General features: G+C 41.4%; 7 protein-coding genes across 14 annotated transcripts; 2 read left to right on the top strand and 5 right to left on the bottom strand.

The window, feature by feature from the left end:
* Window positions 1–16,736: 16,736 nt before the first annotated feature.
* Window positions 16,737–26,118, bottom strand: LOC310992669 (progesterone receptor-like). The gene is made up of 9 exons (XM_083980802.1): window positions 25,166–26,118; window positions 23,756–23,892; window positions 23,395–23,511; window positions 22,817–22,960; window positions 22,482–22,691; window positions 21,864–22,008; window positions 20,701–20,831; window positions 20,391–20,542; window positions 16,737–17,856 (listed from the first exon to the last, which is right to left on the bottom strand). The coding sequence occupies exons 1-9, from the start codon at window positions 25,975–25,977 to the stop codon at window positions 17,692–17,694; spliced, it is 2,013 nt and encodes a 670-aa protein (XP_083836928.1). The 5' UTR covers window positions 25,978–26,118; the 3' UTR covers window positions 16,737–17,691.
* A 1,284-nt stretch (window positions 26,119–27,402) lies between these two features.
* On the bottom strand, window positions 27,403–37,789 carry LOC310992655 (moesin-like). 6 transcript variants are annotated; one of them, XM_083980772.1, is made up of 17 exons: window positions 37,650–37,789; window positions 36,638–36,740; window positions 36,442–36,544; window positions 35,662–35,709; window positions 35,361–35,444; window positions 35,187–35,282; window positions 34,890–35,012; window positions 33,569–33,720; window positions 33,383–33,466; window positions 33,146–33,292; window positions 32,362–32,458; window positions 31,464–31,627; window positions 31,213–31,343; window positions 30,862–31,031; window positions 30,463–30,585; window positions 29,235–29,468; window positions 27,403–27,922 (listed from the first exon to the last, which is right to left on the bottom strand). In XM_083980772.1, exons 3-17 carry the CDS (start codon window positions 36,523–36,525, stop codon window positions 27,758–27,760), a joined length of 1,902 nt encoding a protein of 633 aa, XP_083836898.1. In that variant the 5' UTR covers window positions 36,526–36,544; window positions 36,638–36,740; window positions 37,650–37,789; the 3' UTR covers window positions 27,403–27,757. The 6 variants fall into 6 exon arrangements, with proteins under 6 accessions (XP_083836898.1, XP_083836902.1, XP_083836901.1 ...); XM_083980776.1 differs by lacking the exon at window positions 35,662–35,709; XM_083980775.1 differs by having other exon boundaries at window positions 30,493–30,585; window positions 30,871–31,031; window positions 36,442–36,740.
* zc4h2 (zinc finger, C4H2 domain containing) lies at window positions 37,706–44,264 on the top strand. The gene is made up of 5 exons (XM_083980782.1): window positions 37,706–37,885; window positions 38,576–38,747; window positions 38,956–39,128; window positions 43,183–43,345; window positions 43,627–44,264. Exons 1-5 carry the CDS (start codon window positions 37,833–37,835, stop codon window positions 43,738–43,740), a joined length of 675 nt encoding a protein of 224 aa, XP_083836908.1. The 5' UTR covers window positions 37,706–37,832; the 3' UTR covers window positions 43,741–44,264.
* Window positions 44,265–44,440: 176 nt separating this feature from the next.
* LOC310992657 (uncharacterized protein) lies at window positions 44,441–45,743 on the bottom strand. Its single transcript, XM_083980781.1, has 3 exons — window positions 45,144–45,743; window positions 44,888–45,040; window positions 44,441–44,793 (listed from the first exon to the last, which is right to left on the bottom strand). The coding sequence occupies exons 1-3, from the start codon at window positions 45,486–45,488 to the stop codon at window positions 44,557–44,559; spliced, it is 735 nt and encodes a 244-aa protein (XP_083836907.1). The 5' UTR covers window positions 45,489–45,743; the 3' UTR covers window positions 44,441–44,556.
* A 1,510-nt stretch (window positions 45,744–47,253) lies between these two features.
* On the top strand, window positions 47,254–50,159 carry LOC310992703 (ankyrin repeat and SOCS box protein 12-like). The gene is made up of 4 exons (XM_083980851.1): window positions 47,254–47,422; window positions 47,808–48,131; window positions 49,238–49,766; window positions 49,870–50,159. Exons 2-4 carry the CDS (start codon window positions 47,847–47,849, stop codon window positions 50,013–50,015), a joined length of 960 nt encoding a protein of 319 aa, XP_083836977.1. The 5' UTR covers window positions 47,254–47,422; window positions 47,808–47,846; the 3' UTR covers window positions 50,016–50,159.
* A 3,242-nt stretch (window positions 50,160–53,401) lies between these two features.
* Window positions 53,402–87,706, bottom strand: LOC310992347 (rho guanine nucleotide exchange factor 9). Of its 3 annotated transcripts, XM_083980366.1 has the most exons (11): window positions 87,665–87,706; window positions 68,861–69,040; window positions 68,067–68,156; window positions 66,643–66,843; window positions 63,938–64,117; window positions 63,343–63,575; window positions 62,138–62,267; window positions 60,686–60,817; window positions 58,415–58,658; window positions 58,037–58,105; window positions 53,402–55,912 (listed from the first exon to the last, which is right to left on the bottom strand). In XM_083980366.1, exons 2-11 carry the CDS (start codon window positions 68,984–68,986, stop codon window positions 55,737–55,739), a joined length of 1,581 nt encoding a protein of 526 aa, XP_083836492.1. In that variant the 5' UTR covers window positions 68,987–69,040; window positions 87,665–87,706; the 3' UTR covers window positions 53,402–55,736. The 3 variants fall into 3 exon arrangements, with proteins under 3 accessions (XP_083836492.1, XP_083836490.1, XP_083836491.1); XM_083980364.1 differs by lacking the exon at window positions 68,067–68,156; XM_083980365.1 differs by lacking the exon at window positions 68,067–68,156 and having other exon boundaries at window positions 55,809–55,912; window positions 58,014–58,105.
* On the bottom strand, window positions 75,796–91,917 carry LOC310992274 (uncharacterized protein; the record flags this gene model as incomplete). The annotated part of the gene is made up of 4 exons (XM_083980293.1): window positions 75,796–75,899; window positions 87,724–87,774; window positions 87,869–87,995; window positions 90,307–91,917. 4 exons carry the CDS (start codon window positions 91,915–91,917, stop codon window positions 75,796–75,798), a joined length of 1,893 nt encoding a protein of 630 aa, XP_083836419.1.
* Window positions 91,918–144,179: the final 52,262 nt, after the last annotated feature.

A 144,179-nucleotide genomic window follows, 5' to 3' on the forward strand; every position in this document is an offset into this window, starting at 1 on the left:
CCTTTTCATTGACTTTCACATTACTTGTGATATATCTGCCTTCATGAAACTGCTTAAGGAGCAACATTTATATGGGCGTATTTCTGGGAAGAGACTGGGATTAAATGGGTTAAATTAGGCAAAGATGTCTAGTCTTTCTGTCACAGTGACAGATGTTTGGGATATGTGTTTGACAAACCATGCAATAAACTTTTCAGACTTGCTCCCTGTCAGCCGTCGCTGAAAAATAGATAGAACATGTTAGTAAGACAAATTAGGACCAGTTGTGGCATGTTAATAATTCACAACAAATGATGCTTGACAAGATTATTCATCTTGGATACGAAATAAAATTAAAGATTTAATCATCCAAATATATCATAACTTTCTTGGACTGCTGCTGAGTTTATCATTTAGATTCATGTCATATTGAGGGAAGTTTGTTCCCACGAACAGAGAGGTGGTTAAAGTAACTACTGCTGGGGTTTTACAGCATGCAACCGAAGCAGACCGGTGAGTAATACCAGTCCCACTGTGAGATGCTAAACTTTCTCCTCAGAGCCAAGTGGGAGCAAGAGCAGAGCCGAGCAGCCGCGCACAGACGTGGATATTGACCAACACCAGACGACACATGAAAGAGTCCAGCCTGTCTGCTGTCCTTCATTAGGACTTGTCCGGGATGCAGCTGGATGTACTTACCTTTAATAGTGCTGATAATTAGCCCTGCCATTCGACATTCTCCTGACATAAACACACTGCCACTCACACACATATACACAACCACACACACACGTACGCTGCCGAGTTTATTACTTGGAAGGGAATCATTATTAGGGATAATTTGAAAGCAATTTTGAGGCTCACCTATTACCTCTGTTTTGGTTCCTCCTGGTCATTAGCGGAGCTGTCAGGAAGATTGAATATTACACATTTGGAGGGGGGTCCCTGACTCCAGGTGTCAGGAGAGGTTAGGTAGAGCAAACGCAATGACAGACCATCACGAATAAAGCCGCAGCCTGTCCCCTGACCTGCACCTACATTTGTGTTTCTTGTTGAAAAATGAGTTTAGTAAGTCATTTTGCTCATTTGTGTATCTGCGAGGGGGGTTAGGTGATTCCATTTGAGATAATGCTGGGTTCTGATTGGTTAAGCCAGTTGTGCCAGAGGTGCTGGAGGAAGTTAAGCACGTCTCACCGCAGTTATTTTTTTTTACTTTGAAAGATTAATCACTGTTTCAGGAAATGCGCTGGAGAGGCTCTGGAATATCAATAAAGGACCCAATTATGAATTTGAGGTGCAGCCATTGTCTGTGGAAGCCTTCCTCTTTGCTGGATTAATTATGAGGCTGCCTTTTACCTGCTGATTTTATTAAACCTTTTCATGTCTCAGGTTCCATCTATTCTTTGGGCATTAATATGCAGATCAAAAAAGACAGATTTTCCCTGGCAAACAGCGAGGTCATGCTTTAAATTAGCATATTACTAATCTACATAAAATTGCTCCAAAGACATAGTCTTGTTAGAGTCGCAGCTCTGGGTGCAGTTTCACGTTGACTCGACCGTGACAAGGTTGAGTGGGCTTGTTATTCTAAATGTAACACTATTAACTTTACACTGGTACATTCCATGGTATATGCTTGCATATATTTCGTCTAAATGGCGCTGTGCTCATGCTCGGCGATTTACAGCCCTTGTATTGAATATCAGTCCATTTTAAACTTCACTCACTCAACTGTTTCAGCTCAGAGTAAAGAGGGGAAGTGAAAGACAGAGAGAGCTGTCTGTGCCAGCGTCTAAGGGCTTATTGAGAGACGGTAGTAGAACAGGCAAGCCCAGACCTATGAATAATCTGCCTGAGTGTTGTTGATATTTACAAGCTGAATGCAAATGTCATCGTCTCAATAGATCATCTCCTTTCCCTCGTGCTTGGTTCTTGGGTCTGTTTTGTATTCTCTCAGCACTTTAAGGTAAAGCCAGAGAAAATTAAATCATGAAATCATTACTGAGAAAGGTCAGAGCATAAATATTTCATAATCTGATATTTTCTATGTAAGATTGAGTTTATGCACGGTGACGTTAAGGCCGTGAGAATCCAGAAATACCAGGCCACTGTGTCTTTATCTTAGCAAGTTCACACTGCAATGGCAGGAAAATCACCGGCAAAATTTCTGCTGAGTGTCCAAACTCAGGCCAGAATCTGGACTATGACGAATGAAAACAAGAGCTGCTGCACGTCTTTGTAGTCTCTGCTCCAGCTGTCTTGCATAAGTTAATCCTTTTTTACCACTTCACTCAGATCAATAAGGTTCTATACCTGCTGGTCCGACTAATAAAATGGTCGGGTAACCCAAGTCTCCACAGCGTGTCCAGGGGTGCCGAGGCCCACAAGTCTGTGTGCTCTGGCTCCCCACACCCTTCCCTTTCTTAATGATGAGGATTAGAGAGGCTGGGGCCTCTACTGTAGGAGGAAGCAGCTGCTTCCATGCTCATTATAACCTCACAACTCCATAGAGTGGCAACAGCTGGAACACACGTTTCAGTGGGAGAGAGCTGGGATACTACGAAGATCTCATGTGGCAATAAGCATTCCACAATGGGCAGTGAGCTGCAGCGCCGCCGCATCGCATGACAAGCAGATGACAAGGAAAACAGAAGTGAACTGACTGATGCATTAACCGAATCATTTGTTTAGGCACTTTGTAATTTGATGTTATCGGCCGATGTCTGCTGGTCGGAAATGCTGCTCAACTTTCCATTACTTTCATGTCATCTCATAATCACCCAAATTTCTGTGTAGATGAAGAGATGGATTTGTGGCAAAATAACAACAGAGTGTCACTTAATAGAGCATTTTAATCAGGGGCGGTGGCGTAGTTAAACGGCAACTGTTATCTCTGCCAGACAATATCTGCTGCTGATGATAATAACAAGATGAGGTAGGGTAATGAAAGGGATGGTGGAGTGCACTGATAAGACTGCCAAGGCACAGTCCAGACTCAAATATTACTTTAATGACTTGATCATCCTTTGCATTTCTAATAGGGGTGGGGCTTGTCTGCGCTGGTTTGATAAAACGGTTGCAGAGTGCAAATGTGACAGGCCATTTGCTAAACATAAAATCTCACGGCTCTACCTGCAGTGAAACAGGAACGTACTGGGAATACGACCGCAGCGGCAGAGTAAAAATGAGAATCGCTGTGACACGTAGACACTTAACAATAATGTTTAGAAATTGAATGGCTGGAGCTGCCTCACTCGACATCCCCTAAATACCTGTAGAAATTGAGTTAGCTCCCATTTAAGTTCTCTGAGAGCATTCATTTTCTTTCACAACCCCCCCTACTGTGAGAATGTGAAATATCCCTGCTGGCTGGCAAGGCCAAGGCTAAGGCTGAGGCGAGCCGGACTCCGCAAATTACCCAACGCCTAGCCTTCTATAATTTTCCACTAATTGTCTGAAGGCTCTGCATTCAGGTGTGGAATAATACTGACCGGGTGGCGTATTGAAATCCCACTGCTCTGCTCCCTAGGGTCACATTTACAATATCCAGCACCACAGAGCTGTGAATCTAGAGTTTAGCCTTCTGCATGAGGTAATGAAGAGCCATGTGCATTCAGAAGAGTTCCTCCTCCACTACAATGAGGCAGTGGCACCTTTGGGCTTATTATCGCAGCACTGCTCTGACAGGTGCAGACGCTTCATACCCAGACACGCTGAACTTTCATTACAGAGCACCTTTGCGGAGGTGCAGGAATCATAACAAGGACTTTTATGTTCTTACATCCATCCCATCATACCTGGGATGGAGCTCCAATAATAGAATGAGACAGGGGGAGGGGAGAAAAGAGAACAGAGGGAGTAAATAAATGAAGCAGACACAGTAAGAGATGATAATGGCAAATAAGCAAGACAATGAGAGAGGTGGAAAAAGGATTTTGCATGATAGAGTAGTGCATAACAAAAGCTCCACAGGCCTAAAGCTACTCCCTGGCAAGCCTCCTTTCCATTCTAACCGTGCAATTGAATGTATAGACACCATGTGGGTACACATACATCCTTTACCTCAAACTCCCCCATGATGACTAATGAAGTTGACACAGGGCTTTCAACTATTCATGACTTGAGGCCTGAATTATTTGTTGGGTTGATGTAAGCAGGCAAACTGTGTTTCCAGCGATAAAGCGTAGAAAAAAAAAACTGTCCCCCTCTGTGGGAATCTTCTGACTAGGCGTGCCTTTGATTTCAGAAGCACTGTCTCTGTTTCCTACATCAGCCTCTCGCAGTTTACAGCAGCTCCTTGGGGTGGATGCTTTGTGCAGCTGTGGGCATGTGAGAGAGAGAGATGGAGAGACAGAAGAAAAGAGAAGGAAGAAGCTAAGCTAAACCTCATTATGCGTCTTGCTTACAGGCGTTGTGTGGATATTCTATTAGCCATATCTAAAGTGTAATTGTACCGTTGGGGGGGACAGTGTTGTCGGGGTGCCAAGCTTTCTCTCAGCGACTAGCGAAGTGTGGTAATCTCACACACCATCTCATTACAGTTTAAACCCCCAGCAGCTGCTCGCATTAGACTTTTATTACACGCTGCCGCTCACAGCTGTGCTGGCATAGCCCTGGACAGGATGGTGAGAGACGGGAACAAAGACAGACAGACACAGGGATTCCAGCACAACATTTGGCTCCCATCAAAAAAGTGGAAATATCGAAGCAGAGGGTTGTAATGACCCTAACAGCCTCTCAGTGTGATAACTTTGCAGCCCCCTCTACCCCAGACCCTAAACCGAGGCCAAGGACAGTCGCACAGATGGACCAAGTCAAACTCAGTCAGATTGGGATTCAATCAAAACTGCCAGAGCAGTGGTCATGCAAAAGCTTCACGCAGAGCCAGCTTTCATAAGCATTTGTCTCATTCTGAAAGCAGCATGGGGTGGTGGTCCTCTGTTATCACAACAGTCACATCTGTTTTATGCAGCTGTAAATGTCCGTGTGTGTGTGTGTGTGTGTGTGTCTCCATTCATCTATACAGGAAACAATGAGCACAAGAGCATAAACAGCTGTACAGCATACACAGTGAATTATTATGTGTCTGGCCGAGTCAGTGGTTCAGACCCCACCCCCAAGAAAATTTCGACCAGACACTATATATATAATCGTTAAATTAACATTGCATTTTGCATTGCATGTTGTATTTAATGAGGTACCTGTTGAACTATGTCCTCAGTATAACACCACATTGGTGGTATGGGAATTTATATTGATATAGAATATATAATCTGTTGCTGTAGTAATATACGATCTAAAAATACTGAAATCAACTCTATACAAAATAGTTTTGATTGTAATCTTTTTTCTTTTCTTTTCTTTCAAATTAACCAAGTGAGCACCAGTATGAAACAAGCCTTGGATTCATACAAACAATACTGATAACATTGACTCAGTGTCCTGCTTGTAGGGATCATATTACAGTGAGTTTTAAATTGATTTCAAGTAAAGTGCAACACAAGAGAAGAAAAAAAGAGAGAGATCAAATTAGTTTTAAGCAAGACTGAATTAGCACATAATCCTGAATGGAATAGGCCCAGAAAGATGATTACAAAGATGGATATGTAAATTAGACCAAGTATATCAAACTTTAATTAAGAAAAAACTTTGTTATATATTTCATGGGAAGAGGTAATATGTCTGAGTCTGAGGACACAGTCTCTTTCAGCTCATTTATTGTAGTTATGAGAAGAGATTATTTTTTGGGGCGTATACTGAGAAAGATGTTGGCTAGTGTATAGTACAGACCCAGCCAAAATGAACTCAGGTTTAACCAAGAAAATGATTTTCTTGATAAAAAAGCAGGATAGTAAGAAAACATTAAGTCTAGACAGTTGGCCAGAGGACCACAGCATGTTAAATATCTTGGGGGGTGTTCAAATTATTTTGTACCCCCTGAATACACAGCATAGAGGAAGAACAAAACAACATAAACTGTACAATATAATGCAATCCTGGGTAACAGCAGCATATTAGAAAAAAAAACAAACAACATATCCGAATCCACAGCTTTTTGACAGACACAACAAAAGCTGAATGTAACAAGCTTCACAATATTTCTGCAGGGTGATTAAACAAACAGCTATATTGTCCAGGAGATCATGTTATTGTGTGCATGAAATGCATACACTGCTCTCTGTGTGGCTGCACGCCGGCCCGCCTGTGCTGTGCTTCCTCTGTGTGTGTGCACGCTCGTATGTGTGCCTCACCTTGACTTCAGTGTGAATGCGACGAACTCGCAGAGGACACTGGGACACAGAGCCCAGCTGGGGAGGGAGATGAGGCACAGCTGGTGATAATTAAACCCAGTACTGTCTCCATGAAGGGGACGGGCGGCCATGCTGGCCTCGTGTCCCCTAGACAGAGCGGTGCTTGGACTGGGACTGACTGCGCCACAGTCTCCCTTCATTGTGTTCCCAGATCAGAGGGAAAAGGCGCAAATCTGACAGCGACTCAGCAGTGGAAATGTGTCTGGATGAAATCCCAAAGACACAGCTTGACATTGTTGGTATTTCCCGCGAACGAACAACACTTTGTGATGCCACTTCTCTGCATTGCTAGACAATGCAACGAGTGAAGGCATCTGAAAAGATAATTGGCCAGACCACTGATAACACGGAGGTTAACTGTAACAGACCTGGCCAACTTTATCAGCTCTAAATTTGCCTTGGCTCCGGTACGAAGCGTGGAAGCTGGCCATATCACAGCCAGGGCTTGCCCACATCAAGCTGGGGCTGGGGTTCGTCTAATGTGAGGAATGCTCCTTCCTGTTTCTCCTCCACAAGGCTGATTAATTTACAATGGCACCTCACTCTGTCTCTGCCGCTCTGGTTCTGTATCATTGGAAATGAAAAGGTTTACTTTGGATGTTGTGTTAGAAAAGTGAAACCCCATGCCAGATCACCCAAATACCTTTTTAAAAAGCTGTACAGCATGCCAACTCAAACAGTTTTACATTGGATGAATTGACCTGTCCTACATATAAAAGGCCTGTGCTTGGTGCGATGATAAAATGGCACTTTCCAAGAACCGTCAAACTCCTCGCTCTTGCCAAAACTGCCGAGGTGAATGACCTAGCGCGCAAAAATTGCAGTGTGATTAATCAGGAATGGCTTGGGAGGAACATACTGCTGGCTGTTCCTGCGCCATCGCCACTGTTTTCACTTCCCACTGTTTGTTTGAATAAGTTTGACTGCTGAACGGAACCATTTGATTACGAAAGGCATTGAGCTGGCTCATTAATGATGCTCTTAATGGCGTCCTCCATCATTGTGGAATCACTATGTTGTTGCACAAGCAGTCAATACAGCAGCCATTTCACCGCCTTTATTAAGTTACACTTTACTGGTCTGTAAAATTTGACTGCAGACGTTTTATTCGCCACTTCTTGATGGCTGTGTTTGACGTATGGGCAGTGCAGAGCATGGAGGGGCATCTATCTTGCTCGTCAACCTGAGCTTATCTCACACTTGCTAAGTTGTAAATAACGCTCCTCCCTCATCTCTTTGCCCACTATTTGGCTGCTTCATTGCAGCCTTCACCTGTGCGTAACTGTATCTCCTTCGCCGTGAAAGGAAGCGAACAAGGCCAGTGGGAGATCATTAGCTGCAGTTATCTCGGTTATTTTTCTGATCAGAGCCTCGATGCTTAGTCTCAGAATGTGTAATATGTCTTCATTACAGAAATCATTATTATGTATCCTGAGTAATGGAGAGCCCGATTGCACTAGTTGTGAGTAAAACAGCTACAGGATTTTTTGATTAAATCCCAAGATACATACTTTAAATGAAATGAGCTTCATTGGCAGCGATATTAGCATTTATCGCCTGAGCCTTTCGCAAGAAATGGTATTTTAACAAATCCAAGCTCCTTCTTTTCCAAAGGCAAAGCATTTTGACGACAAGCGTTGATCTCACAGGAAGATGAGTCAGTGGCTCTGCTGTAAACAACACACGGTACAGGCAGACACATGGACACGTGCGCGTACCGTGATCAGTCAGGCATGCTTTGCAAAATAGACTCCGGATGCATTATCAAGCGGATTAGGAGCAAAACTGATAAACCCTGTAAGCAGAGCAGCTCACAAACAAGTCATCTGTTTGTTCATTTGGCCTTCAAATTTACTCCAGTCTCTGTAACCAACAGAGAATGAGAATGACACTCATTTCATATCAGGTAACTATAGAGATTAGCAAACATACGCTCCCGCTTCAGTTGCCATCACAGCACACAGATAACAGGGCTTCCCGGTCTCACTTGTACACATGCACAGTGCAAAGCAAACAATTTAATTTCAGTGCATCCTCATGTCTATGAAAGGATCATTAAGCTGAGGCCTAATACATGCAGCTAAGCATGATGGATAGCTGAACAACTTCATGGTCCTCTTCCTGCCTCGATGGAGACAAGTTGTTTTTGCGATGCCTCATGCATTGTGACGTCTCCTCAGGGTTTCTGCGGGGAGGGAACTCACTCCACCCCTCGAATCCATCAGGCTTTTAGAGTTGAAGGGGTTTGGTGGTGGTGGCGGGGGGGGGGGATTCTCTTCAGCTTGTTAGAGTAACACGTATGACCATGTTGGAGCCCTAATGAGCGGGGAGCTAGCCGGGAGAACCGTGTCCTGACGACAGAGAACATAAATCTCCTGTCCTGCTCTGCACCCTGGGGACTGCACGAACACCAAAATTGTGTGAGTCTGTGTGAATCTACAGAATGACTGCATATGTGTGTGCACAGTATGTGTGTGTGTGTGTGCCTAGGATGTGCATGCATGCAAACACACACATAATGCAGATGACTATAGCAGTATCCTCCTGGGAGCCTCATCTACCATAGTTGAAAGAAGCAGGTTGTTTGAATTATGATCTAACAATAGTGTTCCACTCCCACTCTATAAATGAATGCAATACTGGCATATCTATCATTACCACAGGACTTGCAGTCTGCTTGCTTCTTTTTACTTGGAACGGGTTTTGGAAATCAATCCAACCATACTCTGCTTTGCACAAACCACCCTGCAGGTTATGATAATTTCCCTCTGTTTTCAGATTCCCCGTACATAAACTGCAGTCTGTGGCATTGATCGCATTTAATGTGTCTCACTTGCTTCCTCTCTGCTTCCTGAGAGAGCTCTGTCTGTCTGCTACGCTTATCTTCTGCTGTACCTCGATGATATTGAGTAACATGTGCACTGGTAGTCCTCTTCCTGAGACATGGCTTACTTCACCTTGTAGGGTGAATGACTGCAGTGTGAGTCGTGTAATGAAGGTATGAAAGTCCATTAAAGTATTGATTTGTGGGTGAAGTTTGCCTCTCCACAGTGGGATACGAGCTTGTGTGCGCCTTTAAATAAAACTGTGTTTTCCTGTCTTGGCGCTGTCTGCATTAGAGTGAGAGAGAGAGAGAGAGAGAGAGAGAGAGAGAGAGAGAGAGAGAGAGAGAAGAGTATGGACAATGTGCTTGCATGTGTGCCACAGGAGGAATGTGTACCAGAGTGTGTGTGCGTGAGAGAGAGAGACAGTGAATGTGTGAGTTATATAGCCCTGGGGAGCTGCTATGGTCATATTTTAATAACTCTCAGTATGTTGGATTATGTACTGTGGACTTGTAATATCACACCGTCAGGGCAAAGCCCTAACAGACTCTCTGTTAGCCGGCCCTTAACAGGAAAAAACACATATCAGGGGACTCGCCAAAACATTGTTTTCAGTTTTGCAGCACTTGTGAAAATGTGAGCTCCCACATGATTCCAGTTCAAAGGTATGCCTTCGTCTTTTTGTCTGCCTCAGCACGCGGTGCTCTCTCTCCTGGCTACAATGAACAGAGCTCCAGGTTTAATAGGCCTTAAGTAGCGCACCCCCTTTGCCGCCTTTGAAGAGCAAACACTCAGACGCGCGCGCGCACACACACACACACACACACACACACACACACACACATATATATATATATATATATATATATATATATATATATATATATATATATATGTATGTACACACATTGCTGTGTGAGCAATAAAAAACAGTGGAACAGTGGCTACTTCTCTCTCTGACACATCAAAAGGGGTGCTGAGGGGAGTAATGTGTGGAATGATGTGTGTGTAGACCAAGGCCAGGATGCCATTCATGGTTGTAGCGTTGTGGTTTTAACTGCTGGTGGAGGCTTTAAAGCTGGCAAGTTCCACACAGTAGTTTTAACACGAGGCCTGCTGCAATCTCAAGTTCTGTTATGAAAAAACAAGAATGGTCTCAGTGGCTTTTTTTTTTTTTTTTTTTACCTGTACAGAGCACGTAATTATATGACAGTCAGGTGCTGGGAGAGTTGCAGCAATATCACTGCTCCTCATTAAAGTCACGTCTCTCACTCTATAAAGCAATAAAGACCATAAGCTGCATTGAGACAAATCCAAGTCCTGCTTTTCAGAGAAAGAAAGTGAAACTGAAGTGCACAGCATGGGTACATCTGTGTGGGCGTGTGCTTGCATGTAAGCACATATGCATGTTCACATATCTGACTGTGAGCTATCGTATAACTCAGGCACTGAAGGAGAAGGGGAAAGTTACAATTAGCCTGCTGCCGAAAGCATAGCCCCATGCTATAAGGCATGTTTACGCTTTAGTCACGCGGTAATTACATATGTCATCTTTTGTTTTCTATTTCCCATAAAATGGGAAACATAATGAGGGAAAAAGCAAATTAGAGGGAAAAAAAGATACTACACGGTGCTCTTTTAGTCTTCAAGCTCATTTAGGGCTCGGGGAACATCTATGGGGTTTGAAATGGGAGGAGAGGAGAGGAAGAGAGGACTGTAAACAGGGACTTTGCTTCTCCAGATGGGAAACTTCTGCTAAGATGTAATGAGAATTCATAATGACGCAAATGAGCTTGATGGAGCTAGACATGGCAGCGCCTTCATTCAGGAATATGAAACCCACCTCCCCCACCCTCCAAAAAAAAAACACTTAAAACTTTTTTCTTTTATTCTTTTATTCTCTATGATATCCATCTCCTTGCTGTAAGTGGTAGAGAAATGTCTTCATTAAATCTTTAAGGGAACATGTTTCATTTCTTTTTCATTTGTCATATTCCTATTTTTTTTTTTTTTTTAATTTTTTTTTTTTACAGTCGTGTCCAATAGGGAGAGTCGATGAAAAGGCAAGTACAAATGATAAAAAAACAAAGAACAGGAGTGGCTGTTCCTAATGGGCCTGTTTTCAGCAGCTGCATTAACAAGCCTGTTTGATTTCCTTCTCCTAAGTGAAGTTGTCAACCCATGTGTCCAGTGAGCTATGTTTAGGATGTCTAAAAGAGTTGTGTTTTCTGGCACCAACTGATAATAAATGTTAAAGAGGTGACCTTATGTCTCTTTCCCCCTGTGTTGCTCTACGGTCATTCTCAAAACAGACCGAGAAATCCTCCTGAGCTGAGGGTCAAGAATCCATCACCAGGGCTTTTTTTTTTTTTTTTTACAATAACACACATTTCCATACTGACTCTGTGAGAACCAGGCCTGAGGGAAAAGAGAAGAACTGCCGCTGGTTGGGGCTGAACTCCTCTCAAAACATCATAGTGCAACATATTACTTTCAATTGGATCTCTATGGTGTTAAATAAGGTTAAAATACTTGTACCTCTCTGCGGCTGGTTCTTTACATATGCAAATGTGAGAATACGGAATTGTCTGCTTTCATTTCCATAATGTGAATGGTGAATGTGCCTAAGATTTGCTTGGTTGATTTGCAGCTATGTTCAGACACAAATCCATATCTTTGCACCGTAAAAAAGGAAACAAAGATGCCAGTTCTCTAAGGAATGCCAGATAGGACACACACACACCGTGGTCAGTACACATATATGCACATAAAACACACACACTTTTCATAGACCAGTGTATTGTGAAAGAGTCCTATCATTGTGAATTACTTTACCATGACTGTTTTGATGAAAATGTATTGCCTCGTCCTTGGAAATGTGGCACAGCAGTCGATATGGTTCTACAGACTCAGTAATACTCTCCACTGTGAAGGCAACAGACTAAAGACGCTCTTCGACTGATGAAACAATAGAGGACGAGAAGGAGGGGGGAACATTCTTTTGCAGAGTCTGCATTATTGGATTTGGATTGTAACATGGTAGTATCAAGTTAGGCTGAGATGGGTCTGTGAATATCACGTTGGAATCACAATAGACAAGGGCCGATTGTTATTGCACCGCACTTCCATTAATAATTCAATCATTTGACCCGTGACATGATTTCCCGTAAAACAATCTGAGCCTCGGAGGGCTGATAGAGATATTTGAAATCTGAGTGTGTGTGGTGTGTGTGCGCGTGCATGTGTCTGTCTTGACCTTCTCCAGTATGACACAGAACTAAATGCCTGAGGCTACAAGTACAATATTTAGAGGGGAGGAGAGGAAAGAGAAAAGAAAGGAAAGGAAGAGACAAGATATCAGAAAGTGTGAATACTGCAGCTGAACTGTGCTGCAGCGATTCCCCAACTAAAGATGTGCCTGCCCCAAGGGTGCTCCAATAAGCACGCCATAGAAATGGAAGGCCTTACACAAAACTATGCACTTAAAACTGAGCAGCACTCCGAGAGCACAAGCGCAAAATCAGAGCAATGTATGCAGAGTGCATTAAATATAAAAACATAGTGTGTGAGTAAGTGGAAACAAAGCCCAGTAATATCATAATATATAGTTTTAAGGATCACTACTGACAGGAAACGTTGCTGTTTCAGCTACAGCCTGCTCTAACGCATAGACACACACGCAGGATGTAGACAAATGGTGGGGACGCAAACGCACATGCACACACACACACACACACACACACACACACACACAGTAAAAAGTGACACACTCATATGCACACGCAGGGGGGGAAAAAAAGTAGGAGTGCCATCTATCAGGCTGCAGACTGGAGCCTTGGAAGGAGAAATCTGTCCTGTGATGGCTGTAAATGAGGGCTGTGGCGGCGCTGTCACATTGTGTTTGGCTGGGACACAGGAGCAATGAGGGGCTCCGAGTGGCGGAGGGCATGGACACTGTGTACAGATATAATGAACTTGGGAGATAGCAGGGGCATGGGTAGACGCTGTGATTCTGTCACAGCTAGTGGTGCACCTTCTCCTGCAAAAAAAAGGAAAGGGAAAGAAAAGGAAGCAAGGGGGGATAGAAATAGGTGGAAAGAGGAAAGGAAGTAAATTGAGTGCAGAGAAGAAAAGAGTGAGGAAGAAGCAGAGGCAATGATCAGGACAGAAAAAACATAAGGAGAATGAAAGACAGAGAGGCTGTGGGAATGCATAAGCAGCCCCGGAGAAAAACACTGAGCTAATCGCTGCTGGATTGGTGAAGCAATAGTGGTGTTATAGCAGAAGATATTTACTCTAATTAGAGCCAGCTAATGTGTCTCCAGGTATAAAGGCTGTCGGCACTTTCCAGAGAATAATTAGAGGCACAGAGCATGCATTGTCCAGGAGAGCAGTGCACTGCTCCCTTTGTACACCATTAACAGTTCACTGACAACAAAAGCAGAGTTAATAGAATGTAATGTGGTCTCCTCACCCATCCGTTTGTTGAAATGGTCATTAGGGTAATGCAGAATAATTCCTTCCTTCTGTGTTTCAACCCAAAAAACTCAACAACTCCTCCTATTTCCCAAGTGCCCGTCTGCAATCTTTTTCTAAAGTCCTGCCTCCATGTTTCTCTCATTCCCCCCTGACAGAGAAATGTCTCCAGTCTCTGTCCTCTACATCAAGATGATAAACATGATTTCATGGCGCGTTACAATCACCAGTCTTCGTAAAATACACAAAATCCGCTATAAAAGAATTAATTCTGCTTTGGAGAGACAGAGCCAAATGTATAGATTTACAATTCCACACTCGAGTTCCCCACCATGTTTTAATGCATCATAAACACTTGGTGTTTTTTGGTCTCTGTTCCAATAAAAACAGAGCGCGGGGGTGTAATATCTGGAGCTGGGGGAAATTAAAGCTGAAGTTCCTCTCCTCCTCGGTGCACTCCCAGCACACACACACACACTCCGACCTACAGATACACACACGGTTAATCAGCAGCCCAGAGAGAAATCTAAGACCACATCTACACCCAGTGGAGGGAACCTGATACAACCACATCTTAACCCTCCCACCACCCCCTCCACATTCCCCTCTTTCTCTTAATCATCAACAAACACACACACCTACACCTACACACACATGCACACACACACACTCATATGGTTCCTGCTGATAAATTAGACACAAGGTTCAGTATGATTAACTAAAGTTAATGAAGACTGAAAGTGATCTCAAACAAGGTAACCATAGAAGGGAAGTCTTTGAGGAAACATTGAGACCGCATTAGAAAACCAGTGGACTTTCTTTTTTCTTTCCATTTCTGCTCCTGCTGCTATTTCCAAAAGTCCTTTCAGTGTGCTGTGACAAACATAACCCGCCTGACTAGTGGAAAAATAAATCATACTTTCAAGTGAAGACAAATGCCTTATCCGTTGGGAGTAGCCTCAGGCTATAGTCATAATGGCCTCCCCTCCCTCTCTCTCTCTTCCTCTCTTGCCTCTCTTTCTTTTTCTCTCCAGGCAGGGAGTTTCCCTGAACTAGCTTTTAAATGTCCAACCCCAAACCAGCCTTACACAGCACAAAGTACGGATCATGAGCTAAGTGGATATTCTTGTTTTAGGGCTTTATTTTATGGTAAACTCACTGATGGTGAGAAACACTTTAAACCCTAGAGACAAAACTGCTCTTAGGCTGCAATTTTGAGCGACCAGGGCAAAACAAATTTGTCACATCTTTCACTGTCAAAACACAGTTATGATCAACACATGGCGCAGGATCACGGTTCATGTCTGATCTCGCGTCGGGGCCATAAAAACATGGATTTCCTCACACTGCGATCCCTGTGTTGTGTGCTGTGCCCGGCTCAGGCCTTGGCTCGGTGTGGGCCAGGCCAGCTGCAGAAGTCTGTCTCTTCTCTCCCCTCCTCTGCTCTCAGTGCTATCAGGTTGCCACTCCTCCTCCTCCAGCCCATTACACAGGCCTCTTTATGCTGCGCTAAAAGCTGCTCATGTTCAAACACTCCTGGGAAAAGCTCCTTAAAACACGTCAGGATGAGAGGCCCTGTCTGGTAAAATATTAATAGGAAGTTAATTGGTTGTTAATGGACTGGTGCTTGAGTAGGAATCGCCCTCCATTAGATAGGCCACCGAAACAACCCATTCAGAGGTGTCATCTTACCACCTCCACGATCTAATTGTTTTCCGGTCACTGTAGCCGTGAATTGTGGTAACCCTGTGTTAAAGACATTATTGCTTGAGTTTTATGTAAGGTCCTGTGCCAACCACATTTCCTTGTGAGCCTGGTATTGTGGGTGTCCGGTTACTTTGGTGACCAGTTCTAAGTATCTCCACTCCTCTCTTTAGTTGTGCATTGTTTCCCTTTGTGTCACATTTAAAGTGAACTGTGAAGCTGAAACTCTTTCCTCCCGTTAATCTTTCCTTCATTTACACATAAGGAAAGAGTTTGAACTCTTGTTGTTTGAGGCCAGTGTGTTTGTGCTTTCTGTGGTTGCCATTACCCAATAGGAAAAATCCCTCTTCTGCTAGAGTAGGCATGTAATATTGATGCAGAGCAGACTCAGAGAAACACAGAAATCAAATGGAATCTAAACTAAGTTCAAATGTCGACATCAACACATACATTTTTGATCATTGCAAACCTACAAGACGCCATTCCTTTTAAAGGAAAGCCACAGGGGGATGTGTAGCAGGGAATATATTTAGAAATAAGTGATATTTCAGCAATCCCAACTTCGTTCAGCTCCAATTCATTTATGAGAGGGACAAATACTTGTTGAAAGAGGTTTGTTCAGGAAATGGGACTTGAAATGGCAGTAGAGGTTACCCAGACAGACGGCTTTTTACAGTTTGGCTCTTTAAATGCACCATGTAACTAAAATACACCAGCACTAAAAGATATGTCATTTTCTCTCCAGGCCTACAGACAATTGTAAGTATTGTAAGACCATTTATTTTCCCCTTATTTGCTTTTTTAAAATAAAAAATTGAGAAAAGAACATGTCGTGTTCTTCTAAGATGAAGCTTTTACTCCCTACTTTTTTCTCAATTTAGTCCTAAAGTGTGTTTTTTACTCAAATGCATTCTTCTGTTACCCTTTAATGCTATGAGCTCCCCTCTCGTGACTCTGACTGTTTAACAGTAACCTCGCTCAAACACTGAGTGAATCCGTGTCCAATTACATTATGAAGCAAATGTCAATGGATCCAACAGATGTACTGGCTGCTGAGCTTCATTTGATGGCTGTATCTTCAGCAGCCTCCACTAGATGGCACTAAAACACCAGGCAGCGGTTTCAGATCAGCAGGCGTCTGCAGTTTCTTACAGGATAAAAAACATGAAATGCAGTAAATCAGACCAGGCCTTCTCATTTGACTCAGTGATATGTTCTGACTTCCTGCTGTGATCTATTACCTGGCTGGGTGGAGACGGACATAATGTGGCCATACAAAAATGCTTGTGATGTTTTCTAAAGCTGTCTGTCATGGCCACATCAAACTAAAATTAATTTATCTGACACAAAAGAACAGGAAGATTACTGTGCTACCATCGTCATACGCTCAATCAGATTTGTGCTAAAGTGCCGACGGCGGCTCATTATCAGCCCACAGATACACACTCATGCTTCAGCTTTATTACATGTCAAACTGTAAATGTCGCAACAAGTTTGCACATTTTTTGGACGTTCACCAGCTACAATGAATACACAGTGATACACAACAGAGCATCTGCACTTTAAGAAACTGTAGAAAAGTTACAACAGTATGAAATGCCCACTCTGGAAAAGCAAACATAAAAAACAAGTCACCCATTGTGTTACTAGTATGTGTTTTGTCCATTTTTTTTCTTCATTGTTTTTTTTTTTGGGTGACCTCCAAACATTAAAATATTCATAAATATACAGTTGAAATTGTGTATTGACACAGCTTAAACTTTGTAGACATCTAAAACTATTAGTAGACTATTAATTTGATGGATGAGAACAGCTTTCAGAAATGTTTCATCTGCCTTCAGGCGAAACAGCTTTGCTTCTTAGCATGCATGCCACAGGTATTTATTAACTGTCAATCAGCGACTTTGTTCATCCCAGGTGCACATAACAACATTCATTGTGGGGAAAAAAATCTAGTTCAAATGTCAAGCTACTGCACACACAGACAAGCTACGGTGACGTGAACTCTGAAAAAATGTTTTTCTTGCTACTGTTGTACGTCTGAAAATGAAATATTGCCGGTTGTCACAATCTGAATGACAGGCTGAGGAAGTCTACATGCTGGGGTTGTTGGCAACTCATGGACTTGTGTGGAGGAATGCATGCTAAAAAGTGTTTTTATCAGAGCAGAGAACAGGCAGTAAGAAGAACAGAGTAGATTACATTAGGCTGGAAGAGTGTGCCGGATTCCCCACTGTTAATATGCATTCACTGTGGCCCTCTCTCACTTTAAAGAGGGTGTTTCACCTCATAAAATCATAAACCCTCTCCAGCCACTTCATCTTTACCAAAAATGGATGAGGGACCGGGTGCCAGAGCTCAGGTGACCAATAGGATGATCACAGAGACTTGTCTCTCTAGGCTGTATTGTGGAAAAGGATGGGTTTGACCATGCCGGAGAGGATCTTGGGCACATGAACGCTCACAATCTCCGAGATCATCTCTGGGAAGTTGACACGTGTCTGCAAGGACTGAGCTTGGATGAACAGATCATAGGTGAACTGGTGTAACTTCCTCACAATCTGTGATGAAGAGACACAGAGAGGCAGACAGAGAGAGAAAATTCATCAGACAGGTTATTGGTAACAAAGGCGAGGAACTTAAATGTGTACAAAGAACAAAGCCTGCAGTAAATAACAAATGACACAGAAGCCTGTCTTTTGACACCGGTTTTACAGAGTGTTTAAAAAGATGACACTCATTCTGATGCCCTGAGCTCTGCAAGCAGTGTCTGAACTGCAAAGTCTTGATCAACTCTGGTCCTCTGCCTAAACAGTCCCGCCAGACAATCCCTGGCTGGCTGCCCTCCAGTTCATAAGGCATTAGGAGATCTGAGATGTGAGTTGGATTGTGACAAAGCCGAGCTTTTAAGAGTAAATCCACAGTGAAAGACATGAGGCTGAAACTGCTGCGGTTCAGCTCTCTGTGGCCCCAACCACTGATGTCAGGCGTTTCTTTCTTTGACAGCTAAATGTTTTTACCAATTAGTATTAAAAGTTCTACAGGTATTAAGGAAGAACGCATCTACAACCGCTAGTGGTGGCATAATTTTCACATCTTTACATCCCAGCTGACATAGGGTAGGGGTGGTGTACATCTTGGACAGGTCGCCAGTCTATCGCAGGGCCAACATATAGAATTGAACAACATATGGGCACTGAAGAGTCACCAATCCACCCAGTGTGTATGTCTTTGGACTGTGGGACTGTGTGGGAGGAAGTCGGAAAACCCTGAGAGAACCCACGCACGCACAGGGAGAACACGCAGAAAGATCCCAGGTGCTGGGGCTCAAACCCAGCTGTGAGGCATCAGTGATAACCACTGAACCACTGCACCACCCCTAAACAATAACAATAGGTTTCAAATCCATATAGTGCTGTTTCTTTTTTATTATTATTATTCTGCAGCCTTTTCAAACCATAAGAAATCCAAACATCTTATATGTTGTTTACATAAAAAAACAGGCTCAATATGCTTCATTTCAGATTTTACTGACTTTATTTATCTTGGCTAAATATGTGCCAGAGCAGGAAGCAGGAATTTGAGTAGATGGATGATAGAAAACATGCATTGTAAGCTTTAATACAGTAACTCATATGAAGCCATCCTTGCTATCACTGAGTATCAGCACTTAAACTATACTGTGTTATTGAAACTCCAGGTTGTTTTATTACAGTTTCTGAAGGTGCATTTTTTTTTTATACCTGCAGTTGTTTTTACAGGTTTTGAGATATTTACAACTCCTACACGTCTACTTACAAATAAAGCAGTTTATAAAAAAAATAGAAAATCACTGTGTCAGACTACCCTCCAGTGGATATTAATCATACCAAAGTGCAGTTCTTCGTGGCTATAAAACAGTATATGTTGGGTACCATGACCCAGGCTTCACATTAGGCTTTTGCAGGGACTTGACAACCAAGATAGGTGAGCCTGTAAGGGGTAAGTGTTGCTAGGAAGCAGTAAACTATCCAGATCTGAAACCAGCTGTAAAGTGAAAATTATTTCACTGACACATCCATTTTATAGTTCAAATATTGAATGACTGACTGAGTATAGTGCTAGTTTTGTATTGTTTCAATTTAAAATCTGGTCAGAACTCCATCCTCCACTAACTAAAATAACAGTTGTGGAGGAGAGGGAATATATAATGACTCTAGACAGTTTGAGTATGGCTGGCAAAACTCAGATTTTCTGTGTTTAAATGTTGAATAAAGAAAAACACAGACACGAACACAAACAGTAGCTACGAGCAGTTAAAAAGTAGCAGGTGTAACACTCATTGCTTGCAGCTGGAACAAGTGCAAATGCTGCAGAATTTGTTTTCTTTGTCTGTGGGTGTTTGCATCTGCAGATCCGAACAACTGCTTCTCTTCATTATTCCTTTATTTATTTATTTATTTATTTATTTATTTATTTATTTATTTATTTATTTATTTATTTATTTATTTATTATCTTTTACAGATACTGTAGGTGGCAGAGGTTGGACTGGAGGCGCAGTCAGCAGCTGGGTTCCTGCTGCTGCTGCTGCTGCTGCTGCTGTGTGTGTGTGTGTGTGTGTGTGTGTGTGTGTGTGTGTGTGTGTGTGTGTGTGTGTGTGTAATGTGTGTTTTTATTAAAATTCCTCATGAAGTTATTTTTGATGTAAATAACTCATCAAAAGCATCTGAATCATCAGAAAGACTGCATCATAAATTACTCTTATCATTTTCCCTCCCAATAAGCAGCCAGTATATAGAAGCTACAGCAGGATGTTTAACATTAGCTGCTGGCTGAGGAAATGCGCACAAACTACATGTGTAAAAATGAGAGGGATTTCTTTTTTGTCTGGAAGACGTTTCCTTCATTTGAAAAGTAATGACTTGTAAGTTCGGCTAATGGTCTATGTTCTGTATTCCTGCCTAATTAGTTAATAATAAGTCAATGCCTACTTTTGTAAGCCAAATACAGTGTTTGTGCTCTTTGATCTACTGCTCAAGTGCATGGTTGTCCAAACTATAATGGCATTTCTATCCTGGTTAACAGTCAGATGTGAAATGGAGTTGAGTGCATTACCGACTGGAGGTAGTCCAGCAGCTGTGTGAGCTGAAACAGTCTCTGTGTACGGGTGGTCTCTCCGCTGTGGCTGGCCAAACGGTCCAGCTCCTTGATGTAGGAGGTCCGCAGTTCATCAAAACAACGTTGGCTCTTGAGGCCCTCAACTGGCACTGTGACCACAAAGTCAGAACACAACAATAATTCTCACAGACTTTATCCATCCCATCAGTTCTCTGTATGGCTGCGCTCTATTGTAGTCGTATTTCATTCGCTGGGGTTTAACTTGTGCTCGTGCTATTATTTGAGACATGGTTTTGAGCTGACTCACTGATGCTGAAGAGGACCAGGGCCTTCATGCAGAGGAATTCCTCTTGGGTGACCTTCAGCATGCAGAACCTTTGGGAGAGCAGCTTCATCCTCACACAGTGTTCATACATACTGGACACTTGCATCCGCTGGCTGTGAGGAAGGGATGGAGAGAGAGAGAGAGAGAGAGAGAGAGAGAGAGAGAGAGAGAGAGAGAGAGAGAGAGAGAGAGAGAAAACAGTGTAAGAGGAGAAGAAGGAGCACAGTGTGCAACAAAAGGCAGGGTGAGGGGCCAAGAGAGGGTCAGACAGAGAGAAATACCGAAAGGAAGGAGGACAATTAATGTTGGCAGAAACAAGAGAGGATGAAAAAGAGGAAAAAGCAGCAGAGGTGAGAAAAAATGAGTGAGATGGATAATGGAAAAAGAGAATGACAGAGAGGCAGAGAAAAATGAGGGTCAGCAACAAGGGCAGGCGTATCCATTACCATGCAGGTCAGATGTAGCACAATGGAGTGACAGAGGGCTAATGCAGACAGAATGAGTGTTTTGCTAATGTTGCACAAAATAGGAGCCAAGTGAGAGCTGCGACCAGGGCTGGCTTTAGCATTCTGAGTGACGCCCTCCGTTAACACCCAAAGACAATTTGCTGATAAGAGGCTGCGGGACGCTTACTTACATATACGCTCACGATGCAAAGTGCTTTTGTTTTTATGAACTTTGTGTTAACTTATTAAAAGTACAAAGACAAGACAAAAGACAGGAACGGAAATGTCGGAAACATTAGAGGCTGGAGGAAAGTTGCAGCGCAGATTCAAATAGGTAGATGAAACGGAATAAATCATCTGAGGTGATCCCTCTGCGGCCACATGCATCAGATAGAAAGGAAATGGTAAGAACAGAACAGACTTGTTTACTGTCTCGCCTTAAAAAAAGTGACAGTCATTGTGTGATTTTTCAGCCTTCCTCTCTCTGAAGCTCGTATCCCACTGTGCCTCTCTTTCCAGTCATTATGACAGGTGAAATCTCATGATATTTCGACAAACCCAGTGTCACAGTGAGTATTACAGCTGTTTAGGTCCAAACAAACTTTCTTTGCCTGATAAATAAACCTTAGCAGGTCTGCGAAAAACTTTGAACGACTTAACTAACTAACTGCGTGAGACGAAATGTTTGGCGTGACTTACTCATTGAAGACGAGGTCGGGAGCGAAGTAGAGCATGGAGCTGTTAGTAAGTGTGTAGGACCTCCATCCCAGAGCAAATACCATCACCCCCATCCATGACAACTGAATCACTGACATCTGATCATCCACGTGCAGGTCACGGAAACCTGTTGACAGCACTCATTTTTAAAAATCAAACATCCACTTACATATAAGTCATAAAACGTGATAAAATAACACTACACAGCTCAATTAAAAATACAAGGAGACCTCAAACTGTTTACTTCAGATATTACAGAATGTGGATTCATTGCTGGCCATTTCCAGCCTGCAACTCCTGGCTTAAATATGATCATATCCCCCTCTAGTGGTTAACATTTGAACAGGCTCTACTTTGCATGAGCTTGGCTGCTTCAACAGAGCAGTTTTATTTGCACAAAATTCTGGCAAGGCCTCTTATCCAGTGAACAACCTTTTGGATGATATCAGACACTTCTCCTGATGGCTTTATAGCTTGTCTAAATGACATATAGTGAACCTGGAACAACTGCAACACTAACGCTCTCACATCCTTGGCAGAAACAGCCGCATGTAGCACGGACTAGATTTCAGTGTGTCACCTTGGCCCGCAACGCTTTACCTGGTATTGCCTTGGCCCAACGCACCACAGTTACCAGCTGTCTTTCCCCGAGCTCATTGAGGCTGGTGAGCAAGGACGCAGGGCTGTCTGGCTGGGCGGGGTCATGGCCGGCATTGACCACGGCTGGCTCGATGGCCTGCAAGACGCTGAGGAGGGATAGGCAGGAGCGCAGGGTCGGGGGTATGCCTAGAGCGAGGGCCTGGGACGTGGCTAAAGACAGACAGACACAAACCAGAGGAATGACACAAAAAAAGAAAAGAAGACTTTTTTTTAAAAGTGTGTTCAACATTGAGTTAGCATGATACTTGAGCTTATGTAACGCTAATCTTCACTACCTTGAGCCCTGGCAGCTGCACTTGTGGACTCTAACATGATGTCCCTCTTTCCCGCCCTCTCTCCTCTCTCTCCAGGCCCCCAGGCTGCTGCAGGTTGCTCCTCCTCTCCCTGCCTCGTCTGTGCGGCTCCCTTCAGCCTGCGACCTAGAATCCACCGGAGACAATACAGACAAGCAGAGGATAGAAAAGGGCAAAAATGAGATAAGAGGCCTCAGTGTCAGTTGTTTAGTCTGGTTATTACACAATAGATAGCTGGTGGAGAAGTCAAGGAAATACTGTATTTACTGTACTATTATGTGTGGTTAAATGACTGACCCCGTGGAACTGTTCCTTATTGTAACCATGTGTAAATGTTTCTGATGATTGGATGTTTGGCAAACAAGAACAAGCTCCTCTGGCCATCTCTGAAATGCATTTGTTACACTGTATTCATGCTAGAACATTTGATTAGAAAGTTCTGATCCAATGCGTTTGAGGTATCTAACTATCCTGACCCCACTTTCTAAGCGCACACCACTCGTGCTTTCCCTTCCTCTGCCTCTCTCTCTCTCCCTCTGCTCTCACCTGCAGTTCCTCACCTTTAAGGCTCATTCCGGACAAGAAGCACCTCTTTAAACGACACGAGGCACAGTTTTTCCTCCGCAGTTTATCGATGGTGCAGTCGTTCCGGCTGGCACACAGGTGGTTCTGCTTACCTGGAAGCACACAAAAAGTCCTGGGGGATCAGCAGAGCGGATTCAACAATGCCTCGGCTTCCACTCATAGCAACGATATGTGGGTGTTTACTGATAACAAATAACTTGCCCTCATAATGTCAGGTCACTGTGCCCTGGCTGTTAGAGCAGAGCGAGTGGGTGTAAGAAATTAAATCAGCGGACGCGTAATTGTGAGTGTGCACTCGTGTGTGTGCGTGTTTGTGTGTGTGTGTGTCACACCCACCTGCAGCAGCCCTCTTGAAGAATACTTTGCAACTGCCACAGGTGACTGCTCCATAGTGACAACCTGAGGCGTCGTCACCGCACACCTGACACACTCTCCTTTCTGAGAGGTACACACCTGGAAATAAACCATCATGCCTGGACACACACACACACACACACACACACACACACACACACACACACACACACACACACACACACACACACACACACACACACACACACACACACACAGGCACAAACACAACATTTAAATAAATTTTTCTTAAAAAAAGGGATAGAGCATTTAAAGGATTGAAAGGTCTGCACAGTTATGTGAAGCATTTTAAAAGCAGTTTTATCCACTCCAGCTACAATATTAAAAATGGAGCAAACAGTTGCATTAACGCCAGATTAAGGTCACTAGGTCTGACCTCTGAGACCTCTGGCCCGTTATGACAGAGCACTAATTCCCCAAATCCAATTACACCAGGAGATTTCCCTATCTCATGACTGCTTACATGACAAATGAAGTCAGTTTAAATACAGATAAACCTATGATAAAAATAATTCCACTCTTAGTCTCCCTTACTAACCAGTGCGTGAAAATAATTATTATATTTCCTCCATTCCAAGTACAGGGTCAGCAACAGGTGCTGTATCTCTTGTTTATAGTGACACTGATATATTAACTGGTGTAGTCACAGCACAAATAAGGACAAATCTGGAAAGTTAGGGATAGGGTGACCTTTGACTGAGTCTCTCTGCATGTTGAAACACTTGGCCAAGGCCAAGTAGAGCACACGAGGCTGTTAGAGAACCAGTGATTTATGCAGGTACACGGCTGCATCTGCATCTGCACTGAGCATGATTCCATAGTGTGCCTATCCAAGCCAAGGCAAATAACAACAGACGGTTGGTGTTACATAATGATCGTGTTCACTGCATCACAGATTTAATTGTGCTGTAATTTTGCTTTGCATTTATAAATGCACGTGGCACAGCTATAAAGAATAGGCTAAACAGATTGAATTCATGAATGATTTACTGTAATAAAGCTCATTACTTGAGGAAAAAAAATAAACAAACATTGTAACAAACACTGGAACAAACTTTAAAGCTTGGTAGATTAAATCGTGGTCACCAGGCACGCTGTTCACGCTTCATTTGTCCTTTTGTTTCTGATTCAAGAAAGATGAGACTGGACGGGTGGTGAGCCCAGAACACACACACGCGACACACGAGAGGAGCCGGTAGGGTTAGTGTGAGGGTTAAATGAGACAAGGGTGTTTTGTGGCACAACACCGGTAACAAAAACAAAACAAAACAAAACAACTTCATGACCTGGAGACCCACTAGGACACAAGTACACAACTATCTAGTGCCAGTGAAAAACAGAACAAATCGTCTGTTAAAATATGTTATTTACCTGAAACTGCGATCTGCGCAATCCACCCAAACTGAAGGTTCGGTCTTGATAGTGGGAAAAGTGGCCTGTCCTTGGTATCTTTCCACTTGGCCATACTCTTGTGCCATCGCTGCTCGGATCCCACCTTTACCCCCCTGCTCACTCTTGCTGTACCAGAGACAGTGGCATTCGTGCCTGGGTCCGAGATGGGTTTGCCCACCACAATTACAATATTTACACAACAAATTATGCGCTCCGGATCCGCCTCTCTCTGGCTCTGATCGACCGCTGTACGCGCGCTCATTTGCGCACCACACACTTTGGGCATCTCTGTAAAGATTTGTATTGGCAGAATAAGCAGAGTATTGTTTCAAAGATGAGAACTCGTCCACCTGCGAGGGCGCGGGCAGCTCTGCCATCGGACTGATGAACAAGTTCGATTCCTTGCAGACATATCTGGATATCACCGGGTGGCGCGTCATGGTTTGCGCGCTGTCCATTTCGCCCGATATGAGGAGATCCATGCAGCTCACCTGCTGTATGCCATGGCACACTTCTCCAAAGTCGTCCTCTCTCAGGCTACTGTCATTCGCTGCCAGCCGGCTGCCCTCTGTGTTTATATTCCCAGCCGCTCCCAAAGTCTGCGCTACTCGGGAAGCGCTCCCTCCGGCAGGGTCGCAGTCTGCAAAGGCGCCGCTCAGGCAAAGGTTCATGTTGTTGAGCGGGGAAGACACCGAATCCAAACCCAAGGACACTGACACTGCTTTACTGAGCTCAGCAGTAGTGGGGCAGGTGTGAGTGTCCGCGCTGTCCAAACAATCCCGCTCATTCATTATTGAGGAGTTGGATGAGTCCTTTACTATATCGAGTAAAGTAAAATGTTGTCTCTGGGCTCGAGTCGCTAGAGTTAAAGCGGTGCGTTGGTTGGGCGGTGAACAAATAAAACAACACTTTCCAGGCGAGAAACCGCCTACCCAATGAGACTCCGGTCATATGTCTCAGCGGAGAGGATATTCAGATCAGACAGCGACGTAGGCTGCTGCTGCTGCTGCTGCTGCTGCTGCTGGGTAGGGACGTCCCGTCGCTCTGTTCCGCGAGTGAGGGGCTGGCGAACTTTTTTTTTCTTTTCTATTAAGTACCCGTTTACTCCACCGGAGCCTCGGTGTTGTTTACACGCGACTAAAACTCTGACCGACTAGATTCCAGAGGGAAACTTTGTAGGCTATTCTGGCGGGAGGAGTGGTTCACACACTGATTAATTAGCTACATTTAATGTAACTTATTATCACAATTTCAGCAACCGCGCCACCGGTAATTTGAATGCAAAAAAGGGAAACCCAGGTCTCGCGAGACAGGGCTGCACAGATTAAACTGTAGCCTATAGCCTATTCATAATATATAATCTTAATACTGTGTGACAGGCTGCTGCCATGCTTCCCAGTAACACCCTCAGTGGCAAATACAGTGTCTGTTAGAGCCTACTCTGTGAAGCCTACTCAGCCTTTAGTTGTTTAGCCTAATATATTTTTTTCTCTTTTTATTTTTTGAAAGACTAATATAACACTTCCAAACCAGGGAGTAGCTCATTTTATCACAGGGAATGGTTCGTTTGCTAGTAAGATGTATTCATTTTTGGACAGCTCTTGGTGGATGAGCAGCCAGTAACAATAGGAGGTTGTATAGACAACTAGATAATAATCAAATCATGATCAATCAAATTCCTTTTAAATTGGGTATATTTTCTTTGTGTGATATTATCAAAGCCTATATCATATAGCCTAAGGAAATGTGGAGTCTGGGTTGCTGGGTTGTTTCTGCAGCTGAGACTGAGATGGCAGAGGTGCTGTGGCTGAAATGGAGGAGCTAGAGATTACAACCAGAACATCAGTGCCAATGCATTTATTTTCAGTTTATTTATAATTGATGGGGAAATTTCTATTTCTAGACGATAATTTTTTTATTAGAGATCACCTGCTTTTATGCTGCTGTCTCCCTCATTGGTCTCACAAAAGGTGATGCTTGCTTGGAACTGATGATACACACACACACACACACACACACACACACACACACACACACACACACACACACACACACACACACACACACACACACACACACACACACACACACACAACCCTGTGTTTCTGTGTATTTTATTTGTGCAATAAAGTGTAGAGAATTTAACATTTATTTCATGAAATTGCATCCACCTTAAGTGTCATTGCTTTCATTAATCACTAATAATAAGGTTTTAATTCGTTGTCAAATGTGTGTATAAGATCGGCAAGGACAATAGCAAACCCTCTCATGAATGTAAGCACTGATATGTTGGCCTCATATTTGCAGCAACAAACTACACTGGTAATGTGTTAATGGTCATTTGAAATTAAAAATGTATGTCCAAGGAGAATTGTCGTTTTCTTGATGACTTGCTTAAGAATAAAATAGTCTTAAAATCAAAAGGCATGCATCAGTATCAATTTCTGTCACATACACCTTCAGGTTCATCTACTACCTATGCAATTTTCTGCACCTATGCTTCTAAAATCTTTCAATGTGTCCAATCTATTCCATCCTGCCTTCAGTCTGAATAGGCCTGCAACAGACATTTCACATGGACTCAAATTCATCAATGCGTTGTTTGGTGTTGCCCTGACGAATCTGACGTAGGGTCTTGTATTTGTCCCGGCCTGCCTTCACATTCTCAGCATGGATCAGGTCATTGAGAGTCTTTTTGCTCTCGTCTATAGCTCCAGCCAGCTCGGTGCTCAGGAACTAAAAGAGAACACAAACACACAATATTCAGAAGCATTACCCCCCGGTCCTCAACTCATCCCGCTCTCCAAATGAAAACACACTACTTTCCCTAATTATTAAGTCAATTTTTGTGTTGAGTCCTGTATGCAACATAATATCTTGTTTTGGCTCTGAGATAGAAACCAATTTTATTTTCATAGTATTAGGCCCTGGACTGTATGAGATTTGTGACGTGAATGAAACCAGACGAATGGTAATGTATCTGCATGCATGTTTAATTTTTCAGTGAGTTCTTAGTGAAATTTAATATTTGGTGGCAATTAAGCTGCCAACAGCAAAGTCAAAACCTTCCAGTGACTACGTCAACAGATGACACAGTTGGTGTAACAAAACACTTTATGCAACAGCAACAATGTTATGGGTTTTCAGAACACAAACTGCATGAGGAGTGAGTGACAGCCACTACAGCTGAGTGTCACTCAAGCTTACTCTTCATACCTCTTACAAATACTGGTGTCTTCCAAATAAAACATTAACTTAAAGGTGATTATCAAAGTAAAGTCTTGAAAGCTAAGAGCCCAGGGCCACACACTCTATGAGCCTGAACCACACATTGGTGATTTGAGCTGAATCCCAATATTGGCATGCTAATTTGCTCACAACAACATGCATTGCTAACATGTCGACAGTCAATATTTACCAGGCTCCCCAGGTTGTGCGTGTATGTGGTAACTGAGCAAATATTAGGCAAATTGAAATTTTGGTCTCATGATGACGCTAGATGTAATCTCATGGGATCATCAAAGCCCAAGATTTATAGCCAATTTCACCACAATTACCCCTGTTGACTTCAGTATAAAACAACAAATATCAACTTCCCAAAGGATCCACTAAGTCCAATTGGGATTGTGAAAATTTCTATCCATCCTCTGGGTACCAAGAATGTCAGAATAGACAATGCCATTGTGGTTGTTTAGATATTTCAATCTGGATCGTAGTAGTGGACCTAAAAGAACCAGCATGGCTAAAAATACACTCACTTATTATTTAAAAAGAGATGGTGGGTGTTCATTTCAGTAGTCAGTTTAGTCCCTAGAGTACGTCACTTGGCATTCAGCTGGGGTGGTTCCTACTTTAAAGACACATTATTCACTGAACCTTTAAATTTAAATAATGAAGGCTTTTGGTGATTTGTTTGTCTGGACTCTTAAATACCCCAGGGCACCTCCAGGATTGATCATTTCCAGCTGAACATGACCTGTGACCTCTGAGAGTGAGAGAAGTGCAAATCAATGCAATAAGACATTTCCCTATATCCACTTAACCTTACCTTGAGGTTTTTCTGCAGTCTCTGGTTCTTCTGCGCCTCTGTTACTCTTTCCTCTTCGCTTCGGTCTCGGACCATGCCTGGAGAAGTCAGCTCAGCGCTCGCCTCTGCGCTGCTCTCATCCGTCTCATCGTGCTCGTGCATGTGGGGGTGGACTGAATCCTGAATGTGGACACCCATGAGTTTAGTCTTCAGCTCGTCTTTGGTTCGCTCCAAATCAGCTTCCACCATCATCGCCTGTCAACACACATAACGTACAGTAAAGAACTGTTGTTGGACATTTAGGAGCAAGTACCCTCTTAGAATCCATTCAAAATATATTTAGCATAATTTGAAACATGGGACTCCCATCTATGTACAATACAATACATCTATGTGAGCATGGGAAATCTAAGTTGAACATCTGTGAGGTCTTTTTTTTACCCACCACAATTTTAGTTCTAGATCTATCTAAAAAAAGAATCTCTCCCCCTGTGTAATTAACAAAATTGTTGTTCTCTGTGAATCAAGTGACTTATCAGCATTGAGTGCTGTCTCCCATGCTCAATAGAAAATAGAAATAAGGGCGAGTCTGAGGTATTACCAAACAAGAATGGCACTCAGTACAGAGCTACGTGAGCCAGGGCCAGACATGCCTATACGTGTGTCTAGCTCTGATAACGTAACATAAATTATAAAACACAGTAATAATTCCATTATGATTCCACCAAGTTGTAGAAACTCAGTTAAGCTGGTGATTATTTTGTGAGGTAAAAAAATGGCACCCAATTTCCACACCAAAATTTTATTGGCCTCTTCCCTGGCGTGCGTCCCGTCTCCCAACCAAGTCTGATGCAAATCAGTTCAGTACTTTATGTGTGATCCGGTCATCAAATAAACAAACAAATAAACCAACCGACACGGGTAAAAACACAACCTCCTTGCCGGAGGTAACAATGTTAAGACTACATGCAAGTCAAGAATAGCACTGCTAATTTGTATGAAAGGCTTTGTATACATTTGTGTAAGTGTTTTGCATACAATTTGCACATTTAATTGTTTGTTCTTGTCCTCACAGTGGCTAAAGTTTGTGAAATGTGACAATGCTTTGACACTCAGAAAATTCATACATCACAACTCGATGTCTTGTGATATACTTGTGTGTGATGGATGCCTTGCTTCTATTATACCAGGGCTTAACACTTAGTAGTGTGAGACATCCCTTTTGGCTCATGTTTGATTCACCCTTTACCTCTCTCATGGTTCTTTGATTAATTCTCACCCTCTGCTGCCATCTCTTTGCTTCCTCGTCCTTTTTCTTCTTGGCATCTTCCAGCTGGGAGATCTTAGTGGTAAGCTCTGCCAGCTCAGTGGTCTGTACACACATGCACACAAATGGGAAGAGAGTTAAGAGTGCTCTTGATGTAAAGTCATTGTGCTCTGCCCGTGTGTGTCTACAAGAATATGTGTGTCTGTATGTCAACACGCAGCACCATGTGGTAAATGGAAATATACTATCAAGCAGAATTATACAAGTACCATTCAATCACATCAATCACTAACTTTGATGAATGTATATTAATGTTAATAATGTCCATGGTGACCCATGACCCTACAACGATATTAATATATTCAAATGAAATGAGAATACCATGTGTACCACGCTTCCCTGGTTCTTGGTCTGGCTTTCAGATTGTTGGAGCAAGGCTGCTTTGGCTTCCACTGCAGCTTTGCGTTCCTTCTCCAAGCGTTCCGCCTCCTCCTGAGCAATTGTCCGTTCCTTTTCCAGCTCAAGAGCCCTCCGAGTTTGCTCTTCCAGCTCTGGAATACACACGCATGTGCGCACAAACATCCAACACACACATGCGCACAGATAGTATAAGCTTTCAAGACCCTGCATGCAAAAAACATATATTTCAATATACTATTCCATTCTTTAAATACGAAACAGAAATAATGAAACTCCAGTAGAGAAACATTTGTATTCAGAAAGTTGTCAGACCATCTTGAGCTCTCTTTGTCTGTTCTTCAATCTGTCTCAATCTCTCCATCAGCTCCATGGTCTCACGGGCAATCTTCTCTGTTTCCTTCTCAGCGTTTTCTCGCTTTTTTTTCTCACTCTCGAGCAGAGCCCTGACAGGAGAATTGTGCATAAATACACATCTGAAAAACTATATCGCCTGACTGTTCCTTCTCAAAGCAGAGAGAACACACTGTAAAAGTGTTTTAAAAAATTACTCCCCTCTTCCTTACCTTTCCATCTGCCGCTTGTTCTTCTCCTCTCTGGCCTGGGCCTTCATCTGCTGCACCTCGATGGTGTCAGGTTTACGTCTGCGCATGTACAGGTCATGATTCCCCATACACAACGCCAGAATACGCTTGTTGATGCGAAGACGAGGTACGTAGAAAACAAAGTCCTAAAACACAAAAATCATCAACTAGTTTATATATGAATCTCGATCTACATACCATCTGTTTTACATTTAGGCCTTGGCTCAAATAACCTAAAGGGGTAATTCAGTTTTGGGGGAATTTAATTTAAAATTTAAAAAAACTTTTGGATATTTTCCTTAAGTCTGAACATGAATGCGCCACTGAGAGGCTGAACTCATGTTTGTGAATGAAATCACATACCAGCTGCTCACATTACACTGCTCTCTGTAATTTATGCACTTATAAGAAGAAACCAGGATGTAGAGCTCTCTCTCTTTCTCACTCCCTCTCTCTCACACCTCCTTTTTACAGCTATAGTAAATAAATATGAATAGACATATCTCTGGCAAAGTATTTGTAAGATCTTCAATGCAGTTGTAAAAAATATTTAGCTAATTATTTTTGATGCTGGGATAATTAGTACGAAGCTTGTATCCCAAAGCGTTTGGGAAGGAGTACTATTTAATCCTATTCACAGACATTGATGCATTGATCACTAAACCAAGATAAACTCATAGTTCATCAAACTGCACAGAGGGGCGTCCAGTTTGTCAGACTTTTGGTATGTAGGGAAAAGATTCACAAAAAGAATTACTTTTTAATATGGTCTGGCAGCAGTAGAGACATGTATTGTATTGCATATAATGATATGCTTCATAGAACTGATAGCTGGTGCAGATCACTATTAAGAATCACTAATAACTATGTAATGGAATACCGGAGCCTTCTTGTCGATCGGCTTGATGACGAACTTCTTGTCATTGAAGGAAATGTTTCTGATCTCACTCCAAGGGAAGCCAATTTTTGGGGTCATCCTGTAAAATATTGATATGGTTATCATTATAGCTAGTGCAGATTTTAGTGTGTTCAAACATGGTCATGGCACAAAGATGGTATATTTGAGTTCTTAGAAATACACGATACCAATGTATTTACACTGATGCTACACAATGGCTCCATCTTTGTCCAGTATGTTAGCATGATAAAAGTACTCACAGCACAAAATACAAAGTACTAAACTTCTTTTTGGGCCTGTATTTAAAATTACCATGTCAGAAGGGGGTGAGCACAACTGGACCAATAGTGCCAAATGGTGATGGTACAGGAGATTATATCATAAATGTCTTTGCCTAGATGTAGATATATTTCACTGGTTAATTTAAACTTTAACATGCTACACAAGAGGAAATGTCAGGGGAAACCTGCAAAGTCATTAGGGTTTGTTCTCTGGGGGCCATTATTATCTGTGTACTGAATTTCTTAGCAATCCGTTTAATAATTATTGGGATGTTAACATGTCACTGAAGTCAGTGGGATATATATCCCCTGAGGACCATGAATGGTGATCATTAGTTCTTGAGATGCTTCAGTCTGGACCATCATTGTCATCCACAGAACAATGCAATCAGCAGGGGGAAAGCATCTCATGCAGGACTATTAGTAGAGCAACAGCAATTGTGTATTAAAGTTATAGTGACAGATGTTTTTAAATTGTAACCTACCTATCCTTTTTGTCATAGATATTGAGACCCAGGGCGTCCACTCCCAACCACAGTTCCGATCCTTTCTTGTTCTTGATGCTGAAGTAGTTGACCCCGTACATCTCCAGATCCTGGGCTATCTTCAGGTACTCCACCATAGCATCTTCTCTGTGATATGGGATAATTTAATGAACTACAGAGCACCTGCTTGTGCAAATAAAAATGCATTAATGACTTTTTTAAGAATGGCTGCAGTACCTCAGCATTCCCTTGTGCTCTTGATGCCACACCTGGATTCTTTCCTCCCACTGATTCTTATTCAGCTTGTGCTGCTCCAAAACCCTGGTTTTAACAGTGGGGACAATGCATCAGTTAGAATTCAGACGACGAAAACTAGAATTAAGGCGACCTTTGGTTAACACTTATATGCGCAGGACTCACTACCTCTGTGGCAGCAGCTTCTCTCTTGTCAGGTAGCCCTGTACGTGATAGTCTTTCCTGTAGTCTCCATGTTTGACCTGAACTGCATACGACGCCAAGAGTACTGCAGTCTCAGGTGGACAGTATATGTCATCATTCAAGATGCTCTCTTTAACCTACAACACAGTTAAAGGAAAGACAAGCTATATATGTAGAGAGTAACCCTAGACTGTATATTCTAGCCATGATGGAAAGTAACATGGAAAGTACATTTATTCAACTACTATACTTTAGTGCAACTTTAAAGTTGTTGTCCTATGAACTTCACTACAAATTTCAGAGGGAAAGTTGTACTTAATACTCAACATTCATTTGAAAGCTGTAGCGTTAAGTAACTTTTAACAACCATTTTGGCTCCTGACGTCTGACAAAATGCAGTGTATAGTCAAAGTCACACTTCAACTGTCTTTAAGTTATTCACAGCTCTATCAAAGTGTTTTTGCCCCAGAACTACTCATTTGGTTTCATTTCAATAAATCTTCACACGATCCAATGGCTCATCAAAGAGATTAGAGAAAAAGGCTAAAGGCTGAAAACAGATTAGTTCATTCCTCTCTCCTCGCTCATTAATCATCTTGTGACCCTTCAGATTTATCTGATGACCTATGTACAGAACTGTATATAAAGTAGTTAACACTAGCTTCACCTGCAGCAGCTGCAACAGTTACATGCTGTTTACATACAGATGTTTTACAAATTAATCATTCAGTAATGCTATATGTGATGTGTTTACTCATGGTGGAGTATTTTACTTGAGTAAAGCATCTGAGAACTCCTTACACCACTGTGTGCTGGTGTTTATTTCATGCACCTGGATCCATGTTTAGTGTGCATGTACTTACTCCCTTATGGAAAACCCACAAGGCTTGTCATGCGTGAGTCATCATGGAACCCTCACTGGTCGTTAAGACAGGTTTAAGCATTTTGTTTTGATTGAGATCATTTACTCATCATTGCATCCTAAGGGTACCACACTTGCACCACACAGTATTATTTACACTGTGATACTCACCTTGTACAAATTACATTTTGTGTTAATTAATATTTAAATTGTTTCTTTCATTGCATCAGTTTACCACTTTCTGCATACTGTTAAATTTAAGCATACAGATTGTTTGAATGGCATCAAAACAAAACAATGGTGCCATTTAAATCCAAGTGTTAATTAGAATGATTAGCCCATCATACAATCATGTATTTCAGGCGTGCACATTTACAACATGATTCCCTTAAAATAAAATAAAAAAATCTGTATTCCTGTATGTGCACTGCATTCATGTCTAACCTGCAGGAAGAAGAGACGCTGTGTTGCCTCCTGGATCAGTTCGTCAGCGACATCCTCAGGGTAAAACTTGCCCCTGAACTTGATCAACAAAGGGTTGTCCCTTTTCACGTCTTGTGCGGTCACCTGGGATTGGCCCCACACAGTGAGAAAGATACCAGAATAAAAACATACATACTAATTAACCTCAATGGGTTAATATTATAACATCCCACCAGAGGACCACATCTTCATTTATATCTGGTATGTACAGTAAGGTTATGCCATCATGGGAAGCTGAGGCACAAACTTTCTCCTCACCCTCTTGTTGAGCTTGAGCCAGGTGGAGAAGCCTTTGCTGTCATGATACTGAAGGCCAAAGAACCAGGTTTCCCTCAGTCCGATAGTCTTCACTATCTAAACATATCAATTAATACATGATCATATGTTTTGCTCGCCAAGGAGCCTGTTTGACTGTAAATACACAGTGTGTACCTGGTCAAAGAGCTGTTTGCCAGTGGTGCTGGGCAGGATGGCAAACTCCAGCTCAGCATCCATGGTCGTAACGCGAACATTTATCTGCCAGAGAAAACACGCACATTGAGATAGGAGGACGGGAGCCCTGCTGTTCATTCATCTGTGCCACTGGAGAAGCATCAAGGAGCATGCAGGGCAACCACTGAGTGAAAAAGAGCACTACTAATTCTGAAATGACTTTGTTTGTTCTCTGGAACAGTGCTGAATTTGTTGTTGTTGTTTTTTTGACAGGAAAATGACCAAAAAGAGGGTTCCTTACATTCTTCTGTTCAACGAAGAGCATCCAATCGCAAGAGGTTGGTGGGGACTACAATCAAAAAATGAAGCCCAAAGTATATTTTAGATTTAATTGAGAACATGGGGTTCATTCCATGATGCAGAAGTATTAACAACAGGGTGAAATCTATGGCACCCATTTCATGTTAATCTTCTTGCACAGTAGTATCAAACCTTATACAGTACATATTTACAATTTTTGGCATCTTTGAAATAAAGTTTGACAAATTGTTTGCTCCACTCCTCATAACCTTTTCTAAGATTTAATGAGCCAGACAACCTTCCATCAGCGCCCATAATAATAATAATAATCACAATGATGATAATAATAATAATAATAATAATAATAATAATAATAATAATAATAATAATAATAATAATAATAATAATAATAATAATAATAATAATAACACTAATCATATATAATGTGCTACAGTAAGCAGCAGATGCTGAACAGACAGTAATTATTTATGAGTGCAAGAAGAGGAAGCTTAACTTTTTGTTTTGTTTATGTAGATAATGTGACAACACTACCATAAATCTAGGAACACAAACACAACAAATCAGAAACATCTGGCAACTGCGCATGATTATCATAATGTTCCTCTCTAAAAGAAAATCATTTTGGACTAATGCCTTCTCGGAGCCGTCGCATTACAGAGTAGTTTCAAGGCCAAACCACTACAACTGCAATTTAAACATTTCAACCAAACATGGAACATAGTGAAAATGAAACTATAAACAATATAAAATAGCTACTTACAGTCGACATTTGTATTTTTTTAATCTCCAGTCGAAATACTTCTTCGGAGAGGTACTTGTAGAGGCCTTTTCTCTGTGGAGTCATATGAAACTGCTTGTAATACCTACAGGGATTAAACTGAATGAGAATGGACCATTGTGTTGTTCCCAAGTACTTCTCTTTTAGTTAATCCAATGGCAACCTTAGGCCCACGCACTTTCGGACAGCCCTCTTCTTCAGTGACCACTTTTCCTCCAATGTTGGTTAGGTTTGGACAGTGCGTCACACTGAGGACCTAGGCATGATCTTTGTCTCCAAATCTATTTATGGAGGAGCAGAAATCAACTGTAACTCAGCAGTACCTGATGTTCCAGTAGCAGTGAAGGTGCAAGCACATTCAGCTAATCTAATAATCCTTCCAGTTAATGTTTTAAGTATATGTTAGCATAGCATACAGAGATTTTGTGGTTGTTGTGGTGGTGTGTATGGTTTTGGGCCTATCAGTTAGTGAGCTTTGAAGCTAACAGGGCTTTAAACCACATTTCAGAAATACTTGAGGTCATGTGCTCAAGACCTCTCCACCCCAGTCCTGCAGGTAATTATGAAGAGATTGATGAAAATAAAATAAAATAAAATAAACTACTAATTTGGATACTTTTGAAATATTTACTTGATTGCACTGTTTTCTTAATAACTCAGTGTCACCGTGAGGCACATTTGAGGAACTGATTTCTTACTTTATGGTCTTCATAGTTTCAGATGTAGCCTAAATTTGACACTTTTTTTTATTACATTATAGCCTACTTTTGAAAAATACGGTAGTCACTATTACAAATAAATGTTTTGCAAATAAATTGGAGTAGTCTATTAGTTTACTAAATGCATTCCATGGTTCTAGAAAAAACTTCCCAAAGTAGGCTATGCAAAGTAGTTCCACCTCAGGTTACACTAAACAGCCTGGTAGGACTAGGTTATGACAAGATTAGAATAATAGGCTAATCCATTACTACATTACGCTATGTTTTGACAAGAACTATGAATGTCGCAAGAGTAGGGATTTATTTCTCCTGTTTGTCCTAATGCTATTTTTAATGAATATTTTTCCACCGTCACCTCTACTTCCAGTGTATTCAATTAAGTATTATGAATATTGGATGCAACATCAAATGTAGGGAGTGCAGCACGGTGTAAAACACTGTTTACAGGCCTGTGGAGACCAGTTTACTCACAGACTATGTTTCAGTCAGAGCGCGTGGAGTCTCCCAGTCATCACGCGTAGCCACAGCTTCACATTGCGGGCGCGGGCTCGTGTGCGCGTTCACCGGGGCCATTGTGTTTTTATCAACAAGGAGACCACCGTGGCCTTTCGGGTACCAGAGCCAGCCAGCTGAGCGACAGAGGACCGCTAAACCATGGCGGACGAACAAGAAATAATGTGCAAATTGGAAAACATCTTGGAAATACGGTAAGGCTTGGTCATGGAATGAAACGAGTGTTTGCCAGATGTTTGACTCTTACTGTGTACATTATTGGTAGCTAACGCTAGCCGGGCCAAGAAGAAGCCCCAGGCTCCGCTATTGTTACTGAGCTAGCTAATATTAGCCGGTCTGCGGTGGACCTTTCATTAGGTTTTTTGTTCTCCTCTTGTTTAACGTCAGCCTGTCTGCGACATGCACGAAAGACAGTTATACAAGTTAAGAAAAGAGACGAATACACACAAACTGTTGCTAAGTTTCATGTCAGGATCATACACACATCAAATATCCAGATGTGTATCAACAAAATGCCAGATGTGCGCTGCTAATAATTGCGGTGGGTAAGCTAGCTACGTAGCTTCCAGGCTTACCAGTCTGTCAATAAGTCACACAAGACCGACTGCAGTGTTTGTTTACCATTATGTCTTTCTGTGTAACAACAGTTAATACCATAGTAAAAGACTGCATTGAGTCACGGCTGCAGTAATTGGACATTGGACCGCGGAACATCTACTATGACGATCGTTATTTTGTACAAATTGAAAGCAATCCGCATTTAATGGGAACATTATTGTGGTGGTTTATATTTGGTTGTTTTTGTGAAACAAAATCTCTTAATGGCATTTGTGAGGGAGGATTATCTGACAGCTGCTGTCTCCTTTCTGTGCCACCGGCTGCAGGAACAAGACTATCCAGATGCAAAAGATCAAGTCACGTCTGAAGGTAGAGTTTGAGGCTCTGGAGTCAGAGGAGAAGCACCTGAAAGAGTACAAGCAGGAGATGGACCTGCTTCTACAGGAGAAAATGGCACACGTGGAGGAGCTGCGGCTCATCCATGCAGATATCAATGTGGTAAGTGAGCGCCACACACAGCAAAAACAAGCTGAGAGGAAGTGTGACTTAAATCTCGGTTCACCTTTAATATGAGAACAATGCAGCAATGTTTGACCAACAAAATGTTATGAAGGAACCGTGGATGTATAAAATATATATCTTGGCAACCACAAATATTTCATCCTGAGCATGTGTATTTCTCAGATATCTAACCCTATTCTTTCAGATGGAGAGCACCATCAAGCAGTCGGAGAATGACCTGAATAAGCTGCTAGAAACAACTCGCCGCCTGCATGATGAGTATAAACCTCTGAAGGAGCATGTTGATGCCCTCAGGATGACTTTAGGTCTACACAGACTCCCCAACCTCAACGAAGAAGAGGAGAAGCTCTCTCTGGAGTAAGTATATGCAGACACAACTGCATGCAGGGCACAGTAGAGTTACTTTGAACAGGTGTTGCTTGGTGCAGTAGAGTGACATACTTTATGTCAACTTGTGTCATAATTGTTTTTAATTAACATTCAGGTTTCACGACTCTTGACTGACATTGATGCAGTAATATGCAGTGTATCATTCACTTAAGCATGCATGATTAGCTTTCATTTTAGCTTTAAAGCATTGCTCATTTTCAGTGCAACAAAGACAACAGAAACTCATATCCTGCGCAGTGGAAAAGGGGAAAAACACCACAGCTAACAGACTATAAATAGTCATTGGTCACAGTCAAGGTACATTAGAGTTGCATGACAACGGAGGCAAGAGGTGACATTTCAGTGTGCATCACCATACTGTTGCAGAATGTGATGCATAAAGTACAATGAGCAAGCATTAGAAACAAGTATGTACATGTATACATTGTGTACTGTGCAACATCTAAAGCTATTGAGGCTCACAGGGACATACCAAGTAGTTTTGAATACTTACATCTGGCAATGCTGATAAAAGAAGCATACAGTAAAAAATGGGAAACAATCAAAGGATTGAACTATTGTGGTACACCACAGAATTATGAGCATCCAGCTAAAAACAAAACTGATGTGGTCACTGATGAGTGTCTTCAAAGAAAATACTAACTAAGTGTTTCACTTGGAGGAATTCTGAATTTGTAACTACCGGTGTGCTGTTACACCAGTTCAGTGACACTGTAATGTAATTGGCACAGCACACCAGGAAAAGATGCTGCCAAAACTACCAAGAGGAAGAAAAAGGCTGCAACTTACCACAGGTTACGTGTCCATTGTGTCCCTACAGCAGAAATAGGTCAGGCTGCACTACCCTGATATTTAGTGGCTGGTCAGCTTATTATTTTGTGACCAGTTTTTAAGTCTTCCTACATTTTAGTAACATCCCAGTGATCGTGAGGGCAAGTGAAACAGCCAAGACATCACCTGATTAATTTGGGCAATTGGAAAGTAATAATTCATGTTACCAATGAGATGCAGTAAATTTAAAATAAACCAGAACAATTGGAGGAGCGGACAAGAATTAAAGACAAGGGTATTCAGGTGCCAGAAATCTGATTTTAACATCACTTTCTAATCACTTTTATGAATGCTCTCCAAACGAGTGTTTTGAGAGGACTTCACAGGTAGATGTTAAAGATAATCCTCCTAAAAGAACAAGCTACATAATCAGTTTAAAACATCTAGAGGACAAGAGTGCATAACTCATGAAAATGCAGTGTGACTGACTGAAGTACTGCAACGTTGTGCAATAATAGATGGGGAATCCAAACATGAACATAAATAGCTACATTTGAGAATCAGGGTAGGTAGGATGGTAAATATTACAGCAGAGAGGTGGCTGGTTTAGCAGCCAATAGCATACCTAGTGAATCCTTGGATGGTTGCCACGGCAATGACAGGAAGGTTAAAGGTCATGAGAGTCTAACATTGCTGCATAATACTATGGTCAGAATCAGACTGCTCAAATGTCAAGGGCGAATGATAGTTTGCTGGTCCTTTGCCAGTCTGTCACGTGTTTTTTTTTTTTTTTGTGAGAATGGGAAGTGGAGACAACAAAGTGGAGCTCATTGTCAAGACAAGAAACACTCAAGAGTGTGGGATGGAGCAAAAGTGAAGTGAAGGACTGAAATATGATGCAGTTTGGTTGTGAGGTGGATGGGATGTAGAGCAGATGTCTTTGGTCCCACTGAGATCTTAAGAATGTCTCAACCAGGTGCAGCATTTTTTTCTGGAAAAATATGTTTTTCAGATGATATTTCTGATGTTTCACTCACTCACTTCTTATTGTAGTGGGTTGGCAAAGGAAGAAAACACTGGCCTATTAAATCAACACTGCAACATCTGAAAAACAAGGTCTCATGATGGGTAAATGGAATAATATGTTGGGAGAACTGCCACTTAACTTCCTGAACAGATGTAGCAGTAGCAATCATCACATTACAGACTTCCCTCAAAATCTATTCATGATTAAATAACTGTTTTAACCTCACGCAACATTTGAGTCTCAGTGGCTAATTATACATTCTTTAACATTTCTAGGTTGTGATGTGGTAGACCTTTGAATATTTAAAAGTATGAAGACAAGTTGGTCAGATTTGGGCTTCTCTTGAGGAGATGAGCTATCTGCCTATCCAGAAATTCAAGTCCAACCAAAAATTCCTGTCTGTCCAAATTCTCTGCCTTCATAAACTAACCAAGATGCTGCTATCCACTACATCGCTGGCAAGCTGAGAGTGGCTGGCAGGTAGACGCACAAATGGCTCTCTGACATCTCTCAATGGTGGATGATTGCACTGTTCACTGCGGAGCAAACCGTAGTTGTTTGTGCCAGAATATCAAAGTGAGGTTGATCCCAGTGTTGGATTAGGAGACTCTGGTGTGCCAAGTTTTGTTAATTCCATCGTGCACAGTCTGATATGTAAGGGAGTGAAACAGAGAAGGGATACGCTCAGTGAATGACTCTATCAAGGTCTAAAAACAGAGCAGCGACTCCAGGCCACTGTGCCACTGGCCTAGAGCCTTTATGACTAGTGACTGGGTTATTTACGAGGGGTTGTTTAATCAAGCCAAGGGTCATGATCATGTTTTCAAGTGTTTGTTATAGTTACAGAAAAATCATTTCATCCGAGATTATGCCCTTCCTTCATTCATTGTACTTAATACAGATGTGATTCTTAGAGTTGCCTCTGTCACTATTAGTCACAGATGAGACTAAATTGGACATTCCTGCTCATTTCTGCCGAATGTAAAAGTCCATCATTTTAAAAAAATGAATTCCAACTTCTCTTTTTTGTTGGTTCTAACGTCCTATGTGTCCTGTGAATTTTTCTTACAACAGTTGCAGCTGTCGCGGCAGGTTAGGGTTGACGTAAAGTACCTTGGTTCCTTGGGCCTATATCACTGCACGAGGTTTTGTGGATGTGGTTATAGTCATAGTTTCAGAATCGTTACACCCATAAAAATAAAGCGCTGTCGTTGTGAGGAAGACTGCTCAACCACTGCTGCTCTGCAAGCTGACAGCAATGTTGGCAGACTGGTTCCTAGGGCTTTGTGCTGCGTGGAGGCTTGGATGAGTTCATTTCTGACCAGGTGGTAGTTGTCTCCCTTTTCCTTCATGGTGGCATGCTCCTTGAGTTTACGAGAGCACTACAAAGTTGTGGCTTGTCACTGTTGCTCCTCAGCGGTTTTTCTTAGAGGACAGAACTCATCACACGGAGAGATTTATGATGGTATACGAGGAGATGTTCAAACCATCACTCACATCTTGCTGCCAGCAAAGTAATTCTAGAGTCATTTTACATAATAGTAATAGTGCCTGCCGCAATTGTATTACAAGGTGTGATGGAACAACTATGGAGAAAATTAAGTCACACCTCACAGGCCTGTGGAGTGTTAGGTACATTTTAAGCTACTCAGCGAGACTGATACATCAGCACAAAACCGAGCACTCTACACCTCAGTAATGGCAAAAAAAATAAAAAATCTCAACAGACATACTGACTTATAGGACAACAAGAATGAAACATTATCCCTTTCAAATAAACTTCTATTAACCATGAATAATTGTAATGAGTGTGTTGATGAGGGGCTTGTAAATAGGATTTGATAGTTGGTTGTGGTTACAGGAATACTCAGTGTTCTTCTCTATCATAAACCTATTTTGAGAGAAACCAGAGTGTAATGAAAGGGGATATCACTTCTTTTTTTTCCTTCTTTTGAAAATGGGCCAGTCAGGCATAAAGTCCAAGGCCAAATTTCTTTCCCAGCCCTCTCCTGCCCCCACACACAGAGACACACTCGTATGCATGCAGACAAACACTCTCACAATGACTGTACTTTCGCTCAAGAGTTGTACATAAAGAGAGGATGTGTCGGCCCAACTATTGTGTTCTCCATTTCCATCTCTTGATTCACAGCATGGAGGATTGTAATCCTTAAATAAGAATCTCATCTAGCCACTCTCTTTTTCTTACCTTTCTTTCAATAGTTACTTTGAGAAGCAGAAAGCCGAGTGGCAGAAGGAGCCACACGAGCCCGCCATCCCAGAATCCCTAGCTGCTGCGGCGGCGGCAGCACAGCAGCTTCAGGTGTCCAGGAAGCAAGATGCCCGCCAAACAGCCACCTTCAGACAGCAACCGCCCCCCATGAAGGTATTGCTCCCGTTTACCTTGAATAGCCACAGTTGGGATGTAATAATACATTTTCCAGTTCTAATAGTCGTTGGATAGAGCAGCCATTTTTTAGACATTGGTCATAGCAGATCAAACTGTACAATGGATAATTTCATGGTAATAAAAAACTAAAAGTGGTAAGAAAACAAACCAGAGTAGAAGAAAAATTGAGAAGACAAAGTTTCTTAATTAACTCTACTCTACAAGACAACAAAACAACATAATGTGAGGTAACTGCTGAAATGTCCTCCTCTCTCCAGGCCTGCCTGTCCTGCCACCAGCAGATTCATCGTAATGCTCCCATCTGCCCACTGTGCAAAGCCAAGAGCCGCTCCCGCAACCCGAAGAAGCCCAAGAGGAAGCCAGATGAGTAGATCCTACTCCACCTTCAGCTTCCGTAGGGTTTAAAGGGAATTGGTCCAATACACTGATTGAAGATCAGCCATGTACATAACATAGTATATGGTTGGAATAACAGATCTGTGCTTCATTCAGTCCCCCACTTTAGTAGTAACTTGTTAAATAATTTGTCAACAATAGTTCAAGGGCCAGATAATGTCATTCTGTCGATTGTTTTTATTAGTGCTTTGGATGTGTTTATATGTAACTGTATGACTTCCATAGTAGGTTTACTAGCCCCTAAAGATTTTAACTGCAATAATGCAAAAGGGAACTTGATGAGATGTCCAAATAACTTTGCCCATCTTGCTATTGTTAATTGCCTTAGATATTGTACTGTATTTCCTAATTTTTTAATGCATGCGCGCTTCCTTGACTGTCTGTCGTGTATTTTTTGTGCCAATATAAAACTGAATAGGTTTAATTGCAAAGTTAAATAAAACATAATGTTGTTTTAAATGTTTACAGTGTTTAAGTGACCACAAACTGGACACACAAAAAAAATCCAGACTCATTTGCTTTGAATGGTGTTGTGTTTAACTTTAATACAGTGGTAAGAAAATAAATGGCTGTTTTGTACTAACCTTGTTACCGTGGTCTTCTTTTGTGCTCACAACAAAGGCCACACCCCTGTGTTAGTGTTGGTAGCTGAGGAGGGCAACACCATCAACATATGGATCAGTGTTTATTGGGCTAATGGGTTGGTTTAGCTTGTGTGTGAAAATAAGAGGTAGGAATATGTTTGACTCCACTACAACATTGTCCCATTTATTGTATTAATACTGTGCCCATCATGTCGGCAGCCATCTGTCTTGAAAAGGACAGCGAGGTCTTCCTAAATGAGTTCCTGTAGCGTTTTTGTCAGGGTGACCCCTCATTTCATCTGTTGCCAGGGCAACTCCACGTTCCTTAGTGGTTGCTAAGGCAACCCCAGGTTGCTGTGACCCGCATATCTTCACCGAGTAGTTCCTCCCATATCCAGTGAGGGGCATCGGAGGACTCTGGGAAACTTGCCCGACCCTATAGTCCTACAAAGGAGGGAGATGAGTTAGAGTCCTGTCTGATATTAATATCAGTCTGACATGATTGACGTGGAGTTGGGCTGCACTTAAAGTCACTTACTTCGCGGCTCATGCGCGTGTTTAGTCTGCCTGTCAGTGTTTGGTACTGCAGTTGTGTCTTCTTCCTCCAGATAAAACTTCTCAAGGCCAGAGAAGCCTGTTCCTGCCGACACACACTGCACTCAGCCGGATCATGGAGCTCCACCTCTGCAGCCTGCCACGAAACACACAGACGCCAAAGTGGAGAAATTAGATATTTTTTCACAATAATTACGACCACGTTGTGAAAGTGAGACACATAAAAACCGTTTCCTGACCCGTCTCATCTTCTCCTGGACGGCTTTGAGCTTCAGCATTGACATGAGTTGTACTGGTACGAGCTGAACCTCGGGGCCTTGACACTTGAGACGGAGGGAGGACTGGTGTCTGTCCCGGTGTGTACAGTCAGGGAGAGGGAGGCTACTCCCCCTGTAATCTCTCAACTCGTCTCCCGCTACAAATTGTCTTCCAGGCGCAGCGCTCTCCCTCTCTCCCCCTCCTCCTCCTCCTCTGTGCTCGCTGTGCCTCCTCTCCTCCTCTCCTGAGCACCGAGGCTGCTGTTTGCTTTGGACACGAGACATCATTGTAGTGCAGTAATGTCTCAGGGCGTCCTCCTCCCTCATGTTGTTACTGTTGTCTCGTCAGCTAAACGGTGATATCACTGTAACAACAACACCGCGCCGACCCTGCACGTTGCTAACATTTACTTTACTTAGCAACCTGGGTTGACTGAACAACTGACCCGTGCTTCGTCCGTTGGTGTTGTAGTGGCAGGAACAAACCGACTGTCTCCTTTAATCCCAACCAGGCTTCTCAGACTGAGATATTAACAGATTTTAAACTACAAACAAAAGTGATTAGGGGCATGGTTTCCCCCCTTCAACCATGGATGTATTTAGTCTTCAACAGCTGTGTTTACACCTCTTCTTTTACTGTTCACTACAGCCGCACTTCCCAACATCGGCACATCACTACCGCCCTCTGGTGGTCAACACGAGCCTGTGAAGGCGAGCCACTGTGACACGTTTGAATGTAGGTTATTGTGATCTGGTTTCTTTGTTTAGAAGACCTTGACCGTGTTATATATATTTAATTTTACTTATATACTTATATTTTTATACTTTTACCGTTTTATATACATATAAAATATATACATTCATTATTTTTTTTAGTTACCTTAATGATGTGGTTAGAAACAATTGGCAGCATGGCGATAAATAACAGTCTCTATATTTTCTCTTAAGGGTTATCCATATCAATAAAGAGAGAGAAGTGATCATCAAAATTGTGTGAAATTGATTATAAAAAACATCACAATATCAAAATCAACAGTTGTCTAATAAATGCAACAAAAATAATAGGCCTAGCAAATAGCAATGATAATAATGATTGCAATTTGCCTCCAGCAAAAAAGAAAAAGAAAAGTAGCTTATAGGTATTTCCAGAGACATCATTAATTACTGACTGAATTTCCTGTGTTGGCTTTGGTTCAAAATACTGCCTTGTTGATATTAGCTCATTTTCACACTGCCAGGGCTGTTGGGTTGGAACCACAATTAATGCTATTACTTACACCTGTACTTTTCCTACTGTGATGAGTCAAAATGTCTACAATGAAAAAGGCCTGTATTATCATAATACAATTGCTAATTGCTCTTCTGTTTTGTCACTGCTCTTGTGTCAGTAGATTTGCATTAAACTGAACTTCGAACAATGTCTATCAAGTTTAGCCTATACACATAAAATAAGTAAAGGTCCGTACAATGCCAGGAATCTGGACTCTTGTGCCATCTGCTGAAAGAATGTGGTGTGTCGCAACCTTCCTTCTATACATGGGGCAGTTCACAGACATGGGTTTGGCAGAGAAACAGCTGCTTAGCTGCTCCTCTAAAGCTTCTGACAGTCATGCAGCTGACACATACTAAAATGGCTGCCTTGGTGTGAATCAGGAGGACGGGGTGATAACAGGACACATAGATCTGAAAAACTTCCTTTCTCATAGATAATTTGGTGTCATCATCTCACTGGGGAATAGAGAAAAGCAGTTGTGGGCTCTTGTTTTTCCTGGTGCCTGCTGAGACTGCTACTGAAGAATTTTTCCATGCTGACCACAGACCTGACACACACACGTCTCCATTTCATTTTTGTTTTTATCCAGGACACTGAGAAAGACAAAGTCACACTCACCAATCACAGCCTGAGTGTCACAAGTCTATCACCTTTCTAATTATAAACCTGAGCTATGACTCTCCAAGAATGGAAGTTTAGGCAGGCCCATCTGTGGCCTAAAATTAGCCCCCACCCCCCAGAAAGGAGCTCTGCCCCCTCTGTTGGCTAATACACATACACACACGTGCGCACGCACGCACGCACGCACACACACACATACACACACACACACACACACACCAGACCGCACTTCACAACTCACAGGTTCTGTACAAACATCACAGACCACTTGTAGGACCTTTCTTTCCATCTCCCACGTGACTTGTAATGGGAATTTGAAAGATTTCAATATCTCACATTTTTGGAAATAACATCATTTATCAACAAGGTAAGACAAGTGTCTTATTACAGTCGGTATCTGTGCGCAGCTGTTGACACAAACCTTGTAACTTTGTTTCTACACTGAGCAAAGTCTGTGGACCCTTAGTGGGAAAGTATTCATTTTGTGTAGTGGTTGTGTTTGTGTGGTTTGAAGCCTGCTGCTCTGTCTATGTTGGCTATATTACTTTGATTTGTTGTATATTAAGTATATTGTATCATGTAAACAACAAACTGCATTGGCTTTGTACTGTATGTCTTGGTGGGAAACTGCCATAAGCTTTCATGGCAAAACTTGTTAAAGGCCATATGTAACAAAAAATAACTCAAAATGACAAGATTATTTCAGCTGTGTATGTGTCTCAGTGCATCATCATCTTTCTCTGTCACTGCAGATGGAAGGGCTTTGACTTGCTCTAGCCTGGAGTTACATTATGGTTCTGGGCCAAGCTGTCAACATGAGTTTGATGGACATTTCTAAGATCTTCTCCCTGCTGCAGCCTAAGGAAGAGGATGAGGACAATGAGCAGTGTCAGGCCTTGAACAACGCCGTGAGCAGCGACGACGTGTCTCTGCTCTCTGAGCTTCTTTCTCAGGAGATTTACAGGAGATCTATCAATGCTCGGAGCGGGTGGGGGGTGCCTGTGACACCCTTGCGCACTGCTGCCGCTCTTGGACACCTGAGGTGCCTGGAGTTGCTGTTGGAGCACGGCGCAGAGGTGAGATGTAGAGAGAGAGAGAGCAGTTTGTTGGACAACTTCAAATGTGACTGATGAGATGGAGTTTTGAGAGTAGGTGTGGAGGGGGCGTTCAGGACAAAGCAGCTGTGCCTACTGGTGGTGGGTGTAATGGATACAAGTATCCTGTTTAATAACCAAAATTATGTACTGCACTCAGCCCTCACACTTTTCATTTAAAAGCCAAGAATGGTTCCTACATTATTCCAGCAGCTTCTCCCTGAGGAGAAAGAAATGAGAGGGGATATTTTCATCACATTTTACACTTTGCACAGTAAAGGACTGGTCTGTAGGATTGGGGGGATCTTAGTATAATTCATAATTAATTGTCATTAGTGTATAATTACACAAAGTAGTCTACAATTACCCATCTACTTGACCAATCTCTGACTTAAATGTGATTGTGTTATGACTTCCGCTTTAATCGCTAATTAACACATCAAGCGCCACTCACAAACAGGTGTCAAGCAGATTCACACAATCAAAAGTGACCTCCAGGTCACCACGGGACTTAAAGTGACTATCTACATAGAAAGCTATGAATCAATCAAATTACTATATCCAATATACTGTAACAGAGTTAACTAGTAGTGACAAGTCCATTTGAAAATCTCAGTATTCAGTTTTCCTTACTTGTCTTTCTTAGGAGTAATTTAGCTTGGATCAAGACAAATTGCTTCATAAGATTTGCAAATACAAAACAGAAAAACACATCAAAACATTAAACATGATGAACATTAAAAAAAGGACAGATGTTAAAAAACATTAGCTCAATGTGCAAATTAAGCAGCCATCATACATTCATTCTGCCTTAAATACTCTTAATAGAGCTTGTTTGGATCCATCTAACTCTGCTGTTATCAATATTCTTACCAGATGCAAGACAACTGTTTACAGTGACAAAGTACAGCTATAGGCCTACTCATTGCACAATATCTGCTCAGCAACAAATGACAGCCAGTCAAAGACAGTGGCTAGCTGAGTCATCTACCAAGCACCACCAATTTGGGGATCATCAAAGTGCAAACTGCCATGTTTGTGTTTCCTAGTGCTAACCCTTGTTGGTGTTGTCCTGTGTTTGAATCAAGATCGACAGCCTGGATGTGAAAGCCCAGACGCCTTTGTTCACAGCTGTCAGTGGGAAACATCTGGACTGTGTGGTTGCTCTGCTAAAGGCCGGGGCAGATCCCAATGGCAGTCAGTACAACAACTGCTCTCCAGTGCTGACTGCTGCCCGGGAGGGTGATGTGGACGTGCTCCGAGAGCTGCTGCGGTTTGGAGCTGAGGTGGACGTCAGGCCCAAAGTACCCGAGTGGGCGTCCAACGCCACAGCCTGCAGAGGGCCCCTGTACATCTCAGCTGTTTATGGACACCTGGACTGCTTTAAACTGCTCCTTCTGCATGGGGCCAATCCCAACTATAACTGCACAGATGAGAAGATGCTGGCCAGAATAAAGCAGCCAAAGACAGTTCTGGAGGTGTGTCTCCGCTATGGCTGTGGGGTGGAGTATATCCAGCTTCTCATAGACTTCGGGGCAGATGTATATCTACCTACACTGATCATAGACAAGACAACAAAGCAGAATGAAGCTCTGCTGCTGCTGCTCAAGGAGAGAGGTGAGACACTGATCACAGAGCTTTTCATTGCGTTAGTTGTTCTATGAAATGTCACAAAATGCAAATGTTGATCCACCTGTGTTTTTTTCTGCTTCTGCTCCAGTTTGTCCCAAAACACTGATGTCTCAGACTCGTCTGGCAATTCGAGGACACATCTCCTGTGCTAATAAAGAACCGGCCATCGACAGTTTGGATGTTCCTCTAATCCTGAGAAACTACCTGAAGCATGACACCTCTGAACTCATATGATGCCATGTGCTGGTGTCGGGAGAAATGAGAAGTGAATTTCTTTTTACCTTGTTGCTTTACACAGATGACTGGATAATTGATTTCTGGCTTTGCCATGCTTTTCCAACAAAACAAGATAACAGACACACAACCAATCTCAAAGTGCTCACTTTTTTTTTAAAATATATTTTTCTGTGGTGTCTTTTTGAAGTTACTGTGCTGTCACAGTGCTGTAAATTATTTTTCTTTTTATTATTTATTTATGAAGATTTAACTTTGTGACTTCCTATTTATTAAATAGTTGAAGTTTGTATAGATATTTTTAGGTCTTGCGTTTTGGAAAATCTGCCTTATCCTTAGTAAGTGTAACACCATGGCTGACCACTAGAGACCACAGTAACACTGCATATTGCTCTTGTCCACATGCAGTGGAATGCTTCCTGTGGGCAGTTTTGATCTATTAGTAGCCTACCTCCTTGTGTAACCTTTGACTCTGCCCTTATTACAGGTATCTTTACACAAATCCATGGTCTCACCACAGTTGCTCAGACATCCAGACACAACTGTAGGTACACACACACACACACACACACACTGTCTGCATCACACCAGGACGTCTTAGATCTTGCCTGAAAAACAGTCTTGCATCTGTGGACTTCAAAACATTAGGAAGTGGAGCGATCAGCCCGCACTTCAGCACGGCCAACTGGGAGAATATATTTGCATAAGTCTCATTACTTATTGATTACAGTGTAGTTGTAGTTATTTTCAGGGTACAATTTGTGGTTGGAAGTTTGTTGAATTTCTTTTTTCTTTTGCTTGTCTGATGATGGTGTTATCTAATCTTATGTTTTTAATTCTTAGCACGGCCCTTTCATTTGTATTATGTCCAGGATTGAATGTGTCAGCTGTTGGGAATGGGGGCCTAACAAACAGGAAATGATGTCACACGACAGGAAACCCAGCACAATGCCCTCACTCACACTTTGACGCCTTGACACGCAGTTCTGTAGAGGTTTTATTTTCAACAAAAGTACAGCTATATCAGATATGGATTGATTTTTACAGCGAAGTACAACATATTCCCAGTGCTTCTGATTACATCAAAACATATAATGTACATACAGTTGACATCTCCACTCTCCCATTCACAGTTTCTGGATTGAATAGGCATTACTTTTTAAGATTTTTCATTTCTACAACAAATAATCCAACTCAAAGGGCTGCAAGAAAGAAAATGACAAATGTTTGCATATGGTGACAAAGGATGTTGATACTGTGAGATAAGTTCTTCTGTGATAGGCGAAAATCCAGACCTCAAACTAGATGGTAATATACAATGAATAGATTTCAAAAGTGAGATGTCAGTCTTCTGTTTACCTTGTTGTCACTGAACACCATGTCCATGTATGGCTCATTGAAGACTCTGTTGTACCCTGACTATTCTGAAACAACTCTGGACTGCATAACCAACTGCAAGGAGCTCCTACTGAAGATGTTGTTATGCTAAATGTGAGTGAACGCGGTTACTGGCTCATGTACACCCTGGACTAAAAGAAATTACAGAAATCCGAGTAAACTCTGGACAGTCAGCTAACTTGGCTGTCTTGGTTTTATGACCAGAAGAGAGATTAAAGAAAAAAGGAAAGAAAAGAAAGAAGAAAAAAAAACACTGTTCAGAAGGCTGTCCTCTCATCTCGCAATACAAGGTCAGACTGATAATTATGTAAAAAATAAAATAAAACCAATATATACATCCTTTTAACAATATGGCCAAAATGGTGTTATTTAATACTGCATTCAATAAATACAAGTGAGGAATTAATTTGCACTGTCAAGTCATTGTACTTCAAAGAATCATTTGTCATCTAAAACGAAAAGAGCATGATATGAATTGCAATGCAGTAGTGTGTGTGTGTGTATGTATGTGTGTGTGTGTGTGTGTGTGTGTGTGTGTGTGTGTGTGTGTGTGTGTCTTCAGGATTATGTTTATTTTTAGCTCATCCCAAGAGGTTTCGCATTTATTCAGCTCTTCTGCTTGGCTACAAATCTATACACAAACACCCATGGTCGGTGCAAACTCTTATTTGGTTCACTGTTGTCATAAAAAAATGATACCCGTTTTACCTCAGCTGTTAATGGAGTTAAAAAGAAAGAAAGAAAGAAAGAATAAAAGAAACATAACCAGCAGTTTGGACCATGACAGTGTTGGTTGGTGTCAATAGAAAAAAGAGAAAAGAATGAAAGTTTAAAAATAATGTTACAGTTTATATTACCCATTATCTGGGCAAAGAGAGCATCAGTGCCTTTCATTTCACCTATCAACAGTTCAGTCTTTGATTCAGCATTGGGGGGAGATGCTCCCACTCTACTTGACAATAAATAAAAACAGAATCTATAACCTGTAATGTGAAGTGAGCAGGAGACAGGTGGACAGAGAAAAGAACTCCCGTTAGTGAGATGGCATGGGTTCACATGTGAATGGTTCCGCGTTTTGGGAAGAGAAGAATAAAAGAAAAGAAAAGAAATAAAAGAAAATCCCATCGGAAGTTAAAATGAAACTAAACAATCTGTTCAGAATTGTCTTAAGTCTCATGCAAAATATTGGATGCCACAAGCATGCATTTACCTGGTACTGAGGTCTACCGCACGCTAGAACTGGAACAACATTCGTCTCCAACGCAAGATACCAATATCCAAATATATGATCTGTTTTTTTTTACAGTATTTACAGTGTGATGCTGATAAAGGTAAAATAGATGATTCTTCTTTTGATTCATAACTCACTGTTAATAATATACTTTGAAGAGTGAAACCTAAGTCGACTATATATTCAAATTAAACCATCTCTCAGCATGTTAAATAGATAAAGGAACTCTATGTAGCTTCTAAACATCTGAAATAAGAATTAACTTCTTTTTGTGCAATAAAATTACTGCTATGTAAGTGTGATATAATACAATAAGGTGTTTTAAAGTGTTTCAGTCAGACAGCACAGTATCTACTTATATGGAAAAGGCCTGACCTCTAAGTTTCTGTCCGAGTTGATCTCATGCACCGGGGAACGAGGAATTCCCACTGTGTATGAAAGAGAAAGAAGGAGAGAGAGAGTGAGAGAGAAAGAGAGAGAGAGAGAGAGAGAGAGAGAGAGAGAGAGAGAGAGAGAGAGAGAGAGAGAGAGAGAGAGAGATGCAAGTCCCACACTGAAGGGAAAATACATGACTAATTCAAATCTGCCTGTGAAACTGAATAGATAATCACTAGTGGAATGCTGGAAGGCACTGTTAGATAGCATCTCTCCTCTCCGCAGCAGAACGGGCCAGCAAGTGCGCATGATTATGTGCATGTGTGTGTCTATGTGTGTTGTGCATGTGTTGTGTATGTGTGTGTATGTTGTGTGTGTTAGCCTGCATGCTTGTGTCTGAATGTTGGTACTGGTGGTGGCGTGGAGTTGGGAGGTAACGGGGTGGGGGATGGGGACGAGGAGGGTGGTGGGGGGTGGGGTTGTTGGGGTGGGGCATAACACGGGACCTGAGGTTATCATGGCCTGGGAACCATATCTTTTTGCTGTGCCAGACGAGGAAATTATCTTCCAAAACAATCTCACTGGGAGCCATCTCTACAGACACCAGCAGCCAACTCACCCATTTCTCAACTTTCTTTACTGAAACAAAACATAAATTACACAACATACAAAGCAATTCTAAGGTCTTTTTTCCAATAGGTTATAAGGCCTGTAAGAAGGCAAACAAATGACATAGAACGATATATAACTCTTTCATATCACGTTGCAGTGAATAGTGAAGATATATAATGATATATCACATTGCACAAGTTGTCATACTGTATATGTACTGTCCATCAGGTGATATAATTCAACACAAAATGTACTTCTGTATCTGAGGTCAAAATATGATCACAAACCATGGACAGATGTTTCACTTACATTCCAACTGTAGAAAAGAATACACCTTCATGATGCGTGTAAATCGGTAGTTTCTCCTCAGTACATCTTCTCCTCCCTAATGCCTCGGTTGAAGGACTCTACGGTGGGGATCTCTCTTGCAGTGGGACTTTTGTTGATGAATCGAATCAATCTGATCAGGCCACAGTCCTTCGCAAATCACTTAACGGTGACAGCGCTAACTGCCAGAACATGGATCAGATCTGGAGAACAATGTGCCGGGGAAGGGGTGCCAAGATTTTGAAACTGCAGCCTTTAGAGATGTATGGATATGTCAGAGCACACCTGCATGCTACAGATTAATTCCACTTTTCTGCCGTGTACTTTACAACTCTGGTCTTGTTCATTTATAAATTCCTCCATTCTCTGACCATTTCCCCTTGTGCTGGTTAGGGTACTAATTTCTCACACGGCTGCATTGCTCCCTACTTAAATGAGAGATAAAGTACTCCTCAGACTGAATATGTACTGTGCTTTTTACAGTGTGAGCAATACAAAATAATTATGTCAACTGATGGAAGTCTTTTTTTGTTCTTTTTTGTTTCATTTTTACAGCTGATATGAAAAAGATATTCTTTTAGACCTTGGCCAATGCATCAACTTCAATTTTAGCTCTCAGTGGATTTTCTGGAGGTAGGCTGTGCTCTTTCCAAACACCCAGTGAGCTGCCAGCACAGTGCTACAGGGGTGGTCTCTGGGGAGAGTGGGGGAGGGGCTCTGACACAAGGCAGGTGAACCGTAGCCTGCCTATCTCCTGCTCCCAGCTGTTTCATCTGAGCGGCGAGCTCTCCGTCAAACGCAACCCACAGCCCCTCGGCGTGATCGGATATGAATACCCTGTCAAGAGTGGTTGGTGAGAGGACGTAAATATTCTATTGATGTTCCGACTATTGATTTGTTCCCTGACCTGTCGTATCATAGCCAATGGCAGGTTTCCAAAGGAATGAAGCTCTTCCCTCTGAGAGCCACTGACTCAGAGAGGCTGAGCAGGTGGGCAGAGAGATAGAGAGGACAAGAGAGGGATGCAGAGAGCTGTGAACGTCAGACTCGGTGAAGAGAAGGCTACTGTATGCAGACAGCTAGAGAAAGGAGGATGGGGCGCTGAGAATGAATGTGGGGCGGGGGGATGGGGGGTGGAGGGGTCCAGATGCAGACATCAGTAGAGCAGAGATGGCCTGACCAGTCTGTGATCAGCGGCGGGATGGATCTAACTCAGAAGGTGGCGCTGGCGATCGAGCTTCACAGGTCCTTGGCGCGCCACCGGTTGTAGCTGAGCCCCCCGTCATTATTCAATCTCACATTCAGAAGAATGCAACAAGCAATCTCACATAGCAGCACAGCAAGATCTCAGCTTTTGGACACAATCATACTTTTTTAGGAGTGACCTGTAATTGGCCTTGTGTTTCTTTCCAGATGATGGAATAAAAATGAAATCATGTAACAATCTCAATAACTCCAGGACATTCAGATGACGTGAATATGCAGAATCCGAGGGAAGGAGTTCATGACAGATGACTCAACTGGAGAAGCATGATAACTAAGAACGTTACTAACATATATGAATTGTAAAGTTTATTTTTTTCCTCAATTTTTTTAATCCAAGTCTTCAGTCCTCTTGCTGCTTCAAATCATACTCTATATTAACATTGGTCCTTAACTTCGGAGTCTCTTGTGTATGTGTGTTTTTTTTTGTATTTTTCTTCATCATGGGACATGATCATCCAGTGTTTAGTGCTTCTAAGAAAAATAGCTGGTCCTTCAGAAGAGTCTGTGTATCTCTATTTCTTAAATGGAGCTAATCTACTAAAATTCTGCCAGAAAGGAGCCTGGCCTCTTTTGGATTGACTGAATTCAAAAACCTCTCCTTGTGCCATGTCCTCCGTTACCTCATACTGCCCCGCACTGAGGGGGTCCTGGGGGGGTGGGTATGAGGGGGGCGTGCACCTGTTTACACCTAGGGAGGCAGGTGCAAAGAGAGCGAGAGGGAGGGGGGGTCGTGAGGGGAGGGGGGAGGGAAAGGGACAAGGAGGCAGTGCAGGGCACAAAGCGAAGGAGACAAAGAAGGGAGGTGGGTAGCAAAGAAGAAACATTGTCAGTATTGTATCTTCAGCAGACACAACAACACAACATCAAGTCATGCTTCCACAGAAAACAGGCACAAAGACGTACAAAATGAGCCGTCGGTGTAAACATTCCTGCATATTAAACCTGAGATATGACACGTTATGATCATACGATGACAGCTGAATTGGGAGAAGAGTGGAATTCAGCTCTAGCAATGACACAAGGGAGACTAAAGATGCTATTCAATCAAACTCTGTGGCAGGCAAACAAGAGAACTAACAGATTACATCTGATACGATGATGACACCAGGCATTTGGACAAGGGACACTGTTCTTCCATGTTTGTTGACAGCACTTTTGTTTGAATAGCACCCTCGACACTTGAGAACACAAGAGTGGCGAAAATAGAGCCAACAGAAAGCTGTTAATATGCGCTTAACTACAGTCTACAATGTCATTTAGCTACAGTCTACAAGCATCACAACTAGATTAGCTAGTGTAATTAAAAATTTGATACAATCAATATTTGGAGATGAAATATTCAAAAGTTGCCATGGCATCTTAGAGAAACATGAAAAGATGAGAAACAGTGTCTATGGTTGGGGATTTTCTTCTTTTTTCTTTTCTATTTTTGCCAAACACTGTTATAGCAGTTAGAAGGGTTCACAATAATTGTGTTAGTGGAGACCTGTTGATTTTGGATAGTCAAGATAATGCTTGTAAACAGATTGGACAGTGACTGCATGCTCCAATGCCAACGTTAATCACAACACCTCCCAATGCTGCTTAGCAGTTGCCATGGCATCTTATTGTGCTAGCTCTAAGGAGAACTCTAATGCATATACCTTTATCATTTTCAAACCATGTCCATACAACATGGCCCTCTTTCTCAAGATGAAATCTATAAATGAATCTGAAATTCAAGAGAGTACTTCACCTTGTGCCAGCCATGTACACATACAGCACTTAGAAACATACAACATTTACTTCTCACAGACATCTACAGGGATCCTTACGTCAGAGAGAACATTCCAGCAGTGGTCATTGATTAATTAATACTTTAATGGATGGTCATGCTTATTGTGAAACTGGCAATAGCAAGAACATCAGTAATGGTAAATGTACAAACATCTAGCCTAGCTCTAAAATGGCTAAATCTTAAAGGATGATACCAGCAGGTTGAGCGTGTGGGTCCTCTGTCTCTTGAAGACTTTGTCAGCAACTAGCTTCCCGGAAAAGCTTGTTTGGCATGTTTGTCTGTTACTGAGATAGCTGGTAACTGTTGGGGTTCATGCTGTTGCCATAATATTCAGACATCAGAGTATGGTAAACAGAAAAAGCTAGTGAAGAAAAAGAAAGGAAGGGAAAGTAACATGATTATCCTATCCTGGCTATTGTGCTGGATTCACACAATGCAAGGTAAAGGCTTATTGTTGTTCAATTTAGGTGCGTTAATAAAACTATACAACACCTGTACAGTTTGTACAAACTCACAAGCTCAAAGAGTGATTTTTTGTGAATGTGGGAAAAACACCAACAACCACCCTAACTCAAAAAAAGAAAAAAAATGCAAACAGTGGGGTGAGGTATTAAATCATTTCAAGACAAGCGTGACAGAAGACCCGCATGTCAGGAACGCTGGTATCACCCTTTAAACTCAGTAGTTCATGCAAACAGCCCTCTGTCTTTTCATTGATGCTTAACAGCTGCTTTACAACTTCATATCAAGTCATCCTCATATGGGCTGACATTTAACAACATTTAACTCAAATGGAAAATATTGAAAGTGATAATAGTGTGGCGAGACGGCATGAATTCACTTGACTTTTCTAGCTTACTTAGTACACGACTAGTCTAGGTCCATTCATAAACAAAGTATGCGTGTTTAAAAAAAGTGTAGAAAGTGAAAAGAAAAAAGAGCAGGTTAAGGGAAGAGTAAACAGCGATGAGAAGACAGAGCACAGCAGCGAGGAAAAAAAAAAGGAAATCACCTGATATCTTCTTGTTGCCTCACCTTTCTGTTTGGTCACCTTTCTCACTGTCATGGCTGCCTGCCGCTTCTGGTACTCAGAGATCTCGAAACCTAAACAGCAATAAGATTGGATGTGGGTTAAATGTTTCACACAGAGGTTGTAGGTCATTTAAAAAAGAGATGTTTACTTTTTACTTTGGCTTAAGGATAGACGCAACATTGTTTAGCTTTAACTTTTCAAAACGCACAAAAAGCATTTGACTGTGATCCAGCCAATCAGAGCTGATCGAACATTGCACTGGGAAGCTTGCGTTTTGTCCCCTTGCAATGCGCTTCAGGGAAATACAACACGAAGCTCCACTGCCCACTGTGAATGAAAAGCACCTCCCTAGTTTCCAAACAGGGAGGTGCGTGACTAACCGATTTTCTCATCCTCCTGCACCATCTTCCTCTCCTCGTGGAAGGCCCTGAGCCAGCGGATCTTCTCCTCCGGCTTCTTGGCCAGGAAGATGTGGATCTCCTCGCTGTCTTTGTTGCACAGTTTGAAGGCGTTCTTCACACTGACATTGAAGTCATCGTCACGCCCGTCTGTGGCGTCCCGCACCTCGTAGCGGTCCATGTCGATGCGGCCCTTGTAGTACAGGATGTCCCGGCGTATCAGATCCTGAGCGAGAGAAGAAGAAGATGCTCGTTAATGTGTGTCTCTGTCTCTTTGTGTTTGTGTGCACTGAACATTAGAGGTGTCAACAAGCAGCCTTCCCTTGGTGTCCTGAGAGCCTCTCTTATGCAACCTTTCCATCTGCTGCCCAAACATACAAACACCTTGCACACACATAGCAGGAAGCCAAATTTCAGTAAACCTGCTCCTCACTAGGTATCACAAAAAAGCAAGAATACTATTTTAACAGAGGTTTTTACACAGACTAACCCACATACAGTCAATAAATCATATTCTTATTTGTTTTGCAGATGCTATGAGAGTTTATGGAGCTCAGTCTTTGTTGACAGACTTTCTTAATATTGTTTTTGATTGTAGAACAGAACAGAACACAGTAGCCTCATAAAATATACAAAACAATGAAAACTGAATCTATACATTTTTCAGATACACAAGCACAGGGGCTGCAACTAATGATTATTTTCATCAGTAATTTAATGTCAATTATTAATGTATTAAACAATTGACAGGGGCGGTGCGTGGCGCAGTGGTTAAAACGGCCGCCTCATGTAGAGGCTAGTCCTCAACGCAAGCGTCCCCGGTTCGAATCCCGCGTCGGGCAGACCTTTCCTGCATGTCATTCCCCCTCTCTCTGCCTCCCCCTTTCCTGTCTATCTCACTATGTACTATCAAATTTTTAAAAAAGCCAAAAAATATATTTAAAAAATAAAAACAAAAAAACAAAAAACAATCGACGAGTGAATCACAATCTCCCACAGTTTGACACGATGTCTTGTTTGTTAAGTCCCCCAAAAAATATTCAGTTAACTGTCACATCGGACAAAGAAGAGCAGCAAACTGTCACACTGGGGAAGTTGTACAAATGTAACGTTTGGCACTTTAGTGTGAAAAATTACTTTGATGGATTAATCAATCCTCAAAATAGTTTTGAAGTAGTAGTAATTTTCGGCCAGTCGCCGAGTCAATTAATTGACTAACTCTTCCTGCTGTGCACCAGTACATCAAGCACGAATGAGCATAACTCGATGTAAATGGCAGGAATAAAAATAAATCTTCATCGTGACCATTGCCTCAAGAACAAATAACATCCAGTCTCACTCTGAGGTCAAGGAGGGTAAAATGAGAAAAGGAGCAGGGATATTTTAACAAGCATGCAGAGACAAATCCGTATTCGTGCGCTGATAAGGAGGAGATGAGAGGAAAAGATGGAAGGGTACATGCAACGTGCTACTAACACACCCTAAGGGCTGCCATTACACATGTTGTACCGGAGTGCAGAACAAGAACTACAGTAGAATTCATAACATAGTGTGTCTTGGAGCTTTGGCTTTTATTTATTGGACCAGAAAAACTGACGCACATGTGTGCAGGCACGGTGGAGTTTATCTCTGGTGCCAGAGATGTTCAAATGTGATAGGAGGAGGGAGGAGGGGGGAGGTCAGAGGGAAAGACAGAGACACACAAAGACAGTGTATTAATATGTGCTATATTTTTTCTGGGTGTTTGTGTGTGTGTGTTATGGTGAAATGATTGTTCCCCTGTCTGTACACGTGTGAGTGTGTACGCCTGGGATGATGCATTTATTCTGCCTGTGTGTGTTTTTGTGTGTAAGTGTCTGTCTGCATCTGTGTATTCGTCTCTGTGTGCATGTATTGCCGCGTCCAGCCGAGCGTGAACATCCGTCTGACAGGAGAGCACAGCCCTGGTGCATTGGAGCCCAAACTACCACAGCTCCATTTTGTGAAAGGTGCTGAGGAGTTGAACGCATCTCCACCGAGCGCTGGTGCGCCTCACACAGGATTATGTAATCTATTTGCAGCTCTCGAGTAAGGCTAAGGAAGTCACATTGTCTTTGAGCATCTCCGTCACCGGGCATGTGATACACACGACTTTCAAGAAAACAAGGCCGAGGGAGAGTTTTGGCTTATCAGCTTGTTTTCAGCCAACAAAGACTTCCAATACAAGGGAAGAAAGTGAACAAAGAGACAAAGAGAGAGAGAGAGAGCTCCTACCTTCTTACAGAGGACCAGCTGGTGATCAAAGAGGAAGAAGACTCGCTGCTGGCTGCGCCCATACGGCTGATAGATCCATGACAACTCCCCAGTGTAGATGAGCTCTGAGCTCCTGTCCAAGATATCATCCCCCTAGACACACACACACACACACACACACACACACACACACACACACACACACACACACACACACACACACACACACACACATGAAGATACAATGTTATAGAAAAACAGAATATTCCACTTATGGCACAGACAAAGATTAGTTATCTCATCTCATCCTGTGAAAACAGTTGGTGTGGTCCTCTGAGGCTCTGAAACAGCTTTATCAAGTCTGAGAAATTAACCCCAATGATGTCATCAGACAGGCCTCAGTTTTTGTTATTTTTTTTACAGAGAGCTCACTTTATATATGCAAACATGGAGTTACTAAGACATGGCTGTGTACCAGACAGGGAAGTCCAACAAAAGAATAGCTATAAAGTGGCATTATGGGAAATGTATGCTGCTGCCTTTCAGGATCTTAATCCACACTAGGCTCTATGGATGTGTCGGAATTTGCACTCTTCTGTATTTAAACTTGTGAAAATGAACACACCTATTCATTCAAAATAGGAATGATTAGACCAATATTGGGACCACCAATGTATTTTCAAACATGTAAAAAAAATGGCTGCTAAGGACAGAAGGAGGACATGTTGTCGGTGGCGATGGCCTAATTCCAGTGTCAGATAAACAAGGGGGCACACACACAGGAAGGTACAATGCTCATTTTCAAGTAAAGTGAACAAAGCAGCTAGTGTACATTTTGGGAACAATAATGGTCAAATATTGTGATCTTCATTTTGTTTACTATTGTTTACTCTGTCAAAAAAGCACTACATATTGTGTACTAACACAATGCAGACCGAACCTCTTACAAGCATCCAAACTAAATTCTAACATTAATAACTATCTGAATCCACCTTTGACAGATGTAGAGTGTGTTTTATGTTATAGCAGTAAGGCCACACAACCTTGTGTCTGGGTCTGAAGGAGGTCATTTCCAGTTCGTTAAAAATAAATACATTTTAAAAATTCAAAAGAATTTCAAGCATGAACAAACACTGAATGAAATGTTTTCCGCAAGCAGATTTGAGGTTGTTTAAAACTTTCTACATGGCGACTGTGGCGACATTGAATAAAACATATCATTGTGTTTGTCTGAGAGGAAAATTTTCATAATTAGATTTACAGAATATTACAAAATGTATTATCAATGTGCCAAACATATTGAAACAGTGTTACCTTGAGGCTGGGTAAAACTTGTCCAGGTTTGGTGATACTGAGTTAAATGTAACTTCTTCCCTTCACTATACATGCTAGGCTAAACAGACCAGATCGGACTGAGACATCAGTGGACATCAGATACTTTGTAATTACACCATAGTCAGAAGCAGCACATACCTCCCAGTCCAGAACAGAGGCTTGCCACTGGGCGATCTTGTCGATGTTCTCCAGCCTCCTCTTCCTCTCATTGATCTGCTGAGTGACGTTGCGCATTACTGCCAGGGCTGCCGCCACGTATCGATAGTCACTACGGATACAATGTAAATACATCGTTTATTAAAGCTGTAATAAATGTTGCAGTAGTAGTAGAAAATAGCCAATTAAAGGTTGTAAACTTAAGTAACAGCCATAGGTCTGTTTCAGCACAGTCAAAATAACACACCACTACTTAATTCCAATCAGCCATTTTCTCTGACTACAGTTAACTCTGGCTGCATCTTTGCTAACTGTATTGAATTTATCCCTCTGGCTTAGATGTGCTATGGATCCAATCCTCAGATAATGCATGTGTGTGTGTGTGTGTGTGTGTGTGTGTGTGTGTGTGTGTGTGTGTGTGTGTGTGTGTGTGTGTGTGTGTGTGTGTGTGTGTGTGTGTGTGTGTGACAGTGCTGTGTGTGTGACAGGGAGCAGGCCTATATCTGGCAGATTCTCCACAGCTCCTAACAGTCAAACACTGTGATCTGGCAGGCCTCGCTGGCAGAGATGGCACCTATCCCTCTCTGGCTGAGAATGCGTGGTTTGTGAATGACCTGGAGCTGGCTGAGACACGCTGAATCACTTACACCATGTTTCTGTGGGTTTGCACGCATGAGTTTGCACATCTGGATGCTCGCATGTGCGTCTGTTTCGCGAGAGATCATCTGCAAATGTTTAGATTGTCCATTGTGCTTCTGAGCTGCGTGTGCAGCTTGTGGAACGTCGACGTTTGTACGTGTGCCAGCAAAAGCTCAAATTCATATTTAATCTACAATCTATTTATATACAGACTTCTACGTAATAATCCCATGGCCGTGACATAGATATGAAAACGATCTGCCTCGCTTATGCAACACAGCGCTGTTGTATAGGTTCCTTCCATTAAATGATGTCCTCTTAAACATTCACAGGCAACAGAGCAAAACAACATTTGTTTCAGTTCATGCATGGATGATCACCGCTCCGCCAGAATGAACCCAACACCTGCAACAGCTGCATCACAACACAATGCATCTGGAGCACAATGATGCACCAGTAATAGATTCTTTTTAGAAACAAATGAACTGGCCATCAAAAAGCAACACAATCAGCAGATTAAATGTGATCTTGGACCCGGTGTAGAGTACCTGTGCTCCTGTGCAGTGTATTTGAGAAGCTCGGCCAACTGAAGTGGATATTTGCAGATTTTCTGGACAGGGGTGAGCAGGAAGCCGTCGATGGCGATGTCAATCATTTGCTGTAGGAGGCGACAGGCCTCGAAGAAGTGCTGGTACCTGCCATCCCTCATCAGCTTACTCAGCTCCATACAGGCATCCAAGTGGTTGTTACAGTATTCTGAATAGATCCAAAACCCATCTTGCTGTAGAGGAAAGATGTACATGATCAATGAATCCTACATTCGATAAGACATGCTGCGGAGAAGCCGATATATACAGAGGAACGGCTACGGCTGCTAAAATTTATATTAGGGCTGTTTTCTCAAGATCATGACTTAATTATCTCGTTATCTGGAGATAAACTGTTTGCTGGTGACTTAATTATCTTCACAACTTAACTGTTATCTCAAGATGACGAGATAATTAAGTTCTGATCTTGAGATAACAGGCCTAACACAATTATTAGCAATTATGGCTGCTCTCAGCTGGACAGTGTGTAAAAGTCTGTTCATTTTTTATCAGACCTAAATAAAAAAAGGAGGATATTTATGACATTTGAGCTTACGTGTTCTAAAAAACATGGTCCAATTTCAGAGAGGTGCGGCTCCTCTGTGTTGTACTGTTTCTCCAAGTCTCTCACAAAGCCCATCTGGAAGCGGTAGATGTCTTCGATGTTGCCGAAGATGACCTTGAGCTGGTCATCATTGAACATGTCCACACGCTTCCTGCACTGGCGTAGGTAGCCCTGCAACAATACAAGTAAAACAACAATGATGAGGTTTTCATAGAAGATACAGTGTAAGTGCCAGGTCATATTTTGTGATATAGCTCCAAGAGTACGAGTCAGTAAACGATGCAGAAATGTGCAATCTACCTTTTAGCTTGTTTCACCAGATCTCCATCTTTCCAACTTTTGTTAATTCTTTGTAATAAACATGTCAAGTCATTCACTAAATATAATTCATTTAAATTAAAATGAACTATGACTCTCTGGAAGCCTTTATAGACTCAAAAAACACTTTGTATAGGTTGAACTGTGGTCCCAATTTGTCAGTCCAATTCTTGTGGTAAATTAAATGCCCTGAAGCTTTGGCCCTGAAGCTTTGGCACACCCTGAGGCTTTGGAAAAGATCTGCTGTAAGTGGTAGGTTTTTGCTATTTCACACTCCACCACCCAGAATTATCTCTGTTGTCTTTGTGAAATACACACTCTAAGCCTTTTTGTTTTGTTTCTTGAAGTTAAGCTAAATCAAAATTATCACAATTTAAGCAGTGAGGAGAAATTTAGTGTAGCCTATGGCATGTTAAAGTCATGCATGTTTTCATAAGGAATTAAAAGCACAAATGACTGTGTGGATATTTGTTGTACATGAAGACAAGAAGCATTTCTGGCACTCTGACTTGTACATGTGCAGAGACTCTCATGCACATTTCTCCTCTAATTATCTTTCCCAATTCCAAAAACCTTTTACCCTCTTCGCTGATGTGAAAACAATTTGCAAAGGTTGCAGTGAGACGGTGAAATTTACCCTTAATACCACCTGCTTCCCTTGTAATAGTACAGGGATGCAAAGGATTAAGGGAAGATGATTAGATGTGAGAGTAAAAGTAATGTCCTGGCTGTATGCAACTAGCAAAGACCAACTAACCACCTGAAAATTGAATTTTGTATCTTACTTGAACTAATATATCTTTCTATCTACATGGTTGCCCATTTTTTTTTTTACCTCTTCTCATGAAGTGATTGTGACGGTGTGATTTATTCTTAGACAAAGTGTATATATATCTCAAAACTTTATTGATCAATCTCTTCCAAACATGTCACTGTGATAATTAAACCACAATTAACCTTTAGAATAAAACTTAAAAGAGGAATGTCTGAAAAAAAATTATTCCAACTATATGGGCAACTGTGTATTTTAACATAATCAACGGGAAGACAAACTGATGGCAACTGACTAATAATAGTACCAATCAATGTTATATTGTTAATGCTATTGGTGAACAAACAGCTGTAAGATACTGTTAAATTATGACTATGGCCTGTTCCTTTTCATAAACCAAGTAACTATATACCTGGTTTGTCATGACTGGAAGTCTTAAAGCAGATATCAGTGGAATGTTTTGTTAATATAAGTCCTAAATAGTCCTATTTTCCGTCAGCAATCACTTACATGAAGTATTTCAGCCTAAACACGAGTCTCTCCGTCACTCTGCTCTGCTGTAACCCGAGGAGAAAATTTTCCTTGTGGGATACAAGTGTTATCCAATGAGGAGAGAGAACGGCATGAAGGGCTGTGTGTGCAGCCAAGGGATGCGCGTGAATGTGGTGACGTAGCACGAGGACCAATTGATGCCTGACAAGGGCGGGGGCTGCTAACTCATGGTGCGTTCAAAGAAACTCGTACTTTGTGTTTTTCCTTCCTGTGAAGTCATACCAGTTCGATCTGGTACGAGTTCACGGGTCGGAAGTTACGAGTGGCCGTTATAGGGAACTTTCACAGACAACAGGATGGTAAAAACACGAGCTACGGGTTACCTGGAACGCTACCAAGTCGTAGTTGTGACTTGAAGCTGTAACTTACGGTTTCAAAAGCCTGCCTTGAACGCAGCATTAGCCGAAACGGCCGTGAAGCTGATATCTGCTTTAATGTATGTTTGTCAGTCCATCATACAACAACCATTTATCTTCTATAGTTACTTGTTTCTTCTAAACTCTAAAGAAGCCATTGTTAGCTTTGGGATATTCACAAAAGTGAATCAACGTTATGTTGGTGAATTTAGGAATGAATTTGTTGAATTAAATTGTTTAATTCTTGATATAAATAACCTATCAAGATTTATAACGTAAACTGTCATGTTTTGAATCCTTATAAAAGCTTTTCCAAGCAGAAACATTAGAAATGGGAAAAGGCTTTTTGTTTAATTTTATTAGGTGTGAATTCCAGCTCGTCACTTGATCATGATTCATGAGATGATGACAAATTTAATCTGGACCAGATCATTCCAAGTTTGGCTGTTGTCACTGCAGTGTGCTGATGACATATTGTGTTTTTGTATCTAACAAATATGTCTGGAAAAAGACATGTGAATGTGGGAGTGTTAAGAATTCATACTGGACTCTTGTGTAGCGTCAAATTGCATCTTCTCTCTCACGCCTCAATTCCTCACCATTTACCTTTCCTACTGTACCTCGGTATAAAAGCACAGCCTGGAGGAGCAGTATGTATGCACGTGTGTGATGATGGATGCATGAGAGTGTTTTAGTACCTCACAGATATCCTTGAGGTGTTTTATGTAGTGTCTCTCTGTGCTCATGATCTCATTGATGACATTAGCTCTCATCTGGTCTCGGTTCTGGAGAGGCGACCCCAGACACAAGCAGTCATTGGTCGGATCCAGATGTCCATTCTGCACTTCGCTGGTCCCCTCTGCTGGCTCTGCTCCCCCGTCCTCCTGGTTCACCCACAGCTGGAGACAAATACATCCACACACACACACACACACAGACACAGACACACACACACAGACACACACACAGACAGACACAGACACACAGAGCCACATACACATGCAGTTGAGTATGAAATGTGGACAGTTTAGTAATTAAGTGTATCAATCTGATGAAGAAAGAATTAGTAAACAGATGTGTTACGGTGTTAATATCACAAAATCTTTCCTGTAGTGCTGGTACCACTCAACTCTTCATGGCCAGGATTATATCATACACACACAGAGGCACACACACGTCCACAGCACATACTACATAAACACCCATTTCACACACAAGGAGCTTCATTTAGAGGGGTGCTGGAAGTTTGGACAGTGAGTCAGACTCTTGGTCCAACATGTCAGAAAGGTGCAGGACAAACTGCCAAACACTCGGGAGTTTAAAATAAGCCTCTTTCTGACACTGGTGCCCAGAGGATATTTAATGCCCATCTCTGGGCCTGTGTGTGACTACGGAAAAAAAAAACACAAAAAAATTCCCCTCTGTACATACGCATGCACATACACACACATCACACATCACACAACCTCCAGATTTCTTCACGCAAGCATGCGCTCACCAACACTCACACTCACATACGCACACACACGCGCCCACAGATCCACATACATAGTGTATTCCACTCTCGCTCATATAAAGGGCCAAGTGAGTGTGGTTTCAGATGCCCAGCAGCCAACACCTGATGACACACAGTTTGCCAAGAGAACATCAAAGAACCGACGGGTAGAATGCCAAACACAAGATGAGAAATGCAGCGCCACAGACAAGCAGAGTGACGGGTGGTAGAGCACTGACTGCAGACGAGAACCAGTAGCGCAGCATTAAGACTGAGAAATAGTCAGAGTCAATAGTAAATAAGAGTACTGAAGGAAATGGTCCAGATTTGCAAAGGAAATCACCATGAATGTTAACAAGAACAATGATTCCATCTAGTCAATCAAATGCATCTAGTTCTATGTAAATGCACTTGTAGAAATTGAGTATAGTTCATCAGGAAGACGTTAAACATTATCTTTACTCTTGACTCATCGGTTCTGCCTCTCTATCGACCCCATTGAGGATGATGTGATAACGTCATGGGAACGTTAATGTTTGGTAATGTCGAGGGTACGTTGCGTGGACAGACTGGAGCGGGCGGGTGGGCGGGCAGGCTGGATGGGTAGATGAAGCTGGGAAAACGCACCTTTGACGTGGTGTTTTGGAACCGTGGAGTTGCTATGGGGTTGATATAGAAAACCTGTTTTGTTTGGGGCTGAGGAGGGTGGGGTTCCACCTTGGAGAGAGAGAATGACAGAACAAAAAGATACTTTTTGGTTGACAGTCAGTCAGCCTGTCTGCCCTGCCCTCTCAGGAGTGAATATGGAAGGGTGGACAGGTGGGGGATGGCCATGAGGAGTGTCTTGGGAGGGGAAAGTGGGGAGTGGGGGAGGGGGTTATCTGCTGTGGCAGCCTCCACCTAGAACAAGGATGCTAAGCCTTCATTAAGTCAAGCGAAAGAGGTATAGCATAACATACCGCAGCTGGATCAGCCCTCTGTGTTAATGCAGTGCTTGGTTTAGTAGAGCTCAAATTAGGTTGATATTACATAATCACAATGAAAAGTGAACACATTGTAAATCTAAGTTGAGTTCAAGGATAGTAGTTGAAGGTGGTGCCAAACTTAAAAAAGGGGGCTCATCAGCATCTTTGCTTCATTGTCCCTGAGCACCAGATAAAGGCTCTTAGCAAGCTGTTCTCTGATCTCTTGAGTGTTATGTATTATTTAAAATAAATTATTCAACTGTGTGTATCTGTGCGTTGAGCCAGCGTATCTGTGTGTGGTTTTGTGTATACGACAAGAAAACTTGTGCGTGTGCACCTCCCAGTATGTTTATTTATCAGCTTTTGTGCATATGTTCATGTGCCTCCATTTCTGTGTGTGTGTGGGTGTGTGTTGTGTCTATGGTCGCTGGCCAGCCATGGCTGCAGCTAACTCACCCGTACAAAGCTGGCAGGGAACCATCCTTCCTCCTCGTCAATCTGGCCCCACCACCAGTCCTTGTTGGAGGCGTCCAGCACCTTGATGACGTCACCGGCCTTAAACGCCAACTCCCGGTCCGCCATGGTCACATGGTCCCATACCGCCTCAGCATTGACGATTGAGCCTCCACTTATCAACTGCAGAGAGGGGAGGGAGAGACAAGCAAGAGCTTATGTTTTATTCTGTTTAAATGAAGCCACTGTTGTGGAAAAACCACTACAAGAGCATAAACATCACTGCACACACTGACCAATACTTTTGGACACACACGTGATCTAAAAAAGCACATAAAACAAATTTGAAAGTGATTGTTAAACAGGACTCAGCCTCATTTTGGCCTCAGTTTGTGTAAATTCTTGTTGCTAAACCCACTCAGATTACTAATGGATGCAAATACACACCCTCAAAGCCAGGGCCCACTGGCAGCTTAGGGATTGCAAATAGAACGACACAATAGCTAACACAGACCACAGTGTACAACACAACAAAATACGACAACACAAAATAGGCAAGAGCCATTAGTGGAGAAACAACACAGCGTTCAGAAGCACAGCACCAATCTCCACACTGGGATGGTAATTGCCCCATTATGACATTAGAATAATTACATGTGTTAATGTAATATAAATGCTGAGGAGCAAACAAATGTGAAGGGATAATCTCTCTTCCTTCATGCTGTCACCAGGGCTTGCTATTTTATCTGCAGCGCAGTCTTTGACAAAACATGGAAGGATGACTCATCATATATTTTCTATTGATTTTAACATCATGAATGAATAATGTGGACATTATGCGACACTAAAAATAAATCTTTTAATTGTGCGACTGCGTGCACGTACGTTAGTGGAGTATTGTTTTACGTGCATGCTGGATATGGTCTGTAACGAAAGCCTGTCAGGTGATCAGTATTCTTCACAGGGACTTTAGAAGCTAAAGGTTGTGCTCATTAAAGGACAGGAGACAGCGGACAATGTTCCTGAGAAGGACCTGAGTCTGACATCATCCATCTACCATGCAGCAACACTATCCATCACACTGAGGACTTAGCTTTGTCGCCTCGAGGCTCGCGTACGCACTCATGCACGCACTCACACACTCACACGTGCCGGCACACTTTTTGTATGCATTAAACCTGTGTATGCATCTATGGCAAAGCTCCAACTGTTTGTTCCAATTGTTCTCTCCAAAGTAGTGTTCATCAGCATTCTCCAGTCCTGAGCTAACCATGCATCTAGTCCCTGGGGCTGTGGGCAGAGCAGCCAGCGCTAACCAAGCCTGACAGGAGCTGCTTAGGCTGTAGGTAAGGAGTTATCAGAAGCCGGGAGACAGGTTTGTCACATGGATGGACATGAAATTAGTTCTTTACTTGTATGAAGGCTTTTGCATATTAATAATGAGTCAGTATTACGTTTTAAATGGAGCAGGAGATGTTTTCCCTCAGTCATTTAAGATTCCTTTGCCTGTTAAAAAAAACGAAATCCCTAGATGAGAAAACCTTTTTAATATTCACCTCATCCCTCCGCCACAAAAATGCTATTCTACCTTCCTGCTGATGCGGTGTATTTGGAGGAACGTTCACGAGAAACAGCAGATTGTATGTGTATGTGTGTGTGCGCGCGCGTTTGTTTGTATCATCCGAACCCCCCGTGAGGATCTAAGCTCCCCAAATCAGCAGCTACGTTGCCCCCTTCAACCTGTAGACAAGCACACCTCCCTGATGGTCTATTGAGACAGCTACAGGGGATATAAGCCAATCAGGGCAGAGGAGTGAACATAGAGGAGGGACGTCCATGCCTGGAAGGGAAAAAACAGCCGTAGTCATGGCGACAGATGAGGATGCTTCACTGGTATTGACAAGATGATGGGATGAGGCAAGGACACTTCGGATGCACCAGAATATTTCCAAATTTAGGCGTGTGAGTGTCTCTCTCTGCTTGAGTAGGCATGCACAAATGTGACCACTGAATAAATGCAACATCCCTCTGTTATCTGCTATTAACATGAGAAACCAATCACACTGCAGCATTTGCTACGTGGAGATTTGATCATCTCCACGCGGATGAAAAATATACTAGTGTGGGCCTCCGCATGCAGATTTTAGATCAAAGACATCTCTGAGTAGGATGATTCAATCAGGTATCACATAGGGCTGGGAGCCGGGGTAACAATAGCTCCAGTCTATCTCAAAGCTCTCCACTACAGGAAAAGAGGAGGATTACCGCAAAAACATGTGTCACGCTGCCATGGAAACAGGACCGATGAATACAGCTCAAAAAGATTTTAAAAAATCATTGTTGATTGAGGCTATGGAATTTGATTTAAAGCATTTATTACAGAAATGGATAGTTATGGTTATTATTATTATTTTTATTTCAACATGCTGGCGTAACTAGTTGAAGCCAAATCAGTTCTGCTTGACCGTCACCATCTGACATCAGGGACCTCTGTCTAAAACAGCACCCATAGCACAGATGAGCCTTGGCACTGTGCCCCCCCCCCCCTCCAAACAAAAAACACAAAAAAACCCACACACACTATCGCCACTCCAACCCCATCGTTGCCCCCCCTAGCACCACTCCATTTTCAGCCCCATTCACTCCAAGCACAATCTCTCCAGTCTCCATCAATCTGCTGTAATATAGGCAACAGAAAGAGAGAGAGAGAGAGAGAGAGAGAGAGAGAGAGAGAGAGAGATTCATTCACAGCCAGTGTTCCTCCTTGCTCAGTTCTCTCCTTCCCCTCATCCTTCCATCTCCCTAATGAGATCAGCACTGCCCTCTCCAATACATTGCATCCCTTTTCCCTCTACATGTCTGAATAAATTAAAAGCCTTACATAATCAATCTTCCCAATTCCTGCCTTAGCACCGGTTCTTACCTAGCTTGATCAAAAGGCATACAGTAAACACGTAGACACACAAACACGAGAGAAGTCTTGCCACAATACTCATTATTACCTGTGTGTCTACCAGCTGTAATGACCCGTATTATCGTTATTGTTACAATGCAGTTACAACATCAAAGATCAGAGGGTGAAGCGGCCGTCGTTCAATCGCAAAAACCTGTATTTGGGTCAATGCAAATGAATGCAGAGAAATCTGCTACTATACGTGGACATGTATGACAGTGCTTCCCCTCTCATGTTCAAGCACAGACATGGAGACTGACAAGGAAACATATAAGAGTATAAAGCCGATTCATTGGCTTATATCATCTTTGCAGCACAACACATCAGCATTCACTGCACTGGCAGCTCCACTGCATTCCAACATCCTCCTCTATCTCTATCCATAGCACAGCTGCACCAAAGCACCTACAGCATCCCTGAGCAAACACACACACACACACACACACATACGCCTTTAGCCAGCCTTACCATGTTTGTGGCATGTAACTGTTCAGAGAGTGTATGCATGGAGAAGTCCGGTTCATATAATCATGATAATTAAATCCCTTTTGGAAGCGTTCGAGGTGATGGTCCTCTGTGAGAGCTGAGCCTGAGATGTCGAGTAACAAGGTGCTGTATTCCAGAAAGAGGCTTCTCTTTCCGACGCACTGAGTGAGTCTCACGGTCCGTCCTCCCTGTGTCTGCCAACCCTGTTATGTAATACACTTATACCCCAAGTCTGGGAGCCAATCAAAGATGCTCTGCCTAAAACCGGTGAGAAATACACACACGCATCCTCACACACTGTTGTCTCGCTCACACTCACCATCCGCACATTGACACTTCTGACTGCACAGCATTTAACAGAACTCTATTAGAAGGCACCTGCCCTGGAGGGAATACAAATGTGTGAACACCTGGGACGTGTGCAGGACTCAGATTCAAAGAGGAACCACAAATACCACCCACCCATGACTATATCTCACACACACACACACACACACATGCATTGACAACATGTTCACATACATGTGAACACACATCTGTAAGCAGCACTGAGTTATCACTGCCAGCCAAGTGAGCTATAACCATTCCAGTATATAACACTATGATGTGATGGTTACAGTCCTGTGGGGGTCTCCCCGTGAGGAAATCTGTTTATGCTTTCTACCCGAGTGATGAAAACACCAGCCCACATGCTACAGCATGTGATGAAGGTATCTATGTTCATAATACATGGCCACCTAAGATTTTTTCTACACTTACAGTACAACATTTACCACTTAACTATACACGTGCAAGCAAAAAAAACAAAACAAAGCACTCAGCCTGAGTGTGAGAGAGGAGAGCACATACATACAGTATCTTCAAAAAACCTAGCCAGCCTGCCATCACTATTAATAGCACTGTCATGGACAGCTCTGGGATAGGCTTTTAGAATATCTATTTCTGACATCCATTCAACATTCATGACACCTGCCTCCAATCCTTTATTAGATTATGACACTGCAGGTGAATGGAGAGGAAATGGACATTTAAAAAAAAAATCCATCAGACATGACTTTTCACTTACATAGAAATAAGAAATATGCACATACACCCATATATTTTTTCGGCCACTATTCAGTGACCAGGTGTAATAGTCTGTGGACTTCAGAGACAAGTGCTAAGTTGAAATGTTGTAAACAGGGGGTGGGGGGTGGGAATGTGAATATTGTGGGCTATGAAATGGGAGCTGAGTTTAGCTGCATCTAAAATGGGGGAAACCTGGAGTGACGGAGGCCCTCCTTTATTAGGCCTGGTCCTGCCTGCTATTGGTTACTGTTCAGATGAAGCTACAATGATCCTCCAGAGTCTGTGATCAGCAGCACAGACCTCTCACTTGCACCGTTATTTGCTACAAATATCCCATTTACTTCAGTAGAGAGATCACAGCTCGGCTATTAGCTGCCATATTGTAGATGTGGCTACAGTGGAGCACAATGGAAAAAACAAGTCCTGACGCAGCAACAGCAGGAGGAGGCTGTGGTTTAAAAAAACAGACCATCTGATTAATTTTGCCATCTAAAAATGAAGTGAATGCAGAATAAAGGTAATCCATTCGCAATATCCACAAAATACAACATGGAGGAGAGAGGGAGATCGACGTGGGGGGTGGAGCGGGAGGGGGGAGGACATATTTATATGCGGGCATATGAATTTCCAGTCAGCACAGAAAAGGTAAGAGCATCACAGATCTGTATCCGCACAACTACAACCACCAGCAGCAGCAGCAGCAGCAGCAGCAGCAGACAACACTAGCTATCACAAACGGTGAGAGGACACAAGACATAACGGAGGATTGGGGAGGAGGAGGGAGGGGGGAGGGGGTAACAGAAATACATTATGTTGTACCAACGTCATTCATTTCAACGCGTAGCCGTGATGGAGCGCCGGGTGTCCCCGCTCTCGACCAACGCGCACTGCCTTTCTCTCCTCTCCTGAGTGAAAGTGTGGTGCGCTGCGAACCGGGCCCCAAGCGCAGATCCATTAACGTGTACCGAGGATGAACATCAGCAGCACGTTCACAAGCACCAGAATCGCGATCACCGTGAACACCGCGCAAGTCTGGACATCCAAGGCCATGGCGCAGTGCTGCGGGCCGATGCTGAGATGCTGAGCTCTGAGAGAGAGAGAGACGGGCGGCACGCAGCTTCCCCAGTCTAGACAAGCAGCCTCAAAGCACCAAGAAATCCACCATTACAGTTAGGCAAAGGAATGAGAAGAGAGAGAGGGAGAGAGAGCAAGAGAGAGAGCGAGAGAGAGAGGGAAAAAAACGATGCCCCTACGCCTCTTCACACTACGCGATGTAATTCATAAAGGCACGGGAAGAGATGCATCATCCTCACCATCATCATCGTCATCAGTCTGCACCGCGATTTCTCCCCGCTAGTCAACACCTGCCGGTGCTTCGCCTCTTCCCCTAAACCGACCGACTATCGGGCCAATAGATTCTCACGGCGAACAAGAGAAGCTGTGCGCAGGCTGTTCGCAGCTGCCGAGCTGCCTTCCGGTGAGCGGGGACCAGGGAGATGGGCTGTGAGGCGGTCCTGTATTAATACTGATCAGCGCTCCACTGCAAGACTACCGGCATCAGCCATCACCTAGTTGAGTCGGGGGAGGGGCATAGCCAGCTTCCTCGCTGACTACATCGACCCACAGAGGCCAGAATCATAACCTCATTCATCTCCCACCCCGACTAAAAATATCACAGTGCCATGGTGATTTATTATTCATCATTAACAACCCGTGATGAAGGAGAATAAATGTCAGAGTAATGGATGCACTTTCCTCAAAGTGATCACCACCTTATAATTTTATTGGCTTAATGTCAGTCTTTTCTGCTGGTTTGTCTGTGGCCAGGCAGCGTTAGTTAGATACAGTGCGCCCAGCTGATCTGATAATCATGCAGATGGGATGTATACACTGTATTACTGCTGGTCCAACAGGTAGACATTACTGATGCAAGCAGCAAACACAACACTGTCTCTTCCCTGGTAACTCACAAGTGTTTCCACATGGCATAGTCCGAATCTCTTTTTAATTGTCAATTATAGACCAACATTTGAAGATATGATGTGGACCAAAATAAGTTCATGGGCACCAACAGCAGGTTTGGAAAATACAAAACTACTGGTCATGTTTACTAGGCCTACAATGTTATGTTCAATTTATAAAATAAAAAAAATAAGTCTGTAACCCAGAGTCACTCTGCAAAATTCCACATTTGGTTATGGTTTAAAATTTTAGAATTTATAAAAATGTATAATTCATAATAATTTTGAATTGTTACAATTCAAAATTATACAAATACAACTGTGTATTTGTGCCATTATTTGCATGGCACAAATACACAGTTCTAGATGTATACAACATTATTAACTTAAAACTGAGGTAGGGAAGTGTCTTAAACACCAGTGTTGCACAATTGGATTTCTAACCAGATTGTAAGACTGTCCCAACCTCATTAACCACTGTTGAGATGCCTTTGAGCAAACTGGTCAACCTCAAACTGGGCGGTGTAGCTGCTTGCTGTCCCACAGATGAGACAGTGGTTGCAGAAAACATCCTCTGGATATGAAGATGTGTGACTGTGGGAGTGTGCATCAGGACATTATTTGAAATAAAGTGCACGGCTCGGTTAACTTACTCTAAATAAATAAAGGCTTGGTTTAAAGCGGACACATGCACATGCAAACTGCAGAACTAAAAAAGTTATATGTGCTACTTTTTTTGTTCTAAACCAGAGCCACTAAATTTGTAGAACCAAAAAAGATCATCAGAAGCACTGAGGTTTTCCCAATTTCAAATCCAAACCCCCAGGATAAATGAGACCGAAGACATTATGATGTGCACTTTACAAATGAAACTACTGTTAAATAGGACAACAATTACATGAGCGTGTTACACCCAGCCGAGTGGAAACCTGACCATAACATAAAAAAAGGCACTTCACCTTTCCCTTTCCCTTCCTCTCAAGGACGTCCAGTGCCGCAACAATTTACAGCCCAGCAGAAATATCAGGGTGAGCAATGCCGAGAACAAAACAAACAAAAACAGATTTTAAACTCAGGTACCCAAAATAACTACCTCAATAAATAAATAACAACAATAAAATGCAGGACTCTTACCTGCCTCCTCAACAGAAGAAGACAAGAGAAAAGACTTCATAAAAGAAAAAGGCCTGTCGCCCCTACAAATACCATGACTGCTTTTTAGAAGTTTTGACTACATATTTACACAAGTTAGTTCACACAGTACACCTGCGACAATAGCAGGTTGGAAGTCTGGAAAGAGGCAAAGTAAGAGCAGATTAGCAGATGTCATTTTACACTGCGTGCCATCAGACTCCAATCATCAACCACCGACCAATATCGCTTGGCCCCTGTGTCAGCTGTAATTATATGCAGGTTGTTGTGATTAGTCAGGTGACTCGTCAGCAAGAACTCATGACGATTACAACAGATAGACAGGCTTAATGGGAAGAATAAAAGTATCAAAACAGTCTGGGGACAGATTTCAAATCACACCTGCAGCTGTATGACAGATGTTCATCATGTTCCCCAGGGTCACACTTGCAACAAAGTGTAGCTAATAATTAATTCTTTGTGTTCATGGCCAAAGAGGAGGTTCTGTGGATGTCTGGGTACTTTTTTTCCCTGTATGATACTGCTGCTGAAATCTCTGTGACCTCTGTGAATCCAGCTGAAGTGCCTTCCAAAAATACAGGATGATCTTTTTTTGGTGCAGTACTCCTTTAAGGCTCAGTTTTGTGAGTGAGTTGTGAGTGACAGGACAAGATGGCCCCAGCTCCTGTCTGATGCACATGTTTGCCATTGGCATGCACATCATTATTCTGGCCTTCGTGTTCACAGTGATACTTAAGGTGAACATTGTTTTGCACATGAGCGCATCCATCCGGGCCCGCAGCGCTTGTCCTGGTGTCCGCGCCTCCTGTTGTTGGCAGATAATGAAAGGAGCACAACACGATCATGAATGAAAACATACAGGAGAATTAGCTCGGTTCAGTTCCCACACTCCCAGACCAGCCACCACCTAGTCGGCCATGAAACGGCAGACACACGCCCTCTAATCCACAGTCTTCGCATTCAGATGAGAGTTTCGAGATGGATCAAAAGGCCTCAGAATAAGTTTAAAAGAATAGCACCAAAGGAATGCACTATATCAGTATTTTTAAAGCCATAAATAATTTCCAGGGCACTTCTGCACATACATGCTGATAAAAGCAATGGCTCCTGAAAGCCAGGCTTTCAGTGAGTTGCAGAGAGCAGTACGCGGCATCACAGCTGAGATATGACAACCGTCCTCAAACAGGCATTTTTTTCCCCTGCTCTGTGTGTGTGTGTGTGTGTGTGTGTGCATGTGTAGCGCAGAGTGAGCAGATTACATAAGCCTGCCCTACCTCTGTGGGCTCCCTCTCCAATCTCCCTGACATTTAGACAACAAAGGTCACATCTGAAAGTCTAAATCTGCACAGACACCAATGCTAATATACTCATACATATACAGAAGAGAAGCAGAGTTTTTAAAAATGGAAGAATATCTCCCACCAGTGGAGAATCACATCTTAGATTAGACTGAATTTAAACTCACTGTGTATGAGTTGCACAAACAAGCATCGATGCAGCTAATTAATGCGACTCGCATTGTGTTCAGGATTGTCATTTTTGTGATAAAATCATTCTATCATAAGTGGGATTTGACTGATAATCACACTCGATTCTTTGAATTTGACCATTTCTGACAAAAACGTATGGAAAAATATAAAAACTGCCTTTTTTATGTGAAGATATGGAAATTTAACAAAGCTCTTGGTAACATCCCGTCACCAGCTTTATCACATAATGTCTGTTCAGAATTCTTGAAACAAAATAAGTCAAGTTTAATCCTCTATTTGGTAATGTTTATAGCATAACAACTGTGTCTATTATATTGCATGATTGATGATGATATATTGCAAATGTCCATTTTGGTGCATTAGCTATACTCCAAAGCCCCTCTGTAAATGTCTCATCCATTTGTCCATTCACCTCTCTATTTTATTATTATTTATCAAGCAAGTCTGAACTGAAAGAAAGCAGTACAATGCAGATGATTCACTGGTTTGTTTTGAATCTTCTACATAAATGTCCCTTCAAAGAGAGATGTCCTAGTAAATGTCTGTGTGAGTCCTCACTGACCTTCCTCACCCGGTCATGAGGAAGGACATGTCGATAAAAGTCCTTTGCAGCTGAAATCACATTCACTTCTCTCAACATGAAAGCAGGTTGGGGTCAAAAAGAGATTGTGGTGGAAAATCGCTATGACTAGTATTTTCCTTGTAATGAGTAGTAATGCAGTCTTTGAAGTAGTTGTAGTAAAACCTTGTTTGCAATCCTGTTAACTCCATTAGTGGAGACATTTGTGTACTGACCATAATAAACCTGGGGACAGAGGAAGGACACTAGGATGACCCACGTACAACCTTGTTTGCTACCACTCCAGTCTTGTTCTGACTCACCACCGGCAGAATCAAGATTTCCGTGACAAGATTAAAAGGCAAATAGTGAACTTTAGCATGTGTGCTCTCCTTATCATCAGAATCACAATAATGCTCATTACTGCAGTCACAGCATGGAATTGACAGTCAATCTTATGATCTCCCCATTTCACCCTTTGGTGTGAAAATGACCCTGAACCCTTTCCACAGAAGCAGCTGTTCACTCTCCAATTGACTGGGACATCTTTTCCCCCTGCGAGAGAACTACTCCAACACACATCACACACCATGGTCCAATTAAGCCAAAGAGAGAAGATCATTTGCAAATGGCAGAGGCCGATCTAATGTCATCAAACTGGACTCTCTCCAGACCTCGAGTGTGCTTCAATATCCCACCAATGAATATTACAAACAAATGTGAACAAAAAGTCACATCCACGACACCTTCCTTGAAAAGGATTGAGGAAATGCTGCAAAAAATCCAAGTATAATTGCCACTAAAATTCAGAGCAATACCTGCTGTTAACGGTTAGAAATATCTTGGTAGGAAGTAGGGGGCCACACTGACGACCATATGAGGAATGTTTGCACCGCTCACCTTCAGATGAACAGAACGATGGTAAAAATATTTTAGAGCCTCACTTGTTTTTCAACATTTCCTTAACTCCAACACCAGTGAGGAAGAGCATGAATCAAATTCATGATTCATATTTTTCTGCAGATTTTACTGTACTGCTGGACATCCACTCATTATACAACCACACTGTGTAGAAAGAAGCACAGTGTAATGAACCGGTTGAATTCTCCATCTGTTCTAAAAGCACACTGATCATAGCCATACTTCATGTTCATTTACTGGTCTGAGATCAGCTCTAACTACGGCTCTGAGGTCAGTCTTGACTCTACTGGCATTTTGCCAATGAGCTCGCTCTTTAGAAAATCTCTCCTTGAACAAAACTACAAAATTCACTCCTAGCAAATGAATCTGTTTGTGGTCAGTAGGTATTTGGCTAATGGGAGGCAAAGCCCACCACACCCATTTCCCCTCTAGTCTGCTGCAATTCTTTTGTTCCCCTCCCATCCCCACAACAACCACACTGACTTCCTGCTTCCTCCCAGGCCTTCCAGCCACAAAGCACCCTAAAAATAATTTGCTGGACTTTTCCTGAGCACAGTTTTGTCACCATTGTTCAGACATCAGCTGTTTATTCGTTCAGCTCGATTTGGCCGTTAGCGTAAAGGCGAGTCAGTGGGTCAGAGCATAGACAACTACTTTAAGAAATAGACTAGATGAGATAGAAGAAGGAGGTCGTGCCAAGTAGGGTGGAGAAATTAGGGTTAAAGACATCACAAGTTATTTTGAACATTCCTAGACCGAACGGCTGCAGGAGAAATGCTCCTACTCATTCGTGACACTGCTATGGGACCAGTAAAAATGAATTATTATTTCATGATAAATCAGTGCAAGAGCTGTGTGTTCTGGAGACTGTGTTCTTTATGTCAGCCTCTAGTGACACTGCATAAGATTGTGCAGATCTAGCAGGGGGAAACTGAAGACAGAACATCTCTGTCTAAACACTGCCAGAATATAAGGTTTATCAAGTCTCTCGTGGAATAAAAAAAGGCTTTTGAAGACAAGTTTGCAGAGGAAGTACATAAAATATGCAGCTAATTTAATATACAAATTTAATATACATCTCACCTCCACTACTTCTGTGAAGGAAACTTGGCTGTTACTACTGTATGCTACTTTGATCACTTTATTTTATGTGCAAGGGGAAAGAAGGTTAATTGTGGTACTACTGACTCAAAGCATACAACACACAACTCCCAGCTCATCGCTCTCACCCTGAACCTCTATTAAAAATCCAAATAACATTGGAGGCACTGGGGAGACCTCTCAGTGTTTGCTGATGCAGCATACTTTGCTTGACAATTCCCAGCAAGGGTTACGGTCAACATTAAAGGAACAGTACAACATTTTGTGGAACATGATATGGAATGGAATATGATATGAAATCTATGCACACACCAATGAGGTTATATGTTGAGTTGTCTGCACTGGTGCTCACCAAGCAACCTCACAGCAATGCTAAGACTCAGGGTCAAGTCACTGTACTTGAATACAAAACAATTGTTGTAAGAGATATAAGAGGAGATATAACATGACCTTGTATCCATTTTTGAATTTTATCTGTCTTTGTGCTTAGCTTAGCTTAGCTTAGCATGTAGCTTCACATTTTTTCCAATGAACATGACAGCAGTATCAATCTTGTCATCTAATCTTTCCTAGGAATGTCAGTAAACCTATGTCCTCAGAACACTCAAGAACAGAACAGAACATAAAAAAAAAGATTAGGGCAATGGAAAATTCATTACAAAGAAATTTAAAAGTTGTCATTATTATTGGATTATATACTGTATGATATTATATCATTACAATACTTTAGCCTTAGTACATTTCATACAGATTACCTATTCATCATTATTAATTTGATTTCAGCATGTTCTGTTATTTGGACCTGAGCTCCCCTGTACACATGTTCACCCATTTACATTTTTATTAAGGCAATTCCTTGATTACACTAACAAATGCAGAAGATGCATACAATTACTAATAATTCTGGACATTTTTAAACTCTGCTTCGTAAAGTTCTGAACTCCTGGGCGAAGGTCTGTGAAATTTCCCCCTAGATAGAACAGAGTACCTCTGCTAAAAGACACTGTAACAAGCTCCCCACTGTAGCTCTTTCACAAACCATATGAAAAATTATGCATTAAAGAACACTCGAAAATCCAGGCTGTTCTTTATTTATGTTTCTGTTCAGCAGTGCCTTTGTGTTTACTTACAGTGAGCCCACAGATTGGTCATTTGAAAAACCCCGCTGCAGGGTGAAGGATAAAACCAAACGACCTATGCTAGGATTTGGTTGTTGGCCTCAGCTAGGGCTGCTTTACTGTACCTCTACTGGTCTGGGTGTGAGTGTACTGAGCATGCTCGCTAGTGTCACCATTCATCAGAGCACTGTCAGCCACCTGCGGCCCAAAACAGTGGGAGGTAAGAGCAGTAGTGCCTTTCCGTTCTTCCCGAGATCTATTGCTGCTATATTTGCACACACGATTTAGTGGATATCTGCTCAATGCATATATTTAGATTTTCATTCTGACATTTCGTGTGAGTCACATTATCTGAAAGATTGCGGTTGGCAATGATAAGCCCACTCACCCACACTAATCAGCGGTCATGCCCACTGCCACGGATGTGTAGCTCACTGTAAATGTACAGCTCCACCTGTCCTCTGAGCTAAAATGATTGTACATTCTCACTGCTTCCACGCCACGAGAGTTCAAAAGCAGAGCAGTGGATTGAAATGCAAAACTCTGCAGCGAAACGATATTTGGGTGCAGGCTTGTTTGGCATTCTGTGTTTCTCAGCACCTCACTTCTTGTTGATAGGTCAATTCCTCCCATCAAAGACTTAACAGACTCCACCTGATATACGGCTGGCCTGTAAAACATTCACTAACAAGCCTGTCATCTAAAATATATGACTGCACACAGGCACGGCTGCACATAGAAAGTCACATACTTTTATGCACTCACTCACACAAACACTCATGCGCACGCACAACAGGCCGCAGGAAGCAGGTGTTTTCACATGCCTGGAGGGAAAAACGGATGGGAGGATGGAGTGAATGGAGGGGGGGTTAGGTGAGGGAGAGAAGACCAAAAACGGTGGGGGAGAGAAAACTTGATATGAGGAGAGGAGAACAGAGAACAGAGATGGGAGTGATGGAGGGAGGGATGACGAGCTTTGAGGTCAGGAAGAAAGGGAGGCGGATGGAGTGGGGGAATGAGGAAGAAGTACAAGGAGTGAGGGGGTTGCATAATACGTGTATGTGATGGAGGGTTTTCTCTGACGCTGCATGTGGTGTAGCAGGGAGCCAGGGAGGTCAGAGGCAGAAAGTTAAGCTAAATAATGTACACAAGAAGTGGCAGCTGCCAGAAAAATCCAGCCCATCTTTCACAGAGGCCTGCAGGATACATTCTAACTAGCAGAGCACTGTACAGGCAGTTGGCTCCTGTCTCATTTTTTTAGGGCAGGGACAAAATGACCAGAGCTAGAGCAATATATTTTTATCTTAGTAGTGATGTTAAATTACCATACTGTATATTTAGATCAGTTAGAGCAGTAACGCTCAGAAAAAGCCCTGAGAACATTGCTTTTTTTTTTTTTTTTTTTTAAATCCTCTACAGTGAGTAGTTGCAGGTTTCACATGTGTTGTTTAAATGATTTCACCATGACATTTTGGTCACTGGGAATGTTGCTGCTGAAAAACATATGTTGTTTCTCTTCTTGTAAAAGCAACAGCTCACTTTGTTGACAGTGATTCAGGTGGCTCAGTTTTTAAGACGCAAATTATGCAAAACAGTCAGTAGAGATCAGCTTGTGTGTTGACAAAGCAGCACGATGACAACCCCTAATCAGGTTTGAATAATGTGCTGGCACTATGGGTGAGTGTTAAGCCTAGTTTCCTTTGTTATTGTCCCTTGATGTCGCTGTTAGCTTAATTTGTAGGACTTTTTACTGGTATGAGATCTGACCATGAATGTTTAAGTGCATAGCAAAGACCACAATAGATATTTGTGTTTAATGAACTGGCACTATTTTGGTTATTAAATTAGCCTTCATAAAATACAATGGCAGACTGCCAGTCAGGTTAGTAGATATCCTGTGTGGAAGGTTTTTGGCCCTGGGGTGGCACAAGAGAGAGCTGATGCAGTGTCAAAAATGTAAAATGTTTTGATGTAGTAAAATTCATCAATTTTTCAATTTCTTTGTTTGGACCAAAATCATAAATTTGCCCAAATAGTTTGCCAAAAGAGGTCAATAACTTCTTGGTAGCACTGAAACACTGGAAGGACCTGAGCTGCACAACCTCCTCCCTACAATGAAAGGTTCTCCAGGCTATTCATTTTGTTGTGTGAAAAGTTACAGCTGTTTTAAAAAGGGAGAAGGTGACTGTGAAAGTTATCAGTGCAACTGATGCATACATTTTTCTTAAGAAGACTCCAACTCATCTGAGCCGGTGGGATTTCTACTTTAAGACGGTGCTGTCATATAACAAGGGATCATCATATTACCTACACAAGGTGACATTCCCTATTTATCCCTAATATAAACCCCTAAAATAAAAAATGTATTACACAAACAGTGGAAGCTGATAACTGTGGGTAAAATCACCTAAGCACCCTGGGAAAAATCACAAAAGCTTCTACAACTGATGCTGGATAACAAGTGCTGTAGTGCCTTAGGCCTTAAATAGTCTTCCAACAGAAATTGCTGCATGTTGTGACATTACTGAAACCGCACACTGACATAACTGCACTGTCCTTCTTTGCCAACAACATAACATAGTTTGAGTGATGATGGAGGGATAGAGATAGTAGCCCTGATGGGGTACAACACACAATGTCCTCAAAACAAAGGATGCACACTCGGTACATGCACAAACACGCACCATTTGCCAAAATACAGAGTATAATGCTGTGATACTGTAAAACAGGACACACCAGTGAGTCAGAGAATTAACGCACAGCGCTGTTCCTCCAGTCCCCGGGAACATGCAGCCATCTGAAATAAAAAGTGGAAATGGCTTTTGTAGGGAGCAAAGGAAACCCTCTCAACAGTTATATAAGAGAAAAGGCCCTGAGCCTCTCTGTCTCTCTTCCCAGCACACTCAAAAACACCCGCCACATAAGCAGCAGCAACAACAACAACATACATACACACACCTGACAGGCAGAAACCCATTCTTTGGAAGAGACAGCCTAGGGAAGCTCTGACACAACCACCTGCTCGGATTCAGTCAGCGGCACCACTGTTTATCGGTGGCCACCACATCCTACAAAAGCAGCACTAACTGGTGGCTGCAGCAAGTCACAGCAGAGATGTGCGCCTGTGTCTTGGCAGGGGAGTGAACACTGATGAAGGATTCTAGGTCACCTGTGGCTCAGAGTGCAAACTGTACATACATGCAGTTATTTCGAGGAAGACTAATTCCCATGGATTGTCTCGCAGGGCTCAGAAATAAAGACAGGGTGAAACAAATGCTACACATTCACAGAGCGTTTGAAAGAAATATCACTAGCCGGCGTTATTCATTCCTCACCAAAGAATGAACTCGTTAATGCAATGACTCATACACCCTGACAGATGAATACATCAGAAGAGCATGTGAAGTGTGTGTATCAGAGAGTTATGATGAGGGTGTATCATAGTGGGTGAGGCCCAGGATGCAGATAGAAAAAAAGAATCTCTGTGGTTAAATTACTGTATCATACTGTATAAGCACCGCTGCTCGCCGCATGTGCAGAGAAGAGTATGAAGAAGAAGTTGTTCAACTCAACACTGGCCTTTTTATCACTGCCCAACTAGCCACTGCCTGCTGACTCATGCGTTTATAATAAATAGATAGCATTGCATAATATGATTATGGCCAGACAGACCCAGGTTGGCCTAAACTTAATCATATAAGATTTCTGTTGAAACTCTTAAGCTGCATGAAGTCTTTAATAAGACAGTCCCCCTTCCTGACAAGTTGACAGCAGAGCTTCGGGCACAGCATTAGTAACACACAGGAAACTGTCCTCTCATCTGCATAGGAATTAACAAAGAGTGCTATTGCTTGGTGTTTGTTGGAAGAGAGAAGAGAGGAGATAGAGGAGAGAGAAGAGCAGAGAAGAGCAGAGAAGAGCAGAGAAGAGAAGAGAAGAGAAGAGAAGAGAAGAGAAGAGAAGAGAAGAGAAGAGAAGAGAAGAGAAGAGAAGAGAAGAGAAGAGAAGAGAAGAGAAGAGAAGAGAAGAGAGGGCAGTGACTGGGGGAGAAATCCATTTAAATGAAAGGGAGAAGAGAGGCGTCAGCATTAGCAGTTAATCCACTGCAGTGAGAATGCTTTCTCTCTGCCTGCGGCCTCTAGGCTCCAGTAGTCATCCTAACAGGAAGACTGTAACATACACTGCACTCCATCAGAAACAGCAGATCCGACCCCGACTGGAGTACCACACCGAATAAACAATGCATGACTTACCAGAAATAAGACAGCAACACACAGATTTCATGTGGAGGCATCATGCATCCATGTGACTGCACTTACAGCTGCGTTACCATGTTATGTCATATTATGCTTATACAGTATGTATAAAGATATGTGTGCTACCTCCATGCTCTGGATGTAGTCATATCCCCCCCTCACCCCCCATTTAAGCCTGATACAAATGAACTTCCCTCGCCATTCAAACAAACACACACACAAGACATTTCCAGTGTTTTGTGTCCACGTTCCCTGCCCCAGGGGAGTGCCATGACACAAAAGTGCACATACAAAGGGAGCATCTCTCTTCCCCTCTCTGTTTCTCTCCCACCCCTTTCTCTCTCTCTCTCTCTCTCTCTCTCTCTCTCTCTCTCTCTCTCTCTCTCTCTCTCTCTCTCTCACCCACACGCTTTCTCTATTTAGCTCACACTTAAAAAGGCTGCCTAAAGATAGAAGCAAGAAGATGAGCAGGAGCCAGCGAGTGTCATGGCAACAACGTGCAGCGGCTCACAAACACTATTTAGACTGGCAAGAAAAAGTTATAATCAAAGCCTAAATGCGGTAGTATCAACTCTTCAAAGACACAGTTTACTCAGTTTCTTTGCAAACACGTGCCAGGACTCAAAGCAGGCAGCGGTGAGTAGGCAGCATACCTGCCATGAAAAGGAACAAGTTACTGTACTTCAGAAATCCTCACTAACTCCTTGTAAATAGTTTGACTCACACATCCTAACACAATGCATATCATTGTTTAAAATACACTAATCATTTGATTCTTAATTGTTTAATGTGAAAATACCCCCTTATATTACATGCTAATGAATAGTATGTGTTCATAATTGTGAATGAAACAAGCTATAAAACATCATTGATTCATATAATAAATCAAAGGGAAAAAATGGCTCAGGATAAAACTTGAAGCATGCGGTAGAGATTCAATTTGGAGTGATCAAATAATAATGTAACTGCTGTTAAGCCTTGTGCGTTGCAGTTCTGCAGGAATAGATGTTGGACACAGCCCCAGAAATGTTCGCTACCCCGTCAGGATGTTTCAGAAAAACTCTGCATCTCCTTCCACTAGAATCCCCCCGAGGCCACTTGCACATCAAAGCACCGATTTCTGAAATGCCTGGTTTCACTTCCTGAGTACTATTACTCCAACATACTCTGAAGCTAATTTGACACAACTGACAAAGACACGTTGCAATTCTCACAGATTCCAGCGCACCAGGTAGCTATATACAGTAGGGATGGTTTTACTTCCTCCTGCTGTGATATTCTCTCTGTTTGTCTGCATGTGTTCCTCACAGATTGAAAAAAAAAACACATTTGAAATGTTAGGTGTCCATTACAGGATGAGTAATGGCCTAAGCGTACTGGATGACATTAATCCACATGGCCACCAACTTCACGGTTCACTTCCTGCATTATCTGATGAAACACTGAGCACAGGTCCGTCATCTCCATATTACCAGTATCAGTGAGAGGTGATCATCCTGCTATCACACATCTACTCATATTGCACTTAGGTAAACACAGTCAGTGTGACAGTAGAGTGTGTACAGTATGCACGTGTATGTGTGTGTGCATAATACAGTAAACACTTATACGTATCATATTCACAGTGGTCTCACATCATTCTTAAAAGCAACTAACTGACTGAAATAGGAGAAAAAGCAGCCTGTATGTGTGTGTGTGTGTGTGTGTGTGTGTGTGTTTATGAGGATGAGTGTGCCACTCACTATGTTGACCTGCAATGGTTCTGAACCGGGTCTCAATAGCCTCCTCCTCCTGCAGCTACCCGAGCCTCCAGACCGCAGACGCACAGATGACGACGACTGACCCATGTTCACTGGACAGAAAGAGAGGAAATCAATTTAACAAACACGTTATTCTCAAGTCTGAATATCGGTTATAAAATGTAAATAAAAACGATATAGTGGTACCTGACTGAGGCAGGAGCAGCGCCAAGGCGGTGAGAGTGCTGGGGGGCAGCGGCAGTGAGCGACACCGCTGGAGAGATACCCTGAGAGGGGGCTCTAACGGTGACACACCCGGCGGGCGAGACAAGGCCTGGAGGGTACTGAGTAGTTAGGGCATCTCCTATGTTCTATACAGAGTTACTCACACACACACACACAGTTGAATGCACATGCTCGCCTGCCCTTCAAGTTAAAAAAAAGTCTTCCTTACTGCCTTGTCCCCTTTTTTTGCTGTGAATTTAGGTATTTCACATCCAGCAAGTCTATTCTGATGCATTGGTCGGTGTGCATGCCCTGCAGCAAACCATGAGAGACTATACATCATGCCAACCAGGCGGTCTCTCAGGTTAAAATGAACTGACTCTGAGTTAGGGCAATGAGAGGTAGAGCTTATGGGAGCGATGAGGCAGAAAATTGGCCACAGAGAAAGACTGAGAGTGAGGGCGAGAGAAAGAGAAGCCACAAAGAAAGAAAGAGAAAGAGAGGGTGAGAGAGAGTGAGGAAAGGAAAATAAGAGAGGGAGAGGGGGAGGCGAGCAGAGGGAAAAGCAGCAACCAGAAATACAGGCCTCTATAAATGGGGCAGAGTGTGCATGCATTGTTGCAGCTAACAGTGAGTGGTGTATAAATACTGGGTTAGTACTGGGCTGCCCTTCAAAGTCCATAATGTGTGTTTGATTCATTACTGGCTTAGGTGATACATATGAGACGGTGCTGATCACTTCCATTTTTTCAATGTGATATTTACATTTACATAAATTTACTCAGTATAAATGTGTATTTTGATCATTATGGGACTGCTACTTATTTGCCGTTCTTTACATCAGTGTTTGCATGTTTACTTTGAGTGAATGAATGCATGAGTGCCTGTGTTTGTTGTTTAGCATCTTACTCTGTGGTGCAGCTCCGTGGACTGCGTCTCCCTAGTAACACTGGTCTCTATGACAGAGCAAGGCCTGGAGCGAGCAGCCACCCGTCTCTGCCCTGGAGAGTGTTGCATGGTGGGAGCAGGCCTGCGTCTCCGCCGACACAGTGAGCCAACCTCACTATAATGGCTGTAGAGCTCTCGGTCTGGGTTTGGCCTCCACAGGTCCAGGACAGCTGAGGCCGGGCGAGGGCGAGCGCGCGAGGGCTTGTGATGTACAGAGGTCTTCTCTGTGCTAGAGTGGGCCACGGCTGAGCCCGGCTGTCTTACGCTGCAGCCTGTCTGGCTGGCAATCTGCTCACACAGCTGTGATTGGCACAGATACTCAGCAATTTGGCCCAGATAAAGGTGCAACAATGCATTTCTTGTGCAGGGAATTGGGAAGAATGTCTCCGTAGATTAAAAAATATCTATCTCATAATTCATTTTAAATGATTCTAACAGCCTTGAGCATTTGTTTTTGTAGCTAGCCACAAGTGCCAAGACTGCACCTTAAAGCTGTTAAACTTCAGGGAAGATTAAAAAAAAAAAATACAACAGACTTGTGGATTTAATTTGCAACCAGTTGATGATAACGGAGGAGGATTTTCCCGGTGCCATTAGTTTCCTTAACTTACTGTAAAACTGCACATTAGCACCCTTCCCAAAACACAGATTCACACAGCTCTTGCCCTTGCATAATAACCCCTATGAAAGTGTGCTGAGTATCGAGATGTCATATCTCATTTTGTCATAAGGAGTTAGGGCTAACATGTCCTGACTCGTTGGTGTGACTGGAAGGAAGATGACTAATGCCTCCACTGGAGTGAGGAGGGAAGAGTGCCGTCATGCAGCGCAGACGTCACAAAGCTCTAGGGCTGCTGCAATTACACACGGCCCACTCTGTGGGAAATAGGGTTTCCTTGCATGCTACACAAGGCTGGCTAAGCAGGAAAGGACCAACTCCTCTACTATGAAGTTGGCCACCATTGTATTTACTGACTATTTCCTCTTCTCTCCAACAGATGGGGCAAAAGGACAACTGTAGAGTAGAGTGGGCACCCAGCTCACGTCTTCACAGGCTGGTGTCCTGTATGTTTTTGTTTCTCCCTGCCACTTAATGAACCACACCTAGGACTTATATCATGAGGAAATGAGTAAGAGCTCTGGCACCATTTAAATTCTAGTTTACTGTTGATGATTTTAAGAAGCAAAAGAATGACCATGGTTAAAAACAGTTACATAAATGATATTTTGAGCATTTATGCAGTAATTACATGATGCATGCCTCTGGCAATGTTAATGATGTGGAAAAAACCCTGCAATGGAATGTGGTTATGGCACAAATGTGGGAAAATTATACATGAAAATGCTATTCTCTTAAAAGAAACACAACAATAGTTTAGCAATACAAATTACAGTGTTCTCTGCCAAGTGTATTTATTAAAATTCAGTGGCTGGTGATTAATGCAACTCATTTTATATTTAAAGTCACATACCTTGAATATTTCCTCCGTGGAATCTGTTGCTTGTACGCTATTGGTCGTGCTCTCTTTATCACCTTGTTGTGATTGGACATTCACTTCCTGTATCTGGATGGAGTCAGGTGGAGCATCCCTGGAATCCTGTTCATTTCCTGTCTGTCCCTCTACCTTTTCCTCTTGACAGAGGCAGTGTAATGGATCCCCTTTAACCTCTGTAACTTCTGTTTTCTCTGTGTTTGTACCTGACTGAGGGATATGATTCTGTACTACAGCTGTGGACCTGTGGTTTGTTTCTCTGTCTATATGTTTGTCTGTACCCTCCGAACTCTGGAGGCCATTGACAGCTTGAGATCCCGGGCATGACTTGAAGGCTTTCAGGACAACCTTAGGGGACCGTCCACCTGTCACAGGCCCCGGGGCCTCGCTGTCTAAGCTACTGGATGTGTGTAGGGATTTACTGTTCACTGGTGATGATGGGGTAGGCTGGGATACTGGACGTCCCTCGCCGTGAAGCGTAAGGGACACACTGTGGATGTTGTCCACTGTGCGCTGTGCTGCCCGTGGGGAGCTCATCGGACTCTTCTCTTCTTCTGGAGGAGAGAAGGAACGTGACGTTGTCCGCCACTTTCTGGCTGTCTCTGCTACACTGTTGAAAAACTTGACCAGACCACCAAAATGCCCCTTGGTGTCAGAGTGTTTTGGAGCAGGAGGTTGAAAGTCTCTGACACTCTCGAAGTCCACAGAGCCATAATCTGAGTCGATGGTTTTGTCCAGAGAGTGAAGCTCAGAGTCAAAGCTCCTCTCTGAGTAAACAGGATTGGCCTTCCCCAAAAGAGAAATCCTCCTCAGGTAACTCCACACATCTTTGTGCCTCCTTGCTCTCCTTGGGTGGGTGCTTGGGCTATCTTTAATGCTGGGTTCTTCACAGCCTGCAGCAGTTTTGTTACAGTTGGCTGAATTATTTTGGCTTCTTTTGGTATAGGAAACTCTTTCAGATGGTTTACAACCATTCTGAGTGACAGGCTCTCCCACTACAGCGGGCTGTTGGCCGTCTATCGGAGCTGAGAGGTCAAGATCTTCAAATGAGCAGTCAAATTCTGCTGTATAGCCAGCATAAGAGTGCCTTTTGCCACGGTGTCTAAGTGTGCCCCTGCTGGACTGCTGTGGAGTGCCAATGTCGTGGCAGAAAGAGTCCTCATCCACAAACGAGCTGCTGAACTTTGCAGTGGACAATTTCCCTGCCCTCCCCCGAAACACAGAGGGGGATTTAAGCTTCTTGAAGGAGCGAACTTTGTCAGCAAACGAGAGTTTAGGGATGGAAGCCTCCCCGGGCAGGATCATGGAGTGGGGTCTGCGCTCCAGCTCTGACACAGCCCTTTTTCGGTTCAAGATCTTCCAGATACCCCCTGTGGCACGGGGCCTCCGGTTGACCTCCTGTCTGTCCTTGACAGGGGCCTGAGAAGAGGCAGCCTGGGTCTCTCCCTGCCCCTCTGCAGGCCCTGGCCCAGTCTCCTGAATATAAACACTGCTGGTCTCATTCTCCACATCCAGAGAAACATTAAACACTCGGTTGACAAACCCATTAGGGTTGTTGCTCTCAGGGGCAGGGCTGTCTGTCTGTTCCATCCTCTCTCATTCTACAGTGTCAGCTATCAGCTCCAATGGACATCATGTCTCAGGCCTCTGTCTCTTAAACACCTGGAGGAACAAAACCACATTTTTATTCAGGAGTTTGACATTAAAATGACTGCCTTGTCATTTTAAATCATGCCTTTCCTGTCTGAACTTCCTCAGAAGGCTTGTAGATGTCCACCATAAATACAAAATACACAATATTAAACATTCAGAGTGGACAGTCAGCTACATTTTATCAACAAATGAGGTCACATGCTGGAGAGTAATGAGTCTGTAGTGTTACTTCAACACTCAAACACTGTGAAACCATTAGAGGTCTCATTCTGTGATTCGCAGACAGGCCCTTTGTACGATGAGTCAACAGTCACAAACACCCAGCACTCCCCGCCCCCCCATATTCGGTCCATATTATCCAAGGTAATTATTTGAGACACAGTCCCCATCCACAATTTAAACCAGGAGGCTGCGTTGTCATGGAAACACTCACTACAGAGATGTCTGGTTATTTCAGGCCTGCTCCGGCTGCGACATCATCACAGCTCAGATAAGCTCCCTCTGAGGGAGAAGATGCTGGGCAAGTGCAACACTAGCTACCACATGTTTATTAACCCCCTCACTTCATAATCCCTTTAATGTATGGAAGCATCTTCTTGTGTAATTGGGGCCCCCAGCACACATCTTTGTTGGTGCCTCAGTGAGGATGTGTTTCAATTAAGCTGGCCTCTTTGCAGAAAGTCACAATTAATCTTATCGGCTATGCTTTTCACTGATAAGCTGTTAAAGACTACTCAGAGAAGTCAGCCCCAAAAAGAATATATAATTATATATTAACATGAAAATGTAAAATGTGACGTAGGCTACTTGACTATTACCCCAGCTACAAACATTAACCAGACTGCTTTTGCTCTATTATAACGCCTGTTTGGGAGTTATATGGGCATATAAAAACACATAAACAAGCTCTCTTGGTTTTTTGACTCTCATAATATAAAGTGTCACAAAACGTAACTCAGTTTCCATCTCTAACTTATGACAGATGTCTAACCTCAGCTTGGGCTGGGCGGCTGAAACGTTACTTTATTTTTTATTTTTTTAAAGAAGGAAAAAAAAAGGACACCAGCGTTGTAGAGGACAGAGGACGGTTTCAGGATAGTTTAGACACATTTAATGACCAAAAAAGCAGAATTAAAGTGCTCCGTTTGATATTCAATAATAGGAAATTGCGAGTTGTAGTAGTACCCGGAACTTTAACAAACTATCGATCCTGTTAGCGCTTAAAGTCCAAGCGGATAAAGCTGTTGAAGTAGTAAACTTACCTCCTGAAAACTTCCCACCGTTTAAAAGCGCATCGCTGCTGTCGTCCCTTCCAGTCAATAGAGGAAGAAAAAAAACCCAGCGCCTCTGCCACCAGAACTCGCGCTAAACTTATCCAAGCGTACTTCACGGGCTCAACTTATATCCATGAGTAAGGCTGAAGTTATGTTGCGGACAGCGACTCCTTAGTAGATGACATGAGAGTGTGTGTTTTTTTTGCCTCCAGACTTCGTCAGCTCTCATCAAACTGAGAGAAACTCCCCGAGTTAGAGAAGGACCGGTGAACTCTTGCCCTGTAAGCTCCTGCAGACGCCGACACTCTGATTTGTGATAAAGCTCTCACGCAGACAGCGCAACACACACTCTCACACACACACCCACAAGTATACACACACACACATACACTGAAGCACACACACACCCAGGAGCACACAGGCTACCCACTCACTGTAACTTTCATTCAAAGTAATACTTTTGAAAAAAGCCCAGTGTGATTTTAGCTGGGCTATAGGCTATGTCAGCTATATTATCCTATATTATATTAACCTTGGGAGGCTTCCTGTGGTTTTTAATCTTATTTTTAAGAATTCAAAATATTTTCCATAACCATTATTATAGCACATTAATGCGGCCTATGCTGAGGATTTTTTTTTTCATATCCTGTTTGCTGGATGGATTTATAAGGAAGCACTTATCATTTCTAAAAGAACATCAGTGAAAACAAGTGATTGACTGAACTCTGGTCTCACTAGCTGATCCTCCTTTGGGATTTTGCGTTGAATGTGAAAATCCTTCTATTGAAATGACACAATGGGGAGAGGGAGCTCATTTGGGGAAGGGGGGGGGACTGAAGGAATTCACTAAAACTAAACAGCTACAGAGCTCCGCGTAGCAGTGGAAGAGGAGATGGTGGAAGAAGGGGCCTAAATTTAAACATTTCCTCTTTGTCCTGTTTTGGGCCCATTGTCATCTCACGGCGTTCTCCCTTCTGCACAGGAAGGAGTGGATCTGACATCAACGCTCTCAGGCTGACAATGCCAGGAAGTCTGTCTGACTGTATGTAAATATCTCTATGTGTCCATGCTTCCCTTGCTTGCCCGTGGAGCCTCTCCCTGGCCCTCTCCCCGAAGCGGCTTTAAGTACTTGAGGGTGTAGTAGTAGTAGTAGTGGTGGCATCGTGGTGATTTACATGCTACACTTCCTCCATAAGTCATACGCAAGTGTCGCAGCGAATTACAGCAGGCTCATCTTCAAATGACCTCTCCTCTCACGAGAGCATCTTCACTACAGCTGCTTCATACAAAGACCTAATAGGCATCTTTTATTTACACATGTACGATAACCTATATTTTCTGATTTGTGCCTTTTGCCATTTGTCATTCTCCCCCTATCATTTTTCCTCATACGTTTACATTGACTCGCTGTTTGTTACTCCTTCCCTTCCATTCCCTCATATTCTTCCTCCCTCCCCTTACTCACTCGCTTCCTCACAACCCCAAGCAGTCTTCCTGCCGTCCTCTACCCCCGTCACAAAAGACATCCTGGCTCAAACAGGTCAAATGTTTTTCAGCTCAGATCTGGTTTATACAGACATAAAACTGACCTCTTATCTTTAGAAAATAAATTCTCCCAAACAGTATTTTGTATGAGTGACAGAGAGCATGAGAGGGAAAAGAGAGAGGGAGTGATGAATGGAGGGAGACGGATCAGAGATTTATAGACTCTGAACCAGCTGGGCATCTGTCTGACATGATAAGTTCTTGTTGACGTTTGGCGAGCCGCGTACATTACAGCCGGTTTACTTTGTTGCCCATTTAACAGCGAGTGTTGAACACTCTGAACAGAGCTCTTTGAAATGATGTCATTGGCTTCTCGTTTTCAGAACAATCGACCTCTTCCTCCTCTTCCTATGACACGGTCCCCACTGGTGGGTTTGGTGGAGATTACTGGAGACAAACACTCACCGAGTTTAGGCCCAGCTGTAATTATTTCACCAGTCTTTGTCAAAGCCGCTGAGTGAAAACAGGCTGCCGTGAAAAAGCCGGCGAGACAGGGAGGGAGGGAGGGCGGAGGGGTGGGGGTGCAGATATGTTGTGATATCAAATGAAAGGCTTACTAAAGCCTGGGAACTGAATTCAGGAGGTGTAACTCGTGTGAGAACAGCTGGGATTTGAGTCAGATTTTGTTTTCAGCGCAGGTGTTTGAGCCTAAATTACCGCAGTGCTGTGTAACGTTGCATGTCCATGTCCACAGAGGGAGATGCTGATGTCGCTCTGAGCATGTGTTCACTATGGCTTCTTATACATTAAAGTGCTCTAGCAAACCATGTCACACACACACATTCTCACACACACAGATTAACATTTTTGCCCACTTTTGGTATAAAATGTGCCCAGGTAGTAGTTGCCTGCAGTGGTAGAGTAGAGTTTGAATTACACTGACATTCCTGACATTCCCTCAGCACTGACCTGCATACCTCCCTGGCCTGGCTGCACATGGCACTATCCCTGAAACGCACACACAAGATATGAGTTCATCCTGCAGTCACTTTGATCTTCAACTGCAATCAGTTTAGGATAATCAATCAGTTTGGGCTGTGTAACAGACTCACAGAAAAACACACAGAAGTACATACACATACATATACGACGTAGCAGCTCACATGACACACACATGGGAAGCAGGAATGTTACTGTAACATGTGCAAAGGCCTGGATGTTGTCGGTGGTCGTAATAGCAGCGACCAAACACATGTAGCAGCCATCTGAGAGAAGGCGAGAGGGAGAAAGAGAGAACGAGGGAGACAGGACAGAGGGAGTGAGTGTGTTTATATGTGTGTGTGTGTGTGTGTGTGTGTGTGTGTGTGTGTGTGTGTGTGTGTGTGTGTGTGTGCCCGGGAGCTTTCAGCTGGGGACTTTCAGCCATTATCAGGATGAATCTGAAAACAGGAAGGCGGGTTCCAATAAACAAGACGAGCGGAAGACAACCACAGTTCTACTTCCTGTTTTAGAGCAAGGGAGGAAACAGCAGATTTTTTAGGAATTCAAATCAGAATCAACACTCCGGAAAGACCGTCTTTATGAGACTTAAAATGCTCTAGCTTTGACAAAATTATTAGCAAATACATATTATTTTGTGTGTGAGTGTGTGTGTTTGTGGCACTATGCTTTTTGACAAACCTTGTTTTTATTGGTGGTTTTTAACACCCTATAGTTTTTTGTTTGCTTTCCTTAAAGCAAATGCTGCTGTCGAAAAAGTGTGATCAGGCAGATGTTTATCCTAGTTCTGTGTCTGTGTTATTGTTTATCTGGCTCTGATATCTTGCTACACAGGACTTGGGCCGAGCTGGACTTGGCTGTGTTTGTGGGTCAGCAGCAGTGAGAGGAAAGCAGTCTGGCGCACAAAACACCATTTCCGCTCATCTGGGTGCTTCCAGCTTCTTTGGACAGCAAAGTTTGTGATTGGGAAAACCCAGGGGAGGAGGTGATGAAGGGTGGGATTGTAGTCAGTAGAGGAGGGATATCTAGCAGAGGGGAACAAAGGGAGATAAAACTCTGCAAATCATCAACACAAAGGCTGCGTATTGCTTAGCAAAGTAAAGGGTGCAGATCCAAGGGGACGATAGTACACAATTAGTAGTGTGATTGATAGTAAACTGGTGTTCAACCTCTTACTGATATGTCACAAGAAGGTTCTTTTAGAGATGTCTGTTTTATCTCCTTGATGAATGTTGACCTCTGACCACATCATTGTCTCTGGTCAGTGTCCCCAGTGCTGGTTAGGTTGTGAAAACAGTGGATCTGGGCAGCCCCCCGTTTTCAATGGAGGTGGAGGAATTGCAACAATATTAGGTCTATCAGTTATAACTGGATATAATCCCTCCCTCCCTCCATCACTCTCTCTATCTCTCCCTCTCTTTCCCCTGTCTCTCTCTGTCCTCTGTACGGCTCTCTTTTTTTTTTTTTTTTTACCATGTCCTAGTTAGAGGCTGAGGGATATGCATGGCGAGCGTGTAGCTCTCTTCCCATTCCTTTGCTGCACATCCTCTGTCTTATATCACCAAGGGAGGTAGCAGAGGAGAGAGCGACGCTGTCATTTTGTAACTTTACGTTGTGCTTTGATATATTGAAGATGTAGTATAACCAAATTAGGTAACACTTTACACTAAGGTACACAAAATTAGAGTAGTTAATGAGTAACTAATGAAGAACTAATGAGGAACTAATGAGTAGTTAGTGAGGAATTGAGCTACACAAAATTACAGTAGTTACTGAGGAACTAAGGTACACAAAATTACAATAGTTACTGAGGAACTACTGATTAATTAACTATTAGTTAATGGTCAGTTCTTCAGGAACCCCTGATCAAATTTCAGAGGAGTAGTTAATGAGGAACTAATGCGTAGTTAGTTAGGGAACTGAGATACACAAAATTAGAGTAGTTACTGAGGAACTAATGATTAACTAACTATTAGTTAATGGTCAGTTCTTCAGGAACCCCTGATCAAATTTCCGAGGAGTAGTTAATGAGGAACTAATGAGGAACTATTAATGATCAGTTCTTCATTAACTCATGATCAAATTTCATAGAAAGTTAATCACAACTTGATGATTAGCGAACTAGTTACTTCATCAGTACAGAATCATTACTCAATAACATGTCCAGTAGTTAACCCTTATGACCTAAAGTGACACATAATGAGTGGTTTTTCATTTCTTCATCTTCATCTTTACATTAGTAGTTCCTTAAAAAATCACAGACAGCAGGATTCTTTAGAAGATTTTATTCATTAATTTCAGACCACATACACATCAATATGACCATCCATGTTGCCTTCGAAATAAATATGATAGTTTGTCACATGTTTGGTAGGCTAAATGAATGTATCATGGGGCTGTGTAGTACTGTATACTGATCACACCGTGGTTCACAGTAAAGTTGTTTGAGGTGCACAAAATTTAGAGTAGTTATTTACTATGAAACAAATTTGGAATGAATGAGGAACTCACTATTAGATAATGGTGAGTTATTCAGTAACTCCTAATCAAATTACTGAGGAACTAACTATTACTTAATCATTAGTTACCCTTTTTGTGTACCTTAAGGTAAAGTGAGACATCAAAATGAGTAGGTAATGAGTACTGAATCATTACTTAGTCATTAGTTACCCTTTTTGTGTACCTTATAGTAAAGTGAGAAATCAAATTGAGTAGGTAATGAGTACTGAATCATTAGTTACCCTTTTTGTGTACCTTATAGTAAAGTGAGACATCAAAAGGACTAGGTAATGAGTACTGAATCATTAGTTACCTATTTTGTGTACCTTATAGTAAAGTGAGACATCAAAATGACTAGGTAATGAGTACTGAATCATTAGTTACCCTTTTTGTGTACCTTATAGTAAAGTGAGACATCAAAATGACTAGGTGATGAGTACTGAATCATTACTGAATCATTAGTTACTCTTTTTGTGCACCTTATAGTAAAGTGAGACATCAATATGAGTAGGTAATAAGTGCTGAATCATTACCTAGTCATTAGTTACTATTTTTGTGTAAGGTACACAAACAGTACAGTAGTTACTGATGAACTAATGAAGAACCAAAATAATCATTTGCCTCTATGTGCACCAAAATAACTTTTGTCTTCAAGGGCACCAAAATAAGATTTTACCTGCACAGGTACACCAAAATAACATTTTTTTTATGTCCACACACAAGAAAATATGATAGAATGTAAAAAAAAATAATAATAAAAAGAGAAAGAAAAGAAAAGAAAAACCTTTGTAGGTTTCTTGTTTTAATAATAGCCTAATAAAAAATAACAAGTGTGTAGCGTCCCCAGCTAAATGATGGTCACAAATGATGAAACTGATGGTTCACATTCCTTCATTCCATGGACCGTATTCAGTTGCAGACACACCGTAAGAGCTATGAGAAGAAAATAAAATACAGTTACCTTTCCTTTTACATAAATGAAATTATTTTTAACTGCTTTTATCACATAAACAATCATAATAATAATAATAATAATAAATTTAATTTGTAATGCACTTTTCATCGGCACGATCTCAAAGTGCTACAATTGTTAAAACAAGGTAGGGAAAGTAGAGTTAAAAACAGGGTAGAAGGAAGAGTTAAAAATGTTAAAAACAGGGTAAAGGAAATAAAAACATGCTCAATGTAAGTTGACTCCCTTTTTATCTATTTAATCAAAAGACAATATCCAAATGGAGTGCTGTATTACCATGAAATAAATATTTTTAACCGTTTGTTTTTAATCCAATAAACTGTTTTTAACCTTACCAGACCTCACATCAAACAGACAAAACAGTCCTGTTGCATTAATAAAACAATCAACGAGTTAGCTTAGCTTTATCTCACTTCAATGTATTGAAGTGAGATGGAGCTGAGCTAAGCTAAGCTAACTAAGCCGAGCTGGCCAATGCTAATAGCTACCGCTAACCACAACATGTTCCATACATACATGAGACTATCAACGGCGACCAAACTCGAGCCGGACATAAATATAACATGAAAAGGTAACAAAAACAAACCTTGTGCCCCTTATTAGCCAGGTGCTAGGGCGTTTCATGTAAGTTAGGCACACTTTTAGCATTGAAGACACTCTGGCCTTGCAGAGTGCAGACACACTGCCGGTAAAATCCGTAGCACCGGAAGTTTATGAGGTCTCGGCGAGACGCTTTCAAAATAAAAGCACTGAATATAACGTCGGCTTAATATATAAGAAATAAAGCCCTGACCTTGACTAATGTTCAGAAACTAAATAAATAAACATAAAAACAACAAATGAAGTAATGTTCTTATCATAAAGGTCATTTACAAAGTGTCATTTGTCTTTTATTTTGGAAACGAGATCATCATTTCCTGTGCATCTTTACTGTGAGGAGCAGTGAATTCACTTGGCACAAGAGAAGCAATTGACCATGCCACAAGAGAAGCAATGGACCATGCAGGGAAAAGCAAAAGAAGGAAAATCCCATTTCGACGATATCTCGAGGATGAGGGTGTGACCGTACAGTGATATTTTAATGGTATCTGTCTTTTTTTTTTTTTTTTGGAAGATGTGTAAGATGACTCCTCAAATTTTACTATGCTAACTTTCTCCAAAGTGACCTAGCATAGCATCGATGCTATGGTCGGTTAACAGAATGTAGCATTGATGCTACACTTGCACACGTTGTACAAAACATTAAATAACCTGTTAACTGCATCTGAATCGCGGGATTCTTTGCTTTCCGAGGGTCCTTCAATGGTGCCTCTATGAAAGTATGCTCAAGTGTTGCATTGATGCTAGCTCGGTTTAGCTCTGTTCCCTTACCATGTGGTTACATGACGCATATCGTCCCTTGTTGTCATAGGTGCACCATTCAAAAAATCCAGTGATTCAGATGCTGTTCACAACTCGTCTCTATCATATACGGTTCATAAGTTATTAAATATTGACAAAAATGTGCAACCTCAGCATCAATGCTATGCTCGGTTTAGCTTCTCTTCCAGTGTCACGTGTTGTCGTAGAGGCACCATTCAAGGACCCTCGGAAAGCGGATAACCCCCCCGATTCAGATGCTGTTCACAGCTCGTCTCTATCATAAACGGTTCATAAGTTATTTAATGTTTTGTAAAACATGTGCAAGCGTAGCATCAATGTAACGTTCGGTTAACCAAACTACGGTCGGTTTTAGAGGGCTAAATTCACTTTGGACAAAGTTATCTTACAGTAAATTTGAGGAGCAATCTTACCGAATTTGTATATATATATAAAAAAAAGAGAGAGATACCATTAAAATGTACTTATACTGTACAGTCACATCCTCATCCTCGAGATATAGAACGTCTCTGATATAGTTGAGATGGGAGCTTCTGCTCTTCCTTGCTCTGTCCATTACTTCTCTCATCGTCGTCAAATGAATTCACTGCTCCTCACAGTAAAGCTGCACAGGTGAGCCACCGGAATTGAAGATCTTGTTTCCAAAATAAAAGACATGACTTTTTTTAAGCAAGTAAGTTACAAAGGTTTTTGTTGTTGTTTTACATTCTATGTCATTTTGGTGCACATGGAGGCAAATGATTATTTTGGTTCCTCATTAGTTCATCAGTAACTACTGTAATGTTTGTGTACCTTACACAAAAATAGTAACTAATGATTCAGTAATGATTCAGTACTTATTACCTACTCATTTTGATGTCTCACTTTACTATAAGGTACACAAAAAGGGTAACTAATGATTCAGTAATGATTCAGTACTCATTACCTAGTCATTTTGATGTCTCACTTTACTATAAGGTACACAAAAAGGGTAACTAATGATTCAGTACTCATTACCTACTCAATTTGATTTCTCACTTTACTATAAGGTACACAAAAAGGGTAACTAATGACTAAGTAATGATTCAGTACTCATTACCTACTCATTTTGATGTCTCACTTTACCTTAAGGTACACAAAAAGGGTAACTAATGATTAAGTAATAGTTAGTTCCTCAGTAATTTGATTAGGAGTTACTGAATAACTCACCATTAACTAATAGTGAGTTCCTCATTCATTCCAAATTTGTTTCATAGTAAATAACTACTCTAAATTTTGTGCACCTCAAACAACTTTACTGTGAACCACGGTGTGATCAGTATACAGTACTACACAGCCCCATGATACATTCATTTAGCCTACCAAACATGTGACAAACTATCATATTTATTTCAAAGGCAAAATGGATGGTCATATTGATGTGTATGTGGTCTGAAATTAATGAATAAAATCTTCTAAAGAATCCTGCTGTCTGTGATTTTTTAAGGAACTACTAATGTAAAGATGAAGATGAAGAAATGAAAAACCACTCATTATGTGTCACTTTAGGTCATAAAGGTTAACTACTGGACATTTTATTGAGTAATGATTCTGTACTGATGAAGTAACTAGTTCGCTAATCATCAAGTTGTGATTAACTTTCTATGAAATTATATCATGAGTTAATGAAGAACTGATCATTAATAGTTCCTCATTAGTTCCTCATTAACTACTCCTCGGAAATTTGATCAGGCGTTCCTGAAGAACTGACCATTAACTAATAGTTAGTTAATCATTAGTTCCTCAGTAACTACTGTAATTTTGTGTATCTCATTTCCCTAACTAACTACGCATTAGTTCCTCAGTAACTACTCCTCTGAAATTTGATCAGGGGTTCCTGAAGAACTGACCATTAACTAATAGTTAATTAATCAGTAGTTCCTCAGTAACTATTGTAATTTTGTGTAGCTTAGTTCCTCAGTAACTACTGTAATTTTGTGTAGCTTAGTTCCTCACTAACTACTCATTAGTTCCTCATTAGTTCTTCATTAGTTACTCATTAACTACTCTAATTTTGTGTACCTTAGTGTAAAGTGTTACCCCAAATTATTCATTCGCTCTTAATCCTGAGCAGTAAAAAAAATATGTCTCTCATCCTTCTGCATGTAAGAATGAGTAGGCCTACAATTTGTAATAGATACAAAATAATATAAGAATGTAATTTATCACTATTATGCAATCAAGCATTTCCAAAGACTTTTAAATAACAACACACTGAACCAAAAAAGATGACACATTGCATCCCTGTATAGAGGACATTTTAAACCATTAAAATGGTGACACTGCTAACAAGGGACAGTGTTATGTTGGGGGGAAAAAGGTTTTTAAGCATAACAAAGACAGCAGTTTGTGGATGATGCAAACTTTCCCATATGTGAGACGTGAAGGCAGCACATGTACAGCCTGTGGAAAGAGGACAGTCATTTGATTATGCACCCCTCCCCACCATCTGAGCAACCCTCCTAACACACACATGCTGTAACTAAGATCTCTTTGTCAGACTGATGTAACTGCATGTAGAGCTTGTTGGATTAGCCAGTCATCCAAAAAGGCAGGAAGAACCTTGGGTGAAGAGAGACACCTAGCTGGGCCGAGTGAAACTGTTACTCTTCATTTTATTTTTCCAGTGGCACGTGAATGGCTGATTTTGTCATATTTGATTTGTGACTTTGAATGTAAAATACACAGAGCAGTTTCTGCAGACAAAGCTGCCTTTCACTGAAGCATGTGCTCACTATGCACATTAAAACTACTGGGGTAATTCAGTTTTACACACCAATCTGCAATGGAGGACCTTTACCACATGATGGCACTCTGGCTCTTCCAGTGGCTGCAACTGCACCCTGCAAGTGGAATAGTGGATTACAGGATGATCCTTTACTATTAAAAATCATATAGCATACATGTGAGAATATCGTCTATTTCATAAGTGATACCACACAGGCAAAGGTTCCTGGGGAATCAGCCTGATAGAGTGAAGCCGGAGCATCTAAAGTGATGAACTGAAATTGACCAAGTTTGCTATGAAGATTTTAATTAACTAGCAGAGTTCTGTGGCGTGTTCATTCTCTCACTGAATAATTTGTTTCCAGCTATTAGATAGGGTTCAATGAGAAATCGCTACCAAACCCAATAGAGGGGTGTGATTGTGCTCTGCACCTGAATTTAGGTCCGGTATTAATGACAGAGGCTCCCTAAGGCTTTCAGGCTCATCTCTTTGCGATGAACGTGTAGTTACAAGTGCAGTAATTCCATAGTAACGGCCTGCCGTATGTGCTACCAGGAACCCTTCTCCATTGGGATTCAGCCTTTAGCCGTGTGTCAATCAATGGATCGTGGTTATACTGCTGAATCTGTGACCACAGATACATTTTTTGAGGAAATGCGCCTTGGGCTGAAATGTAATTTGGTGTGAAAGTAAAGAATTAGACCTCGGAGATGTGGCTAGCATTAAAGGTAGATGTGATTAAAGCTACAGGCATCGATTGGATCTCTGTTACAAGGTACCGAGCCTCGGGATGTTCTGCAGAATAGTGGAATCACTCTATTCAATTTCATGATTTTTCCACTGTGACATTGTGAGATGATTTCATTTGCCTTACACATTTGCAAGGAGGCTCACAGCGTGATCTCACACTTGTGCTGACCAATTCCATACAATGTGAGGATGCCTAATTGATACAAGTTAGGTAATGGCTCGGTTTAAATTAAAAGCTACAAGTCAAGTGGAACTTTCTCATTTATTATTCAGTATAGCACGTCGTCCTTGCTTAAAGGCTTTAAGAGGCAAGATAAGAGGCTTTTTTTTTTTTTTTGTTTTAAACCTGCACTGACGCTTTTACACAAATGAAGTTCCTAACGGAAAAATAAAGTTCTTTGAATTGAATTGAATTGAATTGAATTTTTAATCTGTGTATGGGAAACATACGTCTGTCCCAGCTCTCAGCTCCAGTCAGTCAAGAGGAGGTGAAATCAGCAGAGACTGTGTTTGTGTGTTTTCGTGTGTCTCTCCATCTTACCTGGGTGCACATTCATTTATTTATGCATGCTCATTGAGATTACAGAGTTGTGTGAGGGAAAAGAAGAATTGTGGTTATTAGGGGGAAAACTGTTGAAGAGGTTAGAGCCCAGCACTCTAAGCTGAAGCCACTTTTGCTTTCATGTTAGCAGCTGTCCAAGTCCAAAATGGCCAATTACCATCATTTCTCTGCTGGTGGTGGTAATGTTAGTGAGACAGTCAGAGAGAGAGGGAGAGAGAGAGAGAGAGAGAGAGAGAGAGAGAGAGAGAGAGAGGGAGAGACTCTGAGGGAACCAAGAGCAGATGAGGCAGAGGAAGCTGAGATAAGCCAGAAAATAAAACCATATTTCCACAGCATGGTAATCAGACAACATCCACCATGACAGAAGGTGAATCCATCATCTGCAAAGGAAATAGATTCAATTAGATGGGTCCCTCTGGTGTGTGAATATACACAGAGATTGTTTTTATGGTAATGATTGTAATTGCAATGTCTCTGAGTCCGTTCACATTGATTATGCAGTGTAAATAAGCAGAGAAACATTGTGACAATATATACAATGTAACAACAGACCACAAAGATACATATAGTATAAGTGTGTCTGTATGTGTGTGTGTGTGTGTGTGTGTGTGTGTGTGTGTGTGTGTGTGTGTGTGTGTGTGTGTGTGTGTGTGTGTGTGTGTGTGTAGGGACAGTACAGTAGACATGGTAGACCTGACATACATAAGGACAAAAAAGAAAGGAAAACAAAATGAAGAAATGAAGACAAATCAAGAAAAAAAAGACAGAAAATGGTAGTGCATATTCAATTTTGTAAGCAGGCATGTGTTATTATTGTGAGTGAAATGAAGACTGAGTATTCCCCAGAAACGCCACCACTGATCTGTTTGTCGGTGTCTCAGTCTGATCTTTGCCAGGAGGTAAATGCTGTAAGAGTTTGAAAGATTGCATGCACATTATTTCTTAAGGGAAATATAGGATATTCACTTACAAGCAGCATGATGTTTTTATCACTCTTCCTCACAGTCTAAAAAGCTAATCAATCCGAGGCAATCAGAGTCATGGACCGATGATGCTTAGTGAGTGAAGATCACTGGATTATTTCCATTTCAATAATCCCCGAAGGAGCATGTTGCTTTACAGGGGAGAAGCACTGCACTACCTAATTTCACAGAGACAACAAACACGAAGCTCTGCAACCACAGGCAGAGTCTAAGCGAAATGACATTTCTCTGTTAGGTTAGATGAAGGATTGCCTCGTGTCTTTTCATCACGATTGATAATGCAGCCCACAGTATTACATGTGGGTGGCTTTGGTAGCTACTGAAAAGGAATATAGAGTCTGTTTTCTGACCTTTCTTTCGACTGGCTGGACCTTACCAACAGATTGACATCAATATCAGACTGTCTCGTCTGACAGGATAAAAAAGAGAAGCACACCATTTTGGTGACAGAGTATGATCTGGGAGTTAAAGCAGAGAGTAGCAGGGGGGTTTAAAAACACCTGTACAGGAGACTGATGATGCTGAACTAGAGGGAAATGGTATCATAGACCTGAATGATAATAATACAGAAAAAAAGGAGAGGAAACTGAAAACAGACCAAATATATTTTTGTTGCTACTGATTCCGGGGGCCAGAAGTCAAAAAAAGCTGATCGTCCTCTGTGGTCCAGCCCCAAGCTGAGACCCTGCTAATTCTCATTTTAGGTCCTTGTTTTCATTTGATTAATTCTAATGCGGCTTTGCCCAGCCTGTGACGATAACAATGAGGGTTGCATGTCTCACTGCCTCCATCTGTCCTACTAGAACATGTCTGGGAACATAATATCACCAGAACGGTTAATCTGCCTTATTTACTTTTCCCAATATGGCTGCTTTGTCACACACATCGTTTGTCCTCCAGGATAAATATTTCCCCAGTGCCCATGCACACTAAATGTTGATTTATCCTCAGCCTGTTAAACTGGCCAATCTGCATATGGTGTATTTGTGTTTTGTCAGGATGCATCCACTGTGACAATATATACTATAATTATCATTTAAGTGTGACAGCAGTGCTGGAGTCCATTCATTGGTCTGTAGAGACCTGTGTGTGAACTGTGTTGTCATCTCGTCCTGTGTATTGAAAATGTCTCGTCTGACAAAAGGCTGATTTAATAGGAGAACAATTTAATGTTGTCTGATTTCAGTGTAATGAACAAGATCCCGACTCATTTTACTCTCCTCAAAGGGAGAGAAATAAGGGGGGAGTCAGAGAGCGAGAGAGAATAAGAAAGAGATGAAGATCTGATTCGTCGTCTAACTATTTATGTTGCTGAAACAAAGAGAATTTGGAGCAGGCCATTTAACTTAATGCTCTCTCTTCTTTGCTAATGGTCTGAAGATAATTAGTATTACTAATCAAAACACTTGTGTCTCCTCTCCCCTGGTGTGTCATCTTCCCTCAGGGCCATTGTAAACTGTCTATTGCTATGAAGGGCACTCAATTGTTCCTTTTATGTTTCCATTGGATATACATGAGCACAATCTAATGTATTTCCCATCTGTACTGTTTATTGCTGCAGCCTTAATGCCTTCAATTTGTTTGTTTTGTTTTGTTTTGTTTTGAGTCAGAACACATCACATAAAAAAGAGAAAAAATATCACCTTTTTTTATTTATTATTATTTGGATTGAAGTCTATCAACCAATCTTAACTGGGTAGATGCAAATTGGATAAAGGCAAGTGTCTAGCATCAGTAGTAGAACAAACATTTGAAGGGATTTGTTGTCATTGGCTCAATAAATCAGCTCGGTGCTGAAACAATTAGTCAAGTAATTAGTTGATTATCTGATTAACATTGAATAAATCCTTTATACTGTTAATTGCTCATCATTAAAATAAAATGAGCAGGTAAAAATACCAAAGATTTGTTTACTTGTCTGTATTTATCATTTTGATTCCTTGAAAGAAAGAAAGAAAGAAAGAAAGAAAGAAAGAAAGAAAGAAAGAAAGAAAGAAAGAAAGAAAGAAAGAAAGAAAGAAAGAAAGAAAGAAAGAAAGAAAGAAAGAAAAGGGAACATCCCACACACTTCTTTGCTCTCGTTTAGCATCACTATTTATTGATCATCCTCATGTTTCAGTCTCTTTAGACCTTTGTGAGTATTTTTGATTGATTTTTAATTAACTTGTAAATTCTTTATTTCAGTAAATAGGAGAAACCCAAATCCACGACATCTCCATCTTCAAATGTTTCCCTTTGTTCAGGCCTGATAAAGATATCACGTCATGATATGGAACAAATCATCAAATATATATATATATATATATATATATATATATATATATATATATATATATATATATATATATATATATATATATATATATATATATATATATATATATATATATATATATATATATATTTTTTTTTTTTTTTTTTACATGTTTGTTTAATAGATAAATGATTAATGATTATTACGCCTGCAAAGTGATTTTTACTGGAATCATTTCAGCTCCTTCTTGTCTCTCACACAACCTTACCAGCTGCTCTGTGTTCATGTACCTGGGTTGTTTTCATCATTCAAAACCCACCTCCTCGCTATTTAGACCAGTAGTCACCAACCTTTGCCAAATCTCAAAATGTCAGTTGCCCACATCTGACCAAATTATAACATGGAGGCCAAATACAACAATCTCAGAGCACTTTTCATTTTGATGATAATAATTGAACGGAAAGGACAAAAACAAAATTAGCGGACACTCCATTTTTTTTTCTTTTTTGCTTGATAGGGAGAGATTGCTTGTCAAATCACAATCTGTCTCTGACTCCATTCCTTTTAATTCTTCCTCTTGCTATCAGCTCTCCATTTTGATGCTCAATCTTCTGCCATAGATATTATATCTTGGAGTGCAATCAAAGTGAGATAGTACACAACTACGAGATGTGGTTCGATGGTGACAACATCACAATTGTGTCACTGGTTTCCTGTGAGTAGCCTTGATATGAGAAGGAGAAAAGGAATGAAAGGATTTTTTGAAAATATATATTTTTTATTTTATTTAAGACTATTTCATTTTTAAAAAATTACATATTCATATCTCAAAAATGTGTACATGATTCAACGCTAAGCCTGACACACTCACACAGTACATGACAATACATGTTCATGGATTTTACATATAATAATATAATGTACCACTATACAATTTAGTGCAATTGGATGCTGGAAGTTTTCTAATTTAAATTTGTATTATTTTTTTTAATTTCAGAGGCAGTCCATGCAGTGTTGTTGAGATATGCCAACATGAGCTCCAAGTCTGGACCAGCCGAGGTAGATATAGTCTGACAGTGTCAATCCTAGTGATGTCACTATTGTCACTCATATAAACCTTGCAAAAAAACGTGTCCTCCTCTGTTCTTCATGACACTAACCACAATTTTCATCCTGTTTCCTCTGTACAGAGGTTCTGCTAATTTCAATGCTAATTAAAGTAAGTAAGAGTTCACCACTGACTTGAATCAAACCAAAGTGTTCTTATTAGACAACGTTGGAAACCACAGACACCCTGACGACAGACATGAAACAGCACAAATATAGAAGTGCATAAAAGTAGAGCAACAGTCAAACAGCTGTATTATAAATCCAAACATGATTAATTATCGAGGATTTACCAAACAAGTGAAGAGGATGAAAAACAAAAGCAACCAAGTGTATATTATAGCTGGTTCCAGTCTGTATTGTATTGTGTTTTTGCCTCACAAAGACTTTATCAGCATAGCGGATATGGGCACAGAAGAGTAGTGTGGTTATATGTGACTATATCTCAACAAATTACATCCTGTCATGGATTAAAGATTAATTAGGTTGCCCTCACCTGAGAGCCACAAGTGGAATCTGGTGGCGAAAAGACCAGTTTTATATATCTGTGATTAAATAGCGTCAAATTACTTCTTAAAAATATAAACCTTGTTGACACTGTGGAATTGTACTTGTGTTTTCACACTGAGAGGCTCTAACAGGGAAGGAGGAGGACAGTAGACTTACTGAGGTAAATAAATTGAAGTCACAGTTGCAAAACTATTTCAATATAATGTGAGTTAGACCTTCTTTTCAAAGACAGATACTCCAACCTATGACGAGGCGCATACACAAGCTTATGTGTGTATGTCCAAAACTATTTTTGGATGAAGTCTAGTACTTAAAGGGTTATAGAGTAACCAAGAATGATATGTGCAATGCTCTGGTAACAGTTTTCTTGTAAATTATTGTGATCATGAAAACTGAAGTCTGGTCTGAATGCTGCCAGAGGTATGCTATTGTGTTGTATCAGTGGGTTGGACAAAGTAACCTTGTTCCAATAAGACCAAGTCTAGTCAAGAAAGTTATTTTTTTATGTACAGTACAGAGCATTCATTACATATTGTACATTCATACCCTGCACTGTTGGACCAGATCATAAAGACAGCTGACAAATTGTCTCCATGAGAGGAAACACTGTGACTGCTATTATAGTCCAGCTAAAGTCTGCCAGAGCAATACACAGTGTGAAGTGTAATAAGATTAAAATGATACTACCATGTTAAAGATTCTTTGGGATCAGTAAAGTTATCCATCTTGCATCTAAATAATTTTTTTTCAAACATTTCAAAGTTGCATCAACCAGTATTTCCACATTGTCAAGAAGTTTTATATCTATGCACAGTGTGAAAGGTATCTCGTGCAGTGAGAAAATTCACAGAGCATTTTCATCCAATTTTCAGCTAGTGATTTTAGTCTCTAATAGTTTATTGTTCTGGTTTTATAGGCACATATTTCCATACTCTGCCACCTGAATATTCCACCATATTCAGTGGTGTTCACTCCCACGAACCTCAATTCAAGCAGCAGGCACCGATTTTCATTAAAGCTCTGATGGAACTACGGTACACTATCTCTGTGATAACATTAATAACCACCTAGTGCAAAAGGTTAACAAAAAATGTTTAAAAAAAAATCTTAATGTGAATGACAGAATGATGTGGTCAGTAGTGGTCCTGCCAGTGCCGTAGGAGTAGCTTGCAATCATTTTTTAGCAGCAACAGCATGTCAGTGTTGTGTTTGCTCCAAGTGTGGGTATTGACATGGCGCCAAAGAATTAATTTACCTCGCTTGAAAATATATTATTATTCATGAGTCACCTTTTGCAACAAAATCACTGATCATCCAAAAAGCTGTTGAGGGCTAAGCCTGGATCAAAACACAACAAGACAGTGAGAGTGGCTGTGACTAACAATCCCCGGAGAGAAAACAACCTTGATGGGTTTCAGACACTGCTGGTGTCTGACAGGGTTGTATGGCCTCTCCCTTGTGCCCTTATTCATGAGACTTCTTCAAAAACCCTACATCAAACTACCCTCATGCTCTGTGTGCTTGATGATAGAAAATTATATCTAAATAAAATATGAAAAGCGAGTGCGCTTAAAAGTTTTCTTGAGCTGTTTATTGTCAGATACGTGCACACGATGTGACAACTAAGGCAACATTTGTGTATCTGAAATCTCAGACAAAAGAGAAAAAAAAGATTATCTAATTTGAAATCTCATGCATATTCATACATTAAGGTAGGGCAGCCTCACTCTTGAAGATGTTCCAGAGTGTTCCAGCTTTGTCACATACTTTGTCCTATGCAAGAACTCTACTAAGAGAGGGTATGTTTTGCAAAAGACTCCCTTGAACATGTGCCCTTGGCAAATGATGAGCCCCCCCGGCCAGCTCAGCTGTGATGTGCATATCGGAGCTAGTGCATAATAAGGAAAATGGTTTAAAAGTGTGAAAAATATCATTATTCCTCATTTAGCTAGTCCTCTAAACTCTTCAGTGCGAGTCCTACCAAAGAGGATAGAGTGCTCCTGCAGCTGCTCCGATTATGTCCAATATGCACTGCGTGTGCATGTGCATAATTCAGTCTCACGTGCGCATGTTTGCGTGCTCACATCTGTATGTGTATGTGTGGGTGTGTGTCCCTCTGAGACAGGATTAAGTGTAGATAGAGTTTTCAGAGTAGAACCGATCTCTCAGAGAGTCAGGGGTCTCTGGGCTCTTAGTGCAGAGCCCTTTTTCTCCTCCTCGGTATTTCCACTCCCACTCTTCTCCACACCGAGCCTAAATACTGAGGGGCCTTGGGATGAAACCTGGATACAATACGGTAGTCTCTTAGGCTTGTGGTTCCCATTTAAAATCAGCCTGGATCTTCTTATGCTACACAACTGGTGAAAGAGTGGGAAATCTGTTAATGGAGCGATAGTAAGGTAGATGCTGTTTTTGCGTACCACTTATCCCAATCACTGTGGTATGTCAGGATTTAAACAAAAACAAAACTGTTGAGTATGTGAAGGATGAGCAGAAGAGGTGTCAACAACGTCCCTGTCATATTCAAGGCCGGGGGGGGGACACACACACTGAATTCTCATGATGTTTATATTTTTCATCACCCAATGTCCGTGGGAGAGTGAAGGAACAGTTTTTTTTTTCTTTTGCGCACAGAGCAAAATTGCAGAGACAAGCAGACATTACCTTGCAAAGTCAAGACCCAACATTTGCGATGCGTATTGACATATTGATTTTCCTTGGCAGCTATTGGCAGAAGGAGTAAGGAGGATGGGGCCGTGTGTGCGGGTCCACGGAAGCTCGGTGAGATCCAGGCAGCATTATGCACACCAAGAGAATGAGGCTTAGCATATATTGAGTGTTTATGCTGCAGAATAGAAAGTGTGGAGCACCTTTGCTTAAACTCACTGACTGTTAAATTGGGCTTAACTAAAAATCCCTCTTACACAAACAGAAAGTGATCCAGGGCTTTATTTTTTATTTATTTAATTTTCCTTTTTTTTTTGCATAAAATCTTTTTCATGTGGGCATTTTTTTGTTTTGTTTTTTGGCCAAACATGTCGTTTTGTGGTATTGATAAGTTCTCCCTGTTTTACATGAACATGTACAGATGAACGTGGCTATGAAAAAGATCAAGACAGAGGGGGAGTATGGCCAATAGATGAAGGATAATGTGTTGAAAGAGGTGATCTAGAGGAGAGTGAAGGATATCCATTGTTTGTCTTCTTAAGGGCAGGGCACACATGGGGGACAGAGCTGGAGTGTATGTGGATTAGAGTGAGGCTCTTTCCTGAATATATAACCAACCCAAGGTCTCTCCTCTCCTCTCCTCTCCTCTCCTCTCCTCTCCTCTCCTCTCTTTACAATAGCCGTCACAGGAATTGTGAGAGTGAAATATTAACACAGTTAAAGTATTCTTACTGGACACCCCTTTGATGTGAACAAGATAACGAGAATAACATATGACAAGTTTGTAGTTTATGCAGTTCACTCACGTTTCTTGCCTGATGTAAAATGGGTCAAAAGTAGAAATCGTGGTTTGCGATGCATTTTTTATGCGTTGGTTATGAGCAGGGATGGGTGAAAGTGGAGTATGTCAGGACAAATTTTGATACAATATATAAAATGCTACACATAAAGATATGAAATAGACTACAAAATAGTGCAAACACCAGTTGAAAACAAAACAAAATACAGTATTTCTATTTGGAAAAACTCAATAAAATCTTTCCCTTTGGAGAATTACAAGAGTGTTTCACTAAACTAGATCTGGTATGGATGAAATATCAAACAGACTAACTGATCAAACAGCAAAAAATATCAACCTCACAAGCAATCATTCATATAGCTACAATAATTGCTCCCTCAGTTGATGAGGTCAGGTATTATTCTCATGCTCAGTGACATGTCTTCTGTAATTTCTTTTCAAAATTCATACAGTTGTTCTGTAGGAACATATAGTACACAGTCTCATAAACACCTTAAGTATTTCTGTGCTGTGCATTTCAATCTGCCTGGTGCTCCTGTTTGCCTGCAATTAAGAGCTTAATGCAGTAAATCATTGCTTTGGATGTGTGGAGCATGCAGATGGCGCAAGCAATAAGGAGCATGACCACTCATGCCAAATTCAGATTCTTTTTTGTCCAACAGCTAAAGTGAATGCATTAATTCTGCAGTAAACCAAGGGTCAAATATCATGTTTACCACACCCACACACCCCGTCGCTGACCCCTGCTTGATGAGAGTCTGAACAAATGGTTATGTTTGATTTGCAGCTGCTTGATGACGAATGTGAATGTGGTGAGCAGGGTTAGGCCATGTCCTCGTGCTGTAGCCTCACAAAGGCTGCACAAATGTACACAATTAAATGTCTAAGAAAAAAATAATAATAATAATGTGTCTACTCTCCTACATGATCAAATAGAAATTGCAAAACATGTTGTATCATGCATGTCAAACATATTTAATGCAATAAGTTTGACATTTTTAGGAAATGTGCTTATCTGCCTTTTTTTTTCGTGTCCATCTGCTGGATGTGACGCCTAGCTTAGCCTAGTTAGCTTGGCTCTGTGACAAAAATCCAACCACCAGTGTCCCTAAAGCTAACTAATTAACAAGTTGCATCTCATTTAGACACATGTTGTTCCCTTTGGACAGAAACAGGGCTAGCTGTTTTCTCTTATGTCCAGTTTCACTGCTCAAGTCAAGCTAGTTGGCTGCAGATTCATTTTTTCCATTAAGAAATTACTGCAAATCTTTTTGGAGCGTTTCAAGCAAATATGTTTATTTTTCAAAATGTCAAAGTACTACTTTAAGGCTGAAATCACATTTCGGCATTAGGTTTTTTCACATAATCCCCACTGTGAGAAAAATAGATGCTTTATGCATGTTAGACTACCAACTGCACTGTGGCACCATTTGAACCCTCCGCTCTACTTGTGTCCCCGCCGCTGAGCACGTCACGTATTTAAGCAGTGATGTGGCAGGTGAAGCATTCACAGATAGTTCCTCTCATCTCAGTGCCTTCCATAACACACATACACACACGCGCACGTATTTGGAATCACACAGTGAGACAAGCTGAGAAACTCACACTAACACACGTACTTGTAACACATTGCCGTTATGTTTCAGCTGATGCTGGAGGGCTGACGGTAAGACACAGCTTACCCCCAACTGTGCAGGCATGACTTAGCCTGAGTTTTACAACCAGTGTTATTGATTTACTCATTATCTTCTTCACAGGCGATCCCCCTGTAGGGGATCAAAGGCCACCACTCCATTCTCTTCTATTCCCTTCTATTCTATCCTGAATAGATCAACATTAAAGGGTCAGTCCACCACATCACAGGACACATATTTTCCCACATAGCCCTATTGGTGCGCAAATGAGTTTCACCTTTCTTTCACAACATCAGATCGACTTTCAATGGAAGAAGTATTGACAATAAAAATGATTGATTACGCTAATGAGAGATGTACATACATTTGTGTTCTATTCTATTCTATTACAACAGCACAATAATGATAATGCAGGAGCTTTCAATCATATCATGATGAAGGTCACATGAAATGATCAAACCCCTCTAAAGTATTAAATGGACCTTGTTATGAAATTATTTTGTGTCTTATTCTGTTCCAAACCGTTACTCCAAAGTTATTTTAGATTTTTTGAAACATCCAACCATCTATCGTTGATATCACTCATCCATACAGTACAGGGTGATGGAGGGTGAACTAATTCCAGCTGACATAGGGGAAGGGCGGGCTATACACCCCGGACAGACGGGTCAGCAGTCTATCACAGGGCTGACACATAGAGACCAACAACCTAACACTCTCACATTCACACGGACAATTTAGAGTCGCCAGTCAACCTAGTGTGAATGCCTTTGGACGGTGGGAGAACATGAGAGAACATGCAAACTCCACCCCAGAAAGGTCTGGATCATTGAAACAACTGTTGATGAGAGAAATTCTCCACCAGGTATCATGAAGATTGAAGAAAAAGATAGTTTTGTGTTGTGTCATGTCTATTCCATGTTGTAGGTACAGAGTTAATTTTTTTAAAAACAAGGACCAATCTAACCTCAAGGCCGCTTTAGGTGACATTATATGGGATCCATCAGGAAAAATCTCTAATCCATGCTAACGACAAGGCTCTGAGTTTGAGCTTGACCTTTCTAAACAGCAGTAGATAGAACAACCTCGCCATCACGTGTTCGTCATCAAGATCCTGGCATGTTCAAGAACAGCAACGACATAGGCGTTGTTTTTCTCCACTTTCTATTCCATCTCTATCTTATTTTAAATTATATGGATACTGATGCATACATTGACAGACTTGAGAATGGCTGTGATATTCCTTTGTTTATGCTGCTGGTATTAACAGTCAGCACAAATCACATCAGGAAGGAACTGTGTCATTGTGCAATAATTGGAATTATGCAAATAGTCACCAGGCAGCACTTTGTAATAACCACACTTATTCATAAATTTCCTTTTTTATTATTAGTTCACTCTGAGGCATGGACTTTCTTTTTATCATTTATGTGGTATTCATTATTTTCTGTCACCACCTTATGTCGCGTTTATTGTGTTGACTTGTAAACAGAAGGACACGAAAAAAACAAGTGCATCCTATTGAACAATGAGCAGGGAAACAAAGTTAACAGTCAAAGAAGCTTTTCATGCATAAGTGTTGATTTCTCTGGGGAGGATCAGCAGGCACTTTTTCTCTCCCTCCCAATTCGATCCACTCCTGCGCTGCTGTAAAGTTAGGCTCTGAAGAGACGGAAGAGAAATCCATACGTGTTTCTGTCTGGCCATTGATATTCTCCTTACTCCCCTTCTTTTTCTCCACACCTCCATCACCCCATCTCTCCCTCTCTCCCTTGTTCTTGCTTTCTCAGTGGGTCCGTGGTGGCCAATCCATCCTCACGCCCTCCACTGGCCAGGTCAGGACATCCAATATCCCATGGATTCAAACTTTCTCTCCCTCCCCAAGCCGGCCAAGTAACAGCCCCAACCCTCCAACCCTCCAACCCACCCCCACACCTTCGCTCCGTCTCCGTCAACGTCACATCAGTCGTACAATCTTCTCCTTCTCTCCTTTCACCTTCTCCACCCTCTCTCTCTCCTGTGAGATGTAAGATGGTAGCCCTGTTTTTCTTTTCTCCTATTTTCACTCTAAACGTATTAAGAATAGTCACCTGAAGGCAGAGAAACACATGGTAATTTTCCTGCCCACTTCTGCCTGTGACCTCCACTTAGTCTGAATAGTCAGAAGAGCTTCATTTTCCATATTTCTCTCTAACACTGAAAGCTTTTTGCTTTATAAATGATTCTTTATGATGTTTTTACAAATATAGACAGACACTTAATGCTGTAGGTAGATCGACAGATTCCTACTTAATATCTGTATAATAACATCTAATTTTATTCAGTTATGAACATTGTTAGCATTTACAATTTAAAATCTTGCCATTGCTAACCCTTGTGATACTCCCTCATACTGACAATTTAGGGGAAATGTTGCACTTGCTCTTTATTTCAGATTTTCACAGTTGCTTTGGTGCAGTTCTCACATCAGAAAAAACATTCTCGCTGTTCTTAATGCCATTCTCAAAATAGTTCATTTCTTCTCTCAAACACACACAGCAGCGTTTCTCATTACTTGTGTTCCTGAATTTCTCATCTGACTCTGACAACTTGTGAAAACAGTTTATACCTTCATCAGATAGAACAACAGACCTATCCTTCACTTTGACTGAGCCCTGCATGGCATTGGTGTTTTCAATCAAATCACCTTATCACTTTCTGTCTTTCTATTTATAATTACCACGTTTTATCATGGAATGTCGTCCCTTACACTTTTTCTCAGTTACGGTGATTAGAGTTTGTTTTGTGAATTTTCACGTACAGTTTATTTTTGTGTGTGTGATTGCTTTCACACATTTTCTAAATTAGTTGTCATGTTTTCAATACTCCACACACAAATCCAAAAATTGCGCCACACATATCTGCTGCATCATATATGCCAAAGACATTTTACTGTAATTACAGTACATTTTTGGAAATGCCATGCTCTAAATCTTGCATATATTCTAGAGGGGTTGAATTGTTCACAGTGAGTAAACCACCATGATATTGATACAGAATATAGATATTTTTCCAAAATATTACTGTTGTGATCATAGTAATGTGCTGTGTTTGGACATTTCTACTCAGATTTTTAATTGTTCTTTTGATCAAAATACCAAAAATATTTTGGCCTTGGCCTTAAGCCTTGAAGCTCTGGTGAAAAGTTAAATTAATCGGGGACAGTGTTGAAGTGACTGACTGACTTTGAAAACCTTGTTTACATTTCAAAACATGCAGCGATGTAGAGGCTTTTGCACAAGGTGATTTAGTGGTGGGAGAAGTGCATGAACAGTTTTGAGATGCATTAAGAGTTGCCAGAATGACATCTCTGATGTGTGAATCGCATCAAAGCGATTGAGGAAAAACTGTAAGAGTGGTGAGAATGACGTATCTGAGGTGTCAACGGCATCACGATAAAGAAGAAAAACTAGAATTATTCTGTTTCCAACTATTTTCACTGGAGCCTCTTTGAAATTTAGCTATAGCTATAGATTCTGCCTGCTTATGTCATGCAATCATTTCACTGACTACTTGACCTCTTATATAACTGCTTTTTACAGTAATAGAAGTCAAAAATGTCCTCTCTTGATTCTAGTAACATTTTACTGTGTGTTGCAAATATAAATGTCATCAAGAGAGGACATCCAGACTCTGGAGTATTCTCACTCTTATAAATTGTGTCTTTTGGAAATCAAACTAAAACAGTCAGACTACATCATTTAGAAAAAACAAAAGGAGGAGTCCATTTGACAATGGGGACGGGTAATTGTTTGTTAGGTAGGCACATTTACCATTCATTTATGTTTCTGTCTGACTGATCGAATCGAGCGAAAGTGGTGCCTCTGTGTCAGGACTGAGAGGACTAATGTGACTCACTTCAACTCCCAGGTTGTTGAAGATAATTACTACAGCATAGATAGATAGATAGATAGATAGATAGATAGATAGATAGATAGATAGATAGATAGATAGATAGATAGATAGATAGATAGATAGATAGATAGATAGATAGATAGATAGATGTGTCATGTAGGGTTGGCTGCAGAGTCAGCAGTGCGAAAGCTAAATAGATACAGGAAGAGAACAACACCTTGGGGACGATATGCACAGATATTGCACATATACGACATTGCTCTAGCTGATAGATTGTAATAAACCCAATTTATTATGAGAGATGGAAACAGCATGTCTTTGAGGTTGGAGCAGAGAGGCCTGGGTTGGATTGTGTTAAAAGCACTAGAAAAATCAAAACACACTGACAGAGCTATCTGCATTTTTTAAAGTACGGCTACACTTTTGAAGCATAAAAAGAATGGCATCCTCAACACTAAATTTGGCCCGGTAAGCAAATTGCAGTGGCTCCACATATTTTCCTGCCAAAATTCTGAAATGCAACAAAACAATCCTCTCAAAAGTTTTCATTATGTGTGAAGTGAGGCAAAGTTTGGAGAGGATTGTTTTTTTTTGTTTGAGAGAGTTGGATGTCAGATGTAAACAAATAATACTCTTCTATGACAGCATCTGGTGTTTGGCTCTCCTATCATTGCTTTTTTACTGTAGCCATCCTTTTGGTCGTGCTACACCTAACCTCATTCTGTCACAGCAACACCCCAGTGAGAGCGGTGCTTGGTGATAAAAATCAAAATTAATGTGCAATTTAATGTATACATAAACCCACACCTGGACTAGCTGCTGGTGCTACTGTAACTGGAAGGCTGCTTCTATGGGGATGGCTTTGATACTTTGCTTTAATGATGCTGCTTTCACTTGGCTCAACATGAAGAGGAAATTAGACTGCTACACACTGCCACACAATCTTGGGCTATTTCCAGTGAAAAAAAAAATTAGGAAATTAGAAAGAAAAAAAATGCAAAGTACAATTATATGATTCTATCAGACTTCATGTGGACAGCACATCCTCTTTGGCCTTTCAGAGCATAAAGATTCAAAGATACTGCAATGCCCTTCTAGCGGGTCTCCCTTGATGCACAGTGAACCCCTTACAGATGGTCCAGAATGCAGCAGTACGTCTGATTTTCGATCAGCCTGAAAGGGCACATGCCACTCTACCGCTCATTGACCTCCACTGGCCACCCATGGCCGCCGAATCACATTCAAGTCACCATTGCTTGCCTTCAGAATGACCTCTGGGTCCGCACCAAGAGTTCACCTCGGGGGCTGAAAAATGAAGCCAACATGGACACGTCAAATGCCGCAATTCCTTGAATGGCCAATTGCAGCTCCTCCAAAGGCAAGTCAATCCCCACAGACTCCCATTTTAAAATAACTAACTAAACAGCAGAAATAAACATGTTTACAATGTGATGGTACAAGAATATTTTAATCTGTGCAGATAATCTCCTGCTTTGTGGCAACATTACAAGAGGAACTGACTTTTACATAACTGACCTTACCTCTTTGCCCATTTTTGGAATAGCTGGGAGTTAGGCCCAGTCACGCACTGCCAAGTTGGCGATGGAGCAGCAGCTCACTCTCAGCTAAAAAAAAAAAAAAAGCTCTTCAGAAATGTATAGGTTGGCGCATCATGTGGCTCGCAGGGTTGAGCGGGCACCCCATGTGCAGAGGCTGTGGTCCTCGCTGCAGCCTGCTTCCGGCCGTCATAGCAACCCCTAACCCCTAACAAAATGTGTTGTAATCTGTGTGTTTTATGTGCTTGCTCTGTCTGGTAAAATGTAATGGTCATGTGAAAAAGAATTTCCTTAAAGGGACAATAAAAGTCTAAAGTCTAAAGACATCACTGAACACAAAGCATTCTCAGTCCAGACTGTTCTCACATGGGGACGCCTCTGACAGCACTAGAACTTACCATGCAATTCTCCAAGGTTTCCTTTATGTACAGAAACTTGTAAGTTGCTTTGGATAATGTAAATTAGCCTGAAAAAATTCCATTAAGCTTTTTCTTACATGTAATTAGCCATTGTGAAAGGTGATAACATTCAAATGTAGACCCTCTGGAGAGAAGGGGTCAAATTATTACCCATAGGTTGAATTCTGCACAGCATTACTCAGGCTTTTTTTAATTTTAAAAGCACCATGAAAACTTCACCCCACCCCTCCAAAAAAAAAAAAAAAAAAGGGTGCATCTCTTAATTACTGACATAGAGCCAATTTGCGTCAAGCATGTCTCTCAGCAGATAGTGATAATCATTATAATTGCTTGAAGCGTTTGTTTCATGCAGCAAAAGCAATAATGTTCACTCAGATCTTCTATAATAAAGGCTTTGGCTGAGCACTTGGCTTCCTCCAAGCTGTTATACAGTGACTGGACGTGAATAATCATTAGTGAAATTGAAATGCAGGGGTAAATACATGGCTGTGTCTATCCTCTCCTCTCTACAGCCTGTTTTTTTCCGTTGGTCCCTGGGTACAGAGCCAGAGGCTGATCAAAGACTGACTCTGATTCACTCTGAATGATCAAGGAGAAGAGACAGGGAGCTCTGTGATTACTGAACATTGACGTTGTATCAATTTCAATCATTCCACAATATGCGGCTGTCACACACAAGGTGTATTATGAACCCTGTCTGATCGCCTGGGATCCAGTCTGCAGGTTTCATTGATCATGAGGGATATTCTTGCATTTTCATGAGGGAGCAGAAATTTTGTGATCAAAAGTGCCACTGGCTCAAATCCACTGATTGCCTTGAAAGGTCAGGGTTGAAAGAGTGAGACAGACACGCAGTCTCTTTCGCACCAACTAGGCTACAGCTGCACTGGCTTTAAAGCAGTGTGCCATTTTTAGAAATACCATCATTTATTTACATAAGCAGAGTTAGATGAAAAGATTGACACCACTCTCTTATGTGGAATACACATTAAATATAAGGCTACAGTATTTCCAGCAGCTGGTTAGCATGGAGGGGTGAAACAGGTGAAACGGTTGGACACGTTACTTTTAAAAAAGTAATTAGTTATAGTTACTAGTTACTTTCCCCAAAAAGTAACTGAGTTAGTAAATACATGATAAAAGTAATTAATTACCAGGAAAAGTAACTATTATGTTATTTTTTAAATAAAAGGCTCAAATATGTCAAATTACTTAGACATCTCTCCCTAACCCCTGTTTATCTGGAATTAACCAACTAGTACCACACAGGCAGGCTCTGTGGCGCGCTGTATCGCTCTGCCGGCTTTTTTCCGAACAGTTGATGAACTGAATAATGTGTAGCCTATAACGTACACTAAAAGAGGAACTAAGCAGGATTTTTACCTGAATTAAATAGCTCCGGAGTAATTGTGATTTATTAACTAAGGTAGGCTACATGACTTGTAACTTTTTACTAGTGAGAATGGAGGCTCTCTGCCTTCCACCTGGCGTCTCATGGCTGAAAACTACCTTTGCAATATCAGTGTGGAATTTGAACTAAAAAAACAATGGTAAAATGAAGGAAATGTGTTCTCTGTATCTATTTCTTGGCAGTGTAGTTCATGTGCTTTATGTATTTTAAAACCATCTCCATTCAGATGCAGCTTTAGCTCTGAATCTGCCTGAAAACATGTATCATACGTCCATTCATGCACACTAGGCATTCATGTGCCGGTGTTAACAGGAAGTAGATTGCCTTCTCTGCAGATGGGTAGTTGCAACATATAATATGAATGAGAAACAGCAAAGACAGTTGTAGCATTAAGCTGCAGATTTTAACTGCACACAGGTTGTTGGCAAAGACAACAAGGACCTTATCCATGATGCATTCACCGCTGACACCCCTGACTGCTAGGACCAGATCCGGGACCACCCCTGCATGTCCATGTCATGTTTCCACTGGTCTCAGGTTCAGCCTGTCCAGACTACTACTCAACCCCTGAGTTTTCAAACTAAAACATGTCCAGCAGTTTTCCAAAAATCTCAGTTTGAGAGGCTCAAAAACTCCAGAGTAGTTTTCACCAGGTAAATGTAGCAGAGATACATTTTAAATGGAAAACATAGTAGTGGTGACAATGGCTGCCAAATGTAACATTATTTCCATTTCCAAGAAAATACAAAAGTGGCTATGATTTTGTTATCTAATTGCTGGCAAAAAACTATTATGAATTCTGAAATGATACATTGGGAAAGAAACAAATAATCCAACCATGACAAGAAGGTACAAGAATATACCTTTTGTCAAACATACTGGCATAAGAATATTTGATTTACAACCAGCGAAGTGAATTCAGCTGTTGCAGCGTGGCTGTTGCATGGTACGAGGATCACAGCGCCGCCACAACAGAGATGTGGGTTGTTTTATTTCAACAGGGAAAGTGGTTCTCCTGAGGAGGCTGAGGCATTTTTGTTTTGGTTGTGGTCTAGCAGTTTACTATGTTCCACAGGTGCCATGAATAAAACATCCAGACCTGTCAGAGGAGGCACCTTGGCAAGAGGGTCAGCTGTCCAAATGCAGCCCAAGAATAGAGGAGCACCCCATCAGGAGAAGTTCGCCAAATCGCTGCTGTTTGATAGAAAAAGCTGCAGGGGCAAGATAGCAGGAGATTGGGTGCAGATTTAAAGCCCCATGATGCATATCCACAGGTTGGCCGCTACAGGGTAATACCCTTTGAGGATTACATCAATATTGGAGCTAAACATGTAATCATACACTGAGGCCATGCTCCAGATCCATCTGGATAACCTTCAGCCTCATCAGAACGAATGGCCTTAGCTGGAAAGAGGTTTCTTGGAATTATTCATAGGGGAATCTGATGAACATCACAAAACATTCGAATTTAATCTCAACGTGCATGACAGAGGATGGATTTTCAAAACAAAACCTTGATTGTGCTGCTGTGCGGTTCTTTTCCCCAAGGATGGCATGCAGATCCACATGAACGCAAAAATGCAGTGTAAAAACACTACGCTATTGAGCTTTTATTTGCCATGACCAGCATAATCTCTGAACCTGGGAATCAACAGAGTCTATTTAGAGCCCTCATCTTAGGCATGAAGTAAGCCAAATGGATTCAAGATACAATCCTGTAACTTTTGCTGTCACTTAATTGCAAGACTTCTCTTTTGATTAACTCTCAGTCTTTCTCCTATTCTCCGCATCCCTCAGGGAGATGAGGAAGAAGAGGGGGTGGGGAGTGGGGTACAAGACATGAGTGACAGCTCGTAGTTTATCAACAGCTGCCCAAAGCTCTTCTCTACTGTAGCAGATGTTCTCTTAAGGATTAAATCTGCCTAAATAACATGCTAACAATAAATGCAATGTGAGATCCTGTCTGCTCTCAGTCACCATAATTCTCCCTGTAAAATCATGATTAACTAATTAAAAGTTTTTCCCAGTGGCCATGGTAAGTTATTGTGGGTTTTTTTAACCACCAAGTAGGGAATGAATGTAAGTGCTTTTCTGCAGAGTCCCAGTTTATCTCCTCTCTCTCTATCTCAAAGGGTCATCCATCTTCAGTATCTGCATGAAGAGTGTGTTGCAGTGCTACTTCTGTAAACATCATACCCTGCTTTCTATAACCTGGATCAACCACTTTTATCATCAAAAAATGGGTATAGTAGCTGGAGTAGTCAAACAACAGCCATCTGCACAGGCGCCTTCTCAACTCAAGTTCTATGGTAAAATGAGAAGTCAAGTGTGCTTATGGTAGAGGCCAAGCAGTCAGACACCAAAGTGCATTTTATCTCAGTGGTGGAAGGCGTATTGAGAGCTATTATTTAGGGCTGCAGCTATCGAATATTTTAGTAATCGAGTACTCTACTGAAAATTACATCGATTAATCGAGTAATCGGATAAAACTTATTTTTGCTTGGTTAAAGAGCAATTATGAATACACAAGAGAAAATAACATATTTCACTTAATAATGAATGACCAATTGGTTTCCTTTTGTAGAATCAACTGTTTTTATTTCTTAAATTCACAAGCAAGTATTTTCTGGTCTTGAAACATTACCAAAGAGGCGACTGCTAACATAAATAAGAATAAATAAAACACAAATAAAAATAAATTAAATTAAATTACTTTCAAGATATCAAAAATGTTTTGTGCAGAGATGCCCCCCCCCAATAAGAACACATAACAAAATGTGCAATAATTGGCCTATTGAGCTCTCACATTCAAGCCCACAATTAACCAGCCTATTAGGCTACCGATCATACAATAGGACGAATCGCCTTGTTGTTTACAACTACTTCCGGGTAGAAAACCAGCATTCGAACAATAGTGACGGACGAGAGTTTCGCTATATATATATCTACTTTTTCATGTCACTATATCGCCGTTTAGACTAATCTGATGTTTGTAAAGTCTATAAAACCAATGATTAGACAAACATTACTATTTACGTGTGCACATTTTTGTAATTAGTCATGGTTATCAGAGATTAGCTGGGCTAACGGTTAGGCTACCTGTTTAACTTAACTTTAATAACTCAGTGACTCAATAAACGGTCCATGAAAAAATATTTTCTCCAGCGGATATCTTAGTTACAACATGATTGAGCAAACTGGAGTAGTTTCATGTCGTGTCCGACAACGGGAGGGTTTTAACAGCTGACGTCCTGGTGTTAGCTTAGCTACCGCCGTCAGCTGTCCCCGTCAGCTGCAGCCACTGATGCTTTCTACACACCGCGATTCCCCCCCAACTGAATAAATACAACACATAGCAACACAAAACACACACACAGAAGTAGTAATGTTTCTTCCATCATTTCAGATTTGTCTAAACAGTGATACGGCGTGAAAAATATGATATATATAGCTAAACTCTCGTTCGTTACTATTGATCTCATTCAAATTACGTGCTGGTTTTCTACCCGGAAGTAGAATGTAAACAACAAGGCGATTCGGTCTATAGAGGGTATGCACATGACGTCACGGTACTTGGAAGTCGCTGTGGAACGTCCACTGTGTGGCAAAAAGACGAGTGGCAGAGCCGCCAAAGTTTAAAAACGACGCAGTAACAAAGCGATTTTCTCCGAGCCCATACAAGTCTGACATGTCTAGCTTTGCCAGCATTTAAAGCATGCATGACCTAACAGAGCTGCTAAAAATCTTGAGGATACGTCTCACTTTGACCGAGTTACATTCAAGAACCTGTTCTCAATGATGGAAAGTAAATTCACTGGAGCGGTCATTTTTTTTGATCGATCAGCTGTGTTTACAGTTTCTGGTGTCATAGTTCTGATGTTTAGACAGATAAATCAGTCCTCTAACACATCCTACAGTTTGACTGGTCAGAGTTTTTCAGAATAAAAGCAGCTCGTGTTTAAGTGTCGGGAGTCACGGTCAGGACGACAGTAACAGCTGTAATCTCGTCCCTCTGCACAGTAACAGTGAGTCTGTCAGTCACTCTGCAGGTACCGCGGTCACACTGTGTGTTACAGGAAGTGTCCGTGGAGCAGACGGTTTTGGGGAGCTGGTTGTCGATTCCGACATCAATTTGTTTTGATATACGATATTTTATCCAGTTTATGAGTCCACCGCTATCCGCCAGCACGTTGAGGGAGGTTTGTTTTGCCACTCAGTCCGATCGAACGGGGCGTTGCCGAGGGCAATGTGACGTAAACGCATACCCTCTATAGCAGCAAAGTCAACAGGAAGTCAAGTACATTTTCTTTCTTTTTAAAAAAAATCAAAACAATTTATTAAAACGTTTTTAATTAAAGGTTATAGCTACAACTTTTTCATCAAAAGGATTAATTTTTTAAAAATAATGCATCCACAGAATGTCTAGAGGGGTGCAGAATAAAAGTATTAATTTTACTGAATTTTAAAAAAATAGTATATAAATAATTGTTTAATAAATTTTGGCGGGTCCGAAATATATAAATATTTACATCTGGTTACTTTGGCAACGTCGGCATGGAATGATCTCTGTGGCAACAGCATTAGAACGTTGATGTCATGTGTCTACTGCTGTAACTGGCAACCAGTAAAACGGAAGGTCGGAGCGAGAGCAGGCAGTAGCTGTGTCCCAGGGGCTGCAGCCTTCGGAGGACCCAGCCTACGCGGTCTCCGGAGGCAACGGCTTCGGAGGCTCCTCTGACGGCCGCATCAACTGTCTGTAAATGGGACAGTCTAGCCTTCGGAGCATTTCCTGATCCGAACGTAAACAACGGCCTAACGTAAACAACGGCCGAACGTTAAACATTTAAAAGTGGTGCTTGCAACGGCTCTACCGCTCCTCCGCCCCTCACTTTTTTTTTTTTTTAAAGAAGTAGAATCAATACAAGGGCAGTTATCATTAATATACTAATAAACAAACCATTGAACAGCAGCCAGGGGGTAGGCTATTAAGTGAATAGAGAATAAAGAGCACAAGTAATGTGTTTTCATAGCTTTCTTATTAAAAGTTGACACACTCAAGATGCTTTGCCTCCGCTCCTCACCTGTGTGGCCAGCAAAGCCCGGCTCAGCGGGCGACCTCACCACGCCTCTACGCTGGCCGCAGAGCCGGGTTACCGTGGCTACAGCACGGAGCTGCTACCGTTCGATAGCTAGTGGCTAGGTTGCTAATTAGAGGTCGACCGATTAATCGTTTTGGCCGATTAATCGGCGCCGATAGGACGTTTTACAAACTATCGGAATCAGCGGAACTTGGTTCCGATAGTGGCCGATGGCTGCAGTTTTTTCCACAGCGCCATAAACTGCTTCTTCCCTGCCGCTCTCTGTCTCTCTGATCACTGAGGGGCGGGGCTGCTCTTCACACACACACAGAGCATGGGAGAGAGAGAGAGACGAGGCGTGTGCAGCGGCAGCAGCGGAGAAGTGACCCAGGTGAGGGTAGTGTAGGTGCGGTGCGACCGCACTAAGAGAGAGGCGGCAGCCGGCAGGTGGAGGGGCTGACTGGAACGAAACTCTCTTGTTATTTAATGAGAAACACTGTAGTATTTTCTCTTAATCATATAAGGGTTCCTGCATAGATAATGTGGTGGCGGCTGCCACGCTAAATATCTCACCGCCACCAGCTCACGAGTCAGTGTTTTTTTTTTTTTTTCCCCCTCCGGCTTTTTGTGCTTTTATTTTGAAAGGACAGCTAGAGAGAGACGGGAAGGAGGAAGAGAGAGCGCCGCTTCAGCTTCAGAGTTGGGGCAGACGCACAATAATGGCTCTTTACACTACAAAGTTGGGCTCTATGGGCTCTACTCGACTTGGTTTAGGTCCTGTTCCATAACAGCTGAGTTCCTCCTCAGCTGGGACGGCTATCGGATATCACGGCCGCTACGTGCGTCTCGCTCTCTTTTTTCTCTCCTCCCGTCAGCTCCAAACACACTCGTTCAACTCGATCACGATCATTACAGCGTGGTTTTTCTTTTTACAGGTTATGGGTTTTCCACACAGTAGGCTAATTGTAGTGAAACAGTCACCTGTTAATGTACGGCGTAACCACACCACGAGCTAACGTGTCCTGTTTAGTTACAGTCTCCTCTCCTGCAGCGTCACGTCCTCACTACAGCTGTTCAGTGTAAACAAACTCACGTGTGGAGTTCGGCTGTTCGTCACTCACAGGGATGATCCAGGGATCCAGGGATGATTCAGTGTCCCACATCATTTAGTTTTATAGTAGCTAATAGCTATATATTATTATTTAAAAAAAAAAAAAAAAATTTTTAAAAAATTAATTAAAGCAGAAGTAAGTGGTCCGGTCGTTTTCGGTAATGCTGCGTTCCAGGCAGGCTTTTGAAATCGTAAATTACAGCTTCAAGTCACAACTTACGACTTTGTAGCGTTCCAGGCAACCCACTCGTGTTTTTCCGACCTGTTTTACCGGTGAAAGTCACTATAACGGCCACTCGTAACTTCCGACCGGTGAACTCGTACCAGATCGAACTGGTACAACTTCACGGTCGGAAAAATACGAGTTTCCTTGAACGCACCATAACAGTCCTCGTCCCTACAGGGTTTCCGCTACATGTAATTGATCGTGGCGCACCGCCACGGCAAAATAAAAGCCGCCACACCTTCAGAATGATGATTTTTTTTTTTTTTTTTTTTTTTTAAATGTTAAAACAATGTAAAGCAGGGTTTCCACTAGGGGTTGCACAGACTAGTCCCCTGCTCCACAATGACGTTTTGAGCTTGACGTTGACTAGTCGCTGATCATGTAACAGTAGGCTACAAGAGTAGCGGTTTGAAACAACAGCAACTCTTTAAAAAAATCCTGGCGGAAACACTGCCCTACGTCGCCACATTCACGGCGTCCCTTGGCTGCACACACAGCCCTGCATGCCGTTCTCTCTCCTCATTGGATATAAACTGTAGGATACGATAAATGTTTTCTCCTCGGCTCAGAGCAGAGCAGAGGGACTGACAGACCCGTGTTTCAGACCAAACACTCTATGTAAGTGATTGCTGTTGGAAGATATAACTATTTAAGACTTATATTAACACAAATATATCACTTACTTCTGCTTTACTATATATATTTGTTTTTCGTGGGGGGGGGTATCGGCCGATTAATCGGCTATCGGCTTTTTCCTGCTCCAAACTATCGTTATTATATCGGAATTTAAAAATCCACTATCGGTCGACCTCTATTGCTAATAACAACAACGGAGCGCAAAGCACCTTGGGATACGGGAGGCCGCGAAGGATGGTAGCGGTGCATCCTCCGAATGCAGGAGGACGCATTTGTAGGCTGCATTGGAGGAGCCTTCGAATTTGGACGAATTGGGACAGCCTTCGCGCAGCGCTGTGATGTAATCGGCCTTCAAATCCACCCTCCGAAGGCTGCAGCCCCTGAATTGGGACACAGAGAGTGTGAGTTCTACACCTACTGGCCAGAGGGAATTAAACTTGTAGCTATCACCTTTAAAGTTTACAAATGTTTTTCTTGAATACTATGAAAACCCCATTAGAAATAATGTATGATCATTTATTAGTAAAATTTTAAATCCTATATGTAAATAGTCTACACAGATCCTGAAATATTAGAAAACTATAGCCCCAGGTTGAATTTGGTTGAAATTGTCCTTAAAGTGATGGCATCTTGAACGATGCACGATGCAATATTATCAAGATGCTTGTGTCACAACATGATGTCAGTGCAAATTTAGAAATTTTACAGTATAAGATTCGGAGTATTGCAATAGCATACAGAGATACGCTATAACACTGTACCTTACTCCTACTCCTCCTCCTACAGTGAACTCTACATTGTCCGTTCTATTCTTATTATCATACTACACAGAGAACCAAGTTCAGCTCTGTTTCCATGCAGCAGTCACTGAGGAGCTACACTTAAAGGTCCGGTGTGTAATATGGGGGTAAAACGGTGATATCTAGCATTCAGATTCTAATTTGCAGCGTTTGCTCACTCACTCGCACTCAACCCTCCCGTCAGCAAAGTGACGGTGGCCTCTGAGGACAAAAAAACTTGCTGTTTACCATGACTGGTGAAGATCTACACCTATTACGATTAAAATGACCCCGGAATGTCCTGATTTGTTTTCTATGTCTGATGACTGACTAACATACCTGTTTAGTGTTTTATTCAGCTCAATATGAGTTGAATGCCTACCAACAGCGCATGGGCGCGCTTTATGTTTGATTGTGGATTGTGCTTTCAGAGACCTGTATATCCCTGATTAGTGTATGTGGTGATGTTCCTTTGTTCTTATTGTAACCCCTTTTTCCCTTAGTGTTTATAATCTACACTGTGGTCACACCCAATAAAATAAAACAGGTCCTAGGTTCTCAGCTAAAGATGGTGAATTCGCTGTGGTTCTGAATTAAACAAGGGAATTTATCATTAGAGTGGGAAAAAGGAAATAACTAGCGCGGTGCCTCCACTGAAAACTTACTACTTATGTGTTAGCAAAAAGTATGTAAGCCCTCAGAAATACAAATTACTCTTAAAAGAATGTTAAACAACCATATGTAACAGGTAAGACACAAAACATTTATTTTTATTAAACCCTCTTAGATCTTTGTAATGATACCTTTAAAGTTAGGAATGCTTCAGCAAATAGAAAATAAACATAACACTTGTACCCTTTAAATCAATAGAGTAGGGTGAGTGTACCTATTAAGCCCACCAAATCTGCTTTTCAGCCATTTTTAATATATACCACCCCAATTTAAGTGAAAACATTTTAGTTCAAATGATAGTCTAATGTCTAATTTGAAGTGTCAATCATTCATTTATACCTATTTTTAATGTTTTTATTGTTTAATTTGTCAAAATATACCAAAAATCTGGCATGGGCTTAATGGGTACTTAATGTACCCTTTAAGCCCATGGGTGTTCCAAATAAGCCCGCTTCATGATTTGTTGATAAATACATATATATATTTTAAAATCTTAAAAATCCAAAGTTATTCTATTAAAATATGTAATCTCTTAGCTCTCAATAGCTATTTTCATTTTGTCTCCACTCCTTTCCTCGGCCCTGTAAATGGCATTTGAAATAGGCATGAACGGCCTATTTGCTGTGTTGTCAACACCGAAAAAGCTAAACTTACAACATGTCTTCTTTGGAATGTAGCCAAAAAACTATTCATGAACAAAATAAAAATTAGAATCGAAATTACTCTTCAGTACTCAAGCTTTCAATATCTGTTGTCATTTTGTCTGTATCTCTATCCTACATTATACAATTGGCATTTACATTTGGCCAAATTTTCTGGTCCAGCCAGCTGGTTGAAAGTGTTTTTATCTAGATTTCTTAAGACCCAATGACTGAGAGAAAGACAGTTTCCTGGTTCAATACTATTTTAAGGATAATAAATGAATCAATTTCAGTATTTACAACTAAACAAATAACTTTTTAAACATAAAAACACAGCTTAAATAGAAACAATTAATAAAATGAATGAATTGGCCGATGCAATATCACTAATATTTAAATTTGGGTATTTAATTATCTGAATTATGAAGCTGATTGATTAGGTGAGGTCAAACTTAGGCAGGAAAATGATTCAAAAGTTGAAAGGAAGAAACTCTCCATTGAAACACAGCCAGTGGGCTTAATGGGAGCAGGTGGGCTTAAAGGGAACATCAGTGAATTACTGGTCAAAAATCAGAATATTTGTATTCTACACACATGACATTTAAAAACAACTACATGACATGAATCTATATAAGCTGCACTAACATAACATGAAAAGTATTAATTGATCATGTATTTAAGTAATTAGCTATACTCGTTTACATCTGCCCTAAATGGTGTGATTTTTTTGCTACTGTCCCCTTTAAGCCCACTTGGTAAAACTGTTCATTAAAAGATAAATAAAGATAAATATTCATATGTATTATCAGTTTAACAATACAATAGTTTATTCTGCATACAAAAATGTAAACTATCCATGTTTATCATGCTTTATGTCATGGCAATGAACAATGCTATGCAGTGGCTGCATATATGCAGCATGTGGGCTGTTTGCTAGCATGCTAAAATGCATATTTTGAATTCAAAAGAAAAACTATTTCTAATTCTAGTAAAATTCTAACACATGTTTTATTTAAAGCATCCCAGCAAACATTTTTTGGTTGAAAAGACGTTTAAAAAACGTTTATGCCGACCGTTGAAAAGACGTTCAGAATTGGTTCAAAAGTGAAAGTTTTTTCAACGGCTATTTGTGGACGTCTATTCAACGTTCACGTATAAACCATATTTCACCAGGAAATGCTATTTAAATTTTTCTCCTTATTTAATGTGCATACACAGTATATTGTTATGGTGGATCATAGCTGGTAAATTTTGTCTAAATTTCTCATTTGAAAGCACTATTGCAAAAGACGTTTAAATATGGTCTAAATATGAACGTTCATTAAACGTCTACATATAGCCGGTGAAAAAACTTTCACTTTTCAACCAATTTTGAACTAGTTTTGAACATAGACGTTTTTTAAACGTCTATTAAACGTAAAAATGCTCACTGTAATATACCTATAGTTGCTGACTATAGGATACCAATTCAACCACCAGCATATCTACTTAGTTTACAGTAAGGACAAAGGCTACAATAAACTTGAATTTATTCAAATATTGAAAATCAACAGTGTTAAATACAGACACATTTATGAAATATGACACAGTACAACAATAACAATCAGACATGGGGGATTTTTCTAGAAAAAAAGTGGCAATATTTGGGGGGGAAAAGAGTCACAAAATATACAGAAAAAGTCTTCTTGAGCAAATAACACAAATAAGTCATTCAAGTAGGCTAATCTTACTTGAGACAGTAACAGTGTCAGGAAACACAAATTTAAATTGTTACACAATACAGTTACTCATTTTCTATTTAAAATACTGTATTTTAAATATTTAACTATTCCATTACTCCCCAACCCTGCAAACAATTAAAAAAAATATTTTCTCTAAATAAAATTGTTTAGAACAAAGGTTGTGGAATGCAAAACCACCATCACTAGTCCTCCCTGGAGCCTGTTTCAGGTGGTCTGCCATGGTGCTGTTGACAATTGCCTGTGGGACTGGGATTCAACCTCATGACAGCATCTAAAATATTAGGGAAATAGTATAGAAATTATGAGATGCAAGGATTTCACTGTGCAATCACTCAGTAATATAGACAAACTTTATTATTAGCAAAAATTACCTTTAATCACAGAGTACACCACAGTTTCCCTGTTTTCCCCCTTTACTTTTACTTGCATACAGTAGCCCATTTCAGTAGGGTGTGCCCTTTTCCCACTGGTCATACTTTCTTTATATGTTGTTGTAGTAGGACAAACAACAAAGTTTTAGGCCATTTTTTATCATCACAATCCCTCATTCACTCCCTCCCCTAGCTTGCAGCCCCCTCGCTTTCAGCTGTGTATTTTCGATGTAAAATGGCCTGAATATTAAATTTAGAAGGCTACACCGACAGTCCAATTGTGGAATTACATGCAATAGCAAACCAACATTATAAACACACGCCTTAAAGTAGTTGGGCAGAAAGTTTTGTCAAGGCCGCAGCATGAAAACGTTACAAGCTACCATGCTAACCTGCTGCTAAGTTAGCATGCCCGAACGATCGCTTTCAGCTGTGTATTTTCGATGTAAAATGGCCTAAATATTAAATTTAGAAGGCTACGTCGACAGTCCAATTGTGGAATTACATGCAATAGCGAACCAACATTAGAAACACACGCCTTAAAGTAGTCGGGCAGAAAGTTTTGTCAAGGCCGCAGCATGAAAACGTTACAAGCTACCATGCTAACCTTACTGCTAAGTTAGCATGCCCGAACGAGCGGCCTCGTCCGCATCGTTAGCAGCGTAAAATGAAACAAATGGTGTCATAATTTCTTGTTGGAACATAGGAAATACTGTACAGTAGTACATGCACTTACCAAAAATGCTGTATTTGACGACTCAGGCAGCGTGAGTAGGACCGACTCGTTCGCCGCACTCCTGCTCGCTCAGTGCAGCAGCCGGTTATGGTCAAGTTGAGTCCTCAGCCAAAGTGGTTGCGCATGCGCGTTACAGCAGTACACGGCATCCTCTAATTTTACATAAATTCATTAAAATATCACCATTGCGATGTACTGGAAGCTTTCTATTAACAGCACAAAGCTCATATATGTCCATATTTATGATATTTTATGAAACATTAAATGCGTTGAAATTACGTTTTGTTTAGACGTAATTTCGCCTGCCTCATTTAGAGAAAAAACATCAATCTAATCAATACAATCTCTTTTGAGAGCTACAACGGAACTGATTATCAACCAAAATTAAACAAATATGTGTTTTGCGCCACGTTGATGTTGTAACCGCTTTTTAGACGGTTGAAAAGAGGTTGAAAAACGTTCAAACCTTATATCAACCTGGTTTCAACCGGAAATCAACGTTGAAATTACGGTTTGTGTTTGCTGGGATTAATCTCTTAAATTTTGGTAACAAATGAGTACTTAGCTAAAGTCGGAGTAGAAATATGGAATAAATATTGTTTTTTCAGGTCATCAAAATCACTGAAGTTTTTTTGCAACTTCTTCGGGAGCAGCAGGCACATGTCACACATATGCTTCGATAACTCAAGATTGACAAATCTGATTTGCTTAGAATAAAAAGTATAATTTATGTAACAAGCTGCTTCATTGGAAGAACCATGAACCAGCAAAAATGGTGATGTAGTTTTTTTTTTATTTGACTCAGAAGTCACAAGTGGGCTTATATGGTACATGGGCTTAATAGGTACACTCACCCTAGTACCTGAAGCTTCAAAATGCTTTCTTTTTACCCTTTTTGAATCAATAGAACAGTTTTTAGTTTATTTCAACCAACCAATAATTTTTAATCACCAGATATATCTAAGTTTTAATCAAAAGAGTGATTTTAACTCTTTCTCTCAGATCAATGAAATGAAATGTTTTTAATTTTAGCTCAAACCCAATATTTTTAATGAAAACAATAAACCTATGAATGAGGTTTTTATCTTATTTATAAACCAAATCACTTATGAAATATTTACCTAGATGTGTTCTTAATATTTCAACTGTATTCACACCTATTGGCTGTTCAAAATGTGATTTCAATAACCCAAATGCATAGAAATATCAACCAATAGTGCTTTTGTGCATTCAAAACACAGTACCAGTAAGTTACTCACACTTGTACCACAGTATTTTTCACAGTTCACACAGATCCCACTGAGCATTAGACGTCTATTAGACGTCTAGTCTAAGTTTAGACCGACATTAGCCCGTCTATAATCGGTCTATATTTTAGCCCAAATCTAGACGATAGAATTTAATCCATTAATCATTAAATATTAAATAAAAAAACAACTGTAAATTGTATAAATGATGGCCAAATGTTGGATTAATACATTTTTAACAGTCATTTATCAATGTACAGTGTAGTTTAGATTTAGACTCGATTTAGACGTCTAAATCAGGACCTCATATCAACGTCTATTTATAGACCAAATCTAGATGATTGCACTAAATGATGAATACCGTCCAAAAAGTAACTGTAAATTGTATTAATGATGACCAAATGTTGGATTAAAACATTTATAACAGTCATTGATCAAAGTGCAGTGTAGTTTAGACTTAGACTCGATTTAGACGTCTAAATCAAGACCTCATTTAAACGTCTATTTTTAGACCAAATCTAGACAATTGAATTGTATAATGAATACTGACCAAAGAAAACAACTGTAAATTGTATAAATGATGGCCAAATGCTGGATTAAAACATTTTTAACAGTCATTGATCAATGTACAGTGTAGTTTAGATGTAGACTCGATTTAGACGTCTAAATCAAGACCTCATATCAACGTCTATTTTTAGACCAAATCTAGACGATTGAATTAAATACATTAAATAATGAATACTGACCAAAGAAATAGCCTAACTGTAAGTTGCACAATGGTGTCCAGATATTGTACTAAAATCATCTGAATGACCATTGATCAATATACAGTGAAGTTTAGATTTAGCCTTGATTTAGACGTTTAATCAGCATCTAGATTTAGACCAGGTTTAAATTATTAAGTGATCTTTATTTTTTTAATGTTGTTTATGTTATGTTTACATCTTATGCTTTCTTTTTTAAGCATAAGATTATGCCAACCATGTTTAGAAATATTTAGAAATCACTATTAACCTATATAGATATAGGCAGTTTGCAATTAAGTTTATTGAGCATTAATGCAAATAATTCCTTTGAAAAAATAATTATTGGTGAACAGTAAAATAAAATAGCAATTTGCACGGCGATCGGGGACAGTAGCCAATATGGATATGGAGATACTGTCAGCAGATCCCTCCCCTCCCCACTAGGAGGCAGCAACACGCTGGAAGTTGTCTTGTGGACCGGAAATCAGTTTCGGGAAGTTGAAAAACGACTTCTGGCCGTCTATGCTTCTAGCACTACACCACATCCATGCACAACACCGGTCGAGAGCGGAGAAGAGTGTGCGAAAAGAAGAAGAGCTTCCTATAGGTGAGTGGTCAAGGTTACGTTATTGAAATGCTGCTTTTTCCTGCAATGTTTGTTCATTTAATTGTCATCAATCCGTTTGCAAAATGCCGACGATATGCTTGATATGCTAGCTATGGCTGGCCTGCCCTGCTAGCTCGCTAGCTATGGCTTGCCTGCTAGTACAAGCATCATTGCAAAAACGATTTGTTTGTTTGTGAAATATGGCATGCTCAGCCAAAAGTAAGGTTTAAATGAGACTTTACACAGTAGCACATACAATAGCAGATTTTCTTGAGTCATATGATGCATAATACTTACTACCTGAAAATATAAGCCCAAAATTCATTAAAATATAGCTAGCAGCACTATTTCCAGTGTCTATTTGATTTCATAAACTCCCAGTTACAGACTTGTAAGGGTCACATTTTCCTTACCTAAAGGAACAGAGTCCCTGAATTCAACTTTGAAAAGCGTTTCCTTAAGTAATTCCATGTTTTTCACAATGTTGATAATTTGTAATATCATACAGATTGCAAAACTGTCTCATATTGGAGGAAAGGATTTGAAGACCTGCACGAACAAAATCATGGACAGGTATGATTACACATAGAAGTTCAATATCTGTAGAACAGACAACATAGGCTAATAGTGGGTGGTTACAAGTTACAAGTTATATAAGTTTACTGTTAACAATTGTCATTTTTTATCTGTTGCAGACTCTTCATGAACAGCATCATGACACAATTTAATATGTTGGAGGTGGGAAGCAAAAGAAGAGGGCCTTCACACAGACTGCCTTCTACTCTGTGGTCACAGGTAAATAGAAAACTGTCTGCTAGTTATTTGGAAATTGCTTCATGTTAAACATGTGTGACTGACATGACATTAACAAACAACAATTTGTCTGGACTGTACTAGGTAATCTCTGTAATACTGACAATTATGAAACTTAATTGGTGTTGTTTCATGAAAGGGAACCATAATACAGTTATAGTCAGGCTTTATTTATTAATTTATTAATCTTCACAGACTTACTGCGCAGTGCAAGTTTTGTCCAGCGCAGTGCAGCACGCGCTTGGTTTGCAGTTTGGTAGACAGAGGTGTGCAGAGATGGGTGTGGCGGCGCAGCAGGGGGAGGAGTCACATTCAGCTTGGCGCAGTGACAGTTTCGTGCCAAAGAGCAGCGCCGACGGTGCGCTGAATGCTTGCCAACTAAAATCAGGTCTACTCTCAGCGCAAGGTAGTGCAGTGGTAGTTTGGCTGACAGGCGCAGAGTGCACACGTCACCAAGACCTCACAGGCAGGTTTCCACAGATTCAGGCACATTTTAATGCAATTGCAATTGTCACTATTCAATGCAATCATCTTAATCAGCACATACATCTATATCTATATAGATTGTCCCGTCACATCTGATGTCAGATCAAAGGCGGTTGGCATGTGTAATGGAACTCAACCTGCCTGATTTAACACAGATTATAACGTGATGCAAAATAACAAGTTAACATCTCTCTCAGCCAACCACAAACAGCATCAGAGAGTGAATATATATTCGGCATTGCTCATCTCCGGAAAAAAAGAGAGAGAGACGCTCTGCGATGCGTCCTTTACGCACAGCTACTTCTGGTTTCATCCCCATTACTATTTTTTTATGTTGATGTGATCTGTGCACAGTGGTTACAGGGGTTTAAAGGAGCATTATCGCAAATACAGCAGTAATAGCATAAAATAAGCTGAAATATGCAAAAGATTGGTCGGGGGAGCCATAAATAAATTTACAAAGAAAATAGCAAACAGTGTAGTGTCCGTGGGGCAAATGCAGAATTTGTCTATGTTATGATCCAAGCCGGCCCGGCGCTTGCTGCGTTTAATTGCACTCGGAACGCGGAAAACCAAACTCCGAATCGCAAAAATTCAATAGAAAATTGTAATGTAGCAGTGTTAGACTGCTTACAGTCACTGAATCGCTCGGTAGAACACTTCTCTCCACGCCCCTGTGTCTTTCTTCAGCTGTCCTCTCAGCGTTATTAACGTGTTGACACAAAAATGATTTTAACGGCACATTAACGCGGGCCACTCTGTAGTTTTGGAAAACAGAGAGGCTGCTCCTCTCCAGACATGTGTATGCGTCTGTGTGTGTGAGTTACTACAGTTACGGCGACGCTCCCGTCCCCCGGATATTTCTGCAGTTGGATTTACATGATCTGGTCTGAGACATGAAACTCATGGACTGAGGAGTCGTCCACTGCGGTCTGCACGTACTCCGTCGTGCATTTGTAGGAGGAAGTTGTAGCTGTTGTTGTGGTTGTGCGCGACGTAGAGCTGCCGTGTCGACTAGGGAGTTTTTTTTTTCCTTTCCCCAATCGCACGGTGAGGGAGGGGGGGGGGGGCATATTTTTTCTCCTCATGTCCTACACTAGAGAACTTGTTCTTCTTATCACCAAACGAGGCTGCTCTCTCTCTGACAACTGATTGCACTTGTTTATATCTGATATGCTCCGCCACTGGCTCCATCTAGTCTCGTCCATGTCGAAATGACAAAATTGCAGTGCGCATCACTCGTGGCGCATTTAAAGGTGAGGAGAGGAGCTCATTTGATTGGTGAAGAACGGACTCGCACCCTCTCCTTTGCCATTTGCGCCGGTAGGAGTAGAGGGACGGGAGGAGTGCCTGTGCCGAGCTGCACCGTGCACCGAACTTGTAAAGTGCTCCTAGACACACCCCGTTGGCGCGACTGCGCCTGGTTTATGAAACTAGAGCCCCAAGTCTCAAATGGGTGGTGACCAATGCCCATTGAGTCAAGTCCTTTGAAACCATGTACCTTTTGTTATTGGATAGTATCTCTGTGACATCACGTAAAACAATGGGCAACCACACTTGCAATTTCTCTTCATTTATTTTATTGCTTTGTTTGCAGAAGCTGTACGAAAGTCCTTTAAGGATGCCACAGATGACCTCATTGCCTCAGCAACGGGGCTACATTTTAAGCAGGCCCCAGCTCGCAGCGGTGGAGGGGGCTACAAGAGTGTGTAGTTGTTTGTCTTTTTGTTCACAGTTGAAGGGTGTTCTTTTCAAATTTCTAATGTTTTTAACCCTCCTGTTCTGTTCTGACTCAAATTGACCCAATCTGTTCACTTCCTCCATCCTTGGTTCTTTCCTTCCTTCCCTTCATCCTTCCTTCTTCCTTCTTCTTGATCCACTTGTTCCCTCCCTCCATGTTTTGTATTTTCTGTTTTGTAAAGGAATTAAAAATATTTATATTGCACTTTCATATGTTTGTGATGGTTGGAATTTTGTTTTAAAAATGTAGGTTGATTGAGATTACAGTAGGATAGTTTGGTTAATGTTCCCATCAAGAGATATATTTATATCCAGTGGTAAAATAAGCATGACATTAGTGTTACTGAAACCTATTTAAAAGACCAAAAAAACACATAATGTGAATAGATTGTCATAACATACTGCAACTACATCAAGGTAAGGATCACAGGTTAAATTTGGTCATGATGCATTTTGACAACTTTAATGTCCTTTTTAATATAGGGTTCTTGTTAATAATTTGATAGATTGTAATTACATGACTTAAATATCTAGATTTATTAGAATATCCATATAATAGTATGTTTAATTGATGTCTAGATTTTGTAATGGGCTTTAAATATGGTATAAAAGTAAACGTCTAAAATTAGTCTATAAATAGACGTTCATTAGCAGTTATTTAAACGTCTAAGGTTAGACAAGACGTATACATTTGGTATAAAAATAGACGTCTGGCAAACGTCTAAATTTAGACGTCTAAAAATAGACGTATATTAGCGGTTATTTAAACGTCTATGATTAGACGAGACGTATACATGTGGTATAAAAATAGACGTCTGGCAAACGTCTAAATTTAGACGTCTATAAATAGACGTCTATTAGCGGTTATTTAAACGTCTATGATTAGACCAGATGTCTAGACGTAGTCGTCTTTTAGACGTCTATTAGACGTCTATTAGACGGCTAGTATAAACTTAGACGTCTAAAAAACTTTCACTTTTATACCAGTGGTAGACCGATTTTAGCCTAGACGTCTAGGGACCATTTAGACGTCTATTAGACGTCTTTTAGACCGGAAAATGCTCGGTGGGATGATAGCCTAATGATACCAGAAAAAAGTCTAACCCAAGTGCTTGGATAATTTTCCCTAACCGTTGGGGCCCATTTGAAGCGTTGGTGCACATAAAGTTTAATCCAGTTATGAGAAGAAGAGTTAACTTTGAAACCGAGTCTGTTTAACACAGTCCCGCCTGTATCCTGCACTCGGTATCGTTCCAATGTCAAGTACTCACGCAACCTCTCGTTGTAGAAGCAACATGGCGGTGTAGCCAGCCAGGCCGCAGAGCGATGTCCAGACAGCTCCCCGCCGACTCTCGTAGCTCCGGCTACCTGCGACACGTCCTCGTTCCCTGCTGTCGACTCGTCCGCTCGTCCGCTCGTCCGCTCCGTCCGGTCCCGCACGAATGTCCGGTGGCGACTTCCTCGTGTCCGTGTTGTGCAGCAGTCTGGTTTCTCTTCCGAGGAGCTAACTGATAGCAACACTGCTAAGCTAATGTACGGAGATAATGGCGGAGACCACGCTGTCACGGCTCGTAAAACTTCACTGTCTTGTAAAGTAAACACACTCAACTGAGCTACGTGAAAAGAATATTCTGACCGGCTAAAATCTCTCTGGCAGTGCAATATCTGGGCCAACCTCTAGTCCAAGTCTCCAAACATCCACTTCTCCCTCTCTGCCGAGGGAAAAACCGAAAAACACAGGCAGCTCCTTCACTGTCCCGGTGAACTGTGGGATAGCCTACTTCCTCCCGGAGAATGTTCTAGTCTCTTTTTTATTAAACAGGAAAAGTTAACCTTTATCTTTTTTTTTAAAAGACCATAGAATATTTTTAAACAATAGCCTATAATACATGAATTACAGAGTTAATATATGAACAATATTTATTTTAATAGGACTATTGCAAAAACGAGAAAAACCAGAGGATTCTTGAAGTCCTAGCCTACTTTACTCTGTCTTCTAGAAGCACTATAAAAGGGATAATCTGTATATTTTTAACATGACTAAGATTATAGAAACCCAGTAAAATAAGGAATGAATATTTATACACATTTTTAGAGATTTTTAGAGAACCCTACAATATGGTGTGTCTTGTAAGCCCATGAGGACTGGGCACCTCTTTGGTGTAGGCTATGACACCGTAAAAATAAAAACAAAAACTAAATAGGCTATGTTTGCTGTTTCGTACTCCCTCTTCTTTACTGGTTTATTTATGCACGCAAAACTTGCGAAACGTAGGCTACTCTCTGGCTGGCTGGATTTTCCATTTGGGCTGCTGTACAAACATGGCGGTGCAAGATGGCGACACTCTCTAAAGCAAGACCCTTGCTATAGCCTATGTATAAAAGATAAAGGTAAAAATTATAAGGCTATGAAAACCAAAACGAATTTTATTATAGCGATTATACACTTGTACAAATATATTCATGGGTAGTATAGTCAAAATTTGCCTATAAACCGTGCCAATTATTACACACTGAACCTTAAACCACCATAAGAGACCTCTGGAGAGCTCTTCACTGTAAGGAATGTTTAAGTCGATAGATGTTTGATAAATGGTGAAATAGTGAAGAATCTTTACACTTATCCTTTCACATGAATTTGATTAACACAAGTCCTGGATTGCACATGTCCTATAATACAGCCAGCATCTTTTAATTATGAATTTGTCCGCACGTCCCACATCATCACGGTTGTTTTGTCAAGACTTGACAAAGCTGCTCCAGAGTCACAGGAGACCTCATTTAACAGTTCTAACAGGCTGATTAGTGCTCCCCATCTCTAATAAGCTGACCTTTGTGAGTCAATTGAATGGAGTTCGCCTTTTAATGCTGTGGCTGGTGGAGGTGGAGCTAATTCTAACTACTTTATATACTAGGGGATAGTTGGACATGGTACAATGCATCATACAAGGTGATCAGCAGTTGTTGGATGAGGCAAACAGTCCATCAGTAATGTACATAGTAGAATCTTGTTTACAGGAATAGTATGCTTTCCCATATTGTATAGAAATGTGTATATAAACATACTTATGATGTTTAAAGACTAATTCATAGTTTTCTAAACCTAGGAACTGGGACATGTGCGAGGAGTAATAAGACAACAAATTGAATCAATTTTTGTAAGCCGTCCTTGAGTGTTTGTTTGATTTAATTCTGCTTCCTCAGATCTCTAAACATGATTCAAAGATAGATTTCTTTCATCATAATCCAGAGTTATATACCGTATATACTAAATGGAGATGGTGAGTCAGAAGTCCTGAGGTTCCTGTTATGCACCCAATCTGTGAGATTTATTTAAAACTTAGCCAGACCTAACAAAGTCGAGTCAACTTAACAATAGAATTTTTGCCAAAAAAAAAAAAATAATCTATTTAATATTAAGATCAATCCTGTTTTACAGTAACATAAAAATCATTCAAATGATCAAAATAGAAATGTTCACTATAAGAAAAACTGAGCAGCCTCAGGCAACACACTGTACCATATTTCGCAGCAACAGCACAAATCACACCTCTAACTTTTTAATTACACCCTTGAGAGGTGCAGTTGACCTGTGCAGTGATGTCTGCCCGTCTCAGCGTGGGCTCCCCAGGCCAACCTCAGGTCATCCTGTCTACCCTGGACCCCTGAGATTTTCTCCTCAATGAGGCCTGGAGTGCTGATGGAGTCTGGAGGTGTGACCCATGGAGTGGTCCACCCTTTACCCTCTTCACAACAAGGACCCACTCCTTCTCTAATTTAATCCTCTGAGCTTTGAGACTGAAGTATGGACGCATTACGCACTTACAAACACACACGCACGCAAGCGTACAGGCTCATGATACATTTCTGCCCTTCTCTTTGTGGCATTAAGTGAACCCTGATTGAAATTCTTCTGATTTCAGTTGTAGTTTTGCTCAGTTTTCATGCCCAGATGAATTTCCAAACGCATCCTATCTGTGACTCTCTCTATATCTTTGCACCCCTGTGCCTTGGATGTAAAGTAATCCTTCAGGGGTTAAGGTGTGAATGTACGTGATGCGTCATACAAGAACAGAAACCGGGTGTTTTTCTCTCAACACCCTGTCCGTGTCAGTTTTCATCTCTTGTCAATGATCATGTGGCTGAATATATACATGGATCACAATATGCAAACCAGTACCGGCTGTTTGTGTGTGTTTGTGTGCACACATGCATAAGCATCAATTTTCTGCATCCGAGGTTAAATACAGGCACTCACCCTTGTTTATATGCGTTATTTCATGCATGTGGCCGTGTGTTTATGTAGCAGACCAAGCCTATTTGCCTCTGAGTTTTACGGCCATTCAAATCATTTATTCGCTGCCCAGCCTACAGCATAGCTTCTGGCCTGCAGCTTTGTACCAGCAGCTGGGTTGCACAGCCTTCCCGCAAGCTTCCCCCACAATCTCTTGCTCTTTATCATGCATGGCACACCGCTGGACTACTGCAGGCGCAGAGCACTTCATCACCACAGCCTGCAGAGAGAAGCAGAGACAGACTGGAAGATGGGCTCAGGGTTCAAGAAGACCCCTATTAGGATGGGATATCCCATAGGCTGCCTGACTCAGCTCAGCACTTTCTGCCCCGGTTTCAAATATAAGTTAAGGGATGATGGGGTAAAATAGGA

The sequence above is a fragment of the Trachurus trachurus genome (assembly GCF_905171665.1).
Source record: "Trachurus trachurus genome assembly, chromosome: 10".
In the NCBI taxonomy this organism is placed as follows: domain Eukaryota; kingdom Metazoa; phylum Chordata; class Actinopteri; order Carangiformes; family Carangidae; genus Trachurus; species Trachurus trachurus.

Excerpts from the sequence above, each read along its gene's own strand:
- LOC310992669 (XM_083980802.1), bottom strand. The coding sequence starts at position 25,977 with ATGAATGAGCGGGATTGTTTGGACAGCGCGGACACTCACACCTGCCCC. Across the intron at positions 22,961-23,394 it reads GTCCGGAATGAGCCTTAAAG|GTCGCAGGCTGAAGGGAGCC; the intron begins GTGAGGAACTGC and ends GGTGGATTCTAG. Across the intron at positions 17,857-20,390 it reads TGCTGGACTACCTCCAGTCG|ATTGTGAGGAAGTTACACCA; the intron begins GTAATGCACTCA and ends TCTTCATCACAG.
- LOC310992655 (XM_083980772.1), bottom strand. The coding sequence starts at position 36,525 with ATGACTCCACAGAGAAAAGGCCTCTACAAGTACCTCTCCGAAGAAGTA. Across the intron at positions 35,283-35,360 it reads GCAAACAGCTCTTTGACCAG|ATAGTGAAGACTATCGGACT; the intron begins GTACACACTGTG and ends TGATATGTTTAG. Across the intron at positions 33,721-34,889 it reads AGCGTCTCTTCTTCCTGCAG|GTTAAAGAGAGCATCTTGAA; the intron begins GTTAGACATGAA and ends ACTGTGTTGTAG.
- LOC310992347 (XM_083980366.1), bottom strand. The coding sequence starts at position 68,986 with ATGGCGGACCGGGAGTTGGCGTTTAAGGCCGGTGACGTCATCAAGGTG. Across the intron at positions 68,157-68,860 it reads TCCCTGCCAGCTTTGTACGG|GTGGAACCCCACCCTCCTCA; the intron begins GTGAGTTAGCTG and ends TCTCTCTCCAAG. Across the intron at positions 58,659-60,685 it reads AGCTGGTCCTCTGTAAGAAG|GATCTGATACGCCGGGACAT; the intron begins GTAGGAGCTCTC and ends TCTCTCGCTCAG.
- LOC310992703 (XM_083980851.1), top strand. The coding sequence starts at position 47,847 with ATGGTTCTGGGCCAAGCTGTCAACATGAGTTTGATGGACATTTCTAAG. Across the intron at positions 48,132-49,237 it reads TGTTGGAGCACGGCGCAGAG|ATCGACAGCCTGGATGTGAA; the intron begins GTGAGATGTAGA and ends GTTTGAATCAAG. Across the intron at positions 49,767-49,869 it reads GCTGCTGCTCAAGGAGAGAG|TTTGTCCCAAAACACTGATG; the intron begins GTGAGACACTGA and ends CTTCTGCTCCAG.
- LOC310992657 (XM_083980781.1), bottom strand. The coding sequence starts at position 45,488 with ATGAGGGAGGAGGACGCCCTGAGACATTACTGCACTACAATGATGTCT. Across the intron at positions 45,041-45,143 it reads TCCAGGAGAAGATGAGACGG|GCTGCAGAGGTGGAGCTCCA; the intron begins GTCAGGAAACGG and ends GTTTCGTGGCAG. Across the intron at positions 44,794-44,887 it reads ACACGCGCATGAGCCGCGAA|GACTATAGGGTCGGGCAAGT; the intron begins GTAAGTGACTTT and ends CCTCCTTTGTAG.
- zc4h2 (XM_083980782.1), top strand. The coding sequence starts at position 37,833 with ATGGCGGACGAACAAGAAATAATGTGCAAATTGGAAAACATCTTGGAA. Across the intron at positions 39,129-43,182 it reads GAGGAGAAGCTCTCTCTGGA|TTACTTTGAGAAGCAGAAAG; the intron begins GTAAGTATATGC and ends TTCTTTCAATAG. Across the intron at positions 43,346-43,626 it reads AGCAACCGCCCCCCATGAAG|GCCTGCCTGTCCTGCCACCA; the intron begins GTATTGCTCCCG and ends TCCTCTCTCCAG.